Below are 144,179 nucleotides of genomic sequence, written 5' to 3'. Positions count from 1 at the left end.
GAAAAACCCTAGCCACATTTTATTGTTGTTGTTTATGCTGTGTATGTGAATCTCTTGTGAGATATAGAGGTGTTTGCCTTCATACACACTTAGGGTTATCAAGATCAAGATTGATGTCGAGAGTTTGGTGATTGTTTCAGTTGCTGCATAAAGAGCTTAAAGAAAAATACAAGTGGGAGTACTTATGGTTGTTATTGCTTGATAAAGTGAAGAATTTGGAACGTGAATTATCTGTTGCTAGAGAAAAAACAAATAGGTCTGCTAGTTCCAAACTTGAACCCATGTTCAGCATTCAGAAGTCTCCCTTAAACAAAACTGGTCTAGGTTTTGAAGATAGCATCTTTGTGCCTAAGACTCATTCCATAAATTTTGTCTCTTCTTTTGAGCCTTTCGTGAACGAGATTTTCAAACTAGTAGAAGTTACACCTCCTAGGAAGATTATGGTTGATCTTAAAGAGTCTAAGTCTAAGAATTCCATCCTTCCTAAGGATAAGTTGCATGATAGACCTGCTTGGGTTCGTTATTTTTGTGGAAAGTCTGGGCACATTCGTCCAAACTGTTTCAAGTTACAAGCTGCTAAGTGAGCAAATAAGCCAAAAGTACCTGTGCCTCAAGTACAAGGTCCTATTGTACTTATTGGTGAGTTGGTAAAGGTTTTAAACCTTTATTCCAATCCTGGAGTTACTCATCACTCTAATATGAATAATAACTCCAATGCAAAAGTTACATCTAAAAAGTTTTGGATGCAAGAGGCTTGATCTAATTGAGTTTTTCTAACATGGTCTTTGTACTTCATCTCTCTATTCTTTGTGACCATTCTTCTTTGCTGTTTTTGTTCTCTTTGTTTGTAGGATTTGCATTTTTTGCATAACATTCATGCATTTTATGCTAGGTTGTTTTTGTTATTTTTTTTCAAAAATAAAAAAAATAAAAAAAAGGAAAAGGAAAGAAAAATGTATTTTGCATTATTTTTCTTGGATTTGAAATCAAGGTTGGCCATATTGTCTTTACATAACATGTTTATGTACCTTGTTTAGCTTGGATGAGCTTCTTTTATTGCACTTTACTAGTTTGAACTTTGTAGTGCACGTTGTGTGGGAGTTGTTTATAGTTTTTGATCACATGATCTTGATCTTGAAGTCACATGCCTTTGATTGTTGGACTTGAACTTAATGAGAAAGGCATAAATAACCATCTTACCACAGTTTACTAGCCAATCATGAACACCTTAGTGCATATCATAAGATTTTGTGCTTGAGAAAGTGTAGCACATGCACAAAAAGAACACAAGGTGTAGCCTCAGATTAAATGCTAAAATTGGTGTGTACATTATTGGGCTATAATTACTTCACAATCAAATAAAATTGGTGTGTACATTATCTTGACTATTTTAATAAGTTTCAAATTAAATAAAATTGGTGTGTACATTATGAGGCAACTCAAGAAATTTACATGATTGCAAGCTTTTATTCTAGGAGATGTTAGAGTTATATGATATACCTCTTTAGGTGATTGTCTCTTTCAAACTTATGTGATGAATTTTGTAGAAATTGTGATGATCACTATTTACCTATCACCTCACATGTATCTTAAGTTTTTGCTAGTTGCACACACTACACAAGTTACTCTTTGCTAAACTTGGTACATTATAGTGTGTGTGATCTTGTTGTGACCATCCAAGATTAAAAGTTCCTTGATTTTTGTTGAAGTTAAATAATATTAGCAACGTGATGTGTTATACCATGTTGTGTATGCTAGAATGGATGTGGAAGGAGAAGCATATAATAGGAACATCGAGAACACGAGGGTTACGTGGCTCAGCCTTGACGGCCTACATCCACGGAGGAATCCTTTAAGGGTTACATCTTTATTGTAAGAGTGTAGTACAAATAACCTCTTGTGTTACAATGAACCCTAACATGAGTATATATAGGCGACTAAATCCTATACTACTAGTAAAAGCAGGATTGGGCTTGGGCCTATTACATTGGGCTAATATATGTTTAATATATATCTCTAACACCCTCCCTCAAACTCAAGGCAGAAGCTCGATGAAAGCTTGAGGTTGGATAAGCATGAGAAGATCACTTGGAGATGCCGTAAATAATGCCTTTGAAGAAACCATAATGAAGAATGTGCCAATTGACCGATTTTGGAGTCTTAAATGCAGAAACAGAGCCCAAAATCGGAATCTATGCGAAAAACTAAGCAAGATAGGCCCTTTCGGAAATTTTGACTTTTGGTCAAAGGTCAACGCAAAAAGTCAAAGTCAACGGATCCTGGTCAAGCCAACAGTCAGTGCTCACAGGTCAGATTCGGGTGGTCCGAGTTGGGTCAGCCGGGTCAATTGGTCAGCTAGGTGACATGGTGCTGACGAGGCGACACTACTGACGTGGCTGATGACGTGGACTTGGGTGTGCGTGGCATGTTGATGTGGATAGGTGACGTCATCCGGTGACGTCAGATGACATCAGCAGCAGCTCTTCGGCGCGTGTGACTATTCCACCGGTGCGTGTCTGGAACTTCCGAAGGCGCGTGCAAGCACGTGCAAGGGAGATTGATGCTCGGACTTCGGTGGGTAGCAACTCTTCGGCGCGTGTGACTATTCCACCGGCGCGTGTCTAGAACTTCTGAAGGCGCGTGCAAGTGCGTGCGAGGGAGATTGATGCTCGGACTTCGGTGGTTTGGCAAATCGACGAGCTACGAGGCTGTCATGGTGGCGCGTGTAACCATAGGAGGATCTGACCCTGTGAAATCTGCGGCGGAGCGTGAAGAAGTCAGTAGAAACTGCGCTAGCACGTGGTGGTGCATGCAATGTTCAGTGGAGACCGGACTTCTTGGTTTTTCTTGTGGGAGGCTGTGGGGAACGTCTGTGTGGTTGGTTTCATCAGGCGAAGCTTGGATTTGCACAGATCTGAGATTGATGTCACGGGTTTGCTTGAGTTTGTTGGATTTTGACACAGCACAGAGCCATGGTGGCTGCGAGATGCCGTGGAGTCTAGATCCAGCAGAGAAATATGTGTGACTTCAGATGGTGGTATGCACGTGTGAATCTTCTTTGTTGTGCAGAGATGTTTGTTTGATGCCAAGAACGAAGTTTGGCTCTGATACCATGTTAAAGTTAAATAATATTAGCAACGTGATGTGTTATACCATGTTGTGTATGTTAGAATGGATGCGGAAGAAGAAACATAGAATAGGAACATCGAGAACACGAGGGTTACGTGGTTCAGCCTTGACGGCCTACATCCACGGAGGAATCCTTTAAGGGTTACATCTTTATTGTAAGAGTGTAGTACAATAACCTCCTGTGTTACAATGAACCCTAACATGAGTATATATAGACGACTAAATCCTAGACTACTAGTACAAGCAGGATTGGGCTTGGGCCTATTGCATTGGACTAATATATGTTTAATATATATCTCTAACAATTTTAATGCAAAATGCGTTTAAAGTTTGAGATTTGAGGACAAATTGATTGAAAATCTTGTTTTTGGAAGATCTGGGTTAAATTCAAGGGTTTTTGAAAATCTTTTCATCTCATACTCATGCATTTTATTCATAAAACATTGTTCTTTGAGGAGTTTCTACATTAAAATGCTCTGTTTTTCAAAAATTTGATTTTTCCAGATTTTCAATTGATCGAACTCGTAGCTCAACCGATTGAAATTGCGATTAGAAATTTGGTTTGAATCTGCCTGGCTTGATCGCTCCTCGATTGATGCTGGATTGATCGAATGTGATTTTTGATTGATTGAACCTATTTTTTGACCGATCGAAAATCGTTCAGAGAGTTTTTTAAAAACATAAGCTTTTCAGGTGTTCTTCACTATTTCAAAACTTTTCAAAAAGCTTTTTGGCTCTCTTTCTTCGACTGATCCAACTCAAGCAAATTTTTGTCGTTTTCCCTCAATTTTTTTCTCAAGGTTTTTGTCGTCTAGCACTGGTAAGACCTTTTTACGCTTTCCTTTTTAGTTTAATCTCATTTTTCATCCATTTAAGGGAAAATTTCGAACCTATAGGAATTTGGGGTTTTTGATTTTCGAGATGTTTTTTGTCCAAATTGATCAATGGGTTTTTGTTCTAAGATGATGTAAACAGGTTCTTCATGGTTTAATTTGATCAATTTGATAAATTGGAAAGATTTTGAAATCCTAGGGTTTGAAACAACCCGAATTGGGGATTTTGTTCAATTAAGCTTAATTTGGTGAAATTGGCTTGTGTTATTGATTCATTTTGTCATTATATACTGTTATCTAACTTGTGTAATGATAAATTGATCAATTTGTTGGTTTTTTTGAAAGTGGGTTTTCAAAATTTGAGGTTTTTGTTATAAACTCTATGTTCAAGCCAATTCTGTGTTTTTAAAGTCTAATTGAGCTATTCTCAATGCATTAGAGCATGCATCATGTGGTTATTTTGTTCATGTATCATATAGATTGTTCTTTTATATTTGTTTTATGCTCTAACCAAGTTTGATGCAGTCTGCCCTTGGCTTTTTTTTTTTTTTTTTGTTTTGTTGTTGTCCATCCTTTCCAATCCTTAGCATCATGGTTAGGAAGACTAGAGCCAATAGGACATCCACCTCCTCTTCCACTCTAGCTTTTAATAGTGAGAGGTTTCTTAGTGAGAAAAACCAAGAGACATAAGAAGTTGAACATTCTTAGATCTGTGTGCGCTGAGAGAAAAGTTGTTTTAGATAAGCTTGACTTGAAAATTAGGAGAAATTTTGAGCGTAGGGGTTGGTTGCCTTTGATGGATATAAACCATCTTCCTCCGGCTACCTTGATTAGAGAGTTCTACTCGAATTTCTCTATCCACTCCAATGATTCCAACACTTAGTTTATGAAGAGTTGGGTACGGGGTGATGAGTATGTCATTACTCCTTTGGTAGTGGCCTTTGCTCTTGGGGTGCCTAAGGTATAGCGGCCTGTGTACCCTTATGATAAGTCACCTCCACTTGATGACATTATGTCATATCTGATTGGTACTTCCATTCAGTGGGGTACTGATCTTCGGATCACTTCTCATGAGTTGACCGAGATTCATTACTTGTTTTTCCAGATTTCTTGCCATTCTATCTGACCCATTTCTCACTTGCACATCATTCCTATTGAGAGATGTGCATTTTTGTATGCCCTTGTGACAGACTCTCGTATGAGTTTTCCTCATCTTTTCATTTGATTCTTGGTTGAGGTTCATAGGAGTAGTTCTTCTGCTTATGCTCTTTTCTTCGCAGTTTCTATTCATCGAATTTTATTGCATTTAGGTTTAGAGGAGTTTCCTACTTCTGAGCCTGTACACATTATAGCTCCTATAGGTGCCACATTCCTTAGGTAGAGAGCTGCTCAGATGTGAGCTAGATCTAAACACCCTAGAGTTGAGTCTTCTTCGGATGTTGCACCTCCTCCTCCTCCTCCTTCTTCAGGTGATCCAATTGCTGATGAGTATGTTGATCTGACTATTGTTGCTGCTCCTCCACCTTCTACTTCGGATGATTCTATCATTTGTCATATGTTGGACACTATCATGACCGTTCAGGCGGCTCATGGTCAGCTTTTGGTGGACGTGCTCATGGAGCTTCAGGCTTTGCGTGTAGATTTGACGAGCTTTAGATGATCAATTCTGCCACCTCCTTTTGATGATGAGCCTTGATTGCCCTTTGGCAATTTGTCACAAAAAGGAGGAGTACATATTGAAGGAGATAAGGGGGGATTTTTTTTTTGAAGCTTTGGAACTTTAGATTGTATCTAGGTGCTTCACATTGTACATTTTTTTTTTTTTTTTTGGCTCATGATGTATTTATTTTGATATCTTTATTTTTATGAGTTGTATATGATAGGGGGAGACATTATGTTCTTATTTCTGTTTCTTGTTTCACATTGTGCTACATTGATTATTGATTTATATTTATGAGGTTATTCATGATATATATCTTGTATTTTATGTTATGTGAAATCAAGAATTTATTTTGTTTTACTTGTATTTTTCACACATGCGTTTATGTGTTTGTTGAGTGTTTCAAAAATATACAGGTTGATTCAATTGTGCTGCTGTCTGCACTTGCGACTGATAGATAGTAGTTAGGTTGAATTGTTTTTGGTTGGGCTGTTTTTTGTAACTTTGAGCATTTTGTTTTGGTATGTGTTTTGGAACTAATGTATTAGAACTTCAATGTGTAATGTTGGCAAACCATGATCAAAACATTTAGTCTAGATTTAGGCTGCTCAAAGTGTGTTTTTGTGTAAAGTTGGAATTGAGTGTACAACAGGATTTATTCTTTAAATCTGCAAGGCTCGATCGATCCAAAATTAAACTCGATCGATTGAGGCTTGTGTAGATTGTTTTTCTGCAGAATTTTCCAACTCAAGCCCAAGCCCAAGGCCATATGACGTGTAGGGTTTTATGTTTTGCCTTAAGTATAAAAGGAAAAACCTTAGCCACATTTTATTGTTGTTGTTTATGCTGTGTGTGTGAATCTCTTGTGAGATCTAGAGGTGTTTGCCTTCATACACACTTAGGGTTATCAAGATCAAGATTGATGTCGAGAGCTTGGTGATCGTTTCAGTTGCTGCATAAACAGCTTAAAGAAAAACACAAGTAGGAGTACTTATAGTTGCAAAAGATCAAGAAAGAAGTAGTCTGTGGACTCGGAGCTGTCACGTGGTCGTGGTAGTAAGTTTTCTACTCGAGATAGCAATTGGATGTTAGTGGTCTAAGTCGCTATTGTAAAATTTCAATTCTTTCATAGTGGATTTGTTTTATCGTGATGATAGATAGCTTAAATCTTCCCTAGGTTTTTTACCGGTTTGGTTTTCTTGAGTCATCATATCATTATGTTCTTTATTTTCCCCATTGTTTTAATGATATGATTTATCTGTATTAACCTAGATTTGTATAATTTACCTAAGTTAATCACTTGACTAAATAACTAGGTTAATCTGTTTGCGTTTAAGGGGTCTAAAATGTACAGAGAGCATAGTAGGTTGGATAAGGGAAGTTCTCCCTGGGAGGTAGCAGTAATTGTGGGGGTGATAAATGCAGTTTATGGAGGGAGTAGGAGCTGAGGGAAGAATCTTTTGGAAGAGCTTTGGTGGGATCAGATTCTAGTGTACATAAATTCACAAAGGAAACAATAGAAGGTAACAGGAGTGGAATTGTCCCATCCAAGCCTGAGGCGTAGCTCTGTGGAGTGCGGACAAAACTTGCTGGTCTGATGATGGAGATGGTTGGAAGTTTTGCTGAGTGGTGATTCTCCGTCCTCTTATAATGCCATGGCCAAAGATGAGTGATGACCCTAGAAGGATATAGGTGGATTGCTTTGTGAAGGAAAGTTGCAAATTCCTTAGTTGATAGATTCCACAATGAATGGAGGGTCACTTGATGATGACTTGGGAAAATGTCCGAAAGTCATACCTCTGAATAGAAAAAGAAAGTCAGAAGAAATGGATTCTGATGCTTCTGTAATAATTGCAAGTAAAGAAACCTGCACCCCAATTGCTGTTGCCGTCTCTTCATTGCCATCTGCATGTGAATGAAACAATCTTGTTGAGACATGTGGCATATGTTTTAAAAGCAAAGGTGCTTATCTGTTATCCATCTTTTGTTTGCGTGGTAGTTTCCTAAATATTTATGGTAACTGATGTCAATCGCTGTGTTTATTGGTATATGCTTGCTATTACTACATACAAAAGGATAGGATTCTGAATTTCATCTGTCATGTGAGATATTCTTTTTGATAGAACTTTGAAACTTTTTATTTTTATTTTTTGAGAAGTAGAACTTTGAAACTTGTGGAAGTTGTCTGATGCTCACTGCCTTCTACCATATACCAAAAGTCTTTAGTTTCTTTGTTAGTGTATAATTGAGCCAATAGATTGGTGAAAATATTCACTGGTGAAAATTTGAGAAGAGGGTTTTCTGGGGTGTATAGTTAGTTTTTTGGGGGTGTGAAGGTTCCTCTGCGGGTTTCCTTTTTTGTTTGGATGTCGGCTAGGGGGAAGATACTCACTAGTAAAAATTTGAGGAGAAGAGGGTTTTTTTCTTCTTCTTGTGGATTGGTGTTGTAAGTGCCGATGTAGTGGGGAAACGATGGATCACCTCTGTAGGGGGCTCATCAATTGTGGAACTTTGCTTTTAGATCATTCAGGGTTTCTTGGGTCTTACTAGAAAGAGTGCTAGATTTATTGACTGCGTGGAGGACCTAGTTGGTGAAGTATTCGTCTAGTATTTGGAATATGGCATAGTTGTGTTTGATGTGGTGCATTTGGAGGGAGCGTAGCATCTTTAAGGATGTGGAGAACTTAGGGGATCAGCTCCTTGACTCGTTTGTAGACACTTTGATCGGTCTCGGGTTTGGGGTCTCACGTCTAGTGAATCCCTCCCCATATTTACATATTCTCTCTCTCTTTATTTTATTTATTTATTTATTTTTTTATACATAATCTTTTTTGTATCTTTGCAACTTCTTCGTGATTCTTTGCATGAAGTAGTCTTTTTTTCAATAAAAATTTTCTTATAAAAATAAATAAATAATTGAACCAATGAACTTTAGCTTGAATGGCACCTTGTCCCTTTCCTCCCTTGTTAGAGAGCAAATGTGGAAGGTAAGTTCATGGACTTAAAAGAGTTCACTGGTTGTGTGTAACTTACCCATGAAAATTTGTAAGTGCATACTATAAAATTGGCATTTTAAGTAGTTCTTTGTTGAAGTTTATACATTGTGATATAATTGTGCACTTGGTCCAGAATATATTGCTACAGCTTTGCTCTAGTCATTTGGCAAGCATGTAGTTCAATATTACCCAGGCTGTTTTATGCCATTGCATAAAATATATATGTCGTTGTATGATTTTGCTTTTCTTATATCTTGTATATTGTGTAGAGTAGACCATGATTCAACAAAGCATGAGTTCTGCTCTTGCAACACGAAGTTAAGCCTGGGGTTGTGTGACATCTTCATTAATAAACTCAGTTTATTTTCATTTACAGAATAAAATAAGATGGACAATGTCTATTTAATTTTCATTTTCATTTAGAATTGTAGAAGAAAGGGTTAAGGCACAGAGTTGGGCCAGTTGGCTATGGTATGAGGTTATATATAAATTATTTTTAATGGTTATTTGTTAGAGAAAATATGCGGGGTTCCAGAGTTTTGACTGGTAAGAGGAAGAATTTGATGTAAGATTATAAGTAGGAAGTAAAAGAGAAACTCTAGCTTCGACTCTACATATTTAGGGCTCCAAGTTTGACTAATAAACTAAGGAAAAATGATGAAGTGTAAATTCGTCAGTCGAAGTAGGCAGATGGAACTTCCCGTCAACACCAATGTATCCTCAAAAAGGGGTCACCGGTGTGGTGCCTGCCACAACGCCTCCGATGCCAAAGTTAGAACAATAAAGCAATTTGCCAAACTCGAAAGTAATAGATATTTTCTTAGAGTATCAGTATGTATATACCTTATGCTGCCAATGTAAGGACTTTATATATGTGATCTTGACTGCTATTGTTGGGGTGTTAATGCCTCTCTTTAGTAATGCCTCCAGCCCAATTATGGGGCATTTATTAGGCTCCAACGGTCTGTTTTGCTGGTTTCGTAATTGCCCAGGTTACTTATTGGCATCATTGAATGACTTTCCTTTCCTCGTCAGTGATGGCTGTTCGTCGCCAGGGATGACCTCGTCACTAGATTGACTTCGTCAAGGTAATGTGTTCTCGTCACTCCCATCAGTTGCCCCCCAGGTTCTGTGGTCGTCAGTGACGTGTCATGAGGGCCACATAAGGTGAAAGATTTCTTTTCCTGAGTTGTTTGTGACGCTTGGGGTTTCGTTTCGAATTTAATGTATGATGGCGGCACGGTATGAAACGTGGCCACGTGGCACGTGCTGATTGAAGGCATTGATGGCATGACCCTTGGGTTTCCCGCTACTTTTCAGTTTCCTTGGATTTTTGGTTTCAAAAACTTTTCTTTTTCCTTCGCTCTGATTTTTATTTCTTTTCCTGCTCCGAGTGTTTGTCTCTCTTGCTTGTTTCTGCGATTATTCCGATTCTACTCCGGTGACTTCGACCTTGCTCCGGCGACGAATTTCTCCGGCCTCGACTGTTCCGCTTTTCAAGGTACGCTACTCCTTCGATTTTTCTTAGATCCTTTTTCTTCATGGCCCCTTTATAAATTCCTGATTTTTCCTTTGTCTTTTGCTTTTGTTGTTTTTGTGTTTGATATGTGGGCATTTAGGATTGGGTACCCCTTTTCATGGTTAGTTCTTCTGAGGTTTGGGTAGCTTGCCCCTCAGTTTCTTTCTTTTTTGCTCGCTCAGGGGCGGCTTTGGGTGTCTCCGGGGACTTTTTTCCTTTGATTGGGGACTATCTTTTTGAAGGTTGTGGGTTGAGTGTAGTTCTAGGGGAGCTGTCTCCAATTTTAGGTCAGTCGTTGGCTTGGTTTGAGGGAGAGACGAGGAGGATGTCGGAGGTGAGATCCAGTGAACTAGACACGAGGTTGTCGTCTAGCGGCGGCTCGGTTGAGGGTGATACGGCCGTTTCCACCCTTCGTCAGGTTAGGGCTTTTTATGCTCTTAATGAGGAGTGTGGGCTGGATGCTGACACCATGGCTAGGTTCAAGGATAGGTTCCAGTTTCCTACGAGAGTCCGCGTTCGTCGACCTGGTCTTGAGGATTGGGCCTGCCACTTCTTTCCTGGTGAAGTATGCTTCTACGAGGCTGCTTTCACTTCTGGGCTTAGGCTACCAGTCCATCCTCTGGTGATAGAGCTTTTGGGTCATTTTGGCATTGCCCCCGGGCAACTCATGCCTAACTCCTGGAGGATAGTTATCAACTGTATGGAGATTTGGCTGGCTGCCAATGGAGACATAATCAAAGTGAGTGAGCTTGTCCACCTTTACCGCTTAAAGGAATCGAAAGAGTATGGGTATTATGAGCTAGTCCCCTGGACGAGGAGGACTAGAATCATTAAGGGTTTAGCTTCGTCATTCAGGTACTGGAAATCACGTTTCTTTTTCGTGTCCGGGGATGACTTTGAGACCCCTTCTAGCGAGGCTTGGGGTGATATCCCAAGGTTACTTCGTCGGTGGGGAACCCCAAACTTAGGTGCACCCATGTTTCTCATTGTCTGTTTATTTTCGTTTTGCATATTTGGTCGTCACTAACCACTTGTTCAATTTCTTTTGCAGTTAAAAGACGCCCCAAACTGAAGAGCAAGTATCAGAGTCGTGTTAAGAAGGCAATAGAATACGCAGAGTCGATTGAGAGTTGGGACGATCTTCTTGATCCACGAACGCTTGCTTTCTACTGCTTAGGGCCGGACCCATCTCCTTACGTTTTGCGCAGCATCAACATCGAGGAGAAGAAGAGTAAGCGTTTACCTCATTAGTACTGATCTTCACTTGTGTACTTTGGGTTTCTTAATTTTTTTTTCTTTTTTTAGAGATGACGACCAGATTCAACAAAGATATGTATGCCAAGATGAGGTCCAAGAAGGACGAACCCTTGGCAAACATTGGCAAGAAGGGAGTTTGCGTCACGGGAAAGGGTTCGTCCGCCCTTCCTTCCGCAAATGCCACTCCCATCGTCTCGGGAGTAGAGAGTCTACGGGTGGCTTCACCGGCCACTTTAGTTGAGGAGATCCCTACCCCGTCATCAAAGAGGTCGAGACTGTCAGCTAAAGATAAAGAGAAGGAGAAAGTGGGCTCGTCCGTCTGGGACGACGAAGGTGTGGCCGTGGAGCGGGCACATAACGTTGTGAAGGCTGAAGACCTTAAGGTCTTTTTTGGAGTGCCTCTTAATGTGGTTGCAAGTCAGCACATTCATAAGATTGTGCAGGTAAGGCTGTTTATGCGTTTTCCTTGGTTTCTTTTCACATCAATTTCCCCATCCTTTTTTACTGACGCACTTAATTTGCTTTGTCAGGTGTTGGGGGAGAACCTTCACCTTGCTTCTGAGTGTCTCACTTAAGAGGCTAAGGTGGCTTCTTTGGCGTCCAGGATGGAGGCTCTGGAGAAGGAGAACTCGATGCTGAAAAAGGACCTCATAGAGTCGATGGACGAGGCTGCCACATTGAAGGAGAAAGTCAAGGCTTTGAATTCCGACCTTAGGGTCGAGCGTCAGCTGAATCTGGAGAAGGACGACCAGCTACAGGCGACAAAGGAGAAGTTGAAGACGATCGCTGCTAGGTCTGTTGAGGCCTTCCAACAAACTGAGGAGTATTCCACAGTACTCTTCAGCTGGTACTTCAAGGGCTTCGAGCTCCTTCATAGGTACCTCGTCAAGCACCCTACAGGGGTTGATCTGCCGAATTTGGATCTAGAAGTGGTAGATCAAGAGATGGCTGCTGACGAGGCTGCCCAGTCTTCTGCACTTGAAGGTGATGCCCCTGTTGCTGATGATGCCCCTGTTGCTGATGATGCTCTCGCTGCTGCTGACGATCCTGTTACTGACACTCCAGAAACCCGAACCTGATACTTAGGAAAATTTATTTGTCATATATGCCCGTTGTGTTTTGGGCCTTTTTGGTGATGTATATATATGTTTTTTTTTATTATCTATTTTCAGAACAATGTCTCTTGGCCCTCTGTTTCATGGGTTTGTAGGAAGAACAAAGATAATTGCCCTCTATTTTTGGGCTTTTTATGATTTTGTACTTACCCGTTTTTATGGCTATGCTTTTGTTTATGACCATGCACGTGTTTGTGATTTAGCATAAATTTCTTAGCATACCTTGTACTTAGCTTGTACTTAGCGTAAATTTCTTAGCCGTGATTTGCTCGTCATTCTTTATCTTTAATGAGGGTTCTTGTCCTTCTTCTTTTCCTCCTTATCCTTTCTCTTGCGTATTCGTCAGTATCCTAAGTTTGTCAAGCGGGACTTTTCCAATTGCGTAGGCCTTAAGGATTGTGTCTTCGTCACCAGCACGTTCTGGGGACATTTACTTTCTTTTATGTCTTCGCTAGTGACTTACATTCGTCAAAGCGGAATCTTATCACTTGGCCACTTTTCGGTGACTTACATCCGGTTAAGGAATCTCGTCACTTCAGGATTCGTCAGTGATTTACATCCGTCTTGGCGGAATTTTATCACTTGGCCATTTTTTGGTGACTTACATCCACCCAAGGAATCTCGTCACTTCAGGTTTCGTCAATGATTTACATCCGTCTTGACGGAATCTTATCACTTAGGTTTCACATATTTTGTACCCGTTATGAGGGTCGTTAGTAACTTACATTCGTCAAGGCGGAATCTTGTTACTTTAGTTTGCCTTATACCCGTTGGCGTTGTCGTCAGTAACTTACATCCGTCAAGGCGGAATCTTGTTACTTTAATTTGACTTATAATTGGCTAGACCTGTTTGCACAAAGACATCAGAGAATAAAGTTTTTTTTTTTATTAAATTCAAGAATGACTGCATTTGTCTATTACATCTACTGGTGGTACTTTTTTAAATGCTCAATGTTCCATGGTCGAGGGAGCCTTTGTCCGTCCATGGTTTCCAGGTGGTAACTTCCTTGTCTCGAGTAATGAATGACTCGGTAAGGTCCTTCCCACGTAGGACCCAGCTTTCCCTGGGTAGGGTCTTTAGTTGCTGTGGTGGTCCTGTGTAGGATGAGGTCTCCTATGTCCAGTCGTCTGAGTTTAACCCTCTTATCGTAGTATTCGGCCATCTTTTTCTGATACTTCGTCATCTTGCTGGGCGCGTTGTCTCTTACTTCGTCCAGACAATCCAGGTTGAGTCGTAGTTCGTCGTCATTGATCCCTTCGTTGAAAGTTCCTCGTCTGATGCTCGTTACCCCCACTTCGACTGGGATTACTGCTTCTGTGCCATAGGTAAGCCTGAAGGGGGTTTCTCCTGTCAGGGTTCTGGCGGTGGTTTTGTAAGCCCACAGGACATTTGGTAATTCTTTTGGCCAGGCACCCTTCGCATCGTCCAGCCTGGTCTTGATAATCTTGAGCAGCGTCCGGTTCGTCACTTCCATCTACCCGTTTGCCTGAGGATGCCCTGGGGACGAGAACTGATTCTTGATCCCAAGGTTTGAACAGAATTCCCTGAAGCCTTGGCTGTCGAACTGCCTCCCATTATCTGATATGATCGTCAAGGGAATCCCGAACCTGCAGATTATATTCTTCCACACAAAGCTCCGGATCCGAGCCTCAGTGATCGTTGCTAGAGCCTCTGCTTCAACCCATTTCGTGAAATAATCAATAGCAACAAGTAGAAACTTTACCTGACCTTTACCTTGGGGTAGTAGACCGACGATGTCAGTTCCCCACTGTGCAAATGGCCATGGGGAAGCAATAGTCGTCAGTCTCTCTGCTGGAAGCCGTTGCACATTCCAGTATCGCTGGCATTTGTCGCACCTCTTGACGATCTCAGTAGCGTCTACCTGCATGGTTGGCTAAAAATATCCTGCTCGTACTACCTTGTTCACCAGGGATCTGGAGCCAGCGTGATCGCCGCAAATTCCTCCGTGGATTTCTTCCAGGATGTATCTAGCCTCTTCCTCGTCGACACACTTCAAGTAAGGCATAGAGAAGCCTCTCTTGTACAAGGCGTCATTCAGGATCGTGAACCTGGCCGCCCTCTTTTTGATCTTTTTAGCTTCTTCTGTGTTCTGAGGGAGGCGCCCGTCTTGGAGGTGGGATATTATGGGCGTCATCCAGGTGTCTGTGTTCTGGATGGTGAATGTTGCAATTTCTTCGATACTAGGGTGTTTCTGGACCTCCACCGCCAGGTCTGTGCTAATCCCCCCTTCTTCTGATGACGCTAGCTTCGATACTTCGTCAGCCCCCATATTCTGACTTCTTGGGATCTACATGAATTCCACTATATCGAACTACTGAGTTAGATGTTTCGTCAGCTTGAGGTATTTATGCATCCTTTCTTCCTTTGCTTCGTATTCTCCCCTGATCTATCCGATCACTAGTTTTGAATCACTTTGGATCAACAAGTTTTTAGCTCCAAGAGCTTTCCTAAGTCTCAGTCCCGTCAGTATCCCTTCGTATTCAGCTTCGTTGTTGGTGGCTGGGAATTTTAGTTGGACCCTATATTTGAGCACTTCTCCGTTAGGGGTGGTTATGACGACCCCTATTCCCCCCTTCCTCTGGGCTGACGAACCATCAGTTTGTTTTGTCCATCTATCTACCCCGTCGGTAATCCTATCTTCGTCTGGAAGAGTGAATTCTGCGATGAAGTCCACCAGAGCTTGTGCCTTGATCACTGTTCTGGGATGGTACTCGATGTCAAATTGACTAAGTTCAATTGCCCACTGGACCATTCTTCCTGCTGCTTCAGGCTTGTTCATTGATTTCTTGATTGGTTGGTCCGTCATTACAAGAATGGGATTTGCCTGGAAATATTGCCTTAGCTTGCGTGAGGCTACTATTAGCGCAAACGCAATCTTTTTGATCCTTGGGTATCTGGACTCAGCTCCTTGGAAGGCTTGGCTGACATAGTAAACTGGAAGCTGCTTCTTGTCCTCTTCTTTGATCAGGGCTGCACTTACTGCCGAGGCTGACACTGCCAGGTATAAGTATAGGTTTTCCCCTTCGTTGGACGGGCTTAGGAGAGGTGGACTGCTCAGGTAACGCTTTAGTTCTTGGAACGCTGCTTCGCACTCGTCGGTCCAGGCAAAAGCCTGCTTCAAAGTCTTGAAAAAGGGCAGGCATTTGTCTGTAACCCTAGAGACGAACCTGTTTAAAGCCGCTATCCTTCCTGTGAGTTTTTGAACATCCTTGACGGTTTTGGGTGAGGCCATGTCGATGATGGCTTGTACTTTCTCTGGGTTTGTTTCTATTCCTCTCTGGGACACCATGAATCCCAGGAACTTTCCCGAGGCAACCCCAAAAACACACTTACCTGGATTCAACCTCATCTGGTGTTTTTTGAGGGTTGCAAACGTTTCCTTCAATTCATCCAGATGTGTGAGCTCTTCCTTACTCTTGACGAGCATATCGTCCACGTACACCTCCATGTTCCTGCCAATCTGTTGACTGAACATTTTGTTCACCAACCTCTGATACATAGCTTCAGCATTTTTCAGCCCAAAAGGCATTACCTTGTAATAGTAGAGTCCTTGACTTGTGATGAAGGCGGTCTTCTTCTGGTCTTCCTCAGCCATCTTTATCTGGTTGTACCCTGAGAAGGCATCCATGAATGTCAGTAACTTGTGCCCGACTGTGGAGTCCACGAGCTGGTCTATTCTTGGTAGAGGGAAGCTGTCCTTTGGGCATGCCTTGTTCAGGTCGGTGAAGGCTACGCACATCCTCCATTTCTCGTTTGCTTTCTTTACCAGGACGACGTTTGCGAGCCATTCAGGATAATATACCTCCCGGATGAATCCAGCCGTCAGGAATTTGGTAACTTCCTCTGTAACTACCTGATCTCGTTCTGGGGTGAAGGTTCTTCGTCATTGCTGAATGGGTTTCCGTTCTGGGTCCACATTCAGCCTATGTTGGATGACTTCTGGAGATATGTCCGGCATGTCCTCGTGGCTCCATTCAAAGACATCTAGATTCTCTTTAAGGAACCTTATGAGTCTTATTCTCATCTCGGGGCTCAACGTCGTTTCTATCTTGGTCGTCTTGTTCGCTTCTCCTTCTACCAACTCCACTGTTTCCAGGGCCTCTATCCTGTCTTCTTCTTTTTCTTCAATCATCCATGTGTGGTTCTCCTTCCCAACCAAGATGGCTTGATAGCATTCTCTTGTCAGGACTTGATCTCCTTTCACTTCACCGACGCCATTATTTGTTGGGAATTTCACCTTCAAACAGTAGGTTGACGTCGCCGCCTTCCACTTGTTGAGGGTGAGCCTCCCAATGATGATATTGTAGGATGAGGGACAATCTACCACCAGGAAGTCTACTTGTCTGGTTAACTGTACTGGGTAGGCCCCTGCCGTCACCGTCAACGTCACTATGCCTCTGTGGTAGACCCTGTCTCCACTAAAGCTGACGAGTGGAGAGTCAAAAGGGCGCAGTATTTTAGGGTCTAGTCTCAGCTGCTAGAAGGCTGGGAAGTAGATGATGTTCGCGGAGCTTCCGTTATCGACGAGGATCCTTTTGGTATTGAACCCTTCTATATTCAGCATTATGACCAGGGGATCGTTGTGGGGCTGCTTCACTCCCATGGCGTCTCTTTCACTGAAGGACATGTCCTGGTATGTTCGTCGGTGCTTGGACGGAGGTATGGTGTGGACGCTGTTCACCTGTCTCTGGTATGCCTTTTTGAGTGATTTAAACGATCCTCCTGAAAACGGTCCTCTTGTAATCGTGTTTATCTCCCTGATCACCTTGTGTGGAGGCTGGGACGGACGGTCGTCATCCCGAGAGAAGGATTCATGTTGGATTTTATTGTTGTCCCTGAACTTGCTATATTCTCATTTCTTCACATATTTCTGTAACTTCCCTTTCCGTATTAACTCCTCTATTTGCTCCTTTAGGTCTCTGCAATCCTTTGTGTGGTGGCCGTGATCTTTGTGGAACCGGCAATACTTGTTCTTGTCACGGACATTGGGGGATGAGTGCAATGGCCTGGGCCATTTGAAATAATGCTCATCCTTGATTTGCGTGAAAATTTTGTCAACAGGCATAACCAAAGGAGTAAATCTTACTGTTCGAGGATTTTTATCATCCTTCCTCCTGTTCCCATCATTGTTCTGACGGTCTGGTCGATCTCTCTTTTGCCCCCTACGGTTGTCTTCCCTCTTGGCCTTGTCTCCTGGCTTCTCGGCATCCTTTATGGCAGCTAAAGCATCTTCAACATTCATGTACTTCTGTGCCTTCAGGAGCATTTCCGCCATCGTCTTTGGGGGGTTCTTTGCGAGGGAGGCCACGAGGTCTCTAGACCTCAACCCCGCCTTGAAGGTCATCAACTGCACCTTGTCATCAGTTTCGTCCACCTCTAGAGTCTCCCGGGTGAATCGGTTGACATACGATTTCAGAGTTTCCTTCTCTCCCTGTCTTATGGTGAGTAAGTAGTTTACCGGCCTCTTTAGGCGTTGCCCCCCTATGAAATGGCGCAAGAAGGCACTACTTAATTGATCGAAGTGTCTATGGACGAGTTTGGCAACTTCGTAAACCATTCTCTTGCAGCTCCTTTGAGAGTTGTTGGGAAGGAACGACACAGTATCTCGTCAGGTGGTTGTTGAAGACCTAGAGTCGTTTTAAAGGTATTAAGATGATCTTGTGGGTCTTTTAGTCCGTCGAATGGCTCAAGTTGAGGTAAGCAAAACTTTGACGGTACAGGGCATTCGAGTACCGCGGCGGTGAAGGGTGAATTCGTAGCCCTTACCATTTTGTCTACACTTTGGTCCGTCTTCTCCTTAATGGAGCTCCTCAGTTCGTCAATTTCCTTCCTCATTTCTCGAAGGAGATCCGAGTTCTGCTCGTCTGGAGTAGTTGGCCTCTGAGGGGTTCCTCTCCGGTGACTATCCCTTTCTCCCTCCAGGTTACCCTTGGACCGGTTCTCTTCATGTTGAGCCTGTTGAACCTGCTGGAGCCGTAACTTCATTTCCTGGTTCTGTTTGGTGAGTTCTTCAATGGTGGCTGCAAGGGCTTGGACTTGCTGGGCCAAGGCTGTTGAATCTGGGTTGGATTCCATCTGAATGTAAAGGGTTGATGGAAACTACGTTTTCAAATATGAATTTGAGAATGTCGCTTCCCACAGACGGCGCCAAACTGATGAAGTGTAAATTCGTCAGTCGAAGTAGGCAGATGGAACTTCCCGTCAGCACCAATGTATCCTCAAAAAGGGGTCACCGGTGTGGTGCTTGCCACAACGCCTCCGATGCCAAAGTTTGAACAATAAAGCAATTCGCCAAACTCGAAAGTAATAGATATTTTCTTAGAGTATCAATATGTATATACCTTATGCTGCCAATGTAAGGACTTTATATATGTGATCTTGATTGCTAGCCGTTGGGGTGTTAATGCCTCTCTTTAGTAACGCCTCCAACCCAATTATGGGGCATTTATTAGGCTCCAACGGTCTGTTTTGCTGGTTTCGTAACTGCTCAGGTTACTTGCTGGCATCATTGAATGACTTTCCTTTCCTCGTCAGTGATGGCTGTTCGTCGCCAGGGATGACCTCGTCACTAGATTGACTTCGTTAAGGTAATGTGTTCTCGTCACTCCCATCAAAAAAGTTAACGAATGCTTTAAGGGCATTGGTTTAGGAAAAAAATAGAAACTTTTTATGAGAAAAGAAAAAAATAACTGATTTTTTTTTACAACTTTTTTGTATCTTCTATAACAAGGGGTATGAAAACTTTCCTAAAATGATCAATTTGCAAATGCTTATGAGTACTCGTTAATCTAAAAAACTAATGAGATAATAACCTATAAAAGACTAATTTGGACTTAAAGTAAAGAAAGCCCAAGATACTTAGGATCTCTTAGAAAATTCTAGATGCAAATATACTACAAAAATACCTTTAATTTGCAGTGTTACTGAAATTACACCGTGAAGACAAAATTGATCATAACTTTTTAACCCTTAAGACATATAATTATACCTTTAAAACCACATGAATTTAAATTAATATTAAATCTTGTTGCACATTCCTTATTGCACACTTTTCTTGCACATTATTTTTTAAATCGTGTTTTCAAAACACAATTTCAATTACAAATGTGAAAAATGGTGAAAACATGATTTCACAATTTTAATTGAAATGAAAACATGATTCTAGTTGACATGGTATTGTGTGTCTGATAGTTTTTAGACCCCTTAAAAACACAATTGGATTAACCTAAGTAATTAGCCAAGTTGTTACTTAGTCCAAATTAATAAATCTAGGTTATCACAATCAAAACAATTATATTATGCAAAACAGCGGAAAGATAAATAACACAATGATATGATCACCCAGGAAACCAAATTGGTAAAAACCTGGGGAGAATTTAACCTAGCTATCCTCAAGGTAAACCTAAATCCACTATGAAAGAATCGAAGTTGTTCAACAGGACTTAGACCACTAACATCCTATTGCTGACCACTAACATCCTATTGCTACCCACCAGTAGAAACTTACTGACATGACCACGTGCAAGCTCCGAAACCACAGACTCCTTCTTTCTTGGATTCTCCAGCAAGTACAAGCACACCCGCTTATGTTTCTTTAAGTTCTTATGGCAGCAATTGAATGATCATCAAGCTCTTGAAGAAATCTCATTCTTGATAATCCTAAGCTTGTGTAAAGGAAGGCTTCTCACAGATCTCACAAGAGATTTACACAAACAGCAATATGAGCAACACTAAAATATGGCTAGGGTTTGCCTTATATACCTAGGGTAAATTAGAAAACGCTAAAAGTTTTAAAATAAAACTAAGGCTGAGTTGGAATTCTGCAGAAAACGCATCTGACTCGATTTTCGATTGATCGAGCCTAAGTTTCGATCAATCGAACTAGGCCGAGAAGCATAAATGATTTCTGCATCAGCTTGTTCCAACTTTACATAAATGAATCAACTTTGAGCAAGTCTAAACACGACTAAACATCTTGTTTTGATCATGGTTTGCCAACAATACACATTAGAGTTCTAAATACATAAAATCATAAGTCTTTAGAACCTAACAAACTCCTCTTTTGGCAATCCGTGACAAAACACAACTAAAAACTCAAAGTTTACAAAGAAAAGCCCTTTACAAAAATAATGCTCATAAAAACAAATCCAATCCTAACTACTATCTATCAGTTGCAAGTGTAGACAGCAGCTCAATTGAATCAACCTGTATATTTCCTGAAACACTAAACAAAATGCATAATCACATGTGTGGAAAATACAAGTAAACAAAATAAATTCTTGATTTCAAAAAACACACAATAAAGACATATATCAATGAATAACTCATAAATATAAAACAATAAGCAGTCGAAACAAGAAACATATAAAGCAATAAAAGTATCTCCCCCTAACATGAATAGCCCAACAAAAATATGGCAAGGGCTAAAAAGGTAAAAATACAACGTGAAGCACCTAGATACAATCTAAACTCCACAAGCTCCAACCAATAAGAAATACTCTCCCCCTGAAAACAAAAACTCTACAAGCATGTACTCCCCCTTTTTGTGACGGAATGCCAAAGGGCAATCAAAATCCATCATCAAAAGGAGGTGGTGGTAAGATCGTCGAATGTCAATCAAAATACACGGATCTCATCGAGCACGTCCACCAAAATCTATCCATGAGCTGCCTGAACGGTCAAGACATGATCCAACGTACGTCGAATGTCTGAATCATCTGAGGTAGTCGGTGGAGGAACATCAGCATCAACAGCAACAGCACCAGATGCCTCAGCCGTATTAGCACCTATAGAAGAGGGAGGAGGGGGAACAACACCAGATGACGTACCTCTAGAATGTGTAGAACCAACTCTCAAGTGAGCAGCCCTCTGCCTAAGGAAGGTGGCACCTATGGGAGCTATGACATGAATGGGCTCACTAGAAGGGAAATCAGCTAGACCAAGATACAACAAAATCTTATGAATGAAAATAGATGTGGAAATAGATGTGGAAAGCTGATAGACGCACTAGAAACAAAAGCATACAAAAACACACATCGCTCAAGAGGGATGGTGTGGAGATGAGAAATAGGCCACAAAGAATGACATGCTATCCTAAAGAAAAGATAGGCAGTCTCAATAAGCTCAGCAGACGTGATTCGAGGATGAGAACCCTATTGGATAGAAGACCCAGTGATGTATGACATAATGTCATCTAAGGGTGGAGACTCCTCACATGGATAGACAGGCTCCCTAACGACCGGAACCCTAAGAGCATCAGCCACTACCCGAGGAGTAATGGTGAACGCAACACCTCATATCCAACTTTGAACAAGGGTGTTGGAATCATAGACGTGGCAAGAGAGATTTGAGAAGAACTCTCTAATCAGGGCGGTCGGGGGTGGATGATCTATCTTTAACAGGGATAACCAATCTCTAGTCTCAAGGTTTGCCCTAATGGCAGGATCAACCTCATCTAATACAACAGAATGCTCAGCCCAAATCTTACGCTTACAGTTCAGTTTCTCATAAACCTCTCTGCTTTTGTCATTCCTAAACACCTCACTCCTTGAGGGAGACTTATAGGAAGTGGAGGGGGTTCTATGGGCTCTAGTCTTCCTAGGCATGGTGCTAGGATAAGGACAAAGACACAAAGCAAAAAAAAAAAAAAAAAAAAAAAAAACCAAGGGTAGATTGCAAGTTAGCACAAAAAAAATATAGAACAAAAATCTATATGATGCATAAACAATTTAAATGTCATGATGCATGCTTTAATGCAGTGAAATTAAGTTCAAATTAAGTTCAAGTTCATAAAATTGGCTTGAGCATAGAGTTTCTAACAAAAACCCCAAAAATTCGTAAACCCACTTGTTCAATTTGTAGAAAATTGACCAATTGATCATCACACAAGATAGATTATATAAAATAATGATCAATTAGATCAATTCAACAAGCCAATTTCATCAATTGAAACCAATTTGAACAAAATCCCCAATTCGGGTTCAATACAAGCCCTAGAATTTTTAATTTTTCACAAATCCCCAAATTGATCAAATTAACCATTATAGATCATGAATAAATCAATATAGCAACAAAACCCATTGATCAAATTCACAAAATAAGGCTTGATTAAACAAAAATCCCAATTTATGCATAGTCTGAAAATTTACCTAAAAAACCATGAAATAATGCATGAAAACATGAAAAACAATGCAAAAGAAAGGGTCATATGGACATACTAGCTTATGGAGAGAGAAACTTTGCAAGAAATTAGGAGGAAAACGACAAAAAATTTGTTGTGGAGCCTTGCCGAGCCGGAGAGAGAGAAAAAGTTTTGAAAAGTTCTTGAAAAAGTGGTTTGAACAAGTCAAATTTGATTTTTAAAAACCTGATTCACGAGTTTCGATTGATCGAAAAACAGTTTCGATTGATCAAAACAGACAGAGGCTTCTTAAAAATTTTAAAACAATTTCAAAACAATTTTGATTGATCTAAAAATAGATTGGATCAATCGAAACAGACAGAGGCTTCCTTAAAAAATTTTAAAACAATTTCGATTGATCGAAAAACAGATTGGATCAATCGAAACAGACAGAGGCTCAACAAAATTTTGAGGAAAAAACACAGTTTTGAAAAAATTTTAGAAACATCTCAAAGCATTGAAATTGATGAACAAAATGCATGAGTATGTGGTGATATGTCTTTCAAAAACAAAGAGTTAAGCCCAATTTTCCCAAAGTTAAAATTTCTTACATTCTCCATAAATTCTTAATCATTAAATCTATTTTGCACAAAAACTCAAAGTATTTGCAAACTTAGTTGGTTAGACCAAAGACACACACAGTAACATGTACAATGTTTAGCAAAGAGTAACTCGTGAAGTGTGTGCAGCTAGCAAAAGCTTGAAATACATGTGAGGTGATATGTGTATAGCAATTAAACACCAAGTCTACAAAATTCATCACAAGGATTTGAAAGAGACTATCACCAAAAGAGTTACATTATATAACTCCCACATCTCCTAGATCATAAGCTTGCAATCATGTACGTTTCTTGATTTTTGCCTCATATTGTACACACAAATTTTAATTATTCAGAAACTTATTAAAATAGCCGAAATAATGTACACACCAATTTTATTTGATTGATTTAACATTAAGTCCAATAATGTACACACCAATTTTAGCATTTAAACCGAGAATACACCTTATGTTCTTTTTGTACATGTGCTACACTTTCTGGAGCACAAAATCTTACGATATGCATTAAGGTGTTCATGATTGGTTAGTGAATAGTGGTGAGATGGTTATTTATGCATTTCTCTAAAAGTTCAAGTCTGACAGTCAAAGACATGTGACTTCAAGATCAAGACAAAGTGATCAAAACCATAAGCATCTTTCCCACACAACATGCACTACAAAGCTTCAATTAGTAAAGTGCAATAAGTAAGCTCATCAAAGCTAAACAAGGTACAAAAGACATGTTATGTGAAAATAAATTGACCAACCTTGTTTTCAAAAACCAAGAAAATAGTGCAAAACATAATTTGGTTCCTTTTTCCTTTTTTTTTTAAAGAAAAAAAAAAAAACAAAAACAACCTAGAATAAAATGCATGAATGTTATGCAATGCAAATCCTAGAAACAGAGAAAACAAAAAAAACCAAAGAACAATGGTTACAAAGAATAGCAATGAAGCACAAGGACCAAGAAAGTCAAGACAGATTAGGGACACAGAATCACACCAATTACTTGACGAAGTGTCTCAAACTTACTTCTATTAAGAGGTTTGGTGAAGATGTCGGCATTTTGTCGTTTAGTAGGGATATACTCAAGACACACAATCTTTCTTTCAACAAGATCCCTAATGAAGTGATACCTAATCTCTATGTACTTAGTCTTAGAATGTTGAACTGGGTTCTTAGATATATCAATAACACTAGAGTTATCATAGTAAACAACCATGGTATCTTGGGATATCCCATAATCAGTTAAAACCTTTTTCATCCAAAGAAGCTGTGAGCAACAGCTTCCAGCAGCAATATATTCTACCTCTGCTGTAGACAAAGACACAGAATTTTGCTTTTTACTAATCCAAGCAACAAGATTCGCTCCTACATAAAAACACCCACCAATGGTGCTTTTTCTATCATCAGCATTACCAGCCCAATCAGAATCAGAAAAACCAGCAAGAGACAGCTTAGACTCTTTACTATAAAATAATCCATAATCACAAGTTCCACCAACATATTTAATGATTCTTTTGACAGCATTCAAGTGTGAAACTTTAGGATTAGATTGAAATTTAGAACAAATACCAACACTAAAGGCAATATCAGGCTGACTAGCAGTTAAATACAAAAGACATTCAATCATACTTCTGTATAATGTAACATCAACAGACTCACTTGATGGATCATTTGTTAATTTTGCATTGGCAGCCATTGGTGTTCTAGCATGTGCAGCATTGTCCAGTCTAAATCTCTTAACTAAATTCCTTGCATATTTTGCTTGCTTGATATAGATTCCTGAGTCCGTTTGCTTCACCTGTAATCCCAAGAAATAAGTTAGTTCACCAACCATACTCATTTCGAACATAGCCTTCATTTCATCTGCAAAAGAATGAGTAAAAGAGTCATTAGTAGCACCAAAAATAATATCATCAATATAAATTTGAGCTACAACAAAACTATTCTTATCATTTCTTATGAAAAGAGTAGTATCTGCAGATCCCTTTTTGAATCTATGCTTAGTGAGATATGCAGTCAATCTATCATACCAAACTTGTGGAGCTTGTTTCAAACCATACAGGGCTATCTTCAATTTATACACATCATTTGGTCTGTGAGGATCAACAAAACCTTTCGGTTGTTCAATATATACCTCTTCTTGTAACATTCCATTCAAGAAAGAACATTTGACATCCATTTGATATAGTTTGAAATTCAGATGACTAGCTATAGCCAACAGTATCCTAATGGATTCCAATCTAGCTACCGGTGAAAAGGTCTCATCGAAGTCAATCCCTTCCACTTGTGTGTAACCTTGAGCAACAAGTCCTGATTTATTCTGATAACAGTGCCCTGTTCATCTGACTTGTTCTTAAAGATCCATTTAGTTCCAATTACATTTACACCCTTTGGTCTAGGAACTAATTCCCACACATCATTCCGAACAAATTGATGAAGTTCTTCATGCATAGAGTTTACCCAATCAGCATTTTGAAGTGCTTCATCTATCTTTTTTGGTTAAAATTGGGATAGATAGCATGAGTGTGTAATTACACTTAAGGCTTTTGATCTTAATCTCATGTTATCATTCAAACTTCCCAATATGTTTATGGAGGGATGATTAAGCCTTATTCTAGAAGAAGGACCTTTGACTAGAGATGTGGAGGTACCTTTCTGTTCTGATGAAGGACTAAACTCATGTTGAGCCTGTTGAGTTTTATGAACCGGTGTGGATGGTTTTGGGCTTGATGGCACAGAAACTGCATCATTCAGCACCATCAATTCTTAATCACTATACTTCCCAACATAATCAACAAGAAGTGAGTCATCAACCTCCATAGGCTTATCTTGAACCGGAGTAGTATTTTCTGAATGTGCTTCTCGACATACTTCATCATTGATCACAACATTTGAAGATTCCATGATTGTTTTGGTTCTCAGATTATACACTCTATATGCTCTACTAGTAGAGGAGTACCCTAGAAAATATCCTTTGTCACTCTTTGCATCAAATTTTTCTAGGTTCTCTCTATCACGTAGAATGTAACAATCACTACCAAATATCCTGAAATACTTAACAATCGGCTTCTTTCCTCTCCAGAGTTCGTAAGGAGTCTTCTTGGAATCAGGTCTGAAATACACCCGGTTGAGTGTATGACAAACAGTGTTAACTGCTTCTCCCCAGAAGGATTTGGGCAACTTTTTATTGTGTAGCACGACATGTGCCATCTCCTGAACAACCCTATTTTTCCGTTCCACTATTCCATTCTGTTGAGGTGTCTTAGGTGAAGAGAACTCTCGATGTGTGCCTTGATCATTGCAGAAAGTAACCAGCTTTGTATTCTCAAATTCTTTTCCATGGTCACTTCTGATTCTGGCTATTACAGTATCTTTCTCAACCTGCAATTTCTTGCACAGATATATTATCTTCTCAGGAGCCTTAACTTTATCTTTCAAAAGCACAACTCAAGTATATCTAGTAAAGTCATCTACAATCACTAGAATATATTTCTTTCCATCTAAACTCTGAACTCTGGCAGGACCCATAAGATCATTGTGCAGTAACTCTAGAGGTCTTGAAGTTTGAACACTCGCTACAGACGGATGTTTAGATTTTATCTGTTTACCTATCTGACATGGTCCACATATGCACTTATCGATCTTCTCAAACTTAGGTAAACCAACAACTGCATCACATTTGGAAATCTTTTCTAACTTCTTTTGACTTGCATGCCCCAATCGTCGATGCCATAAATCAACTTGATTAATCTTTGCACTAAAGCACTTGTTGCTTATACTAGGTGTTAAACCATAACAGTTGTCAGCTGTCCTTACACCAACACACATACAGTCACCTCCTCCATCAAGTATCTCACATTCATACTTAGTGAAGAGAACATTTAGTCCATTGTCGCAAATTTGACTGATGGTGAGTAAATTTGCTTTTAGTCCATCAACATACCAAACATCTTCAAAGACCAGCAACCCTGGAATGTCCACAGTTCCAATGCCTCTGATCACAGATTTGCTTCCATCTCCAAAAGTGACTGTCCCAATCTTTCCTTCAAAGAGAGTCTTGAATAATCCTTTGTTTACTGTCATATGCCTGGAACAACCACTATCCAAATACCAAAGACAAGAATCACATGCCTTTAAGGCGGTTAAGGCAGTATAACACAAGTAATTATTATCACATGTGATAAGACCAAGAAGTTCAAGGAAAGATTTAACAAAAGTAACAAGAGACAAATACAACAAGTAAGCAAGTTGATGAATAAGCAAAAAGATTTAACAAGAATCCATAACAATAAGGGTCAAGGATCAGTTCAGTGATCAAAAGATCGACAACAAGAGAGAAACTCGCTCTGATACCACTTGATAGTTTTTAGACCCCTTAAAAACACAATTGGATTAACCTAGGTAATTAGCCAAGTTGTTACTTAGTCCAAATTAATAAATCTAAGTTATCACAATCAAAACAATCATATCATGCAAAACAACGGAAAGATAAATAACACAATGATATGATCACCCAGGAAACCAAACCGGTAAAAACTTGGGGAAGATTTAACCTAGCTATCCTCAAGGTAAACCTGAATCCACTATGAAAGAATCGAAGTTGTTCAACAGGACTTAGACCACTAACATCTTATTGCTACCCACCAATAGAAACTTACTGACACGACCACATGCAAGCTCTGAAACCACGGACTCCTTCTTTCTTGGATTCTCCAGCAAGTATAAGCACACCCGCTTGTGTTTCTTTAAGTTCTTATGGCAGCAACTGAATGATCATCAAGCTCTTGAAGAAATCTCATTCTTGATAATCCTAAGCTTGTGTAAAGGAAGGCTCCTCACAGATCTCACAAGAGATTTACATAAACAACAATATGAGCAACACTAAAACGTGGCTAGGGTTTGCCTTATATACCTAGGGCAAATTAGAAAACCCTAAACGTTTTAAAACAAAACTAGAGTTGAGTTGGAATTCTGCAGAAAACGCATCTAACCCGATTTTCGATTGATCGAGCCTAAGCTTCGATCGATCGAACTAGGCCAAGAAGCATAAATGATTTCTACATCAGCTTGTCCAACTTTACATAAATGAATCAACTTTGAGCAAGTCTAAACACGACTAAACATCTTGTTTTGATCATGGTTTGCCAACAATACACATTAGAGTTCTAAATACATAAAATCCTAAGTCTTTAGAACCTAACAGTGTCCATACACGGTGTACAATTACCATCACTCTTAACTTAAATTGGATTTCACATGTTGGCCCCATAAAATGTCTCGTGTAGACAAATTTGTGAAGTATTAATAATAAACTAATCTTTCCTGGCTGCATCACTTGTCTAGTGATAGGTTACTCTTGGTGCCTTATTTTGTGTTTAATATCTAACGGGCAATACATTGAAAAAAATGCAACTCAAGCCAGATCGAGAATCATAAGAAATCACCAATAATGATTTTTTTTTTTTTTGGGACTGAACCAATAATGATGTTATATGTTAAACAATCATTGTTAGAAAATAAATTCGCTACATTAATTATTGAAGGCAATAACTAAGAAGTACCAAATTACCAAAACATGAACAAATGACAAATTTCAAACTTTAAAAAGTTTTAACTTGTTTGCACACGTATCAAATATGGGAAATAGAGAAAGAGTAAGTTTAAAAATTATTCAAGAGAAAAGGAAAAAAATATCAATGAAAAAGGATAGGCAGTAAATTGATAAACCGAAAGAGGTTTGACAATTTCACATTATGTATGCTTTGTTCTCTTAAGTTAAATTGCATCAAGTCTTCATTTGTATTTGTGGCAAAGTTAGACCCGAAAGAACAAAATAGCTAGAGGAAAACAATTAAAATGAGCAAAATTTGCTGAATAGTATTTTTTAAAGAATGTTTTAGGATAATAGCATGTGACTGAAGTTATTTAGTTATTTAGACTCTTTTTGGAACATGAGTTTGACAAACTAGAGTTCTAACCCAAAATCATGTTTAGCAAACTCGAGTTCCAATTTGTTATACAATATCAGGCTGCCACGCCACCTAAACTAATTGAAACTCGAGTTTGATAAACTCGATTTTGGGTTCGAACTCGAGTTCCAGAAAGAGTTTACATAACTAAATAACTTCGCTCTCTCGCTATTTACCTAAAATTTCCTTAAAAAGTATTATTCAGCAAGTTTTGCCAATAACGCATCTACTTGAATGAGATTTTCTTTATTTTCTAATATATAATCTACACACTTGTTTACAATATATGTTTCAAACATTGCTCCTTACACAATTAAAATGAAAAGGTACAAAGCATCAGCACATCTGATTTTGATTTATATCTTCATCATTAATAAACGTTTTAAAAGGTAAAACATATTTACATGATTGCATGGTAGTGGCAGTGGACAACAAGAGTTCCCAATATGACATGCGTCTTAAATGGGGAATTTTAGGGTTCTAACTAACGGCTTTAGCAGTAATAGCAATTGCAAATTGAAGGAAACGAGGTTTTATTTTAAAGCTATATATGTTCAATTTTTTGTTCATTTTATAGATTCTGGGCTAACTAAAAGTTTTTTTTTTGGACCAGACAACAAACTCCTTGATCAAAATTATATCATTCATTCTTAATGCATCCGGTCTGTGAGTAAATTATTTTACATAATTTTTATTTGTTTTATTGTTCTTGTTCATAATATCTATTTGTGTTCTTTATGATTAGATATGTTTGTGCTCATATTTACATAATCACAAAAATAAGTTTATTTTCTATGATATATCCAACATAGATAGAGAAAGATTTGAGAATGAAAACTATGAAACAAACAATGGTGATTTTTTTCCCTTCACTAAAAGTTAAGAGCATCTCCAACAAAATCTTCAAATTTCTGTACCATTTGGAGAGTGAACAGTTACATTTACCTTTTACTTATTTACCTTTTCAAATACACTTTTCAATAGGGGTGAGGTTTAGATCCAGTGCATGTAGTGTATTGAACTTGTTAAAATGATATGTGTTCAAAAATGGACACTTGTTATAATTTTGATTGATCTAGTGCAATTGGACACTGGACCCAAACTTCACCCTTTCAACAGACTCTATCATTTCTCTATCCCATTTAAATATTATTATTTTTTTCATTTTTTCTTTATTCTTATTTTAATCTTTCTTTATTCCTCCTCTATTCATTTCCAACAACTATATTTTTCAAATTCTTAACTATATTTTGACTTATCAATTACACTTTAAATTCTAGTATTTGAAGAAAAACCCATTTAATCTTAATTTGAGGGATTTTTATTCTTATTATTCATTAACTTATAATTAATTTCCTTAAAAAAAAAACACATACTATACTTATCAATTATCATTAAAAAAGTCAACCACACGTTTTAGACCATTCCTTTTTTCCTTTTTTTTGTTTTGTTTCTTGTTTCTTTGTTTTTGTTTTTGTTTGTTTGTTTGTTTCTCCTTTTCAGCTGCTGCTGCTGCAGCTCGGAGACGCCAAACCATTCCTTTTTTTCCTTATTATTAACTTATAGTTAATTTTCTTTAAACAATACCATACTTATCAAAAACAAAAGTCATAACACGTTTAGGCAAATCCTTTTTTTCTCCAACCCCCTCTCTTTTTCCTTTTGGTTTCTTTATCTTCAAACACACATAGACACATATACAGAGAAAGGAAAAATTGCCCCTGCTCCACCGCACTGCCACCACTACATCTTCACCGTCGCTCCTCCTCCTCGCTGCTGAGTGCATGCAGCTAGGGGTTACATTGGCTTTTTTTTTTTTTTTGATAAGTGACTCTTTCTCCGTGATTTCAAGGCAGATAAAGCTCAACAAGCCCACCAAATTTTTTTTTTTCCAGTTCTTGATCTGTTGTTGTTGTTCCGATTTTAGATTTGTTGTTTAAATTAAATTGGTTTTATGAGAACAAGAATTGTTCTGTGAGTAGAAACAAAGAGAGAGTGTGAGACCCAAAAACAAATCAAAGAAGAAAGAGAAAGAAGTGATAAAATATTAGGTGTTGGAATTTTTTAATGAAAAAAAATCGGTTGCTAATCTACAGTAGCCTATCAGACTTCATAAGTTACAAGAAATTTTTTTTTGAGTTTTAGAAAGACCGTTAGAGCCCTTTTTTATGGTTTTACTATTTATTGTAGAGAGCATTTTGGTTTTACCTACGTTATTTGAAGATGCTCTACAAGTTCTATCCATAATTTTAAAAATCGGACTGGATCGGCCGGTTCGATCGGTTCAACCGAGAACCGGCCTTCAATCTGGTCTGATTATGGCATAAAACCGAAAATAGCCTAAAGATCGGTAAATAGTGAAAACCGGCCCGTTCAACCATAAAACCGGAAACCGGTATGGTTGAACCAGTTTTGCAAAATACAGAGAAAATGACTTTGTTTCTTTTGATTTCTTCCCTATTCGGCCTCTCTCATTAGTGTAGCAGTTACTTTGTTGCTGTAAATGATGAGAATGAACGATTTTTCTTCCTCATTTTGAGAATCTTAGATCTATTATAAATAAGAGTTGGTGAATGAAACTTTCAAATTTGTGGGAAAAATAAAATTTGGGGAGGAGGTAAGAGTCTAAGAGAGGCAACATGAGAAGGGTGGAGGAAGGTATTTTGGTTTGAAGTTTGAACTATTGCTAATTGATATGTTGCAGAGAGATGGAGTGATGGACGGGCTTGGCAGAAAAGGTGAGAGGGAGAGATAGATTAGAGAGAGAGACGAAGGAGAGGTTATGGCTTTATGGGAAATTGTCAATTTGGATTCAGATGGATTTCTATTAGAAAAGTGGAAAGGTTGAGAGTCTTGGGACTTGGGGGAAGTAAATGCATGTCATAGAAGTCAAAAAGTGGGTGGGTGTTAATTGTTAGTAATGGCTGGGGTGGGTTATTTATTTATTTATTCATTATCTCTTTTCCATTTTCGATGAAGCTTAGAAAGTCTTGTGGCTGTATCTGTATTAGCCTATATGTGCCACTTTTAAAGTTTTAACCATATTTGTGAACAACTATAGTAAGTTACCTTTAATATTTAAATGATATTTATTATATAAGTTGTGAAAAATTATTAACATTATAAAAATAGAATATATTCATCATCACTTATTTATATAATTTAAAAAATTATTAATTAAATTATTTAAGACGTTACGGGTGGACATAGACAAAAAGTCTTTACGTGCTCTTAAAAAGTCATAAGTGTCAGGCTCACATAGACGAGAAGTCTATAAAAGGGATGGAAGGGAATACTTTAGTTAAAATTCAGACCATTTTTCTACAATAATATAATAAAAATCCATTGCTGCACTAGTACACTCCACTTGCACTTTGTTAGTCAAAGACTCGAGGTTTCGCTTTTTGACCAGGACAAAGGCTGAGCTCATGGCATGCGACACTGCATGACTTTCAACTTTCAAAGTTATCAAATCAAAGCGCAGGTGTGAAATTTCACAAGCAGCCACTCTACAACTACAAGTGTTGTATTTTGACGACCTTTGTAGATTATAAAAGTGTTTGGTTGCGGCCTTATTTGCACCCCTGACTCGACCCACCTGGCTACTCAGGTACACTCAGCCTACTCATTTCTCAACTTTCCCAACTCACTTACCTCGACTTCTCTGATAACTCTTTCTTTGGCCCTATACCTTCTTCCATTTCGTCTCTTTCAAACCTCCAAACCCTCTCTCTCCGATCCAACTCGTTCTCTGGCTCAGTCCCTGTATCCACTACCAACCTTAAATCTCTTGACTCGTTGGACCTTTCTCATAATTCTTTAACTGGGTTTCTTCCAAACTCAATCAACTCGCTTCAGAATCTGAGACGACTCGATTTGAGTTACAACAAACTCATTGGGTCACTCCCACCAAACTTGCTTGAACTCGCTTTAAAGCACAATTCTTTATTTGGATATCTCTCAAACTCGTCTTTTGACGGGTTGACTATCAGTTGGAAGGGGTGGAACTCAGCAAATTCTCATTCACGTGGACACTACAAGCTTGGTTTTTTCTGTTGCTGTCACTTCAACAAGTTGACTTAGCCAATAACAGCTTGACACGTGTCGAGGTTTGGAAGCCCACCGGTGGCAACGGCAACCTCGTAGCCATTGATTTGGGATTCAACGGCATTTATCGGTAATTGCCTGTGAATTTCGTTAGCTATCCTCTGTTAGCGTCTCTGAATAATGAGTTCTGTCAAAGCTAAATCAGCCACGCAGTGCCACGTGGTGGCCATGCCTAATCCCGGTCGTGGCCACATCAACCCCATGATGAACCTCTGCAAAACACTTGCTTCGAAAAACAGCAATATCCTCGTCACCTTCGTCGTTACCGAAGAATGGCTTGGTTTCATCGGCTCCGATCCTAAGCCCGACAACATTCGCTTCGGCACCATTCCTAATGTTATCCCATCAGAGTTAGTCCGCGCCGCTGACATTTACGCCTTCGCCGAAGCTGTCAGGACAAAGTTGGAAGCTCCATTTGTGCGGCTCCTTGATCGGCTTGAGCCTCCGGTTACAGTTATCATGGCTGATACTTTTCTTTCCTGGGCAGTTGGAGTTGGGAACCGAAGGAAAATTCCAGTGGCATCGTTTTGGCCCATGGCGTCGTCCATGTTCACCATCATCCAACATGTGGATCTTTTAGTAAAAAATGGTCATTTCCCAGCTGACTCAGGTGAGTATGTATTAAATTATTAATACAAATTCTTTTTGCTTATATCTCCTTCTACTTCTTTGTTTTCTTAGTAAATAATAAATAAAATATTTCAATTTTTTTGTTTGTTTAATATGTGAGTAGAAAAGAAAAAAAAAAGGCACTATTGGAAAACAAAAATCCCAATAATAAAATAACCCACCTTACCATTTTATGGTATAGAACACAGTCCAAGCAAAGATTTAGTTTTTAATAGTCATTCATTATGATTTATTTATATATCAAACTATAAATTCTATAACTTGAAGAAATATGATGGGCTAAGAATTTAATAGTGGGTTTAAATATGAAATAAAATTTAAATTTAATTATATATATATATATATATATATATTAAAATAATGATGTTTAAAATGGTAAGTTTTCAAAAATTTATGTAATACAATATTATATGTTCAACCAAAAGTCAAATTGCTTTGGTTTTATATATATTAAAAATTATTGATTATAAGTAGTTAGTAATCTTAGCAATGCATACAAAAGTAACAAAAATATTATCTTCTCTATGTTTTTTTATAATAAAAAAAATTAAATATGGAGTTATGGACTAAGATAATTATTAAAAGACATTCATAATATATGATTGTGTTTGTTAATGGAATTGAATCTATTATATTATTTAAAGAAAATATAATATGACAATTCTAATGTAGGCGATAAATATAAAAGCTTTTATAGTGAATTCTTATAGAATTTAAACTCCATGAAAAATACATATTAGAATAATGATGTGAAAAAAAAAAGTGCTTTAAAAGTTTACGTGACAATAATAAAAAAAGTTAACATAAAGTCATTTTTATTTTATTTTATATTGCATATAGATTTAGATTATAGATATATAAAATAATTTATCATTTGAATCCAAAATTATAGCATGGCTTCCTAATAAGTAATAAAATTTAACTTAAAGGGACCCATAAAATATAATAGATAGATGATCCATACTTGTGGCTCCCTCCCAAAAAAAACCCAAAAAAAAGAGCCTTTTACCTTTAACCGATCCTTAAAAGTTAGCTCATAACCACCGCCCTTAAAGTTTGTTCATCCTTTGAGGACAACCATCAATGTACACCAATAATCACTGATCTTGATGTCCTCAAGTGGTTCTACAAAGGAGAGCAACCACCGCAAAGATTAATGTGTTTGAGTTTATTATATTTTATTTTTAATGTGGCAATACTATTTTAATTAATTTTCTTTTAGAAGAATACTGGACATATAATAATGTAATAAATATGACTTCTATTTAATTTGTATATTATGAGAAATCTAACTATAATATTTGACTTTTTCAAAAGAAAAAAAATGCAAATAATTAAGAAACCAATATTGATAATGTAGTATAGTTAATAAGTATGCATATTGTACTGTGTATAACAATTAAAATTACTCATGTCTTACGTATTGTGTGCAAACATATAAAATTAGACATGTTATTATGAGGCTAGACGTACATTAGTACATCACATGTTAGTTACAGACAAGTCGGCAAGTTATACGGATTGTTAAAAGATATTCATAATATATAATTGTGTTTGTTAATGGAATTGAATCTATTATTTTATTTAAAGAAAATATAATATGAAAAAATTCTAATGTAGACGATAAATATAAGAGCTTTTATAGTGAATTCTTATAGAATTTAAACTTAACAAAAAAATACATATTAGAATAATGAAGTGAAAAAAAAGTGTTTTAAAAGTTCATGTGGCAAGAATAGAAAAAATTAATAGAAAGTCATTTTTATTTTATTTTATATTGCATAGAGATATAGATTATAGATATATAAAATAATTTAAAGTTTGAATCCAAAGTTATAGTGTGGCTTCCTAATAAGTAATAAAATTTAACTTAAAGGGACCCATAATATATAATAGATAGATGATCCATACTTGTGGCTCCCTCCCAAAAAACATTAAAAAAAAAAGTCTTTTCCTTTAACAAATCCTTAAAAGTTAGCTCATAACCTACACCCTTAAGTTAGTTCATCCTTTGGGGACAACCACCAGTGTCCACCAACAATCACTGATCTTGATGTCCTTAAGTGGTTCTACCAAGGAGAGCAACCACTGCAATCCGCAAAGATTAATGTGTCGCGCCCCAAACCCCAAAGGGTCCAAAGCATGAGAAAGACATCTCAAAGTACCTGTAGATTTTTCCTTTTTGACAATCCAATCTGCAAAAGTAATATCAAGTACCAACATCAAGAATTATCTTAATAATTCCTGTTTGAGTTTATTTTATTTTATTTTTAATGTGGCAATACAATTTTAATTAATTTTCCTTTTAGAAGAATATTGGACATATAATAATGTAATAAATAACCACTGCACACCCTTGGTGCGATGGTTACTTCACAAATATAAGTGCTTGTGGAGTGTGGGGAGGTAAGGGCCGGAGTTCAAGTTTCTAGGAGGAAGCTTCATACCACATATATACTTAGAGATTAGTTTAGAGTAAAATTCTATCTTGTATTAAAAAAAAAAAAGAGTAATAAATGTGACTTCTATTTAATTTATATATTATGAGAAATCTAACTATAATATTTGATTTTTTCAAAAGAAAAAAAATGCAAATAATTAAGAAGCCAATATTAATAACGTAGTATAGTTTTTTTTTGACAAAATAACGTAGTATAGTTAGTAAGTACACGTATTGTACCTGTACAATACGCGTACATGCGTAACAATTAAAATTACTCGTGTCTTACGTATTGTGTGCAACTGCAAACATACAAAATCAAACACGTTACTATGAGGCTAAACGTACATCAGTACATCACGCATTAGTTATGGAAAAGTCGGTGAGTTATACGGATTGTTATAAAAGAGATTAAAAAGCAACTTTTATTGAAACTTGACAGTGGTTAACGTAAGAGCATTCACATCAGCTCTTGGATAATTGTATATAAATGTGTAAAATACACATTTTGACCATTTTTACACATTTTGAAGCAAAAAACACACTACATCAGTCCATCTAAAATCATGTATAATCATCTAAAATTTTCAACGAGCTACAGTACCCGTGTAAATTTACACGGGCACTGTAGCATGTGTATTTAGTTTTTTATTAATTTCCGTTCGCACCAATTTTTCTCTCTCTTCTCCGTGCACAACGACCTCAACTCCTCATCTTCTTTTGCTTAGATGCACACAAACACATTCTCACAGAAAAATCAACACAGAAATATACTTGCTAAAAAAAAAAATCTTTTCCTCAGATGCACACAAACACATCCTCACAGAAAAATCAACACAGAAATATACTTGCTAAAAAAAAAAATCTTTTCCTCATATGCACACAAACACATCCTCACAGAAAAACCAACACAGAGATATACTTGCTAAAAAAAAAAAAAAAAAAACCCAAACGGAAAAACAAACAAACCCAAACGGAAAAACAAAAAAGAGACATCGGTGCTTAAAAACCAACACAGAGATATACTTGCTAAAAAAAAAAAAAAAAAAAACCCAAACGGAAAAACAAAAAAGAGACAGATTGGTGCTTATTGGAATGATCGGAGCTCGTGGGTCTCGCTTGGTCGGAGCTCGTGGGTATGGGTCTTGATCGGAGCTCGGAGCTATGGATCGGTGCAGCTGTGGATCGGTGCTGCTGTGGATCGATGCTTGTGATCGGAGCTGTGGATCGGTGATCGGAGCTGCGGATCGGTGATCGGAGCTGTGATGATGTGGATTGGTTTGTGACCGAGAGGGAGAGAGGAGAGACAGAGAGATAGACCGAGAGGGAGAGACCGGGTATGGAGAGATAGAAGAGAGAGAGAGAGAAATCAGAAAATATGATAGAGAGAGAGAGCGCGTATAAAAAAGGGTGAGGTGAGAGAAATAATAAAATAATTAAGAAAATTGATTATTTAAATAAGAGGGGTGTTAGAATAGATGAACTGATGTGGGTGTTTTGTAAAAGTGATAGTGTAAAATAGAAAAAGTAGGTTTTTGGTGTAAAATAGACGGAATCTTTTAGACGAGCTGATATGAATGCTTTTAAGACAAGAGATATAAAATATTTTTAAAAATCTCAATAAAAACGTGCACATGTCAAACACTAAACCCAAGAGAATGAGCAGGTCATGTTTAATATATTTCAAGTATATAACCCAAAAATTAAAATCAAAGCTGACAACAAAACACAAATCCCAAATCTATGCCTCATGCTTCCAATGCCCAAATAATCATGCTTAGTTTCTTTAATAAAAAAGAAAAGAAAAGAAAAGAAACTAATACTACTGCAACTTAAATTAGTAATGTTGCATCTACAATATTTTCACAACAATTTTAAAATAAAGTCTAGGTAGTAAGTTGGTATTGATTATAATCTCAATTCATTACTAATATCACTTTTTTATTCACCATCACTAGTAACAATTTGCCACTGAGAATTTGTTGTGAAATTGTTGTGACCGTAGTATTACTTCTAATATGGGTGTACAAAAAATCCGCCATCCCACCAAAACTGACCCGACCCAACCCAACTCAACCCATGGGGTTGTATCGGTTTTTAAGGGTTGGTGGGTTGGGTTAGGTTATGATTTTTTTTTACAGTGGGTCAGGTTGGGTTTGGGTCATGAGATTTACAAATCCACCTAACCCAACCTGACCCACCTATATTTAATATATTTTAAAATTTTAAAATTATCATATAATTTTGTTATTTACTTTTTTGCCCCCCTTCCTAAATAAAACCCAAACCCTAAATTCTTCTCATATAGTTTGTATTTGTTTGGTGTTATGCTCATGATTATTTGGTTATAAATTTGCTCTTATTTGTGGTGGTTTTGTTCTAATGCTCAATTTAATAGTAATAATAGTAATTAATGAAAAAAATTGTCCAACCCAACCCGATCCATATGGATTGGTTTAGACCCCTGTGATGGGTTGGGTTTTTATAACCCACCGTGGTGGGTTGGGTTGAAAAAACTCCTCAACTTGACCCATGCACACCCCTAACTCCTAATACAAAAACTTAATAATCGATGAGCCAATGAATGTGATTGGTGTGCATAATAATGAGTATTTGAATTACTTTTTATAATTAGTGATGCATCAATTTATATGACATATATAGTTAAAGTTGTAATATCTCTAACATCATTCTTAGAAAAATTTAAATTTTGTATGATTGATTTTGCTTTGGCTCAAGATGTATTGCTTTTATCTTATTCTTAATGAAAGTTGCTATCCTCTTATCAATTTTTTTTTTTTGAACTTTAAATTTTGTTGGGATCTTCAAAGGATTAATTCACACTTAGTAGGAGTTAAAAACGTTATGATACAATGATTATTTGCTTTTATCTATAAAAAATATATATGGTAAATCTTTTACATATTTTTGTTAAAATTTTTAATAAAAAATAAACATAACATACCCGTACGATAAATGTACTATTTTTGATTTGTTTCCATATTTTTATGCCGAATTTTTGAAATGTACTTTTTTTTAAAGATGCCAAAATATACTCATCTGTATATTTACCGTATTATACTTATAGCATATTTTACTAGCCATAAATCGCCAACCTCTAAAATTGATATTTGATCAAATTTTAAAAATCTTGATACAAAATCTACCCAAATTGAAATTAATGAAATTGATTTTAGTTCGTTGAAGCGTGATCTTGAATTGTATCTACAAATATAAGATTGTCATGTTTATTTACATAAGAAAATTTATTAAGAAACAATTGTTATTTATTTCTATTTATGTTTTGTTAACGTTGAATAGATCTCGATTTTATTTTTCATGCATTAATTTAATTTTGATTATTATTATATTTCTCAATCTTTGATGTTGATTTTTTTTTTTAAAATTTTTTTTATGGCTTTCAAAGATGAAATCCTAATTATGTTATGATTCCTTGGTCACGTTCTTGGTTTCTCACAGAAATCATTTTTTTCCCCCCTAGGCGTGGGGGGTGCTTTTTCTTTCTTTGCTTTGTAAGATTACCAAAGAGATTGATTTGATAGTGCACAATGAAGCTATAGTTGCTGAACAAAAGCAATGGAATTATGAAAGTGGAGAGGACACCGTGACAAATTAGAGGATGGATTACTTTTTGGATAAAATTTGGCTACAACCAACAATAAGAAAATGTCATGTGTTTACTTACTAAATCACACTTAAGTGATTGTATTCAATCATTTTCAGGTGCATTGCATATGACAAGGACACATAATCTTCCTATTGTTGGTAGTAGCCTTATGTTATAACCAAGTTTGCAACCAAATTTTGTTCTTACTTTTTTGTTTTAGTTTATTAATTTTTTGCCTATGAGAGTTAACCCTTACAACTACTTTAGAAAAAAGATCCAATTCAACATTTAGTCAACTTTGTTTTCATAGTAACTTGAACAAAACTTCAAAACAGTTAGAAAAATAAGTGAACTAATGACCAATTAACATAGTGTCTTCATTGTCATACTTTTACCAGGATTATGTTTACCTAATTGTGGATTTCTATTGATACCATTGGTTTTTTTTATTTATTTTTTATGTCAGCAAAATCCGAGAAGCATGTAGATTACATCCCTGGAATTTCCTCCATACAACTAGGGGATATTCCTTTTGATTGGAGAAACCAACAAATGATGCAAATGATTCTCGAAGTTTTTTCATGGGTAAACAAAGCACAATATCTCTTATTAACTTCCATTTATGAGCTCGAATCCAAAGTATTCGATGTTCTAAAAGCAAAATTCTCATTCCCGGTATATGCTATGGGTCAAATCGTACCTAATTTTGATTTTGGTGAAAACACAAACCACAATGACAACAACTATCTACATTGGCTAGATTGCCAACCTCGAAGTTCCGTTCTATATATTTCAATGGGAAGTTTTCATTCAGTTTCTACTGCCCAAATGGATGAAATTGCATTTGGTTTGCGTGATAGTGGTGTTAGATTCTTTTGGGTGGCACGTGACGAGACTAACAGATTGAAAGAGCTTTGTAGTCATATAGGATTAGTAGTACCTTGGTGCAATCAATTGAGAGTCTTATCTCATTCTTCTGTTGGGGGCTTTTTGTCACATTGTGGGTGGAGTTCCACTCGAGAAGGAATGTTATGTGGTCTTCCTTTTCTTACATTTCCCATAGTCTTTGATCAAATCTTGAATAGTAAACTAATTGTGGAAGATTGGAAAATTGGGTCGAGAGTGAAGCAAGATATGGGAATGGACAATTTGGTAACAAGAGTGGAAATATCAAGGCTAGTGCAGAAATTTATGAATTTGGAAAATGATGAAGTGAAAGAAATTAGGACAAGAGCAAGCGAATTTCAACAGATTTTTGTCAACGTGCAATTGCAAAAGGAGGATCATCTGAAACCAGCATCAATGCCTTCATCCAGGACCTTTCACATTGCATGGTTATTGAGTAGAACTTAACTTTTTTGTTCTGCATGATCATAAAATGTCATGCCTTCTTCACAATTATTTACGGAGTTTTCAAGACTTTAAGCTTGATAATAGTAAAAAAATTAAAATAATAATGAGCCAAATAGGTTGGACTTACAACTATTTCGTTATTATATAATGTACTTCAACAAGGTAGTTAAGGTTCGAAAATGATTCTCACTTAGTAAAGTACCAGCAGCCTATTGAAGGTCTTTGTAATAATAATCTTTGTTTTTTAATTGCAAACTTACTCTTCTTTCTTTTTTCAAGTGTGTTAATGTGTTGTCCATTTGAAGAATCTCTAGCAAATGACTACATCTAGTATCTTCATGATGTCATCAGTAGAGTGAATTATTGTGTTATTGGACTGAGTAAGGGTTATTGTTTATTAAATTTTAGTGGCATGTCACATGAATGTTGTATGATGTAGATTAGTTTCCTTCTTTTCTTGAAAAATTTCCAACACTATTTGTGTCTTTTGAAACTAAGTGCTTGTTTGGATTGAGGGGAAGGGAGAGAGAGTAGAGTAGAGTAGAGTAGAGTAGACCAAAAATTGATTTCTACTCTTAATTTTTAGCCAACTTTACCCTACTTCCCATCCCTCTCCCTCAATCCAAACAAGCCCTAAATGTTTATGCATTGCTTTTCAACACAAATCGGGCTTCTCAAAAAAGCATCTTCATGAACAATAATTGATGATAACAATGTTCTTTAATTATGGTAAATTAATAAGAAGATTTTATTATGATAAATTAGTTTTTTACAACGTTTTTTCGGATGAAAATATTGATAGATTTTAGATCACCACCACATTTTCTTAGCTACCAAATTAATTTAAAAAAGAAAAAAAAATTGCCATTCATCATTGATTCGATGAGACCACCATCTTTGGTATTGTCATGAGAGTAAGAGAGAGTGATTAGCCACTGTAGATCTAATGAGATAGCAAAGGAGAGAGGGTACAAGAGAGGAGAGAGTACCAAAAAGTTAATAAAAAAAAAGGAATATCAATTTTTTACCAGAGCTATAATTATATTGTATATTTATAAGAGGACTGTAACTTTTGCAAATTTTTGTATAGTGAAGATATTTAAAATTTTTACAAGAGCTAAAGATTCTCGTGTATATTTAGAAGAGAACTTCAAATTTTGCAAATTTTTGTATAGTTATGCTAAGGGGGTGTTTTTGTGTAATTAGTGTTAGGACATATGTGATTCACTTGTTAGGAACATATGTCACTATTTTATGTAATTGGCTAATCTTTTGACAAAATGCACTTTACTTGTAATTGGGTAGATCTAGGATATGTTTAATATTTCAAGAAATTATTTTTCAATATCAAGTGTTAAAGCCATGCAAGTCTGTCCAAGAAACAAGCTGAAGAAGTATTGTTCATTAAAACTTGACAGCTAGCTATCTATCAAGACTTGTAGAACTGTTGAAGCCCGTGGCTCGACAGATAGGGTATCTATCGAGGTTTATGAAAAACAAAATTTCAGTTCTGTTTTGACTCCAATTCGTGATTATGTGTTTAGACTTTCTTTTCTCACAACCCTAGACATATGAAATGATTATTTTAAGGACTGTCAAAGAGTTCACAAGTTGCACAAGTGTTGAGTAAAGTTTGTTCAAGCAAATTGTGACTGGAGACAGAATTTTCCCTAGTTCATCATTCTTGTAAAGAAGTTGCTGTGTTTGTGCACTGTGGGGTTTTGTGACCAAGCATCTTTTTGATCTTCATCGTAGATGAACTGAAGAACTTTGTAACCAACAATCTTCTCTAGTTGGTGATTGAAGTCGCGTACTTGGATTTGCGTAATTGGTTAGTCACGTATTGGGAGCTGTGCATCAAAAGGAGAAATTGTTATTATAGAACAAGTCCAATTGGGTATTAGGATAAGGGTTCAACTGTAGGTTGGTATAAGGTACTGGGATTCCTTTACTTGTAACCGATTGTTGTGATAATGGTGGAATTTCGAGAGTGATGACCTTAAAATCACCCGGTGAGGTTTTTGTCGTGTTGGTTTTCTCCATTCATAAACAAATCACCGTGTCAATTTATTTTCCGCTACATATTTAGTTTATTAGTGATTTGTTTGTGCTATCACGTGTTTGCATGTTAATTAACTTAATTAATTCACTTGACTAAATTAATTGGGTTTTTGATTAAATGAGTTTAAAACCTCATGCATTGCATCACACATGCATTATAACTATATTTTAATCCATTTAGATGTGTGTTATATATGTAAAACTGATTGTGTGCTGGTAGGTTTGGATTGGGCTAAGCCCAAGATTCTTTTTGCTTTGCACATCACATGCTCATGCATTTTCATGCATACGTACCTTACATTCAGTATATTTCTATATATTTGAATTGTTTGGAGCTTTTCTGATTGTCTCTTTCTTCCCCCTCTCTCTCTCTTGTTTACGTTAGTGTGTCAATGGCACCAAAACATAAGTCTGCACCATCCCAAAACCCTTTGCGTTCTAAGGCCTCCTCTTCATCTTTTGATCCTACCTCTTCTTCTATTCGGTTCCATGATGAGGATGCCCGAAAGGACTTCTCGGAGAAATTTTCTCGAGGAGGTGTTCATTTGGACCGCCGAGTTATTTTGGCGGACTTCGCAGACATTGACCTATCCGATGTCATTCATAGTTGGGGTTGGGAGTCACTGTGTGAAATTTCGGTCACATGTCCATCCGTGCTGATTTAGGAGTTTTGCTCCAACATGCATAGATTCGATTATTCAGTACCTCTCTTTTCTACTCGCGTTCGAGGTATGTGCATTGTTGTCACATTGCAGCTTGTTGCAGATGTGCTTCGTGTTCCGAGGGTAGAGCATCCTGACTACCCCAGATGTGAGCGTCCGAGTACTGTGTCCAAAGACGAGATGATTTATGGTTTCTATGAACGCCTTTCTAATTGGGGTGATCATCAATTTACATCATGTAAGGCCTTTGCTAAAGGTCCTAGATTCATGAACATGGTGATAACTTTTGTTTTGCACCCACTCTCTTACTACAACTCTATCACAGAGCCTCGTGCTCGATTTTTGTTGTCTCTTCTTAAGCATCTTACTATTGATTTTCCTTCACATTTTATTCTTTCTCTTATAGATGTGTATAGGGATATGACTACCCGTGATAAGCTTATTTTCCTTTCGGCTATCACGCGGATTTTATGCAATTTTTTATTTATTTCTTTTCCCTCTTCTGACCATTTTTCTATTATGTGTGCCATGCTGCCGTTAAACGTAGCGAGGCGTAGTTTAGGTCACAGCAGTCCGATTCAGTAGCTCCTCCTTCCTGTTCGACTTTATCTCGTTCTACTCCATCCACATTCGCTCCCTCCTCTTTTACGAGTGATGTGTCACTCGGAGACATCATAGAGCAACTGCAGCGCATGGATGCTCGCCTTGATACACTCTTTACAAAGTTGTATCAGGTGAACGTTCGTGTCGGTTGTATTACACGGTGACAGGCGATCATGGGTGGCTTTGCTCTTGAGGCTTCTCCTCCCCTTCCTCCGGTGGCTTCTGATTCTAAGGATGAGGATGATGATGATGGTGATGACGATGATGCTTCTGATGATGATGATGATGGAGATGCTATCTCTACCGATGAGATGTTTACTTGACATTCTTACCCTTTGTCACTCGTGACAAAAAGGGGGAGTAGTTTTGGATATGAAAGTAGTCATTCTTAGGGGGAGAGTTAGTATAGGACATTTTTGTTAGAGAGAGTGTTGATATTTTTGAGGGATGTAGTGAGGATTACATGTATCTTTTTCTTTTCTCTGTTTTAGATACATTTGTTCTTGTACATGGGTCTTGTGACCATTATTGACATACATTGTACTTATCTTTTTTATATATGTTGATGTATGTTTCTTTCACCTACCCTTGCATGTGTTGTTTCATTTCTTTCTTTATACACATGGTTCTTATTACTTGTATGCAATCTATTATTTCTGTTTCACACAAAGATGCCTTGATGAGTTTTGTTTAAAGTGTTTCAAAAATACAGGTTGTCAAAGTCTACTTGCCACAAACTCTCTTCTTGCAAATTTTTTCAAGAGTTTGTGTTAGGATAGATTTTATTGTATTCAACAAGTGAGTATGAGTTAAGTGATTTATGAATTCTCTCATATGTTCATTTGTTTGTTGTGGTTTTGTCACGGATTGCCAAAGAGGGAGATTGTTAGGACATATGTGATTCACTTGTTAGGAACATATGTCACTATTTTATGTAATTGATTAATCCTTTGACAAAACGCACTTTACTTGTAATTGAGTAGATCTAGGATATGTTTAATACTTCAAGAAATTGTGTTTCAATATCAAGTGTTAAAGTCATGCAAGTTTGTCCAAGAAACAAGCTGAAGAAGTGCTGTTCATTAAAGCTCGACAGTTAGCTATTTATCGAGACCTGTAGAACTGTTGAAGCCTGTGGCTTGACAACAGCTCGACAGATAGGGTATCTATTGAGGTTTATGAAAAAAAAAAATTCCAGTTCTGTTTTGACTCCAATTCGTGATTATGTGTTTGGGCTTTCTTTTTTCACAACCCTAGACATATAAAATGATTATTTTAAGGGCCGTTAAAGAGTTCACAAGTTGCACAAGTGTTGAGTAAAGTTTGTTTAAGCAAATTATGACTAGAGACAGAATTTGCCCTAGTTCATCATTCTTGTGAATAAGTTGCTGTGTTTGTGCACTATAGGGTTTTGTGACCAAGCATCTTCTTGATCTTTATCGTGGATGAACTGAATAACTTTGCAGCCAACAATCTTCTTTAGTTGGTGATTGAAGTTACATACTGGGATTTACGCAATTGGTTAGTCACGTACTGAGAGTTGTGCATTAAAAGGAGAAATTGTCACTACAGAACAAGTCCACTTGGGTATTTGGGTAAGGGTTCAACTGTAAGTTGGTATAAGGTACTGAGATTCCTTTACTTATAATCACTTGTTGTGATAATAGTGGAATTTCAGGAGTGGTGACCTTAAAATCACCTGGTGGGTTTTTGCCGTATTGGTTTTCCCTATTCGTAAACAAATCACCGTGTCAATTTATTTTCCGCTGCATACTTAGTTTATTGGTGATTTGTTTGTGCTATCACGCGTTTGCATGTTAATTAACTTAATTAATTTTAAAATGAAGTATCTTGCATTTGGTCAACTCTCTTTAATGTCATTCTTTGCACATGAAGTACCTTGCATTTGATGAACTCTATTTTTTATCGTCCCATTACTTAGTGATTATCATGTGTGTATATTATCAATTGAAATTCATAACTTTTATATTGATGGTACGGTAATTACAGGAAATTATGTATATTTTTCAAATAATAATTTTAATTGTTTTATGTTAAATTTGATCTAGATGCAAAAACAATTATATAAAAAAATTTATTAAAAAAACTTAAAATGTGCAACATTGAAAAAAGAAAAGAAAAATATAAAAGTGCAACTGAAACTAGGATTAGAAATTGTGAAGAGACTTTGGGGGTGTTGGGCTTTTTTTGGTTCTTTTTTAACTTAACTAATGCCTCATACTTGGCAAATAGGCTGTGTTAGTCTTGTTCGGGTTAGATTGGGTTTAGTTGATTAGGTCATTGACTAAACCACTAACAGGTTATAAAATCTATGACCATGGTTGTTATGATCATTGATCATGATCCTATATAGAATCGTTAAGAGAGTCTTGTAGTTCAGATAGAGAATCGTAAGATTTTACTCTTTATTAAAAAAAAAAAAAGTGACAAAACACTAATAATGATAATATAAGTTAAGTAATCGATTAAAAAAAAATTTGACACGTCTATATTTATATATATCTAAAAGCTGAAGTGTAGTATTTATTGTTACTACACTCTTGTTGAGCTACATCATCCACTTATTTTTTACAACTTATTTTCTCTTTTTAAACTTTTATTCTCCCTATTCTAAAAAAAAAAAAAAAAAAAAAAAAAAAAAAAAACTTCTTCTCCCTGTTAGTCCACATTTACTATTACATTTTCTCCAACATTTCCCCTCCCTTTTTGCCTCTTAATCTCCCCACTACTCTCAACTTTTCCGTTACACTTCATCATTTTCTCTTTTTTATATTTTGACTCTTCTTCTCCCTATTTTATTTTGTATAAATTTGATATTATTTCTTCCATTCAATCCATATTTTTTCCCAAAAAAATTGTGAGTACTCTCTCTCTCTCTTGGTGGATTTTTGTTCTTTATTATAACTCTGAGTAAGGTTGATGGGTTCTTTTTTTTTTAAAAAAAAAATACTGAATATGTGTTTTGATATTGTGTTTTCTAAAATTTCTCATTACAAAGTCTTCTCTCTCCCTTTTATTGCTTTTATTGAATTTTGGTTTGGGTTAATACTTAGTTTTTTTTGGAAATAGGAACTTTTTGTTTTTTTGAAACCATTTTGGAAATAGGAACTTGAGTTTATATCAAAATACAATTTACATGGCTATGAATTTGAATATTCTTGTAGGAGGCAAAATTTTAAGCCAATTATAAAATGTCACATTAAAATTTAGTGACAAATTCTAAATTAATATGTCATTAAATTAGATAATTTAAGAGTTGACATGTGTCATTTAAGATAATAATTATCCTAATTAAATAGAGATAAATATATTTTAATTAAATTGGAATGATAATAGTTAATCATTATCTCTATTAAAATAACTAAAAAATAGAGATAATTATCTACAAGGAAGTCAATCCCAAGTGGGACTTATCCTTTGAAACCACTATAAATAGAGGGCATACCTCCTCTCATTTGACACAATTTTTCTAAGACGTCAAAACTCTAGAGAAATTCTACCTCAAGAACATACAAAGAACATTCAAAGAAGTTACTTGAAGTTCTATTGGAATTAAGCTGAAAAGCCTCCATAAACTTCAACAAACCCCAAATCCTTGAAACTCAACGGATCAAGCCTCTAAAGCCCTCAAAAAACTTCAACCTAAAAGCCTTCACATTTGAAGACTTGAAGAACAATAAATCTCTAATAAGCTCAAAGTTAGATATTTGTTGTGAAGACCGTTCAATCCATCTTCCAACCAAAATCAAGAAGATTTCTTGTTCGAGTCAAGTTCAAAGAAGATAGAATCAGAGGGTGTTCTTTTGTAAAAGAATTAAAATGGAAATTGTACTCATTATTCATCAATACAAATTTATATTTGCAAAGCATTATTTTCTTCAATTGTTTGATTTTCTGCAATTGAGAAATTTTTTGTTTACAATACTACCAGTTGTTTTAGTAATAAATTATTATAGAGTTTATCTTCTATTTCTTTGGTTTCATTTTAATTTTGGTTAAGATAACATTGTAATTTTTTGATGAGTTTTTATTATTATGATAATCTCCTTATTTCTTAAGAGATGAGAAATTTGAATAATAAATTTGAAACTTATAAAGTTTAGTTGTATATTAGGTAAATATAACACACCATAACAGAAGTAAGAAGAATATGGTTCACCTTAAAAAAAGTATTAATCAAACATACAAAAGAAGAATGTGGTTCACCTTAAAAAAAGTATTAATCAAACATACAAAAAATTATTATATGATGTATTTGTAAAGGTAAAAAAAATAAAAAATATTTACAGAAATCTAAAAAAAAAAAATACTTGAAGTAGTTGTTACTTTTAATATATTATACCTTACTACATAATATTTATATAACCTCACGCATCGCATGAGTTTGTGGCTAGTTAATTATAAAAGGAAATAACTAAAAAGTACCAAAATACCAACACATGAACAAATGACAAACTTAAAATTTTAAAATACTTATTACCGACCACAACTTTAAATTTTAGAGCTCTAAAAGCATTTGCATCCGAGTTATTAAAAAAAAAATTGTCATTTTACACTCTAAAAAGTTACTTTATCTATTTTACAATACAATTTCACAACTCACTCAACACCCAAGTTTTTATTTTAACATACAACTCATTAAAATAATATAAATCTACAAATAATCTCTCTTTTCGCTTAATCTGCCACAGTGGCAGAGCCATTAATTTATCCTTCGGGGCCATATATAAAATTGTTTTTGTGTGTATGATATCTAAAATAGTAATGTACAATACAATTTAACGATCAATGTACAAGTTAAGTATTTCATAGCTCAATATGTGCTATAAAATGACTGAGATTTAAAAAAAAAAAATATTAATAGTCCAAAGATTGCTAAATAAAAGACAAACAATCATTCAATTCAAATGTCAATGCATAAAAAAAAATATAATAAACAACAGCTAAATACATGTTAATATAGTAGTATATATCGTATATTTTAATCAACTAATCAGGTACATTTATAATGTCGTACGGTATATAATATATTGATTATTATAATAACAAATAATATATTATAAGGAAAATAAAAAAGAAAGCAAATGAAAAGTAAAGTAAAGTACTTGGGAATTAGGAAAGTGTTAAATAAAAGGGGTCAACCGATCAACCAAAGGCATAGGAACACTGCACAGGGGTGAGGGGCCTACACGGAAGTTTCAAACTTGTCTTTCACTTTTTCTTGTCTAGTCTAGTCTAGTCACATGGAATGTAAACATAAAATTGCAGTAGTGCATCCTAAAGGAAAGAACTAAAAAGAAAAAGAAGAAGAAGGCAAACAAAGATAGAGAGAGCAAGAGAGAGAGTCACCCGTGTGAGCACTATGAGCAAAATGTTCTGCAACTGTGTGGTGGACTTGGTGGTGCTACGAATCAATAAAGCCTTTGACCTTTCAATTTTTCTACTGTTGTGGTACAAGTAAGCCCTAAATGTGTTGAGATGATAATTATAATTTTTTTTCCCTTTTATTTTTTAGACTTTCTTAAATATATATGTATATTATCAGGTGTGAGGGGCCAAAATGATAAGGCTCTTTAAAAATTTTCAAATTATTTAAGATATTTCCAAAAAAAATCGGATTTGGATTTGGATTGAAATGTGTGTGGTAGAATCATGTAGGATTCTGAATCCAACTTGCAATACCACTCCTATTCTATTTTACAAGTGATCTTGGTATGATGTTAATTGACCTTGTGGTGCAAGATTGTAAATAATTCTGATTACTCAATCTTTGACATGTCGTGTCAAACTTGGTATGATACGTATTTTTTTAACATAAAAAAACATGTTCTTTTTATCTTCCTTTTAATTCAAAAAGAGAACAAAGAATTGAAAACATGAAAAAAAAAAGTAGTTAAATATTACATAAATTTCACCATGGTGTACATAAAATTTGAAATGAAGTTCACATAATAATAACCAATGTTTTAAATTTTACCTAGAGAGACATAATCATGGTAGGCTAATGCATGAATTATATACTACAAAAAACTTGGGCTATAGCAGCATTTTTAAATTGCGACTATAGCCCCAAAATCCACCGGTATAGGTCCAAACGGGCTCTCTTAGCAGTTTTTTTCCTAGTGCTTCCTAGCGCTGCCCAACAAGTCTGACAATAGGGTCGACTGACCTACACCAGCAGTTTTAAACCGCCGGTATAGGTCCTAGCAATTTTGAAATCCTATCCCGGTGCTTTTTAAAAACTGTCGGAATAACCTATACTGGTGGTTTTGTAACCCTATACTTGCGCTTTTTAGATATTGAAAACTGCCATAGTAGGTTGAAACTATACCAGCAGTTTTAAATGGCTGCTATAGGCATTTTTATATTTTTCTAATATATCCTTTATCGACGGTTTTTTAAAACTATACTAGCGTTTTTTGAAACTTAAAATCGTCGTAGTAGGCCTAACCTATACCTGCAGTTTAAAAATTTTTGCTATAGGAATTTTTATACTTTTCTCATATAGCCTATAGTAGCAGTTTCGAAACCGCTGCTATAGGCTTTTTTTTTTTTTTTTTTTTTTTCCAAGCACATAAATTTTTCTTGCATTTTGCTTTTCAAATTTTGTTTATAGCTAAACAAAATACCATACTAAATACAAGAAAGGATCTAGTTTAAACCACCAAAATTTTAAGTACACGATATAAGTAAATATACATTACCAACTTAAGCTTATGATAAATGCCAAAAGAATACACTCCAAATGTCTAGAATGTTTTGGCCCAAAAAATTACATTCCAAATGTCTAAAATGTTATGCCCAAAATATGACATTCCAAATGACTAGTACAAAATCACCCACAAACTAAGTATCCTCCTAATGTGGATCCCCAGATGATAAGTTTACAACAACTGAAGAATGGTCATCCACATAATCATCATCACCATCCTCAAATATAATAAACCCATATAGAATTAGTTCATTTAACAACAAGGTTACTAACCGAATAACACAATAACACTAATCCATTAGCAGTAATACATTAAATAACAAAATGAAACACTAACAAAACACAACCATCTCATAGCCAATGACCAAGCCCTCTCTTGCAAAGGTCTTATAGACTTGCCAACATCCAAGAAAGTATGAAAAAAATCCACAAGTTCTTATAGACTTGGTTGGGAATTTATGTTTTCTTGGTATTAAACTAACCGTTAATAATATCACAACTATAGGTCAAAAGAAAAATAATTTAAGCATTATGTATGGAATATAATAAATAGAGTTCTTACAAGGTGTGGACATAAGGGGGGAGTCGCCATCTAGTTTTTGTAATGGTCTAGGAACCATATATATAGTGTCCTTTTCGAGGAAGGACCTTTTGATCTTACTACTAGAGATATGGGTTCGGAGTTTAGGTACGCTCTTGGGAAGGTGTTAGGCACCCAAGATCGCCCAATCCTAAGGTTGGTCTCCCATCATTGTGTCTTATATCTTAACCTTATTAAAAACAATTTCAATACTTGTATTCTAAACTCACACACACACTAGCATGCATCTAAACATACAATCATGACATCATTATCCATAAACACATATCATATCAATCCACAAAGCAGAAGAGAGCCAAACCCACACACATATACAAACCCTAGCATACATCTAACATGTGAAACCCTATCATATCATACATCATCCAAGGCAGCAACATAAACATGGTAGAAAACGTAGATATGGCATATCATAAGGCGAATAAAACATCTATGCGTGGAACCACACATCACAAAAACATGTTCATCACAAAGATGCATGTTTATACCAATGCATGACTTACCTTCACTCACCTTGTAGCAACTCAGCACTTATGGCATTAATGTATGGACATGTGAATGAATGACATGGTATTAAAACTAAAAAACCCTAATCTAAACATGTGATAGTAAACAAGCACGTGAGCGAAGCAAACAGAAACTTTATAAAATATAAGACATGTGAAAAGAAACCCTAAAACATGTTATATGAAGCAAATAAAGAAACAAAAGAATTAGGGTTTCTGGGGAATGGCTTGTGTACATAGACAGATACATGCGTACGCAGGCCAAATCCCATGTATGCAGGATTTGATCTGTGTATGCATGCTCATGGCACACGCACGCAAGGTTGTTCAAAACCCTAACCCATAAACGAACTAATAGAAAAACAAAGAGGAAATGAAAACCCTAATTCTAGCAACTAAACATGCTTAGAATATACAAGAAAACATAAACTTACTCTAAACAAACAAGTTATAACACAAACAAAGCAAGAAAATAGATTAAACAATAAAAGAAAACTAAAAAGAGAAAATAAAGGTTGAAGTTTGATGCCTCAAAAAGGAGTTCCCAAGTTTTGATTTTGACCATTCCCCTCAGTCAAATCTATCACAAGTCATTAAACAAGTGATTAGCAATATTAAACTAAAAGGATTGGGGTCAGAAAAGGCCCCAATCAAATAAAATTGACTTGAGGGTGTTTTGTGAAAAACTCCTTTTTGATTCACTATTTTCTAGTGAATCTTAGGTTTTTCCCTTGGGATTTCTATGTGTTTTGAAAATATACCATGTAAGGCTTTATATAGTGGAAAAAAATGGGGTTTAGAATGGCTCCCAAACGATGTGGGATTCATTCCAAACCTCAGCCATTATTGTAGAAAATTTTCATTTTTCATGCTTCTGAAACCCTAGCTGCGTACGCAGGAATGTGCTTGCATATGCATACTTTGGCCCATGTATACAAGCCGTTGCCCACGTTCGTGGGCTGAGGGCCACTTTGGTATTTTACTTCCAAAAATAAATTTTTGCTCATTTAAAAAGTTACATTTTTCATTTTAACACTTCTTAAGTTAATTTGATATCTGGTTGGGCTTTAAACTGGCCTTGGGCCTTAGAGTTTGAGCATCATTAGGGAACAAGGGCTCGAGTCGAAGGGGTACAAAATGCGGTATCTACACAAGGATATCAGTAATCTGAGCATAGCTTCTTGATCCACATGTGTGTATTTCTTCATGTTTCTCACGGTGTGCTTTGTTCACTTTACACAATTCCTACGAATATGTTCAAGAAAATTACAGACTATTACATGAACAATCAAATATATTCTTCAAGTCCAATAAATACAATACTCTTTAACATTAAGCATATCAAAGAAAAACATATCAAAGAAAACAAATATTTATACCTTGTCATCCCTTGAAAACCAAAACTCAACTAATGTGTGAAATTGCTCAATATCAACCTCTGTTGGTCGCAACCCTAGTACATCTTCCTTCTCAAGCCCCTTCTTGTAGTACTTCTTCTTCAAATAAGCTTTGTGGCTCCTCCACAACTTCCTAATCTGATAGGCCAAGAATGTATTGACCCCTTTGGTAACTTATTCAATTAATTTAGCCGAGTGAAATAAATTAGATTCAATTACATGCAATGAGCGTGGTAACACAAACAAATCACCAACTAAGTTAAATGCAGCGGAAAATAAATTTGACACAAGTGATTTGTTTACGAATGGGGAAAACCACCGAGGCAAAACCCCATCGGGTGATTTTAAGGTCACCATTTATGAGAATTCACTATTATCATAACAAACGGTTACAAGTAAAGGAATCCCAGTACCTTATACCAACCTACAATTGAACCCTTACCCCAATACCCAATTGGACTTGTTCTGTAGTGACAATCTCTCCTTTCAATGCATGGCTCCTAGTACGTGACTAACCAATTCGATGCGTAAATCCCAGTATGTGACTTACACACCAACTTAAGAAGGATGTTGGCTGCAAAGTTTTCCAGTTCATCACATGATGAAGATCACGAAACTCCTTGGTTACAAAACCATACGGTGTTCAAACATAGCATCTTCTTGAATAGTAAGATGAATTAGAGCATATGTTTCCAGTTCACAATATGCTTGTGAAAAACTTTTGCATTGAGGTGCATCAGCTATGAAGGCCTTTAAAACAATCCTTATATATGTTTAGGGTGTTGAGAAAAGAAAGCCCAAACATTTATACACGGATTGGATGAAAATCATAACTGAAAATATGATTTTCTTAAATCTCGATAAATACCCTATCTATCGAGCAGCTATCGAGCATCAGACTTAAACAGCCTTTTAAACCTTGATAAATACTAGCTGTCAAGCTTTAAAATCCAGTACTTCTTCACTTGATTCTTGGACATACTTGCATGGCTTTAACACTTGAACTTGAAATCTTGTTACTTGAAGTATTAAACACATCCTAGATCTACCCAATTACAAGTAAAGTATGTTTTGTCAAAGGATTAGCCAATTCTATATTGACATATGTTCCTAACATGATTCACATATGTCCTAACACAATCTGTGACAAAGCCCACTTCTTTTGTTTGCTAAGTTTGATGTGATTTGCAGGAATTATCCATCGTTCCTAAAATTAAAAATTTAGTTAACACATGAAACATTTTCAACATAATAAAAAACTTGCCTAAAACTTAGTACAAGTAAGCATAAAACAAATGAAGCATTGTTTTCTCGTGTAATACCTAAATGGCTGCCCAACATTGGTTCTTATATTGTTGTGGCACTAAAGGCCATCAAATATAACCAATTGGGCACATACATGGCATTCGTGTCATGGTTCCTAACCACCTTGACCAAATTCCAGCTATCTTTCCAATCGGCTAGCCCACTTTATTTACTTTCAAAACAAATCTTTTTCCCATGATAATTATAAACTACAAATATATTCACCATAAGCTAATGCTGCTTATCTTGCAAAAGCTAAGTCTAATTTACAAAGAATTTATCAAGCCAACTCAATAATAATCATCAATGAAACTCAATAATCAAGCAAAACTCCTTGCCTCATAAGAATTGACAATGAATTGAACAATAATATCACAATATTCACAAAATAATCATCACTCCCAGTATACAAAATATAGCACCTTATATTACCATACAAGTCATCCGCTTGATTCAAATCAACAACCTACCACAGTAGTAATTTTGACATATAATTATAGACTAGTATGGTATTATGAAGCCGATTTTACTCACCCTTTAGCAATTCACTATCCACCTCACTGAAAAAGAAACCTAAACTTACAATAAACTGCTTATCTTGCAAAAGCTAAGTCTAAATTACAAGGAATTTATCAAGCCAACTAAATAGTAATCATCAATGAATAAAAATCTAGAATAATAATCCAAACATATACAATACATAGTACACTGCCAAGGAAAAACTCAATAAAACGAATAATAAATAAAACCCACAAATGCAAAAGCTAACCCACAATTTAACATATTCATTTATAATGTCCATAAATCACATCCAAGCAGGGCACAATAACTGAGCAAAACCCACAAAGTATATGAAAGTTCAAATAGTGTATAAAACACCCTTGAACGTTTAGACTCCAATAACAAAAATATTAATTCAAGCTTAATGTCAAACAATAAATGTGCAGAACATGAACATAAACTAATAATTGAATCGATAAGCAATCTAAACCATAAATAATCACAATCACAATAGTAATTAGATGGTAAAGATAAAGGGAAGAGAGATACAAACACAAGGACAACACTCGATGTGTTATCGAAGAGGAAACCGAAACCCTCGGCGTAAAACCTCTCCGTCACCCTCCAAGCGGTAAGTAATCCACTAGAAAATGTAGTTGGGATACATGAATAGTAATAGACCCTCCAAGCCTAATCTACCCAGTGTACCTAAGCCCTCCAAGCTTCTTGATCCAACGAGGTTGCGTCGAACCTATTTCTTTTCTAGCTTCCCGGATTCCGCTACTTGACCATAGCATCAACCAATGTGAAATTGGTTCCTTCCTAACTGCTTCCCAAAACACCAAACAGCCCTCTCACAGAAATAGATATGGTGAGAAAAGGTTTTGGTAAAAGGCCTCTCAAGGATTTAACAATGGAGAGGAAGAGAGTAGAGGAAGAGAGTAGAGGAATTTGAAGAGTCTCTTATGTGAAGATTGTGGATGAATCAATCTTGTTTTACTTTAGGGTTTCTCTCTCAAAATTCTCTCTAGAAGCTCTCTTTCTTTCGTGGGTATAAGGGCTATTTATACTGGGGTGAGAATGGAATGTGAAGAGTCAGGTTTTTCAAAACAGGGCTAGCTCGCGGCTTGGCCTCGCGGCTTAACTAAGTCGTGAGATCCAGTCGTGAGATAATTGAACGGCCAGTTGTCCTATTTTGTCCTGTAGTGCTCCAACTAGCATGATGCTTCAACTTCTGGCATGCCTGGCACGTGTGCAGCTTCTGGCGGCTTGCAGCCGCGAGATCCAGTCGTGAGTCTCTGTTTTTCTTGCACACTCTTGAGCATTTCATCACACTATCTCACTCACTACCCTTACAAAAATCCCACCTAAATACATGGTTACTAATTGTTGAAATACAAGCAAAATTTGGTACGGAATAATGCCAACAAGATGGTTGATTAAATTCAACCTTACAGTATAAACTGCATGAGCTAAAACCAAGTGGAAGAAGAAAACAAAAGTCAAAGAATTGGTACTTGTGATAACCCATGTGTAAGACTGTAAAGCTAAGATCAGAAAAAACTATTTCTGTGATCAGAATAAGAATATGAGACATGAAAAATAAGAATTCACTAGTTAATTAGTTATCAAATTCAAAGGGGCTGTGAATGAAAATTGAAAATATTAACTCATCGAATTGCGTTATATAACAGTAATGCTTTCTACTTAATTTGTTTGTTTATTAGAGTTGATTAGTCATGCCTAAATGACTAGAGGAGACAGTGTTTCTTATTAGATGCAAATAGTATGAGATTATGTACATGTTAAGATTAATGAGAACTTAAATGTTCACCATAAAATAAATATTTTTCTTTTCACAGTAAATATAGTGGTCCTAATATGACAAATAAAGGCAAGAAATTAAAGTCAGAGGGTGTAACACCCCAAGCCTTTTTCTTAAGCAAATTTTACATGTGAATAATACCTCAAGTGAATTTTATTTTTCTGTAAGGTGGTTAATTATTTTGCCGAGGTCTTTTGAATATCTGAAGCATATAATGGCAATTTAAGTGATTTGTGGTAATGAGCTTGGTGAAAATTAAGGAAGTGAAGAAACTTAAGGGTAAAGTGGTAGATGCCCTCTCAAGATATTTGTAGTTAATGGTCCAGAATCAGCACAGCCCCTCCTTGGATCCATACGGTTCTCTCCCTCTTCTTATGTTCTTCTCTAGCTTCATCTTCTCTTCTTTTTTTCTCCACCTCATGGCCGACCCATTGCAAGCTTCCACTACTCCCAACCACCCATTATTACCACTTAAAGCAACCTAAACCACACCAACACCACTTTGTTTTAATGGAGGCAGCAAGTGTTTTCTCCTTGAGTTGCTGAAACGGTGGTGTAAAGGTGAAATTTTCTTGGATCCACTTCCTTATTGTTTTGGTTATGGTCTAAAGCTTATGTAGAGTCAATCTCTTGGGTGGAGATACTATTTTGATATGGGCATTTCTTCTTGAGGATGTTTAAAAAGTGGGGAATGCAAGCTTCAGATTATGGGCTGTGTGAGATGTTTCTTTTAGTTTTGTATGATTTATGGTTTTGTAAGAGTTTTGCTAAACTTTGTTTTGTGGTCACTTGTTGTGTTAATTTCTTGAAATTTTGGTGTTCAAAAAGACCATTTGACCATACTTAATACTCAATTTGTTTTCTATAGAAACTTTGCACACGTTGTAGTTAAAAGTTCATAATAACTACCGGAAGCCTAAGATGGCTATAATGAAAGTTAATACATATATCTTTTACCTGATTCGAGTTTCAAGGCATTTGGGCTAGTATAATAACTATAATGAATTTTCTTTTGGGACCCTAATCTTGCCAGGGATAGATTTAAGTCAACCACTCTTAGTGAATTCTATTAAATTATAGAAAAATGATTTTGGACTGATTTTTCGGTGGTACGTTGTATACATATAAGGGCTTACCCTTATTTAATTTCAAGTTAATCAGATAACTTTTGATGGACCAAACAATTTTTACAAAAGGGTTGACTTGCTATGTAGTGAATCTGAAAATATGACAAGTATTTTGCGACATTGTGGAATTTACTTCAAACCTTTGTTGAGTGGATTGGCTTGTAAATTCATGCGTTTTCTTCAACATGTGCCTTACTTGATTAATTTCAATAATGCTTTGGTTGTGTTATGGTCCTTTGGATTACTTGTATGCTTGTTTGATATCATTTGGGAATAGGTGTCTTGGGATAGTCAAGTTAGGCTTTAGACCCTCGATTTGATTTTAGGGGACCATTTTCGATCTATGGAGAAAATTTTGATGGTACTTTGCAATAGGCCTTGTTATTGATAGGCTTGATCATTGGGTTTCTAGGTTTCAAGAATCTTGGTGATGGACCTAATGATTGGATTGCTTGATTAGGTGGGGCTCGGTTGAGGTAAAATTGGCTGGCTTTCCAAAGTAAGTGGCTTCTTAATGAGATTTTTAAAATGGAATCATTATTGCACTAAAGTATTTTATGGTTATACCCATTTTGGAACATCATTCATGGTTTTCCTAAAATGTACTGTGTACTATTATTGTCAATTATTTATGGAAAATGCATGAGGCATTTAAAGTGTATCATATTTCTTATTGCATATGGGGAAATGCATGATTTGTTAGCATGGAAAAGATTAGCATCTTTGATTAAATTCTTAAGAATAGATTTTATGGATTTATTGTATTATTTGAAAGATTTATTGTATTATGGATGTATTATTTGATACAAAATCTTCTTGACAAGAAATGAGGTTGAAGGCTTTGAGAACCTTGTGAATATATTGGGTATTTTAAAGTTTTGTAAACTACTTGAAATTGAACTGTTTTTTGTTTAAATGTAAACTGTGAGCTTTTCATGTTTTACCCTTGGGCTGTGACATGAGATTACCTGGTGATTACCCAGCTAGATACTATAGTCTGTGTGACATTGGTATCTTAGCACCCATCTTTGTGATGGCTATGAGTTTTGGCTTTATGTTGACAATGAGTTTCGGCTTTGTGTCGGCAAATGAGTTTCGGCTTTGTGTTGACAATGAGTTTTGGCTTTGTGTCGATAGATGAGTTCTAGCTTTGTGTCGATGATTGTCATGTGGCCTTGGGTTAGATTTTCTAGTTTGGAACAGTGTTGTTATTGCTCACAATGTATAGTATGTAGTCTCATGTTGAGATATTTCAAAGAAGCTTTGTACTATGTTGTTTCAAGCATTCCTGTCATGCTATTATTGAAATAGGTTTTTTAGAAATCAAAATGAAATTATCAAAGTATGACATATTTTGTAAAATGCTCTTTATCATGAGAGTTGCATTTCCCCCACCCCCATTAATTATGCTACTTATTGAGCTTTAGCTCATCCCAAGCCTCTTGCTGAAAAAAAAAATTACCAAAAAAATAAAAGGACAAACTACACATTTGATCCTCCGATAATTTCAATATCATTCATATTGATGGGTTGAGTTGCTAATGTATTTGCTTAAGATTCGTAACTTCCACATACAAAATTAAACTTTTTTGTTGACAAAAAGAAGAAGAAGAAGAATATAACGTATTTAGTAGAACAAGTAGATCGGAAAATTAGTTCATAAAACATTAAAATAATAACGGATTCTTTTGTATACACACACACATGTATACATAGGATAAACTATACCGTTGGGTATGTGTTAAGCAACTGAGGGAGGGGAGGAGTCTAGGGTTGGCCGCGGTGGGGTGTTTGTTTTTCCTAAGTAATTCAAAGAAGTTTAAAATTAGTTTAAAAAAATAAATAATATCTTAGAAAAAATAATTCACACTAAAAAAGTATTATTCAAATTTTATTAAAAAAGCTTTGTGAATTAAATTTTTTTTTTTCTACACCAAAAGCAAGACAAGTAACTTAAGTGGAGCTAATTCAGATTAACCCCATTTTCACATGCCCAAAAATATGTACTCACTATTTTTTGAAGGAAAAAGTTAACGGATGCTATAAGCACATTGGTTTAAGAATTATTTTTAAAAACTTTTTATAGAAAAAGAAAAAAGTAATTAATTTATTTGACTGCTTTTTATATTTTTCATTAAAGTGGTGTCAAATTTTTTCTAAAATGGTTTATTAATGACTAACAAAATCAATTAGAGATGAATCCAATAGGACAGACGAGGCCACCCTTAAGACGAGCCCAAAAAGTATCCACATCACTGACGAGAATAGTGGAACCATTCAATGCCACCAATAAATATCTCGGACGGTTACAAAAGCATCTGTACAGACCGTTGAGAGCACAATAAAAGCTCCATTACAAGGCAGGAGGCGTTACCTAAGGAAGAAATTAACATTACAAATGCCAGTCACAACGGCTAGAATCCAAGGCAACATATATAAAGCCTCCCACATTGCCAACACAAGGTACAAAAACACAGACACTAAAAAAGGATAAGTGATTGCCATTTTAGTATTCTTTTTCATCTTACATTATACTCTTTCGTTCTGACTTTGGCATCGGAGACGCTGTGGCAGGCAATACACCGGTGACCACTCCTGCAGAAGTAGTCTTGTCATCTACACAGGTATCCAGACGAGAATTGGGATTCATCTGAGCATGTTCATCTCGACTGACGAGGTCACGCTTCATCAATTAACAATTACTCTAAAAGCATTCGTTAATAAAACTATTCTTTAAAGAAGTTTATTTATTATCCTTCAAGTTATACAATTTGAATTTCTGATCTCATTTTATGCATTGAGATTCAGTGCAATACCACTTATTATGTGAGAGAGAAATGTTAAAAAAAATAAAAATATGAAAAGTAAAAGTTATAAGGTTAAAAAATAAATTTTTTTTTTGTTTTTTTAATCCAAATGCTGAAATTAAAAGTACTATGATAATATGAAGGCAAAATTTGCTGAATAGTAGCTTTTTAGAAAAGATTTTGGTGCATAACATGCGTTTGAAACAATTTTGTAAGTTACTGTTTTTGGAACTCGAGTTTGCCAAACTTGAGTTCCAAAAACAGTCAAACTTACAAAATAGTTTCATCGGTGTGTTGCTTTCCTAAAATTTTTCTAAAATCATGCTATTTGGCAAAATTGGCCAAATATGAATGATTGAGATTAAAAGAAAAAATAGTATGTAATTTTGGACGGTTCTATCTTTGAAGAGGGAAGCCTGGGACTAGGGGTGAGGTTGGCCAGTCTCTGTAGTTTGTGTTTCTGTTGTTAAATTTTCTAGCCATCAAAAAAAGAGTATGTAATTTCGAACATGAATTCCATCAAAGCTAAACCAACCACGCAATGCCATGTGGTGGCCATGCCTTATCCCGGTCATGGCCACATCAACCCCATGACGAACCTCTACAAGATACTAGCTTTGAATAGCAACAATATCCTCGTCACCTTCGTTGTCACCGAAGAATGGCTTGGTTTCATTGGCTCCGGTCCTAAGCCAGACAACATTCGCTTTGCCTCCATTCCTAACGTTATCCAATCATCGCTAGTTTGAGTGGCTGACATTAACTCCTTCATCGAAGCTACCATGACGAAGTTGGAAGTTCTGTTTGTACGGCTCCTTGATCAGCTTGAGTTCCCTCTGGTTACAGTTATCATAGCTGATACTCTTCTTTTCTGGGCAGTCGGCGTTGGAAACAAGAGGAATATTCTAGTCACATCGTTTTGGCCTATGTCGATGTCCATATTCACCATCATCCAACATGTGGATCTTTTAGTCCAAAATGGCCATTTCTCCGTTGACCCAGTTGAGTTGATATTAAATCAAATTCTTTTTGCTCATTCCTTTCCCTTTCCTTTTCTAAAATAGAGAAGAAGCAGATGTAGATCTAAAAGTTAGAAAGAGAAATTGAAGGAGAAAAAAAAAAAAATTTTTTAAAACTTGAAAGAAGTAAGAAGGAATCTACTGATCGGCGAAAATAACAAGATAAGGAAGTGGGGGTAGTGTGGGTAATTTAATGGGTTTGTCACTTTGTGTAATTAGTGTGCATCTGGGTGTGGATGAAAAATTAAAATTATTTAACTATTTAGCTTATTTTTGCTACTATTTATGGGCTTCATTACACTTTTTGGCACTATTCATGGGCCCTATTGTACTATTTCAACTAACTTTTACATTTATTTAAATACTTTTAGCAATAATTTTTCAGTTTCAGCAAAATAAGCAAATAAGTGAAAAACGCGGATGGAATTTTTTTTTATACAGGTACTCTAGCTCAGTTGAAAGTATAAAAGGGCTGGTTTCACTTCTTTTATTTATTTATTTATTTTGTTATTTTTTTCACTCCTCACCCACCCTAGCTAACGCCTATGCCTTCAGAGAGTTCCACCCCAACCAGAGAAATCCATGAGGAAGATCTACATTGGTTCAATGCCGGCGAAGAGCTCAGATGAGAAATCCACGAGGAAAACAACCCCAGTTTGACCAATTTCACCCTCTTCCCCAATTTCACTTCTTTCCCACCCATGACACCTTTCTTCCCATAAATGTTACCGAGATTGTGATCAACAACGAAGCTCATGACTTTCGCTCGATACTCTCTTCTTCTGAGAGAGACTTTCTTGTCCGCAACAACGACGATCAGGTACTTTTTGAGTTTGTCAATTTTCTTTTTCATTGAATGATTATTGATGGGTGTCTTTTTTTTTTTTTTTAACACCTCTCTGATTTTCTAAGCAAATTGGTTGATGGTGGCATGTGATGTGGGCATCTTGGGTTTATTCATCCAACAAAGAAAACTGGTTGATGGGACTTTTCTTGTGATTTTCTTGGGAAAATATGGTCTGTGAGAGTGGAAGAGAGAAGAGTTTATGTTGGCTTTAGTTGCTGGTTTTATTTCCTATGTAATAAGTAATTTAGCTTATAATCAGTTCATGATTTTGATGTGATTCCTTAGTACTTGTCATTTATAATTTAGCGAGCATTGATTTCATACTCTCTTTTTTTCACTTCAAAAAAAAAAAAAAAAAAAATTATTGGAATAGTATTGGTGAAATTTGGATTTCTTAAATTTACTTGGTTCTTTTATATGCTCTATAGTGTTTTTAATTAAAAATAAAGTTTATGAGCAAGAACATAGCCATGGCTGATTCATGAAAGTCTTTTGTGAAGATCTTGGGCTGTATAGTAGACCGCTGTATTTGTATCTGTATTTGTTTTGTCAGTAATATATATATATATATATACTGGTTACTGACTCTGGAAGAACAAGGCCTTTTTCTAATAAGCCAATTCATTGTACAGCTTGAAACCAGTATTATGACTCTATTTGTTAAATTTCTTTTATACAACTTACTATTGATAAAGAATGGCAACCTGTTTGGTTTCAACTTTTAGTGTTTATGGAAGTTTACATAATTCTTAAATGGTGTTTAAATGCTATGAAATGAGTGTGAGGCATTAAAGCAAGAATACCTTGTTTCTTTTTACAATCCACATGTTTTGAAGCTGTATCACTTGTACAACTTCGTTTCAATGTATGCAGGATGGAACTGATTTAGAAACATTGAAGCCAAAAGTTTCTGATAGGCCAAAAACGAATTGACCCCTTGTGATAAATTAATCAATTAATTTAGCCAAGTGAATTAATTAAGTTAATTAACATGCAAACGCGTGATAGCACAAACAAATCACCAAATAAATAAATATGCAGTGGAAAATAAATTTGACACGGTGATTTGTTTAAGAATGGGGAAAACTTAACGGCAAAAACCCCATCGGGTGATTTTCGAGTCACCAGTCCCGAAATTCCACTATTATCACAACAAGTGGTTCAAAGTAAAGGAATCCCAGTACCTTATACCAACCTACAGTTGAACCCTTACCCCAATACCCAAGTGGACTTGTTCTGTAGTGACAATTTCCCTTTTCGATGCACGGCTCCCAAGTACGTGACTAGCCAATGCGCGGATCCCAGTACGTGACTTCAATCACCAACTAAAGAAGGTTGTTGGCTGCAAAGTTCTTCAGTTCATCCTAATGATAAAGATCAAGAAGATGCTTGGTCACAAAACCCTACGGTGCACATACACAACAACTTCTTCACAAGAATGATGAACTAGGGCAAAATTTTGTCTCCGGTTACAAATTGCTTGAACAAACTTTACTCAACACTTATGCAACTTGCATACCCTTTGACGTCCTTTAAAATAATCATTTTATATGTCTAGGGTTAGAAGAAAAGAAGGCCCAAACACATAATCATGGAATGGAGCCAAAACAGAACTGAAATTCTGTTTTTCATAAAGCTCGACAGATAGCTGTTTGTTGAGGTGCTGTCAAGCAGCTGTCGAGCCTCGGGGCTGGAACAGCTTCTTAAGCTCGATGGATAGCTAGCTGTCGAGCTAGCGGTCAAGCTTTAATGAACAACACTTCTTCAGCTTGAATCTTGGATAGACTTGCATGTCTTTAACACTTGATCTTGAAACACAGTTTCTTGAAGTATTAAACACATCCTAGATCTACCCAAATACAAGTAAAGTGCATTTTGTCAAAGGATAAGCCAATTACATAAAATAGTAACATATGTTCCTAACAAGTGAATCACATATGTCCTAACAATTTCCTTTTTGCAGGACAAGGAACTCTGCCCCTTACACGCTTGCCATCTCTTAGAACAGAACTTCTGCAGTTTCTGTTAGAACATTCTGATGCCCTTAACTCAAAAGCTGTTTCAAGCTTATCATCTGGGGGAGCATACCTGAACCTGTATCATCTCTTACAGTTAGATATTGAAGCTACTTTAGATGTTTTGAGATGTGCTTTTGTAGAAGATGAAATCCCAAAACCCGAACTTTCATTGCATGATTCAACAGATAAAAATACGGTGCTAAAAATAGAGAATGACAATGGATGTCAAAATATATTGGTCCAAGATACAATGACTCTTATTTGTATTCTTAATAGGGACATTTCCCAAATAAAGAGGTCAGATAGTGAAGATGTCACTAGATTGGTTGAAGAATGGCCTTCTAAGAAAGACATATAGGCCATATGTTTGAGTTTATAGCATACTATGTTGCATGTGAAAGAGCTAATGTCTCGAGAAGTGTCCTGAGTCAGATTTTAGAATACTTGACATCACAAAATAATTTTCCAACTAGTGTTTCCTCACATCACATAACTTCAACAAGATACTGAGGAGCAGGTGCTTGCCCTTCTAGAAGTAGTGCCTGAGATTGACTGGAATGCTTCTTCTGTATTAAGCTTATATGTCAGAAAGCACAATTTTACCAAGTATATTTAAATATATTTCTTATGATGTTTACCTGGGAAGCATATTGCTGCAATCTAGCAATCCTCTGTTTTTCTTACTTGTAATATAAGCTTTGTTGTAATTTTATAGGCATGTGGCTTCATTCATACTATCAGACATGAGTATCTTGCTACTTTGGATAGCTACATGAAGGATGTAGATGAACCAATTCAAACGATTGGAGCATGTGGTGGAAGTTGCCAATGAAGAGTCGAAGCAAGCACACGCCTTAACGGAGGTAGCATTGGAAAGGGAGCAGTTGCAAAACGAAAGGCTGAAAGAGCCAAGGCTGCACGCATGATTTCTGACGAAAAAGCAAAGAAGTTGACAATAGCTCTAGTAGTATCCTAATTCATGTTTCTAGAATTGCTTATCTTGTCTACTAGGTTTGGAAAAGTCAAAATCAGACATATGTGTTTGCCATAATGGGATGTGTATGTATGTGATAATACAAACTTGTATTATTACATTTGTTTTGTATGGTAATCATATCATTGCAAGTAACAATTTATGATATGTATGTAGTTGTATGTTAGGATATATGTGATTCATTTTTTAGGAACACATGTTACTATTTTATGTAATTGGCTTATCTTTTGACAAAACACACTTTACTTGTATTTGGATAGATCTAGGATGTGTTTAATACTTCAAGAAATTGTGTTTCAAGATCAAGTGTTGAAGACATGCAAGTCTGTCCAAGATTCAAGCTGAAGAAGTGCTGTTCATTAAAGCTCGACAGCTAGCTCGACAACTAGCTATCCATCGAGCATAAGAAGCTGTTCCAGCCCTGAGGCTCGACAACACCCCGACAGACAGCTATCTGTTGAGCTTTATGAAAAACAGAATTTCAGTTCTGTTTTGACTCCAATCCGTGATTATGTGTTTGGACTTTCTTTTTTTCAAACCCTAGACATATAAAATGATTATTTTAAGGGCCGTCAAAGGGTATGCAAGTTGCACAAGTGTTGAGCAAAGTTTGTTCAACCAATTTGTAATCGGAGACAAAGTTTTGCCCTAGTTCATCATTCTTATGAAGAAGTTGTTGTGTATTTGTACCGTAGGGTTTTGTAACCAAGCATCTTCTTGATCTTCATCGTTGGGATGAATTGAAGAACTTTGCAGCTAACAACCTTCTCTAGTTGGTGATTGAAGTCGTGTACTGGGATTCGCGCATTGGTTAGTCACATACTTGGGAACCGTATTATCACTACAGAACATGTCCAATTGGGTATTAGGGTAAGGATTCAACTGTAGGTTGGTATAAGATACTGGGATTCCTTTACTTGTAACTGCTTGTTGTGATAATAGTGGAATTTCAAGAGTAGTGACCTAAAAATCACTAGGTGGGGTTTTTGCCGTTAGGTTTTTCCCATTCGTAAACAAATCACCGTGTTAAATTTATTTTCCGCTGCATATTTAGTAATTTGGTGATTTTTTTGTGCTACCACACGTTTGCATGTTAATTAACTTAATTAATTCACTTGGCTAAATTAATTGGTTAATTTATCACAAGGGGTAAATTCGTTTTTAGCCTATCAAGTGGTATCAGAGCAGGCGCACTCTGATTAGGGTTTAATCTTTGTTGTGTTGATCCATTGACCCCAGTTTGTCATGGATAGAGAACAGTTGTTAATCATACCTCCTTTATTTGATGGCACTAACTATGCATACTGGAAAGTACGCATGAGAGCTTTCTTGTAGTCTTTAGATGAGAAAGTGTGGCAAGCTGTTAAGATAGGGTGGACCATGCCGAAGGAAGTGTCGGCTGACTGGGATGATGCCAAGATCAAGGCGGCAAACTTCAACAGCAGAGCGTTGAATGCCTTATTCAGTGCGGTCACCAATGAGGAGTTCAAGAAGATATCCTCCACTGAAACTGCTAAGGAAGCATGGACCATCCTACAGACAACCTATGAGGGAACAACGACTGTTAAGGATTCAAAGCTTTAGAGGCTCACTACAAGCTTTGAAGAGATTAAGATGGAGGAGAATGAGTCGTTCGATGAGTTCTATGCCAAACTCAAGGACATAGTGAACTCAGTTTTCAATATTGGGGAAACCATTCCTGAACCCAAGATTGTGAGAAAGGTGCTAAGATCTTTACCTAAGAGATTCCATCTAAGATTACGGCAATCAAGGAGTCAAAGGACATTAATAAGATTCCTTTAACAGAGTTGGTTGGAAATCTGCAGACCTACGAGCTAGGGTTGACTAGGATTTGCAAGATCGGTAAAGGTAAAAGCATGGCACTAAAGGCCAAGAGCATTAAGACAAATGAGTCTTCAGATGATGAAGATTCTAAGATGAAGTCCTATATCACTAGGCAGTTCAAGAAGTTTATGAAGAATGCCAATGGAAAGGGCTTCAACAAGGACCGTAGGTAATCTAGTTGTTCTCAGTTCAAGATCCAAGACAAAGGGAAGAAGGATGCAAGGGATGGCGGTCAGTACACTATTCCCGTAGGACCTAAGTGCTTTGGGTGTCAAGACTTCGGTCACATGAAGCAAGACTGTCTTACATATCTCAAGAGCATTGGGAAGAGCAAGGCACTTGCTGCTACCTTGAGCGACACTGAGCTTGAGGATGATTTCGACAATGAGGATGATGGAATTTTGAATGCCTTCACTGCCACTGTTAATCCTACTGATGGGATTGTTGAAGATGTGGTTGAAGAAGAGGAATTGGTGGAATCCAAGTTTGAGAAGATGGATGATCAAGATGATATCCATACAGCCTATGAGAAATTATACAAGCTTTCTTAGAAACATGAGAAACTTTACAGGCTGACCACCAAGAAGCTTAGTGATGTGGAACTTGATTGTGAAAAGCTGTCCACAAAGTTTGATGAGGCTAATCAGACTATTGGAGCGCTGAGGTACGAGAACAATTTCTTGGCTGAGAAGACCAAGAAGCTTGAAGCGAAGCTGTTTCAAGTCAGAGCTCAACTGGAGAGGACTTCAAGTGCAAAGCTTGATGAGATGCTCAATCTTTAGAAATCTGCTTCTGATCGAACAAGTTTAGGGTATGGTTTCTCTTCCTCCAATACTGTTTCTACTAGTATTACTGTTTTTGTTCCTCCTAGCAATAATGTTGAAATTGAGAACAATAATGTTAAAATTGTTTTAGCTAGTGAGAACTTAGACAAGGGAAAATCTATCTTAGGAGCACCCCCTAAGCAAGATAAGAAGGAAGTTAAGAATCCCAGGGTTAAGAAGGCTAACTCTCAAAAACCTAAACAAAAGAAGCAGCATCTCTGTCATCATTGTGGAGTTGTCGGTCATACTCGACCAAATTGCTATAAGTGGCTTGTCACTCAACAGAGTAACAACATGATAGCATCTGGAAGCCAGAATCAGCTTCAATCCTCTCTTGCTCCCCTTGGAGATCTTCTCAAAGCCCTCATGTTCCTTTCAAACTTGAACGGTTTTAATTCTTCCCCCTCATAACCGGTTCAAGGGTTTAATCAGAGGAAAGGTTCTTCCAGGATGTGGAAGGAAAAGGGCTCCAAGTGATTCTATCACTTTTCTCTCTATCTTTTCTTGTTTTTGTGTGTGCATTACTTGTGTGTTTTGCTTTCTAATTTTGAGTCAGTCTAGTTTTTATACTTTGCATTGTTTAACTTGTTTTTGTTTGTTTTCAGTTTTGATTATTTTGTTTTTAATACAAAAATTAAAAAAAAAATGAAAAAACAGAAAATACAAAAACAGTGTGTGTTATGTGGACATTGGTACTTGTGTACCTTGGATGGCAATTGAAACAAAGTTTTCTAAACTTTGTATCTCTTGTAGCTTAGATGAGCATCTCTATGCACAACTAAGCAAGTAAGCTTTGTGGCTCTTGTTTGTGATGAGTAAGATTAAGTTATCTCTTGTACTTAACACTCGTATCACTCTTTTTGACGGGAAGGACTAGAAATCCTAAGAGAAAGGTATAAATAACCATCTCACCACTGTTGCCCGCCAATCATAATATGACACCTATATGCTCCGGCATAGCAAAAGTGTAGTGTCAATGACATTTGTGTGCTTCGGCATAGCAAAATTGGAATGTCAAATGCTTACCATCGTTGGGTATTTCTTTTCTCTCTCTTAAATGCCCATGCATGATTTGCTTAAATAAAATATGCAAAGAAAATGAAAAGCAAAAAGATCAAAATGTTTTAAATATGATTGCAAGTGTGTATTCTAGGAGATGTGGGAGTTATAGGATGTACCTCGAAGGTGATAGTCCCCATCAAATAGTTATGATTGTGTGTGAGTTAAAGTGATTTTCTCATATCTCAAATCGTCATAACATGTATACACTTATGTAATCTTGCAATGTTTTTCATACATAACACGCAACATTCTTTGCTACTTTTGATACATGTGCAGGTACAATGTGATTTGACCATCACAAGGTTTTACATATATTAATGTATGCTCACTAAACTGTCTTGACTTGTTTTTGAAATATAAAACTAGTTAGACTTGTTTAGTGTGTGTGTGTGTGTTTGGGATCATTGTGCTTAAAATTTTTGTTGAGAGATGCTTTTGAGAGCTTAAAATGTTGATTGGATCCTTGGTTGAGTTGCATGCTTGATTGCATTCATATCTATATTTTTCCCTTCTTGAAAAACGATTTTTAAGCAATCTTGACACCTCCTCGATACCTCCTCGACACCTGGCTATCTGTCGAGCTCTTAAGGTCTTTTTTTATCGCAATCTCGACAGATCCTCGACAGCTGGTGGATCGAACAAGAAAGTTCCTGGATCCTCGATAGCTTCTTGACACCTGGTGGATCGATCGAGCCTCATCTCTTGTGTCTGATGTTTTTGTACCTCGACACTTGCTCGACACCTATATCTATCTACGGCAAAATCCTCAACACCTATCTCAATACTGTAAGGTTGAATTAAATCAACCATGTGTTGGCTTTATTCCGTGACAAATTTACTTGTAATACAGCACTTAGAAACCCTGTATTTAGGTGGGAATCATGTAAGGGTAGTGTGTGAGAGAGTGTGAAGAAATGCTCAAGACAGTGCAGTGAAGCAGAGACTCGTGGCTAGGACTCGCGGGAGGCTCGCGGCTTGCAAGCCGCCAAAAGTTACACACGCGCAGAGCATGCAAGGGAGCTGAATAGTCATGCCAGCTGGAGCACTACAGGACAAAAATCCAGACTGGCCATTCAGCTAGCTCGCGGTTTGAACTCGCAACTCAGTCACGTCGCGAGGTCAAGTCACCAGCCAGCCCTGTTTTGGAAAAATTGACTCTTTGCATTCCATTCTCACACTTGTATAAATACCCCTCTTTCCCACAAAATATGTGTGGCCATTCAAAAAGAAAAACCCTAAGAAAGGTTTCTTCAAAACACCCACCCAATTAGAGAGAGCTACTTATTCTTAGAGAGAAATCTTTGTAGTCTCTTCTCATTCCCTCTCTCGTTGTCTACCTATTGAGAGGAGATTTCTATCCAAACACTACCCACACCCATTTAAAGTGTTGAGTGTTTTTGGAGTTTTGGGAAGCATTGGAAGATGCCAAGGATGGTAGATGCTATGGATTATAGCGGAATCCGGTAAGCTAGAAAAGAAAAAGGTTCGGCGCAACCTTGTTGGAGCAAGAAGTTTGGAGGGCTTAGGTACATCGGGTAGATTAGGCTTGGAGGGTCTATTGCTGTTTATGTATCCCAACTACATTTTCTAGTGGATTATTGACCGCTTGGAGGGTGGCAGAGAGGTTTTACGCCGAGGGCTTCGGTTTCCTCTTCGATAACACATCGTGTGTTGTCCTTGTGTTTGCATCTCTCTTCCCTTTATCTTTGCCTTTTATTTTCTGCTGTGGATGTGATTTATAATTGGCTTAGATTGATTTCCAATTCTGTTTATAGCTTATGTTCATTTTCCGCACACTAGTTGTTTGTCATAAAGCTTGAATTGGTTATTTTGTAATTGGGGGTCTAAACGTTCAAGGGTGTTTATACACATATTTGAACTTTCAAATACCGCTCAACACCTCATCTGTCGAGCTTTACTGAGGTTTTATTTATACTTCCTCGTGCGATTCGAACCTCATTTCTCTCGATCTCTCTCTCGATACTTCTATCTTTTCACCTCCCAAACCTTTCTCACTCACTTTTAACCTCTTTCCCAAGGGATTCTCGAGCCTAATCAAGTTTTTCCTCACTTGGTATGTCTCTAATCCCTCATTTTCATGCATTTCATTCTCTAAAACCTAAGTTTTTGGGGACTTTGAAAACTTTTGGGGTTTTTCAAATTTGATGAGTGTTTGTTGAAATTTTGGGCTGGGTTTTGCTTAAACGAGTTTAAAATCTTATGCATTGCATTACATTAGCATAATTACAGTATTATCATGCATTTTAGATGCGTGCAATTGATTGTGTGCTGATAGGATTGGATTGGGTTGAGCCCATGATGCAATTTCTTTTGCATATCACATGTTCATGCATTCCCCATGCATATGTATTTTCTTTTCAATATACTTGTTATATTTGAACTGCTTTGGAGCTTTTCTGATTGTCATTCTTTCTCTCCCCCCCTCCTTCTGTTTATGTGAGTCGTGTCTATGGCACCTAGGCGAAAGTCAGCTTCGTCCCAAAACCCTTTGCGTTCTAGGACATCGTCTTCTTCTGATCCTACTCCTTCACATGTTCAGTTCTGTGATGAGGATGCCCGAAAGGACTTCTCAGAGAACTTTTCTCGACGAGGTGTTCATTCGGAACATCGAGTCATTTTGGCAAACTTCGCCGACACTGACCTTCCCACTGTCATTCACAGTCGGGGATGGGAGTCACTGTGTGATGTCTCGATCACTTGTCCAATTGTGCTGATTCAGGAGTTTTACTCCAACATGCAAGGTTTCGATTTTTCAGTATCTCTCTTTTCTACTCGCGTTTGAGGTACGCGCATTTTAGTCACACCACAGCTTGTTGCGGATGTGCTTCATGTTCCGAGGGTAGAGCATCCTGACTATCCCGGTTGTGAGCGTTTGCGGACTGTGTCAAAAAAGAGATGATTTTCGCTTTTTGTGAGTGTCCCGCAGATTGGGGTGATCAGTTCACACCATGTTGGCCTTTTACTAAAGGTCCTAGATTCATGAACATGGTGATGACTTTTGTTTTGCACCCACTATCTCACTATAACTCTATCACAGAGCCTCGTGCTCGATTTTTGCTTTCTTTATTAAAGCACCTCACTATAGATTTTCCTTCACATTTCATTCTTTCTATCTTAGATGTGTATAGGGATACGGCTATCCATGATAAGCTTAATTTCCCTTCGACTATCACGCGGATTCTATGCCACTTTTCTATTCCTTTTCCTTCTTCTGACCATTTTCTTGTCATGTGTGCCGTAGACTACGCTACCGTTAAACGTAGCGAGGCGCAATTTCGGTCTCGGCAGTCAGATTCAGCAACTCCTCCCTCCCGTTCTGCTCCGTCTTGTTCTGCTCCATCCACATCTGCTCCCTCTTCTTCTTTGGACGATGTGACTCTAGGAGACATCATGGCGCAGCTACAGCACATGGATGCTCGCCTTGATACACTTTCTACGGAGTTGTATCAGGTGAACGTTTGTGTCGGTCGTATTGCACGGCGGCAGGCGACCATGGGTGGTTATGATCTTAAGGCTTCTCCTCCACCACCTTCTCCAGTGGCTTTTGAGTCGAGGATGATGCTGATGATGATGGAGATGCTAGCTCTACCGATGAGATGTCTACTTGACACTCTTACCCTTTGTCACTTGTGACAAAAAGGGAGAGTAGTTTTGGATATGAGAGTAGTCATTCTTAGGGGGAGAGTTAGTATAAGACATTTTGTTAGGGGGAGTGTTGATATTTGAGGGAAGTAGTGAGGATTACATGTATCTTTTTCTTTTCTCTATTTTAGATACATTTGTTCTTGTACATGGGTCTTGTGGCCATTTTGACATACATTGTACTTATCTTCTTTTTATATGTTAATGTATGTTTCTTTCACCTACCCTTACATGTGTTGTTTCTTTTTTCTCTTTATGCACATGCTTCTTATTAGGTGTATGCAATCTATTACTTCTATTTCACACAAAGATACCTTGATGAGTTTCGTTTAAAAGTGTTTCAGAAATACAGGTTGTCAAAGTCTTCTTGCCATAAACTCTCTTCTTGCAAAGTTTTTCAAGAGTTTGGGTTAGGATAGATTTTATTGTATTCAACAAGTGAATATGAGTTAAGTGATTTATGACTTCTCTCATATGTTCATTTGTTTGTTGTGATTTTGTCATGGATTGCCAAAGGGGGAGATTGTTAGGACATATGTGATTCACTTGTTAGGAATATATGTCACTATTTTATGTAATTGGCTTATCCTTTGACAAAAGACACTTTACTTGTACTTGGGTAGATCTAGGATGTGTTTAATACTTCAAGAAACTGTGTTTCAAGATCAAGTGTTGAAGACATGCAAGTTTGTCCAAAATTCAAGCTGAAGAAGTGCTGTTCATTAAAGCTCGACAGCTAGCTATTCATCGAGCTTAAGAAGCTGTTCCAGCCCCAAGGCTCGACAGTTGCTCGACAGCACCTCGACAAACAGCTATCTATTGAGCTTTATGAAAAATAGAATTTCAGTTTTGTTTTGACTAAAATCCGTGATTATGTGTTTGGGCCTTCTTTTCTTCTAACCCTAAACATATAAAATGATTATTTTAAGGGCCGTCAAAGGGTATGCAAGTTACACAAGTGTTGAGCAAAGTTTTTTCAAGCAATTTGTAACCGGAAACAAAGTTTTGCCCTAATTCATCATTCTTGTGAAGAAGTTGCCGTGTATGTGCACCGTAGGGTTTTGTGACCAAGCATCTTCTTGATCTTCATCGTTGGGATGAACTGAAGAATTTTGCAGCCAACAACCTTCTCTAGTTGGTGATTGAAGATGCGTACTGGGATCCACGCATTGGTTAGTGATAGGCCACAAACTAAATGACCCCTTGTGATAGAAATTAATTAATTAATTAGTCAAGTTATTAATTAATCAATTTATCATGCAAAAACGTGGTAGCACAAACAAATTACCAATAAACTAATTATGTAGTGGAAAATAAATAACACGGTGATTTGTTTACGAATGGGGAAAACCTAACAGCAAAAACCCCACCGGGTGATTTTCAAGTCACCACTCTCGAAACTCCACTATTATCACAACAAGCGGTTACAAGTAAAGGAATCCCAAATACCTTACCAACCTACAGTTGAGCCCTTACCTCAATACCCAATTGGACTTGTTCTGTAGTGACAATTTCCCTTTTTGATGCATGGCTCCCAAGTATGGTTTATTATATTAGAGAGAGGCTAGCAGGGCTGTGTGAACAGTACCCGTGACTACTAACCAACACTTTCATTATGGGACTTACAGTACAAACTCAGAACTTCTCTTACTATATATATACACTCAATTAGAGTCTTAACACACTGCTGTTAGATGACATTGGCACATCTAATCTTGGGTAATAACCTTGTTAAAGGCAAGAGGCAATGATAATTATTGTGTTATAACATCTTAATCAGTCCAAAGAATTTTTTGATCAAAATAAACTGTATAAGTATATGAAATTGTGAAATTATGATAAACATGTGCCATTTCAAATAGAATATTCATATATTAGTAAATTGGATTTTATTAACTTTCTAAAACAGGTGCAATCCACTTAATAATGCAAGTTTTCTTACTAGTTCAAACTAAAATAACTAAAGAGTTGTAACCTCATGTGCAAGTTGCAAAACTAGATACAACAACAGTTACAAACAACTCAAAATGAAAGACAAACAATTACATTAACCGCTAAAATAAAACTCATTAGGCCTAAACCAAGATTGCTGCTCCTAAACACAAGCAAATGATGAGCTGCCTACCTAAACTCAAAGAGCCTAAACCAAATGTTTTTTGGCTTTCATAACAATCTGTCCAGGAAATTTCAACTATGATTTTAATATGTAGATGATCATAACAACAATATTAATAGGAAGACTATCACAATATGCAAACATATAATTCTGTGTATGTGTGTGTGTGTTTCATTCTAAAATAAAAATGTTGTTCACTTGGCCATGCTCAGCACCAATAAAACGTGTCTCCCACCTAAGCTTCACCTGCCTATGGCTACAAGTATGCGTTGGGATTTTTTTTTTTGAGAAGTGCATTGGGGTCACTTAGATACATATATATGCTATCACATAACGCTCACTTTTAGTATACTTTTTATACAGCTGACCACAATAACAACAACAAACAATACATGTAAAACTCCATCCAAAAATAAACGTCCATGTAACATTTGCAATATTGCAGAACACTTTGATTCAACTTATGAAATAAGCCATCTGATACTCCAATACTTAGGCAATCAGCATTTCCAATACATGGAAAGGCTAACACAAGACAAAGTTTGTGTGTTATCTCATATATGTTGGGAACAAAGGAAGTACTCATGCTTGTTTCACGCTTAACAATTAACAGAAAAATTCTCCTCAGATTTCTAAAAAAAAATACTTCCATATGTGCAAAACAGAAAATTTCTGTCTTACCCAAATAAGCAAACAGTTAAATAAATAACTTTCCTAGCTTTTTGAGTGACATGTAACTAGGCTACCAAGTAATTTCATGTCAGTCTTGATCTTAAGATACTGCACTTGCAAGGTAAGTGGGTCTTCCCTACCATGTGATAATGTCAATCAATTGGAGGTGGAGGAGGCTATTTCCCTATTATTAAACCTATGCATGGCACATCAGAACTTGGCAACATGGAAATTTACTTCCTAAAATCAGTCGATATACTTCAATGAACTAACTTGAAATGGTAAAGTTCGCTAGATTAATAAGAGTAACCAAATCAGATGAAATTCAATTGCAGCAAAAGACATTAATTGCGTGGTTCCCTTTCTAAACAGTAATTCTTCAGGCTTTAATGATGTTTAAACTTGGCAACAAGCCAACAACTAACAGTGATAACTGATGTGTGATTTATCCATTTAATAGACTTCTGCACACCAAGATAAAATTTTGTAGCTCTTTGCTACAACTAATAAAAAACAATGGAAATAAAAAACAATTGAAAAAAAGAAATGAATTCTCACCTCCAAATTCTAGCTTTGATGTGAGCTTCGAAAGTTCATTAAAAATAATCTTGTCAACATAAACACTAGATTTTCAATAACTGATGAGAACAACAAAAAAGTGCTCAATGATGTGCCATTATAAATTTACAGAATTCAGTTATTAGCCATACATATAATCTGGAATGATAAAATTAATGCACAAATAACAATTAGCACAAGTAAGGGGAAGCATCTGTGCGTGTAAATTGTATAATTTTAACTGCAAATTAAGCAAATCAGATCACAGCACAATCAACCAATCGACTGATTAAGCTAACTCCTCCACAAGGAAAAAAGAAAGAATGTTCACTAAAAAACATAATGACAATTATAAGCACTAGCAGAAGAAAAGGGAACAAGTAAGCATACACTACATGACAATTATTTAGTAGCCATTGTCTTACATACACACCCATGGTAAACATAGTTTCTGCAAAAAAAAAAAAAGAAAAAAAGAAAAAAGAGAGAGTGCAATAGGTACATAAAAAGAAAATCCGATTACAAAAACACTAAGCCTAAGAAACCCTATCGAGACAATCCCCTTTCCTTCAGGAAAAATGAAATTCAGGGTTCCTTTGGTACTGCATCTCTAGCCACTTCAACTGGACATCCTTCTTGTTAAGGACATATTTTGTGTAATTGGCTAATCTTTTGACAAATCACACTTTACTTGTATTTGGGTAGATCTAGGATGTGTTTAATACTTCAAGAAACATGTTGTTCAAGTCTAGTATTAATGCCATGAAGATTGGACCAAGAAACAGGTGAAGAAAAGCTATTCATTAAAGCTGGACAGATAGCTTGACACCTGCGGACAGATAGCTTGACACCTGCTCGACAGATAGCTATCGAGGTATCTATCGAGATTTAATGAATGAAGCTCAACAGATTCTTGATCGATCGAGGTATCTGTCAAGGTTACGGGAATTTAGATTTACAGATCTGATTTTTGACCTAAGCTTATGTATTTGTGTAGGGTTTCTTTTCTCACAACCCTAGACCTATATAAAGCTTACTTTAGAGGCCGTCACATAAGAGAATACAAGTAGAACATATGAAAAAAGTGACCGATACCTTATTTTCTTTGAAAGAAGCTACTGCATCTTTGCGCCTTAGGGTTTTGTAACCAAGTGCTTCTTAATCTTCATTGTTGATGAAGTGAAGAACTTTGCAGCCAACATTCTTCTTCCTTAAGTTGGTGAGTGAGTCACGTATTGGGATTCGTGCAAAGGAGTTAGTCACGTACTGAGATCCGTGCAACAAAAAAGGTGGCATTCATATATTGAAGAGTTTAGAGGTTCTGAAGCGGTAGAAGGTTTCTGCTGTGAGTTCATCTACGGGGATTGTAGAGTCTAGGGACAAAGCTTTTGTACTATATCTGAAACTTCTCTTAACTATAGTGAATTACTTTTCGGGAAGGTTTCCCCCCAGGTTTTTACTATGAAACTAGTTTGTTTCATTAGTTTTCCTGGGTCATCATATCTTGTCTTATTTATTTTTCCATTAGATTTTGACATCATATTGATGTTTGTTTGTTTTAACAAGTTTTATTCATAATAAATATAATTAACAACTTGAGTTTAAAACTTGTTAATTCTATCAACCAGGGTCTAAATTTCCCTACACGTCTCATTGCTTAATGCTACAAACATGTTCCTACCTTCAACTTTTTCCATAAAGAAGAGGGTGCTGAACAGATGAAGGCGATCACCCGGTTGCACCCCAGGAAGACTCAACACCATGTCCAGAATTGATTTAAGCTTAGCAGTTGCTTTGGAAGCACATGGTGTACAAGTACTTACACTTCTACTTTCAACAATAACATCTGAGATGCTCTTCAAAGAGTCGGACATCTCTTGCACAACTAAACGCATTTTTCTTGGTTTCTTGCAAATTGGCTTGAAAAGGTGGACACCACTTGCCAAGCCTTTCCCCTTATTCACTGCCGATCTTGCCCTTGACGATGATGGGCCTTCAACGTCCATTGGGTCAACATTCACAGAGGGTTGGCATTGGGGGTCAACAAATTCCTTGCTATTAGCGGAGTCCCTAGACCCTTTGGTGCTTTCCTTTGGTATTTGACCACTCGTGCAGAATGTACTTTTCCCCATTGCAAACGTGCCTCCAAACATGATGTCCATGGAGTCTTTATTCGGCATGCCTCTTTTTTTAAAGTTTCTTGCCTTAGGACATGCCTACATGTGAATAACCAGTAATTAGAACACAATAATACATAGTTGTAGACAACGGAGTTTTTCACAATTATGTAAAGTGAACTAACCGCAATCTTTCAAGTCCACCACTCATCACTGGCATCAAGTTGCTCAGTTCCAGGATCAAGACCCAATCCAGTCTCATGCTCAAAACACTCTTTTTTCAAAAATCCTCAACTCCTCTTGCCCTCTAGGACTTGAACAGCACATAAATCACAAAATGCTTTTAGTTCCGTTGGTTCTTTCCAATCAGTTCTCGCATCATTACCACTGTCCTTCGATTTCCCCTTAACCATTATTGCTACAACTTCCTTCTATACTCATTGAGGCATTTCAATAGACAGTTCGTGCATATCATAATCAGTTACGCATGTCCACATGAAAAATGCAAAGTAAACTCACATAGTCCAAATACAAAAAAGGTTGGAAGAGATACACACAAAATTACACGAATAGAAGAGAAACCCACATACTAGTGTCATGGAAAACACAAAAACCAAACACAAACATTGGACACAGAAAACACACACAAACGTTGAACACAAAAAACCATAGATTGAACCCTCATGGAAAAAAAATATAACCACACACCAACAGATCAAAGAGTATAAGAAGTTAGACACAACTTACCCATGAATGCAGAGACCCATAGTGGCGGCAACGACGTCCCAAGCGGAGAGAAGGTGAGCTCGAGTGAAGGAAGAACAGAGGGAATGGGGTGGGTTTTTTCTGCGTAATGGGTTTGCAATGTAGGTGTTTTATCTATTTTGATGGGTTTTTGGCTGGTGGGTAGGTGTAGTTCATTGATTCAGAAGAGGACAGAGCATTGATGAAGAACATTGAAGACATCTGCCATGGTAGTTGAGAGAAGAAACTCCTGGAGAATTATAGCCCTTGGCCGGAACACTGCGTTTTGTGTTTGTGACTCTACCCTTCTTTCATGGGTTGTTTGTGTGTGAATAGTACTGAGCGTTTGTGTCCATGAACAGTACAGCACACGCCCTCTTTTAATGAAATGGTGCGATTTATTTTTTCATCCTGCATTTTCAACTGGGCTTATGCGCGTTTGTGAGCGTACTGTAGCGTGGGTCCCTTGCATTTATAAACGCAAACACAGAAATGTACTGCAGAAAATGTTAAATCCAAACGCTACCTTAATGTGCGTTAGGATTAAAAATTAAAATTATTTCACTATTCAGCTTATTTTTGCTACTATTCATGGGTCCCACTGCACTTTTAGCACTATTCATGGACCTCATTGTATCATTTCAACTAACTTTTACTTTTATCTACAGTACTTTCAGCAATAATTTTTCAGTTTCAGCAAAATAAGCGGTATCTAAATACACCCCTAGTAGAGATTTTTTTATTCATTTTAGAGTCCTCGATAATAGATACTACTACAGAGCCAATGTTTAGAAGCCATGCACAAAAAATGATAATCTATACTAAGTTTAGCCACACACAAAAAATGATAATCTATACTACTACAGAGCCAATGTTCCATGACATACTATTATACTAATTATAAAAATAAATGTTAGTAATACTAATATATAATAATAATAAATTCAAGAAAAATATGGAATATTAAAAAAAATCTAAAATCTAACCCTTTTTTTTTTGGAAAAAAAAAATCAATAATAAATAGGGTAAAAATTAGTACACACATCATGTTATACACTTTCACACACACACACTCGAACTGTAAGTCTATGTACAATTTTTTTTTTTTTTTTGATAGGAACTTTGAAAACTTCATTAATCAAATTAGTTCAACAACGATACATCATGGTGAAGAGATTGCTCAATAAAGCAAGGGTTCTCTTCCACCCAAGCAATAAAATCAACAATACCAATCGCATGTTTTGCTAACAGATGTGCTAGTCTATTACATTGTCTACGGACATGTGAAAATTCCACATGGTTTAAGTAGCCACTCAAGACCTTAATACTTGATACAACTACTGCCACTGAAGAGGGAGGTGAGGTGTTACCACAAAGGGCATTAAAAAATGTCAAGGAATCCCCTTCCATGATAAAGTCCTGGATACCAATTTCTCTTGCGAACTGAACTCCTGCTTCAACAGCCTTTGCCTCAGATTCCAAAGGCCCCAAAGGTGCATTGATCTTTTTACTCAACGTTGCTATTACCTAACCATGGCAGTCCCAAATTAAGACACCTACTCCTGCTGCTTTCTGGGCCTTGAAGACCGCTAATCCACATTAATTTTATATTTGTCCGGCAGTGGAGGTGACTACATCGTTACTTGAACCGCTGGAACTGTGGCTGGTCGCTCAAGTGCTGCATAATACTCCTTGAGGTAGTGAGAAGTCCACTGCACCAATTCATTGCCCGACTTCTTTTTACTCCCATTACGCACCTCATTCCTATTACCCCATATTGCCCATGCAATTGTTGCAACCAAAGCCACCTTTGACTCATCATAGGTTCTCCCTATAATCATGTGCCACATTAAATCAAAGCAAGAGTGAATATTATCTGTGTCAATTCTAAAATGGATCTTAGTGCAACTCCATACCTCCCTTGCTCTAGGGCAACTCCAAAATAGATGGCCTGATGTCTCAGGTTTTTCATGACACTCACTACAGCAGTCATCTTACAGCACCTGTCTTCGTACTAAATTCTTCCTTGTTGGTAAATTGTCACGGCATGCCCTCCATATGAAATGCCGAACCTTATGTGGTGCTGGTATCTGTCATAGTAACTTCCAGAATTTTTTAGTTTGGCTATCATCTGAGCTTGAGCCATGATTGGTAGGCTGAGAGAGGTTCATTGCTAACTTGTATGCGCTATGGACACTAAATAATCCATTTGCACTTTCTGCCCACATAAGTCTATCCTTAGGTGGTTGTATACTCAGTGGTATGCTTTTAATACACTTTGCCTCGTGTGGAAGGAAAAGTGCATCAATCACCTGTGCTTTCCATTGGCTAGAATCCTGTGCAATCAATTCACACACCTTTGTTTCTGCACTCAAGAATAGTCTAGGAGATACTACTTGGTATGTTGATGCAGAAGGCAGCCACTTGTCTCCCCATACCCGAATGGATGTCCCTTTACCTACATTCCACCAACTCCCCTGCTTCACCAAATATTGAGCCGCCATGATACTACTCCACATGTAAGATGGATTTGTACCAATTGAAGCATGTATAAAATCTATACGAGGGAAATACTGCATTTTAAACAGCCTATATAATAGGGAATTCTACATTGTTTGAAGCCTCCATCCTTGTTTGGCAAGTAGTGCAAGATTGAATTGTTTTAGTTGATGAAAACCCATTCCACCGGCTGCCTTGGGTTCACATAGTTTGTCCCAACTAATCCAAGCCATCTTCCTCTCATTTTGTTTCTAACCCCACCAAAATTGCAAATCAGACTAGTCAATTCATCACATAGAGAGTCGGTTATTTTAAAGCAATTCATAGTGTACGTAGGTATAGCTTGAGCTACAGCCTTAATCAACACTTCTTTTCCTACTTTTGACAAGAGTTTCTCCTTCCAACCTGCCAATTTCTTACCAAGCCTTTCTTTAATTTCCTTGAAAGAATGCCGTTTATTTCTTCCCGCAAGAGACAGTAATCCCAAGAACTTCTTATGTTGCTGAATGACTTGTGCCCTAAATCTATTTTTGATTTCTTCCTTCACTTCTTCCGAAGTATTACTACTAAAAAACAATGATGTTTTGGTTCTATTCAACTGCTGCTCGGATGCCTTCTCATAGACTGCAAGGATTTTTTGTAAAGCGTTGCACTCTTCAAGTGTGGCCTTGTAAAAAATAATGTTGACGTCTGCAAAGAAAAGGTGTGAGATTTTGGGTCCATTTCTGCAAATACTTAAACCCTCCATCTCTCCATTATCCACTGCTATCCAAAATGTGCCCTTACAATTGGCGCCATCTATGGGAACACTTGAGCTTTGGTGAGATCAACGTTTAGCCATGATAGGATAAGGTCCCAACGTCAAGAAGAATCTGTTAGTTCCCAACGTCAAGATCATTTTTTCAACCTTGAGTGAATGAGGGATTGTGAGGTTAGTGTACATACCACGCATACTAATAGGAGCCAGTCTTGAAGTGGGAGTCACATGTCTCATGGAGAGAATACTAGGAACATGTAGTTGGAGATTGACCATCTACGTAGGAAGTTACGTCGTAGGCAACAGAGAGGGACTCCTTCAAGTTTGGAGCCTTCTTCTGATGATGATAAGGACAACAGCTACAAGCCTAGATCAAGGACTCCTCCTAAGACTCATGCAATGAGGATTGCCATTATAAGCGGAGAAGTGGTAATGACGCCATGAGTAGGGCTCTAAACTAGATTTATAAGTCACCTTTTACACAAAGGATTGAAGGAGAAAAACTTCCTTGATGATTTACTTAGCCAACGTTTACCATGTATAATGGTAGAACAAACCTTGTGGAGCATGTCAGGCACTTTAACTAAAGAATGGTTGTTCACTCAAAGAATGAAGCCTTGATGTGTAAGGTGTTCCCATCCAGCTTGGGGCCTGTGGCGATGAGATGGTTTGATGGGTGGAAGGAAGGTTCGATTAACTCCTTTAAAAAGCTCACTAGAGCGTTTGGGGCTTGCTTTGTTACTTTCAGTAGGGTTCCTTGGCCCTTGGATTCTTTGCTGTCCATGATCATGCGAGAGGGAGAAACCCTGAAGACCTACTCTGACAGGTACTGGGAAATTTTTAATGATATAGATGAGAATTTTGATGATGTAGCTATAAGGACTTTCAAGGTCGACTTGCCTGCTGAGCACAATTTGAGGAAGTCTTTGACGAAGAAGCCCATTAGGAGTGTACGCTAGCTCATGGATCATATTGATGAGTACAAATGGGTAAAGGAGGACCAACAACAAGAAAAGGGGAAAGACAAGGTAGTTTCTCAAGACCAAAGGGATTTCAAGTCGGAGAGATACAATAATAGTCGACCCAAGAAAGATTTTTTTGGGCACTCTGGGTTTGCTATTGTCCAAATAGTTAACACAATGTTCAGGGAGCCTGTATACCAAATTTTGGAGAAAGTAAAGAATGAGCCATATTTTTGGTGGCCCAATAAGATGGGTGGAGACCCTACAAAGTGTAATTAAAGTCTTCATTATCAGTACCACCAAGATCGAGGACACATTACAGAAGAGTGTAGGACTTTATGGAATCATCTAGAGCAGCTAGTTAAGATTGGGAAGTTAAAACAACTCTTGTATTAGCCCAGTGGACAAGGTAGTCAGGCAGGGTCGGGAGCTCAGAAGTATGCTTCTTTAAGACCGCCTTTGGGGACAATCAGCGTTATCTTTGCTGCCCTAGGTAGGACTGGCTTTCATCCATCTAGGGTGATGTCTATAGATCGGCCATTTGCAGAGGTCCTGATCCCTGATCCTAAAAGGAGTAGAATGGGTGTTCGACCAGCCTTGAGCTTTTCCGATGAGGATAAGGTGGGAACCCTGCAGCCGTATGATGATGCCCTGATGGTTACCCTTAGAATTGGAGGGTATGCTATAAAGAGGGTTTTGGTAGATTGGGGAAGCAGTGTAGAGATCATGTACCCTGATCTATTTAAGGGGTTGAAGTTGAAGCTTGAGGACTTGGTCTGTTATAACTCTCCTCTAATAGGGTTTGATGGGAGGATTGTCTTTCCGAAAGGCTAAATCAGACTACCTGTTCAAGTAGGGTCAGAAGTTATGGAAGTGAACTTCGTTGTAGTAGATGCCTACTCCCTCTACACTACTATTGTGGCAAGACCTTGGCTTCATGCCATGGGGGCTGTGTCTTTCACCTTGCACTTGAAGGTGAAGTATCTATCAGGGGATCAGGTTGAAAAGCTGATTGGAAGTCAATCTATGGCCAGACAGTGTTTAGTGGCTGCAATTAGGCATCAGACTGGAGGTGAATCCTCGGCCCCTACAAAGAGGGATTTATAGCAATCAAGGGGAATAGTCTTGTTCGCAGACATGGTAGTAGAAAGGGCAAAGTGTGAAGAATTGGAAAAAATCGTTATTGATGACGACGAGAAGTTTTTCCAAGTAGGAGTGCAACTACCTCCTCGGGAGAAGGAAGAATTGATTGTTTTCCTTAAGAAAAATGTTGATGTGTTTGCATGGAGTGCTTATGAGGCTCTTAGGGTGGATCCAAATTTTATTTGCCACCACTTAAACATTAGTCCATCTGTTGCTCCTAAAAAGCAACCACCTCAGCGCTCTTCTAAAGAACACTCTGATGCTGTCAAGGAGGAGGTGATCAAGGTTAAGCCGGCATAGGTAATAAAAAAGGTGTTTTTATCCTAAATGGTTGGCTAATATAGTGGTGGTAAAGAAGAAGAGTGGGAAATGGCGAGTATGTATAGACTTCACTGATTTAAACAAAGCTTGCCCAAAAGACCCCTTCTCAATGCTTCAAATAGACCAATTGGTGGATGCAACTGTGGGTCATCCTCAGATGAGCTTTTTGGACTCCTTTCAAGGGTATCATCAAATACCGTTAGCTTTGGATGATCAGGAGAAGACTGCTTTTGTTATGCCTATTGGGAATTACCATTACAAAGTGATGCCCTTCAGACTGAAGAATGTAGGATCTACATATCAGAGGATGATGACTAGGATGTTCAAGCCTCAACTCGACAAAAACATTGAAGTCTACATAGATGATATGGTGGTGAAGAGCAAGGTAGAGTCCGAGCATGTGAATGACCTCTGAAATATTTTTGAAATACTAAGAAAGCATAATTTACGCCTTAATGCTTCCAAGTGCTCTTTTGGTGTTAGTTCGGGCAAGTTTCTTGGTTATATGGTCACTTATCATGGAATTGAAGTCAACCTTCATTAGATCAAGGCAATTAACAATTTGCAGCTTCCTCGGAATCCCAAGGAAATCCAGAAATTAACAAGAATGATTGCTGCTCTGAACTGATTCATCTCTCAGTTAGCGGACAAGTTTAGACCTTTCTTCCAATTGTTACATAAGTGGAAGGGATTTAAGTGGACCGAGAAATGTGTCGTAGCCTTCTAGTAGTTGAAAAAGTATCTTTCTCAGCCACCCATCATGTCCAGGCCCGAAGAGGAGGAGGTTCTGTTTGCTTACATTGCTGTAGCCTCTCACGCGGTGAGCCTAGTACTGATAAAAGTTAATAATGGAGTGCAAAAGCCAGTTTATTGTGTGAGCAAGTCGTTGCATGAAGCAGAAGTTCATTATTTACCATTAGAGTAGGCCATCTTGGCAGTGATGCATACTACACGAAAGCTCCCTCATTATTTCCAAGCTTATACAGTTGTGGTTTTAACCCAACTTCCCCTTAAATCACTACTTCAAAAAGCTGATTACACAGGAAGAATTGCCAAGTGGGGGACAATCTTAGGGGCTTTTGATATCAAGTACATGCCTCGCACCTCTATTAAGGGCTAGGTCCTTGCAAATTTGGTGGCTAAATTTATTGAGCCTCCACTAGAAGAGGAAGGCGAAAAGCAAAGAATGGAAGGAAAATCAGTTGAGACAATCTCTTTACAAGGACCTCTATCTTGGAAATTATACGTTGATGGTACAGCTAATCAAAGAAGATCTGGAGTGGGGCTAATTGTGGTATCTCCCAAAAAGATTACTATTGAGAAATCCTTAAGGTTGGGCTTCTCAGCCACAAATAACGAGGCTGAGTATAAGACTTTATTGGTAGGGATGGCTATGGTTCAAAAAATGGGAGGAAAAGCAGTGGAGGTGTTTTCGGATTCAAGATTGGTTGTAGGTCAAGTAAAGGGAGAGTTGGAAGCTAGAGATTTGATAATGCAAGAGTACCTAAGCCAAGTTAGGCACTTGCAATCAAGTTTTGAGTATTTCATCTTGCAGCAAATCCCAAGAAGCAGAAATATGCATGCTGACTCTCTTTCCATCCTAGCTGCCTATTTGGCGCAAAGTTTACCACAAGTTATCCTCGTTGAAGATTTATATTAGCCCATTAAGATAAAGAGAGAGAAGGCCCAGGTTCATCAAATTAGGGTAGGGCCTAGTTGGATGGATTCTTTAGTTCTATTCCTTAAGGATGATATCTTGCCCGAGGAGAAGGGGGAGGCAGATAAAGTGAGAAGAAAAGCTCCTCGTTTTTGCTTGTCCAAGGATCAAAAGTTATACAAACACTCTTTTTCTTGGCAATGTTTGCTATGCATCCATCCTGAGGCAGTAGAGTCACTCTTGGAAAAGTTACATGAAAGGATTTGTGGAAGTCATACAAGGGGTAGATCACTATCTCACAAGGCCCTCACTCAAGGGTATTGGTAGCCAAGTATGTAGAAGAAAGTACAAGAATATGTGAAGAAGTGTGACCAATATTAGAGATTTACTCCTAACATTCATCAGTCGGGGGGTGTCCTTAATCCTCTGTCTAGTCCCAAGCCTTTTGCTCAATGGGACTTAGATATTATGGAGTCATTCCCTAAGGTAGCAAGAAATAGGAGATGGCTTTTGATTGGCACTGATTACTTCACCAAGTGGGTTGATGTTGATCCATTAGCTAACATTAGGGATGTGGATGCAAAGAGGTTTTTGTGGAAAAATATTGTCACTCGATTTGGGATTCCTCATACCCTCATCTCGGACAATAAACTTCAATTTGATAGTAAGGCTTTCAGGAGGTACTACTGCGAATTAGGTATTAAGAATAGGTATTCAACTCCGGCTTATCTACAGGGGAATGGACAAGCCAAGGCTGTCAATAAGGTCATAGTGAATGGGTTTAAAAAGAGGTTGGATGATGCAAAGGGTAAGTGGGTGAAAGAACTGCCACATGTTCTTTGGGAATATCAGACTACCCCTCGTCGGTCAATAGGGGAAACACCCTTTTCAATGACTTATGTGTCTGAGGTTGTGATTCCTTTGGAGACTGGGTTCCCCATGCTGAGGACGAGCTTGTTCACTCCAAACAACAATGACAAACTAATGGAAAGGAGCCTAGATTTGATTGAAGAACAAAGAGAAAATGCCATGGTTCAGTTGGCATATTATTAACAAAAGCTCAAACAAAGAGAAAATGCCATGGTCATGCCTGGTTCCTCAGACCACATACCTTAGGTAAATTAATATTCTTGATTACTTGTTTGAATATTAAACAGAACCTTGGTCATGCCTGGTTCCTCGGACCACATACCTTGGGTAAATTAATATTCTTGATTACTTGTTTGAATATTAAACAGAACCTTGGTCATGCCTGGTCTCTCGGACCACAGACCTTGGGTAAATTAATATTTATTAAATAGAACATTGGTAATGCCTGGTTCCTCAGACCACATTCCATGGGTAAATTAATTTTCTTAATTACTTGTTTGAATATTAAATAGAACATTGGTCATGTTTGGTTCCTCGGATCACATACCTTGAGTAAATTAATATTCCTTATTGTTTGTTTAAGTATTAAATAGAAGCATGGTCATGCCTGGCTCCTCGGACTACATATCGTGGGTGAATAAATACTCCTTAAGCAAATATTCATGTGTTAAATAGAACCTTGGTCATATTTGGCTCCTTGGACCATATACCTTGGGTAAATTAACATTACTCAGTATCTCCCTAGGTGTTAAACAAAACCTTAGTCATATTTGGTTCCTCGAACCATATACTATGGATAAATTAACACCTACCACTGCTTTGATATGCTGTTAAGTGGATGAGTATGTGAAACTGTAAGTAAGTGCATGGCTTATCATTATTTGAGATTGAGAAGGAAAGCCTAAAGCACATATAGTCATATGAGTTGCTTGTTTCAAACATGTAAGGTATGTTTTTGAAGTTAAGATTATACTTTATTAAAGATTGTAGACTTGGAAGGTTTAGCCTGTTCTATTGTTGATTGTGTAAAGTGTAGCAACTATACTATCACTTGTATAGATAATTGTTGAAGTCAAGAATGTAGGTATATCTTAAATTGAATGAAATTATATCTCATTTTTATATCAATTAAGTGAAAGGTAAAGCAGAAGTTATGTTTGAATTTGCACAAATGTAATAGAGCATAAAAGAAGGTTAGCACTTGTCATTAAATAAAGCCTTGGAAAAGGCAAAATAAGTACAACTTTGCAAATATAAACAACAATTACATGAAAACAAGAAAGTCTACTAAATCTAGCCAAGGCCCTACTTAATATTAAGAGGAGGGTTGTCTTTTGCCAGGGCCTTGGTAGATTTAGCAGTAGCAGCCGTGATGGAGGTTGGACCTTTACCCTTGGGATCCTCCTTGGAAGGCATGGGAAGGGTTGCTAGGATAATTTCTAGGCTTCGAGAGGTTCCTTTATCCTTAGAAGGGTCTTTGGGGTGCAACTGGAGGCTTGGTAGCTTTAGGGACCACTCCTTTAGTTGTGTCATTTTCCTTTTCAACTGCCCTAACTTGCTCTGTGTCTTTAGGAGGATCATTGGAAGAGGGGAGAGCCTTAGTAGATACGCCTTTGTTGGGATCTAGATCCTTAGGGATAGTGTCAGCTTTGGAGCTTGAAGGGCCTGATGCTCGGATGGCTGAGAGATAATAGACGCTTTTTGCTTTCCTTAAGGCAGAAGAGGCCTCAACCACAGCCTGGTTGAGGGCCTCATTCCACACCTGAAGGTAGTAGGTTCTACAAATCCCAGAGACCTCAACCCTAAAGGTCTTCTTAGTCTCTGCCACCCCAACATCATAGCCATCTTGCTCGGCTTTCTCTACAGCTTTCTCCGTCTCTTCCAACTTCTTCTTCAAAGCCTTTATCTGTTCCTTAGCTGCAGATAGCTGGTCTTCAGTCTAGTGAAGCTGTTTACGTTGGCTTTCTGCCTGTTTCTTGAGTCCATGCAAACCAGCCTCGGCACTTTTCCTTTCCCGATCAACCTTGGTCAAATGGTTGTTCAGCTCCTGGATCCTTTTTTCGGCCAAGGAAAAGGCCTCCACGACAACGATCCGCCTCCCTTCTTCCTCTTTCATTTGCCGGTGGGATTTGGTCACCAGCTCCTCGACTAAATGCGTTGACTAGATAGCTTTCAAAGGAAATAGTACAGTAATGAAAGAAAGCAATTAGAGCCTTAAGTGTAAATATATAATAATAATAATAATAACTAAAAAATAAATGCAAATAAGAAAAAAGGTATACAGTACTTACCAATGCAAGGTCCCTCTTGAGACTTAGAAACACCTCGTGTTTCTTCATGGTCCTTAAGTCGGCCATGTCTCCTAGTAGTAATAGAGCCTACTCCACAGCATCTGTCATGTATCCAACTCTCCCTTGCTGGAAGTCCCTTATTGAGACATTTGAAGGGAGAGGAGATCCATTTAGCACAAATGGAGGATTCCAAGGTTGGATTTTGGAGGAGCGGTCATGCCCCCTGTCCACTATGGATCCTTCACTGGAGGACCTCGTCTGGCCAATCCTGGCCACTTTGGCCCCTTTCTGAGGTTTAGCTTTTCTAGTGGGAAAACCCCTCCCTTCCTCCACGACTTCCTTGCCCTTGGGGTCCCGTTTTGTCTTCTTATCAGCAAGGTCAACTTGAGAGGCTTGGAAAGGAGGAGGAGTGGGGGGTTTGGTTTGAATGGCCACCTGAAGCACATTACCCCCCGCATTGGACTTCAGAAGCTCCAAGAGACTTGTCTTAGCCTTGCGTTGTAGCACCATTGCGTCAGGAACGCTTACAGCTTCTTGGATGCTACTTACTTAGGCTAGAGGAAGGTGGCTAAGGTCACCAGCTAGAGGCTCTGAGGATTCAAGTTGGTTGAAAACCTCAAACTCGTCCTCAAAGTCTAAAACTTCAACTACTTGTTCATCCTCCTTAATTGTTGGCTAGGAAGGAGTTGCTTGCTTCTCGGCAGCGTGTTGAAATGGCAGTTCTACTTGTTGTACACCTTCTAGAATAGAGCCAGTAACGAGGAAACCCGGTACGACGATATTGATCTGGTGCAAGCGTGGGTCTCTCGCTCTGATCACGTACTTTGGTGCTTGGAAGCTGGATGATAAGGGTTCATAGCTGAGAATGAGGTGGGATGCTCTTAATTGTCCGTCTTTGTGGACAAAGATCTTGGACTTAAGTATTCTTGTCAGATCTGGCTCATTGACAAGGCTGAAATTAGGGATGGCAGAGTACTTATCTGCAAATTCACCAAAAACAAAAACATTGTTAGAAATACAGCATTGGTAAAAGAGGAATTAAATTACAAGTATAGATAGAAAGGGTAAATGCAGAAAATGTTAGTAAGAAAAGGGATATTGTTAAAATAGTAAACCTATACCTAAACACCCCACCTGGTGTCCTTTCTCGTGTTGGGCAGTGAAGCTCATCATGCCACTCCCTTGAGATGATTAGATAATTTTTATCCATACCCTTGTTGTACTCAGGGAGACATGATATGAGTTTGACCGTGGGAACTCTAATTTTTAGGTAGTACCCTTGCCCTGTTAGTTTGTGGTGGTTGTAAACCCAATTCGCGTCATGGTGGGTAAGGTTTACATTCATCCTCTCATTAAGAGCATCTACACTACCTAGAATCCTAAACATGTTAGTAGCACATTAGGTAGGGGAGAGTCTATGAGTGATGAGGTAGCCCTAGTTACCCTACCCATAGGGATTCTCGTCCCTCCTTCTATGAAGGCAATCATAGGGATTACCACTTCTCCCTCCTGCCTTAGGGCATGCCATTCCCCTCGGTGACAGTATCTGATGGAAACCCTAGGAGGAATATGGTAACGAGCTTTAAAGCTCTTTATACCCTCAGGGGTGTCTACTACGTAAGCAAATCTACCCATTTGAAAAATAGTCTAAGGTATGAGGGGGACGAGGTGAAATTCGAGGGGCCAAGGAAGAAAATGCTCTAAATGAAAATAAAAAATAAATAAAAAAAGAAGAAAATACGAAAGACAACTTACGGAAGGGAAGATGGGCTCCTTAGACTAATTCTTGAGATTTGAGAGTGTAAAAAGTGAAATAGTCGAGGTCTTCAGGCAATATATATATGAGAGGGAAAAGCAAGTGGGAAAACTCACGCCCAAGTCCCCATAAAATCTTCAACTGTTGGATCTTCATCGTACCATAGAATGTGGGGAACATGGAGCCGCAAAAAATAAATGCAAGTGCGTCCCAGATGCCGAAACGTCAAGAGCGTGCTTTTGGGCAGTTAAAAAGAAACCTGCACAAACAAAGATGACGTAAGGACAGAGCAGAATAATTGTTGTAATATCAAAATCCACCTTTTTCCCCGAAGAGCAAAAGACGGGAATTTCGAAGGGCTATTGTAAGGATGCAAGGCCCAGAATGCATATTGGGCCGTGAGCTTTGTCTGAGGACATTAGCAGCTCGAGGACAATTAGACATTAGCGAAGACGTACAAATCAGTAGGTTATGGAGGGATTTTGGCCTTGAAGGTTTGGGAAGGTAGTCTGAAGAGAAATGCCTCCTTGGCTAAGCAGAGTAGAGGTCAAAAGGTTTGACCTGCCATCAAGAGCAACACTTCGGACAATTCTACTGGTAAGGATAAACATCATGAGGAAATAGGACAAAGGGAAGCTGAGAAATATCTAGGAGAAAGCTGCTACCATCGCATTAAATGCTCTGCAGCTAACTCTCAAGCCGCATTAATGTAGAGGTGATACCACAACAGTAATATTCAGCCTTATAGCTATCCCCAAAGACTTTAGGAAGGTGCTAATGGGACAAGGATTAAAGCCAGCAACTTGATCTACACGTAGAGGGCTGAGATGAAGCAAAACAGAGTAATATAAAGAAGAAAGACCCCATTACAAGAGGATCATCTGAGGATCTGTAGGAAAAACACTGTAGCAATAAGAACTATAACTGTAATTAAGTTCAAGAGAAATATATACAAAGACTGTTCTTCTTGGACTTTGTTGAGGAAGAGTTTCTTTGCACAAAACTTGTTTGTCTTTATTTTCTTGTCATCTTTAATCTATTGTGATTGTTGTCAACCTTATTGACTAGTTTCCAACCCACTCTCTATAAATTCGTTGTGTTGGGCTCTTTAGGCCTTAATCCTTTTACTTTTTATGCTTAGGAACCATAATGTGCCCTTACAATAGGTATAATTACATATTTGAACTATGTCAATCAAGCCTTGATTTTATCAATTATTTTTTAATTATAGATCTTTATAATATTAACAAACACATCAATGAAATATACTATATAAGAAAATAATAAAATATATGACTAATTTTACTATAAAGATTTACAAATTGACTTGGTAGCTATGTGATTGGTGCCACAAAAGCATCATGATAAATAAATTCATTTTTTTGTTTAAAAGTTCTAAAAACTGAATTAAAAAAAAAAAATTAAATGATGATTTGGAAAATTTTGTATTTTCAAAAAATTATGTGGCAACATTAAAGAAAATTTAACAAAAATTCAAAGCCTTTTCATTTAAGTTACGGTTAACAGATACCCTTAGGGCAATTGTGCATGGATCATTTTAGAAATTTTTTGATACCACCTTTATGGGAAATATAAAAGGTTGACAAAAATTTAGTTACTTTTTCATTTTCCCATGAAAATTTCTAATTTTTTTTTTTCTAAATTAATGCTCATAGGATATCTATTGATTTATCCCTTCATTTTATATAAATATTTGTTGGACATGTACAATGTAGGAGGAAGTAAAATCAACCAATTTTTTTTTATAAAATAATGACATGAAAAAATATGTGTTTTCAAAATTTTACATGGCAAAAGTAGATGAAGTTAACAAAAAGTTTGATTCCAAAATTATAGGGTTGCATCTTAATAGCATCCACATTGATGGTGGTATTTTGGCAAAATAGTTATTTTACCACTCAAAAAGCCAAAAATCTTGTATTATCAGTGATGTTAAAGCTAAATTTTTTTTTAACAACTAGCTATAGTAACTGTTATCTATAGCAATTATTGTACCAACAAGTTAAAATTAAAAACTATTTTTTTTATTCTCTCTCTCTCTCTCTCTCTCTCTCTCTCTCTCTCTCTCTCTCTCTCTCTCCTCTCTCTCTCTCTCTCTCTCTCTCTCTCTCTCTCTCTCTCACACACACACACACACACACACACACAACTGGATTTAGCTAAGATCCATGAACAAAGCTAATGAGAGGCCACCATTGATAGTGGTGACATGCAGCAAACTACCACCAACGGTGGTTGCCGCTCTTCCCTCTCTTCTATCTTTTTTATAAAGAATTTCTTTTGCTAGGGCCAAATCTCTCTCTCTCTCTCTCTCCCCTATTGTGTGTTTGGTTATTGATTGATTTGGGTTTGTGGTGGTTGTTGGTTTGATTTTGTCTTGTGGGCATGATGGAGGTGGTGGTTGGTTTGTGGTCACAGTGGTGGTTAGGTTGTTTTTTGGTGGGTTGATTTTGGGCAGGGGTTTGCAGTGATGGCAGGTGGGTGGGTTTCAGTTTGTGGTGGGTATCCATATGATGGATTTTTCTGGGTTATGCAATGGTTGGTGGCTGTGATTTGTTAGGATTGTGGGTGGTGGTGGTTTTGGGTTTGTTGACATTGGCGGTGGCTATGGGTTTGCTAGGTTGAGAAGAAAGAGGTGTGGGTTTGTTTTCTTGTTGATTGTTCTTGCTTCAGAGAGGAGAGAGTGATGGAGAGGAAGAAAGAGAAAGAGACATAGATAAAGAATAAAAAAAATAATAAAAGAATATTTAATTTTAGTAAAAAAAAAAATAGAACTTTTGATGTTGAGTTTATTCTAAAGTGACGTGTTAAAATAAATAAAGTATTTTTTTTAGTTGTTGAAAGCCGACTTTTTTTTTTGCATCACCATTGTGAATGCTCTAAATAATAACATTTGACTTAAAGGGACCCATAAAATAAAATAAAAATAGATAATGGATCCATAATTGTGGCTCCCTCCCAAAAAAAAAAAAAAAATCCATAAAAGTTTGCTCACCAAAAAAATAAAATTTCTAAAGCTTGATAATGCAAAGAACAACCACCTATAATCCGTAAGTGTTGTAGCCATCGCTTGCTGCCATTCACTAGCTCATCCTATGCTTTGAAAGATTAACAAAGAGATTGATGTGGTAATGCTGAATGAAGCTGTAGTTGCTGAACAAAGGCAATGTAGAAATTGGAGAGATTACCCTGACAAATAAGAGGATGGATTACTTTTTGGATAAGGTTTTGCTACAACCAACAATATAAAATAGCATGTGTTCTTACTTTTTTTTCTTGTTTTATTTTTACTAATTAATTTTTTTCCTATGAAATTTAATTAACCCTTAGCTACTTCAGACGAAAGAGCTATTTCATCAAAAAGTCAACTTTACTTTCATAGTAACTCGAACAAAACTTCAAAGCAACTATTAATTTTTGGTAAGGAAGAATAAGTGAACTAATTACCAATACATGTAGTTTCTTCATTGACATGCCTTTACTAGGACTATGTTACCCAATTGTGGATTTCTAATGATACAATTGGTTTTGTTTATGTCAGCAAAATCCGAGGAGCATGTAAATTACATCCCTGGAATTTCCTCCACACCACTAGTGAATATTCCTTTTCGTGGGAGAAACCAACAAATGACGCAAAGGTTTCTTGAAGCTTTTTCATGGGTAACCAAAGCACAATATCTCTTATTCATAGCTATCTATGAGTTCGAATCCAAAGTATTCGATGTTCTGAAAGTAGAATTCTCATTCCCTGTATATGCTATGGGCCCAATCGTACTTAACTTTGATTTTGGAGAAAACACAAACCACAAGGACAACAACTATCTACATTGGCTAGATTGCCAACCTAGAAGTTCCGTTCTATATATTTCAATGGAAAGTTTTCTTTCAATTTCTAGTGCCCAAATGGATGAAATTGCAGCTGGTTTGCGTGATAGAAGTGTCAGATTCTTTTGGGTAGCACATGATGAGACTAGCAAATTGAAAGAGGTTTGTGGTCATAGAGGATTGGTAGTGCCTTGGTGCAATCAATTGAGGGTCTTATCTCATTCTTCTGTAGGGGGCTTTTGGTCACATTGTGGATGAAGTTCCACTCGAGAAGGAATGCTATGTGGTATTCCATTTCTTACCTTTCCCATTATCTTTGATCAAATCTTGAATAGTAAGTTAATTGTGGAAGATTGGAAAATTGGGTGGAGGGTGAAGCAAGATGTGGAAATGGACAATTTGGTGACAAGAATGGAAATCGCAGGGCTAGTGTAGAAATTTATGGATTTGGAAAATGATGAAGTGAAAGAAATTTGGACAAGAGCAAGTGAAGTTCAACATGTGTGTCAACGTGCAATTGCAAAAGGAGGATCATCTGAAACCAGCATCAATGCATTCATCGAGGACCTTTCACATTGCATGGTTATTGAGTACAAAGTAACTTTTTTGTTCTGCATGATCATAAAATGCCTTGCCTTCTTCATTTTTTTTTTTTTTTTTTTTTGGGGGGGGGGGGGGGGGGGGGGTGAAATTTCACGTTGATCTTAAATTTAATTGTAAGATTCGTTCATAATCAACACGAATTAAGCAGAATCCATGCTTTCTTTTTTCATTTTTATTTAGGATTGACAGTAAATTGATAAACCAATAGAGGATTGACAATCCCAGCTTGTGTGTGCTTCCAAGTTTTCATTTTACTCAAGGTGAAGTTAGAGTGTCAGACCCATAACAACAAAATGGCCTGGAAAACAACTAAAAAGCATTTACTTGAATGAGTTTTATTTCTTCTTTTTTTTAGGTAATCTTTATACCAATTAACAATAGATTTTTAAAATGGAAAATTAAAATGAAATGGTAATTCAGAGCTAGAGATTTCAAATGGTTTTAAATTTGTTTTCACCGTTAATAAAAATAGTAAAAGCTCAAAAATATTTACATGATAGCATGTTAGTGAAATTGTGACAGCAACAGTTCTTAACATGACATGCATATCAAATGAGGAATTTTAAAGTTCTAGCTAACCACTTTAGGCTTTACCAACATTAGCAATTAGAAATTGAAGGAAATGGGGGTTTATTTTATATTTTTATATTTCTTACTAATTTTTTGGTCATTTTATGGACTTTAGTCCAATTGGAGGTTTCTTTTGGACTAGACAACAAATTCCTTTCATTTTGATCTCTAAATAAAGGACCAATACCAAAAAGAGAAAAGCCCAATTGAAGTGTGTGAAAGAATTCTGTAGGCTGGTGATTCTATACAATTCTACAATCCAATTTCTACTTTACAAGCGATCCTTGTAAGATTCAGATTGATTTTGTAGTGCAAATCGTAGAATCTGACTATCCTACGATCTTAGATCGCGATATTAACAATCATACCTGATGATGCCGAAAATAATACCACCAGTGAGTCACACGTTCCTCGCACGTCGCAAATGGCACCTGCACAACGAAAAGGAAGAACCTAGCAGAGAGTACCGGTGTGGTACCGGCCAAACACCCTCCGAAGGTTAAGTCAGAACTATTCTCACTGCTCTAGAGTGCTAGAGAGGGTAAATTATGCGTACCTTGGTTTGTGAAGGTGCTTGGGTTTTTATAGTAGCGAGGGTTGCCCCTCTTTTCCTTGGAGTAGAAGTCTTTTCCTTATAAGAGTTTTCTTGGGCGTATTTTACGGGATTCTTTCCATATAGGAGTCCTTAGATTTCATGAAGTGTGGGGAGCAAGTCATTTACTTGTTCACGCAAACGTGGTGATCACGTATTCATAGACTGACGCCGTCAGTCTATGTTGTTCCGTCAAACTAAGAGCCGTCACCTTCAAGATGTCCAGCTTTATGGTACTCTACATGGGGAGTTCCGTCACTCCAGATCCTCGTCAGCCCTTGAGAAATGCTGACGGCAAAACACATCTCGTCACCCTTGTCCAAAGCATGTACTGTCACCCTTGTCCACTTAATTTATCCTCATCAATACCTATATGACCTTACCTAGTCTTAGACAAGTTCGGTGAACTGTTATGACACTTAAAAAAAAAAGAAAGAAAAATCATATTCTTTTTTATCATCCTTTTAGTACAAAAATATAGAACCAAAAAATAAAATAAAAACACTAATTTTTTTTTTTGGCTAAAATACAAAACCCACCCTTTATGTTTCACCAAAATTCATTTAAATCCTCTAACTTTTGCTTTTGTTCATTTCTGTTTTCTAACATTCAAGTTTATTCAATTAAGGTTTTTCCATTAATTTTTGTTATATGTTGTTGTAGGGGTAAGGGCCCAAGATCGCATATTGGGCCTTGGGCTTTATCCGAGGGGATAAACCGATCCGAGGAGAAGCTATTAATTATGAAACATTCTCAGACCAAGTCCTATAAGTGGAGAGCAAACGAATGGTTGTCCGAGGGGTACATATTCCTCGAACTTAGTAAATATGGTTTGAAATATATGACCCAACAACTAAAGTGACCCACCGAGAGGGTTTAGTGATAGAGATGTGCTTCATGGGCATGAGAGAAGGAAAAGAACTTAAAAATATCTAAGAGAAGGCTGACACCACCACATTAAATGCCTAACAGCTACTTTATTGGCCGCATTTATGTGGAGAAGACCTCTGAACAGTGCTACCTTGGCTCCCGCATTTCACAGAGAATTAAGGAAGGTGGCTGATGGGACAAATACTCAAGTGAGGCTTCAGATGATCAACAAGTGGAGGGTAAAGATGGCACAAAGGAAGATATATAAGGTAGAAAACTCTTCATGGAAAGGGGATCGAAAAATAAAAAGAGAACACTGTAGCAATCTAAACTTTCTTAGTATCCTACTGCGATCAATATATAATAATTGTGTCCTCCTCGGACTGAAAATCCATCAATATCAATGTCTATTACTTGTGCTTAACTGTCATTCTAGTCCAATACTAGTCGTTGCTCAATTCATTAGGATCTAGTTCTTTGATCCATTCTCTACAAATTCATTGTATTGGGCTCTTTGGACCAAGACTCATACACTTTTGGGCTTGGGCCTCAAATCGTGACCCTACAGTTGTGGTTAATTTTCCAATTTTTAAAAATTTTCTTCAAATTTTTTTAATTAAAAAAAAATCAATTAATGATTGAAAAATGTTCCATTTTTTTTTTTCAAAAATCTTTAACAAAAGTTAACGAAAATGCTTTAATTGAATAAATTTGAAACTTAAATTACTGAAATGAACGAAAATAAAATTAGAGGGTTGAAATGAATTTTGAAATATCTTAGAAGGTGGGTTTTGCATTTTAACCTTTATATATATATATATATATATATATACAAAATAGAAAATATATTATAGCCTAATCTAAACAATAAAGTTAATAATACATAAATTCTACCATATTGAAGTTTATAAAATTTGAAATAAAAGCTACCAGAATAGTAACCAACCTCTGACCTAAAAAGATGTAATCATGGTAGGACAACGCATAAGTTGTGTAGGACAATTTGCTTAGCCTAAGCAAGCGTATATTATAGAAAAATAATTCACACTAAAAAAATTATACAAATTTTCTTTATAAAAAAAGTTGACAATTAATTTTTTTTATTATATATAGATAATTTTTATGTAGTATAGAAAAATAATAAATTGTGATATAAAAATAAAAAACAAATAAAGTCAATGTGTTTTGGAGCTTCTTTATAGTTTCTCTACATAAAAGTTCCTTATTTTTGTTCGAAATGTAAGAATATATATAAAAGAAATCAATAAAGTTGAGTAGAAACAAACTCATAAATTAATGATGTTCTGAATAAAAAAAAAAATTATTATCATGATGGCTGTATGTAACGACATGTGATGGTTGGTGTAGGGCGGCGGTCTATGTCAAAGGGAGATTAGAGATTGATAAATCAACGTTTGCCAAGCTAGAGCATAAGACCAAAGAGATAAGGGGAGATCAACCATTACCCGATTCAAAGAAAAAGAAAAAGAAACCGATTAATTTGTGAGGATAAATAGAGAAAAAATTGAAAATAAAAAACAATGAAACAGACAAAACCAAAACTTTTCTTTGATAGACACGTGAATTGAGAGGACACTTTAGGGTGTGTTTGTTTTGGGTGAAAATGGTTTCAGGAAATCATTTTCCGTAAAATAGACTGTTTGGTTGGTTTTGAAAATAGAATTTTCCGGAAATCATTTTTAGTTGACCGTAAAAAAGCAGCGTTGATCACGGAAATTCATTTCCGTTCCTATTTTCACTTCAAATGATTTCCGGAACTGAGACGCACAAAGAGAGCTCACAGACGCGCAAAGGGAGAACGAGAGAGATCGCGTCGTCGATCTCGCGAACGCGCAAAGGGAGAAAGATCGTGCTGTCGATCGCGATCTCGCCTTCGCGCCGATCGCGATCTCGCGAAGCACCGTGCCGATCACGATCGACGCTTCGCGAGATCAGCGTCGATCGCGATCTCGTGAAGCACTGCGCAGATCGCGATCTAGCGAAGCGTCGATCGCGATCTCGCGAAGCACCACGCCGATCTCGCTTTCGCCTCCGTCGTGCGATCTCGCCCCTCGTCGAACCCAGTCACCTCTCTCTCTTCCTTCTTCCCTTAATTTGACCGGATTTGATGAATTTTTTTTCTGGGTTTTGTCTGTGTTTTTCTGAGTTTTGTCTCTTCCTTCTTCTTTTCCAAACACCAGAAAATATTTTTTGAAATTTTTTTTGAAATGCAACCAAACACATGAAAACATTTTTCTTTCCGGAAAATAGCATTTCCGGAAAATAGAATATTTTTCGGAAATGCTTTTACACGAACCAAACACAGCCTTAGTCAAAATCGAGACTATTATTTCATGGTAATGACTGTACTGCTCTCTGACTCTGATAGACACTTCGGTCAAAATTGAGATTCTATTTTCACAATATCAAAATCGATATTGTCTTTCGCAAACACGTATTCCAACCACTAAGCATCCACGTATTACTAAAGTTAAAAATTTAGTTATTTGATACCATAAAAGTTATTTTATATATTATACTTATTCACTTTACAAAACATCTAATAGCAGTAAATCTATTTTAATTTTTAATCCAATAAAATAATATAAATATCATAATAAAATAATATATCTACTACAATAAAATAATATATCCACTACAATAAAACAATAATTACAATCACTGCAACCGTTACCGCTGCTACTACTGCCGCCACCGACTCTTCCACCACCACTGCCCCCACCGCCCCCACTGTCGCTGCCACATAATAGTAAATAATCATCTAGTATTAACAAGTAATTTTTTTAACCCCAAATTAGACTTATACCTTTTTTTTTTTTTTTTTTTTTTTTTTTTGCTAATGTGTGCCCTAAACACAATAATTAACCATTTTTGGAAAAAATTTTCTCAAAAATTGAAAAAGTCTTGACAGCTTTTTCAATTTCCGATAAAATGTTTCCAAAAATAGATGGCTTAATGTGTGTCCTAACCGAACTCTTTTTTTTTACTAAAACAATTTCTCAATCATCATAATAGCAAATAATCATCTAGTGTAACAATAATATTTTGTTTTAACCCCAATTATATATATACAAATTTATATTTTGACTAAAAAAAAATTTCTCAATTGTAATAATAGCCTATTATCTAGTATAATAACAACATTATTTTTTTAAAAACCAAATTATATATATAGAAATTTATATTTGACTAAAACAATCATCTCAATTGTCTAGAAGCAATCTTGGAATAATGTGAACTATAAAATGGAGGAACTTTATAAGAAAACATATAAAATAGAACACATTATAACTGAAACAATGTAGTCCATAGATTACTCACATACATAACTCAAACCAAATTATATGAGGACGTTATTTCTTCATTCATTTTCTCTTGATTTGAACACGTATTTTCTTGATCAAGAAATTGGACCAACTTTCAGAATTCATTTTTTAAAGTTTTGGCCTTTCAACCAGATGGAGTTTCCTTATCCTTACCGTTTGTACATATTTGACTGGTAACAAAATGCATCAAAGATATAAAAAAGAGTTTAATAGTCTGTAAAATCAGTCAACAAAATTGAACTATTTGTGTTAATTTACAATAGACCCCAAAGCACAACATGGGGGGATGGATCCTAAAGATTGAAAATGTAGTCTTTCTTCTCTCTAATGAATCAATATTTCTATCAAGCCTGTGAGTTTCAAATGCTTAAAATTAATTATGAAAATGAGTAAAAGATAGGGGAATTTTCCCACAAATTTCCTATAATTTAAAGCTCCATATATCATCAAATTGCTGGTTAGAGTTTTAGACCACTTCCAAGCCATCATATTTTGTTCTTGTTTTGTCATGTGAGTGGCATTCTTCTATGCCCTTTCTCTTGTTGATGCTGGGGCTCTGATTCCTTGTCTCTTCCCTTCAACAAATGGGGTTTGAGCTTATTCACATCAGATAATTGAACTGGTTTCAAAAAGAACTCTTCTGCTCCTTCTTCCAAGCATCTGATCAAACCAATTAGACCATGTTAGATTAAAAACTGAATCGAACAATTCTCATTTTTTTAAATTTAAAACTAAATGCATTTTTCAACTAAATTAAAACAAAAATGTATGTTATTCCCTTTACCTGTTGATCCTTGATGAGATGTTCTCTGAGGACATGATCACTACTGGTGTATCTTTAAGAGACTTAGATTCCTGCAAATCAAATAATATCGCAAAAAGATTTTAGTTTGCTTCCAAGAAATTTGATTAAACTATGCCAAAAGTGATGACTAAGACATCAAATTTGAATTGATCAACCATAATGTATAGGCCATATTTGATGCACTAAATCCTCAGAAAAGGAAGAAATAAAATAAAATTCTTTAAATTCCATATCTGTAGGTGGAGAATAAGTCAGATATGGAAATTTTTTTAAATACAATATGAAAATCAATTAGAGGTCTGCTAAGTCATTGGGGGATGCATATTTGGCTTGGAAATTTTCGAATCGAATCTCAAATCCAATACAACACACCAAAGTGTGTGTACTACACAATAGAATATGATTATGATTCTTCTGGTTGGCAGGAAATCACTTTCAATGTATCACGTGCACAGAAATATGAAATCTGAAATCTGAAATCTGAAATCAGCCACCATCAAATCAACAGATAAATGAAAATTTTAATACAACTCAAAACTCATGATAGTTGTAAAGCCCTTACACTCTCAATTTTCCTATTTATATGCAAGAACTATGGAATTTCATGATATTGAATTAGAGAAAGTTTAAAAGAATAGAAAAAAAAAATCATTGGAGAATAAAAAAGTATTTTTTTTTTAGCTTTCAGCTATAGTGTACAGTCATATATAGTTGTCGGGGACGTTTTTGTGACAAGGGCGGTTGAATAAGCCTTTAGCTCCCAGCAATGCCAATGTATGAGTTATTGGGTTATTTGCATAACCACTTAATCATTGTGAAATACTAAGTGTTGATGCCATTGAGAGTAAGCCATGTGTTGCAAAGCTTGATTATTAACATGAATTGGTGGAGCCGAAGTTGGTGATTCCATGTTGCAGCCACTATTCCTTCTATGTAATTGTCGACAGCCTCGACACTTTGCATAGACAACAGCTCCGTCTATTTGAGAATGAAGCCACAATTTTTCTGGCAAGTTAAAATTTGTTGTGGCAAGAAAAATTCGCTATCAACCCCTTTTCATGCCAATAGGGATTGTTGAGCATGTTGTAGCATAATTTCTTGTAAGATGGCTTTGGCATAGCCAATCATGATGCCTTTGTTGGCACTTTCATTCCCGAGGCCAATCCCATTGCCAATGTATCATTTTCTAAGGTGGAAGCCACTGCAGACAGCAATGTAGAGCTACAATAGATAGTACCATGGCAGCCATTAGTAAGTTTGAACCATTTTGGTCCGTCTCTCACTTGAGGCTTCGAAGTAAAAAAGAGAGTGACTACAGTCCTAAAGATGGTGACGTTGGATGGTGACCACGACTTTGCTTCAACTTTTTCCTTTGCCTACTTTCTTGCTTTCCCTTTTTTTTTTTTTTTTTTTTTTTTTTTTTTTTTTTTTTTTTTTGTCTTGTATTGAGCCCCAAATTTGAAATTTCGAACTAATTGAAGTGTGTAATATGGACTACTGCCTTGAAAACATTTTCTTTTGTATTTCACCCTAGTGGACAGCCCACTTATGTATAGGGCAACTCCTGTCTAGTTATATTGGTGCCACTTTGAGTTTGTACTGTCATGGTTAGTAGACACAATTTGTATTTTGTACAAAAAAACAATATCTCAACATGTAATTTGAATTTTGGAATAAAAAGAATGATTTGTACCTCAAGGATGTGAATAGTTTGTATTTTGTACTTTGAGAATGAGTTTATACCTTTCTTCAATAGGTTATGAGCATGTTTTTGTTGCGAAAACAACTCTTGTATGGCTGTGACCATTTGAATATGTTAAGAAAAGCTTGCTTTGAAGGGTCGAGTGCACCTTGCGATGAAGTAGCATAATTTTGATAGATTATATGCACTTAGTCTCTTGAGAATGACTTGTGGTTGATTTGATAATTTGTGAATATGGCTTTGCCTTTACAATGGCAAGTCAAGAGACATGTTGCTTGCTTGCCATGTCTTTGCGAACAAGCTTTGGCTAAGTGCACGTCTCGCTGTCTGTGCACCATTTTTCAGTACTCTATTGATGGGCTGATTTGGTTTCACATACGGCAGCTCATATATATTGAAGCTTGGCTCATTGCTTGGTAGTCGACTTATTCTCGACATGTATTAGGTTGCTATTTCGTTAGTTTCAAAAAGCCCCCACATATGGGCTGCATTTTTGTGCATTGCGACTCATGGTGTATTTGTTCGTCACCATTTCATTGGGCGATCACGTTCTCACATACATAGGCTTGCTAATTTCTTGAGGAAGGATTTTATCCTCGTGTATAGCAAATTACCATGTGGCAATGAGATAGTGATTTGTTGTGTCGATTTTCCCATAATGTTTTAGGGATGATTATGTCCACCATGTAATTGATCGCTATGCTTGAATTATAAGATGTTGTGTTGGCTTCAATACCGCTTCGTAAGGCCTGCCTTTGTGAAAATGTTGGCTTTCCCTTCTTTGTTGAGGGCATTGCATCTTCGCAAGTAGGGATCTTGTCACATATGAATGATATGACATCTTGCTGGCTTCCTAATTATTTGGTAGGGATTTTCTTTGAGGACGCATTGGCTTCCCTTCCTTGTTGAGGACTAGTCGTGCCCTCACAAGTAGGGGTATCGCCATAATAAAACATCTCATTGGCTTCCTAGCCATTTGATAGAGCTTATCATTGAGAAAGTATGTGTTTGGCTTTCCCTACCTTATTGAGAGTATTTTTTTTACCCTCGCAAGTAAAGGCTTTGCCGTAAGAGTAATTTGTTGGTTTTCTTGCCATTTTGCAAGGTTTCTCATTAGAAGAAAGCGTTGGCTTTCCCCACCTTATTGAAGGCATTACACCTTCGCATGTAAGGATCTCACCATGCTTGGATAACATGATAGTTCGACGGCTTCCTAGTATTTCATAGGGCTTGCCTTCAAATATTGGTATAAGCGAGACGTATTGTTGTCGCTTATGAACAAGATATTAAAGCAACAAATGATATGCTTCTTGATGAGTTTGGCTACAACCATTCCCATCGCTTTTCTTGAGTCAAATTGCTTTCGCCCACTTAGTGAACTATTTAGTGGCGACAAAGACCTGAATGTACTCATTTAAAGGTGAATGGATAGGTCTGATGAGTTCAAGCCCCCAAGTATAAAAGGCTATGGAGCGCTCACGTTTTGAAGGCTTATATGGTGTGTGCGTAAAAGCTTGGAGTGCACTTGGAAGTGTGGTGACTTTAGCGAATTTTGTTATGCTAAACCAATGGTATCCCATTGCAAAGAGTTGTTGGTAGGATTTATTTCTCCCTTAGTACTCACCATATTTCTTCAAGATGAATTCCAAAAATGGGGTTCCTCATTTGCTATATAGAGGGCAGAATATAATTCCTCTTTGTCGAAGATTTGTTGTGCCGCAGACAGCATCTCCATACTCAGCTAACTTGTCTTTTAATTTTGGGACAATGATAGGCTAAGCGTCGGAGATGTCGGTATAGGGTTGTTTCATTCCCAGCACCATAGTTTTTCTTCCACACTTTGGTTAGCCTCTCTGTCAAAGATACATGGTATCGCAAACAGCGGCTCCATACTTTGCTTTGCTTAGCTTCTAACTTTCGGACAATGATGGGCTAGGTATTAGAGATGTTGGTATAGGGTTGTTGCATCCCTAGCACAACAATTTTTCTCATTGGCCTCTATGTCGCTTATGCCGAGCTTTCACATCAATACTAAGATTCCACTCGAAAATCTTTGGAATAGATTTCCAGCAACTAGCTTGTGATTTTTGAGTTGTTTGACATCAATGTTTAGAGCGAGCTCTAGTGAAGCATTCTTCAAAGTTGCGCGCAAACTTTCCTTATTAGTTGGCTTGGCCGCGGATTTCAATTGCAAGAATTGAGTGACAAGAACAATTTTCTTGATGATGGCAACGTTTGAACTTCCCTCTTCAAGTATAATCTCAAATTCAATAAGGATTAAGGCGTTGTCATGGCTTAGAATGCATGCACTTGTCATGACTTGAGATATATGAACATGCCATGGCTTGGCGTGCCCGGATCAACCAAGATTTTGGATGCGTGAGCTCGTCATAGCTTAGCGTTCATGAGCGTGTCATAGCTTCGGTGAAAGGGAATTAAGTTTGGATTTTCTTTGTTGTTGGGTGCTTCGAGAAGGTTTCCGTTTCACCCTATGTGCAAATGTGATTTATATTAGTAAGTGATAGTCATGGCCAAGCGAAGTAGCATAAACGACTTATAAAAAATATTTTGATTAAAAATTTGAAAAATTAAATGGTTTAAAAGATATGTATAAAAAAATGAATTAGTGAAGATAGTGCTCGAGAGTCTTAGCTTAAGCGTGCTTTAACAATAGTATGTCGCTCGTATGACTTCAAACTTGGCTTATGAAATGTCGCTTCTTAAAGACTTTATGTATGGTGTCTCGCAACCTTAAGGCTTGGTGCATGGAACGTCTAGCGCCTTATGGTGGGCCATTTAGCTATGGCCTTTACCTCTTTGGTGAAGAGGTCATTTAGTAGTGACGCCAAAAATGTTTAGCTGTGAAGGGTTGCACATAGCAGCAATTATTGTTGTGCCAAATTGAGTTAATCACCTATGGCAGCCCCCATATGCTCGGCACTGGCTCAGCAACAATACAACTTGATGTATGGTATGTCGCTACCTCAAGGCTTGGTGTTTGGAATATCTAGCGCCTTGCGGTGGGCCATTTAGCTATGGCCTTTAGCTATTTGGTGAAGACTTTGTTCAGCAGTGATGCCAAAAATATTTAGCAGCGAAGGGTCGCACACAGCAACGATTGTTGTTGTGCCAAAATAATTTAATCACCCGCGATAGCCCCCATCTGCTTGGCGCTAACTCAGCAACAATACAACTTGATGTATGGTATGTCGCTACCTCAAGGCTTGGTGTATGGCATATCTAGTGCCTTGCGGTAAACCATTTAGCTATGGCCTTTAGCTATTTGGTGAAGACTTCATTTAGCGGTGACGCCAAAAATATTCAGCTACGAAGGGTCGCATATAGTGGCAATTATTGTTGTGCCAAAATGAGTTAATCACCCACGGCTCCCATACGCTCAATGCGTGAGGGGTTCTTGGTTTTGAAATTGATGTTTAGAGTTTTGCGTTGTTGATTATTGGTTGGAACCGTCATTCGCTTCGCGGTTGGATTTGTGGCTCGCCATTTTTGCATTTTCAAGCTACAACAAAAATTTTCACAAATATCATGTAAAGCAAGAGATATATGATGATTCATCCATAAGAATGATAGCTAAAAAATAATAATATAGAAGAGTGGAAGATTTTTTTTTTTTTTTTCTTGAATAAGAAAGTTGATTTTCCCTCCATCCTTCACTTCTTGGGTGGTTTCCGGAGGTTGGAGCGATTTCGTCACACGATTTGAAGCATCTCCAGCAGATCAATGAGCTAAGGATAGAAGTTATTTCAGCTCAAAGTATCATACGATTTCTCTTAGAAAGACAAGTTGGTGTGAGAAACATCATCTTTTTACTAGTTTCACATCTTCGGATACATGACTTCTCTTGTTTCAGCTGCTTGACTCCCCAGCGGAGTCGCCAACATGTCGTGGACGTTTTTGTGACAAGGGTCGAAAATGCGAGAATGGCTCAAATCTCCCCTTGGGTTCTTTAGAAGTGTTTATTTGTGGAGAATCAAGCCAAAAATTCCAAATGTATAATGAACAAAAGGCTAATGGTGCTTTGACAAGAGAAAATCAAAATGCTAATAATGAAAGTGCAGAAAAAGCATAAAAACATAACAGGTCTGGAACTTCGACCCACAGTCACATAGAAGAAGAAATTGAGGAAGGTCGTGAGGAAGAGAGGGAAGGTTCTCCTGTACTCATATTTCCACCCCTAAGGTTCAGAATTGTGAGAATGTCTCTTGGCTCAGTGGATTTTTGCTCTCAAGTTTCAGCTCTCTAGGGAAAACGTGGTTTAACAGGTCTGAAACTTTGACCCACAGTCACACAGAAGAGGAATTTGAGGGAGGTCGTGAGGAAGAGAGGGAAAGTTCCCCTGTACCCATATTTCCATCCCCAAGCTTCGGAATTGTAAGATTGTTAATTGGCTACATGGGCTTTTGCTCTGAAGTTTCAGGTCTTTAGGTAGGACGTGGCTGCCTTATTTTGAATCTGATTGGGGCCTTTTGTATTGAACTTGGAGTGCTCTAAGTGACTGGTTTTTGAGTAGTAGAAGAGGCTTTTATCCCCTATGATACTATTTTGGTGTTTTGGCTTGAGTTGCTTTTGTTTAAGGAAGAGTTTGGTATGCTTTTAGCATGATTTTGGAAATAAAGTGGGTTTTTTTTAATTTGTTGCCTTTGGTCAGAAATTTCAGACCATTGGGAGGGTCACCTAAGTGAGGGCTAGCAGATGGAGTTGGCCAATGGGAGAAAACTATGTTTAAAGAAAAAAATGGTTTGGGCAGAAACTTTGGGCTACAGTCACACAGAGCATAAAAGCTGTTTTGGGGTTGAAATTTTGGATACAAGACCTCCTCCATGAGCCTGAGGTGTTACCAGTATCCCGTGCCCACTTGGTAGCATGCATGGGCTGGGCTCATGCAAAAGGTCCGAAAGGAACCGACCCATATCCTCCAAACCACACTTTCTCAATTTCCCCAATACGTCGCGTGGGCTTGGGCCATGCTTAAAAGAGTAAAATATAATATAATACATGAATTGAGCTCACAAGGAAGTCGGGCTTATTTGAATCGGGCTTGTATAAAAATGTGTCGCGAAAATGAGTATCAACAATAGTTATGCACTATTGTAAGATAGGAAAAAATTATAACTATAGCTTCACTGCAACACTCTTTTTAGTATACTGTGATGCTAAAAATAACTTTTTAGTTTTTTAGTACCACTATTGCTAGTGCTCGTAATTAGTAAATAGTCAACAGTCTTTTTGCCTAAAAAAATGATATGTTCACAATATTTTTACAACAAATTATAAATGGCAAGTTATCACTTATTTTTATTGTTGGGGAAAAAAGTAATCATAATGTTAGATTCAAATTTGAATCAATAACAACTAACCACCTATAATTTGTTATAAAAATATTGTGAACGAACCTCTCTTTTAACTAGTGACAACTTTTCACTTATAAGCTGAATATATATCCAACTCATGATGCCGGCTTCTTCATCACTAAATCAAATAAATAAAAAACAAACCAACAAACTCCTACTATTTGAACCCCACCCCCCCCAAAAAAAAAAAAAAAAAAAAACACACACACACATAATATTGGGTAAAAATAAAGATATAGATAAACGTATTAAATTCATACCAGTATACCTACTGGCTGTGGTTGGTCCAAAATACACAAATATCTAGTCAAAGACTTTTTATTTTATTTTAAAAGAAGTAGAAAGGAGATGCAAAAAAGCTTTTGCTTTTTGACACTTTCAGTCATCAAATCAAAGTACACTACAATGACTACGCGTGAAAAAATTGCCTAATGCCAGGAGGATTTATTCTTGAGAAGTGTCCTCTCACCACAAACACTGTAACTCCCAATTTCGGACATGAATTCCGTCAAAGTTAAACCAACTACGCAGTGCCATGTGGTGGCTATGCCTTATCCAGGTCGCGGCCACATCAACCCCATGATGAACCTCTGCAAGATACTAGCTTCCAAAAAGAAGGATATTCTCATCACCTTCGTTGTCACTGAAGAATGGCTCAGTTTCATCGGCTCCGATCCTAAGCCCGACAACATTCGCTTCAGCACCATACCTAACGTTATCCCATCGGAGCTAGTCCGCGCCGCTGACATTTACTCCTTCTTCGAAGCTACCATGACAAAGTTGGAAGCTCCGTTTGTGCAGCTCCTTGATCAGCTTGAGCTACCCGTTACAGTTATCATGGCTGATACTGTGCTTTCCTGGGTAGTTGGCGTCGGCAACCGGAGGAATATTCCGGTCGCATCGCTTTGGACTATGTCACCGTCTATGCTCTCGACGACCATTCAACGTTTTCAAGCTGATTACATCTCAGGTGAGTACATCTTTACAGTATGTCACAAATTTCTTTTTGTTAAGTTTCTGTAAGTGGGAAGTATAAAATTAATTTCAGAATTATTCATTTAATTTTATTTCAAAATATGTGAATTACTACTAGTTATCCAACTCCTAATTTCTATTGATACAACTAAATTTGGGTGTTTTAGAAGAAGCTGAGGAGCGGGTAGTGGATACTGCTCATGATCAGAGAGTTCAACAAATGTCACAAAGGTTTTTCGAAGCTTGTTCATGTGTAACCAAAGCACAATATCTCTTATTGGCTTCCATTTATGAGTTGGAATCCGAGACAATTGAGGTTCTAAACTCACAATTCTCATTTCCTGTATATGCTGTGGGCCCAACCATACCTCTCTTAGATCTTGAAGAAAATATGAATCCCGGTAACCAAAACTATCTAAACTGGCTAGATTGCCAACCTAGAAGTTCAGTTCTATATATTTCAATGGGAAGCTTTCTTTCAATTTCTAGTGCCCAAATGGATGAAATTGCAATTGGTTTGCACGATAGTGGTGTCAGATTCTTATGGGTTGCGCGTGATGAGACCTGCAGGTTGAATGAAGTTTGTGGTGATATGGGGTTAGTAGTGCCTTGGTGTGACCAGTTGAAAGTCTTATCTCATTCTTCTATAGGAGGCTTTTGGTCACACTGTGGGTGGAATTCCACTAAAGAAGGTATGTTCTATGGTATTCCTTTTCTTACATATCCTATAGGATTTGATCAGATTCATAATAGTAAGCTAATTGTGGAGGATTGGAAAATTGGGTGGAGGGTGAAGAAAGATGTGGGAGCAGACAATTTGGTGACAGGAGCGGAAATTGCAAAGTTAGTGACGAAATTTATGGATTTGGAAAGTGATGAAATGAAAGAAATTAGATCAAAAGCAAGTGAAGTTCAACACATATGTCAACGTGCGATTGTCAAAGGAGGATCATGTGAAAGCAGCATCAATGCTTTCATCAAGGACCTCTCAAATTGCGATGGTTATTGAGTTAACAATAATTTTTTTGTTCTTGGTTTCACAACCATAGAATGCTAGTGTCCCTTTGTTTTATGAAAAAATCCATGTTGATCTGTTGTTGTTGTTGTTGTTGTTTTTTTTTTTTTTTTTTTTTTGGATAATTGGATAGTTAAGGAGGGGACTTTGATATCTAGATATCTCTTTTAGAAATACTGGGAAGTGTAGTTGAACTACAAAGCCCTTGACATGTTAATATTAAATTTGGTTGTAAGGTTCACCAATTACCAACATCAATAAAGTTGAATCCATGCTTCTTTCTTTTTTTTCTTTTTTTTTTTTTTTTATATATATGTGTGTATTTATTTATTTTAGGGTCTAGCAAATAGAAATTAAGTACGTATCTTATGATATTAACATCATCATCATCATTGGCAGTGGTGGGGGTGGTGGTTTGAAGAAAAATTTATTAAAATTCTCGTAATCTAGTAGCTTTGAATATTTATTGTAAAACTAGAGTCTGAATGCCTTTAAAGGTGTCGAAAATCTTGTACCTCAATAACATTGCTTATTATTCTTTATAGGGAGAATAAAGATTTGAATCTCCATCTCTATGGAATTATAATATTGATGATATGAATTCATAGTATTTCATCTCAAACTTGGTCTTTTTTTAAAGAGTAAACTATATTTTGACCTTAACTCTTGGGGTTGTTTTTATTTTGGACTTTGTTGGGAAATTTAGACCCCGGTTAATAGAATTAACAAGTTTTAAATTCAAATTGTTAATTAGATTTATTATGAATAAATCTTGTTAAAACAAATAAATATCAATATCATGTACAGAGAAATAGTAAATAAGACAAGATATGATGACTTAGGAAAACCAATGAAACAAACTAGTTTCACAGTAAAAATTTGGGGGGAAACCTTCCCCAAAAGCAATTCACTATAGTAAAGAGAAGTTTCAGATCTAGTACAAAATTTTTGTTCCTAGACTCTACAATCCCCGTAGATGAATTTACAGCAAAAACCTTCTACCTCTTCAGAACCTCTGAACTCTTCAATATATGAATGTCACCAATGATGCACGGATCCTAGTGCGTGACTAACTCCAGCAACTTAAAGAAGATGTTGTTGGCTGCAAAGTTCTTCACTTCATCAATAATAAAGATCAAAAAGCACTTAGTTACAAAACCCTAAGGCGCAAAAATGCAGTAACTTCTTGCAGATTGAATAAGGCATTAGGTCACTTTCTGCATGTGTTCTCTATGTATAACAGCCTTTAAAATAAGCCTTATGATAGGCCAAAAATGAATTGACCCCTTGTGATGAATTAATTAATTAATTAGCCAAGTTTATTAATTAATCAAATTAACATGCAAATGCGTGGTAGCACAAACAAATCACCAATAAATTAAAGTATGCAGTAGAAAATAAATTAATACGGTGATTTGTTTACGAATGGGGAAAACCTACAAGGTAAAAACCCCACCGGGTGATTTTAATCACCACTCCCAAGAATCCACTATTATCACAACAAGCGGTTACAAGTAAAGAAATCTTAGTACCTTATACCAACCTACAATTGAACCCTTACCTCAATACCCAATTGGACTTGTTTTGTAGTGACAATCTCTCCTTGTAATGCACGGCTCCCAGTACGTGACTAACCAATTGCGCAGATCCTAGTACGCGACTTTAATCACCAACTAGAGAAGGTTGTTGGCTGCAAAGTTCTTCAGTTCATCACACGATGAAGATCAAGAAGCTCCTTAGTTACAAAACCCTACGGTGCATAAACACAGCAGCTTCTTCACAAGAAAGATGAACTAGGGCAAATTCTGTCTCCGGTCACAATTTGCTTGAACAAATTTTGCTCAATACTTGTGCAACTTGTGTCACCTTTGATGGCCCTTAAAATAATCATTTTATATATCTAGGGTTGTGAGAAAAGAAAACACAAACATACAATCATGGATTGGAATCAAAACATAACTAAAACTTTGTTTTTCATAAACCTCGACAGATGTCTATCTGTCAAGCCACGGGTTAGAACAGCTCTTCAAGGCTCAATAGATGGCTAGCTGTTGAGCTGGATATCGAGTTTTAATGACAGACACTTTTTAGACTTGAATCTTGGACAGACTTGCATGGATTTAACACTTGAACTTGAAACAAGGTTTCTTGAAATATTAAACACATCCTAGATCTACCCAATTACAAGTAAAATACGTTTTGTCAAAGGATTAGCTAATTACATAAAATAGTGACATATGTTTCTAACAAGTGAATCACATATGTCCTAACACCTTATATATATCTAGGGTTGTGAGAAAAGAAACCCTACATATATATGTCATCATAAGCTAAAAATCAGATTTGAAAATTCTGATTTTGTAGATCTCGACAGATTCAGCTTCTATCGAGTTTCTATCGAACTTTCTTCATTAAGTCTCGATAAATACTGTTTTTGTTGAGTTATCTGTTGAGCTTTAATGAATAGTTTTTCTTTACTTATTTCTTGGTCCAATCTTCATGGCTTTAATACTTGATTTGAACACTTGGCTTGAATAACATATTTCTTGAAGTACTAAACCTATCCTAGATCTACCCGATTACAAGTAAAGTGCATTTTGTTAAAGGATTAGCCAATTACATAAATTATGTCCTTAACAAGCTTTAACATTTGATTCCATTTTCACAAGAGATCTATCATCCATCTCTGTTAGTAGTCTCATGATTAAGTGCCTGATGGGTGCTTAGTCATTAAACCATATATGATATCACCCATTTAATGCTAGCTATCACCATAAGTCATGTCACCCATATGCTTGAACAGGACCAAAAAAAATATTAAAAAAAAAAAAAAAAAAAAACCCAACTAAGAATGACACCATACCACCATTGTAGTCAAGAAGCTCAAACCCCATGTTGCTCTCTCAAAGACCGCCCATTCATAAGTATTCCATCGAACAAGTTTTGGGTAGGAGTGCCAATCCCAATTGGCGAAAAGGGTGTGAACAAAAAAAAAGGGCAACAAAGAATAGCACCAACACCTAATCACACACAGCCTCACATTGATAACCTTATCCCACTTGATATCCCAATAAGAAAGCTTATTACACACACACACACACACACACACACACAAAATCCCCTAAGGGTATGTTTGGCTAGAGTGAAAAGTGGTTGGATGGAAAATAAAAAAGAGAAAAATGAGGAAAAAATGGTTGGAGTAGCTGTTTGGTTGAGAGGAGAGACGGGAGAGAAAACTGGTTGAGTCTAGGTGTTTTCTCCTCAAATTCACCAAAACTCAATCTCCCCAAATTTGGGAGATTATAGTAGAGAAAACAAAGAGCAAATCTTCTTGTTACTTTTAAAAAAATATACCCTAACAGAAACATTTTGGAAGTTTTAGGCCTTTTGGCTGCTTTTATTTTTGTGTCTTTTTCTGGATGTTTCCTCCTCCTCCTCCTCCTTCTTCTTCTTCTTCTATTATTGTTATTATTATTATTATTATTATTATTTTCCTTCTTTTTTCTGTGGGTGCTCATATGTTTCTTACTTTTTTTTCTCATCAGTTTTGGTTGGTTTTTGTTTTTGTTTTTGTTTTTTTGAAAACATTTTTAGATTAATTTCTTTATTTTATATTTTCATTTTAATGAAGTGCCCATCTATACACAATTTTTAAAGTATATAATGTGTTACCTTTTGTTTTATTTTTAATAGGGACATGAGAGTAAATTATAAAAACTCTATTTTCAGTCCTCTTATTTTTCATCTCAACCAAACAAAAAAGTTTTCTATCCTCCACATTTCTACCCTCTCAACTAAATATAAATGAGGGAAACTAAAATCTTTTCTATCATCCCACTTTTCCATTCTCTCCATATTTTTATCTTCCCACTTCTCTATTCTCTCAACCAAATGGGCCCTTAATATGTGGCATCGACGATCGCATTAAGTGCCTTGATGCACACATCCCAAAAGATTTTCTTATAATCAACCACAACCTAAAGCCAAATTGATGGAAACCTATATCAACATTTGGCCATTGGGGAGGCTATGGACCTTGATATGACTCCAATCTAGGGGTGTTCGCAGAGCGGTGTGGTGCGGGTTTGAGCCATTTTTAGCACCCCACTTTGCGATGTGGTTTACCCAAAACTATAACCGCATCACACGTTATTTTTGCGGTCACATATGCGATGCAGTGTGGTTTAGAGTTTAGCCGAAAATCATAACTGCATTGCACTTTATTTTTGCGATCACATGTGAAGTACGGTATATAAGATGCGATTTGTACGGTTAGAAGCTGGTATATTTTTCAAATTTTGGGTTTTTCTGCCCAGCCTAACATTGATTTTTCCCTTTGTATTGGGCCAAGTCTTAACTATTGAGTTCGTTTTTCTTTATTTTGGGCTGGCTTTCCTAATCAACACTTGCTAGGATTATTAATTTTTTTTAAAAAAACTAGGGTAATTAAACTATTAGTAATATATTTAATATTAAAAAAAAATATATATATATATATATATATATATTAATATATAGAGAGGGTGCGGTGCACTATTACTTGCGGTGCCGTATGGTTATGCCATTTTACGAGCGGTTTTGATGCGGTTTGGTGAACACCCCTACTCCCATCAATAACTCCACGCATGTTAGGTAGCGAGGTGAGCTCATTGCAACTTGTGTGGTTGCAATCAAGTGTTGACAACTAGCAGGGATCTTGGTGAACTTGGATAAAGCTTAGTGGCCAAGAGGCGAGTGACCATGTTTTAGCAGAGATGTTAAGAGAGAGACAAGAGAGGACCATTGCAACTAGGTACAGAGGATGGATTTCAATTGTTAGGAGGGCCGAGATATGAACAAATAAATTCATGAAAATTCAAATTAAAACCTAAGTAGTGTTAACAAACTATCAAGAAGACACAAAATAATTGTTTCTCAATACATTGTAATGCAATTATCTATCAAAAAGAAACTTGACATTCTTTTAAATGCCAGAAATTATTTATGATTGATCTATACTAAATTTTGCTACAATACTTGTAGGGTTAAGGGCCCAAATCATATATTGGGCCTTGGACCTTGGCCGAGAGCATGAATAGTCCGAGGAGGAACGAATGATAATGAATGGTTCAAACCCAAGACTTAATGAGAAAGATACAAGTGGGAAGGTGGTCTGAGGACAAATATCTCCTCAAACATGGTAAATACAGCTCAACTATGTATTCCAACAATCAGGGTGACCTTCCAAGAAGTTCCAGTGATAGTGACGTGCATCATGAACATAAGAGAAGGAGGGGAATCCAAAAATATCTAAGGGAAAGCTGCTACCACCACATTAAATGCACTGCAGCTACTTTTCTGACCGCATTTATATGGAAAAGACTCCTGAATAGTGCTGTCTTGGCTACCACAACTCACAGAAAGCCAAAGAGGGTGTCTAATGGAACAGGTACTCAAGTAATGACTCAAATGACCAATAAGTGTAGGATCAAGATGGTCCAAAGAGATATATATATATATATATATATATAATGTAAGAGATCCTCCATGAGAAGGAAATCGGAAAAAGGAAGAGAGAACATTGTAGCCATCGAAATTATACTTGCAATAGGTTTAATTGATTTATATCAAGATTTACCTCCTCAGACGGGGAATTCATTCAAATCAGTGCTTCTTACTTTTGCTTGATCATCCTTTAAATCCATACTAGCCATTGTTCAATTCATTAGGACCTAATTTTTCGACCCACTCTCTACAAATTTATTGTACTGGGCCAATATCCCATACATTTTAGGTTTGAGCTGCAAAACGTGTCCCTACAATACTAATTATTATTACTAAGTAAAAATACATGAAAAAAATCTAAATTAAAAAAAAAAAAATGAGCTCCAAAAATGTTAAACTAAAATATTAATTATTTATTGTCTTTTTCATGTAATTATAAAAATGTCAAACTAAAAGACAAAACAAACACAACAATCTCATTAAATTACCATGTTGAAATGTGAAATTAAAAAAAAAATGGTTACATAAAAAAAGTAGCCAAGTAGGATTTACCAAAGAATATAAATTTTGGACAAGTTTGTAGGAACAAAAAAATAAATGCCCTCCAAAATTAACAAAATTAATTATAAAAACAAATAGTGCAAACAAAAATATAAGGATGATATAAAAAGAAATATAAATATATATATATATATATATATTAAACAAACCCCGGCCCATACTCACGTCACGTGCAAAAGAGGTGGGGTTGCTAACTAAACTTATGGCATGGCAGGCTTGGCAGCCAAGCCCAATGTCATTACCCATTTTAATAATAATAATAATAATAATAATAAATAAATAAATAAATGGGAGAAGATGTAGGTGGGAGTGGGACATGTTGTTAAGTGAAATAACTTCCTGCCGCATCACTCCGACAATTCTAAAGGTAAATTACAACGTCATCTATATGGTTTGATCAAAATTTAAGTTGTTAAAAATTTGATACTTTATCCATTTGAAATATGACCGAAATTTAAGTTGACTAATTGTAATTTGAAATTCCATGATGTAAGTGTTCTGCTGGATTATTTTTTATTTTATTCAATCTTGTATTTTTATGTTTTTTGAGGAGAGAGACATAAAAGTGAAGCGAAATTACATATTTAGTCATGTTTTTAACCGAGGTGGTTTACAGAACTCTAACTGAGCTAATCTCATGTAAATAAAGTGTTAAATTTCAAACCATAAGTAGGCAACTTAAATTTTGGTCAAATCATAGATGAGTAAATTGTAATTTGCCCTGCGAGAAGGGCTACGTCCACAACATTTTTACAATATTTTTACAACAAATTAAAGGTGATAAGTTGTTATAGGTTTAAATTTGAACCTAACACTAAGATTACTTTTTTTCTCCAATAATAACAACTAGTAACAACCTGCTACTTAGAATTTGTCGTGAAAATATTGTGAACATATAATTTTTCTTTGCCCTAATTCCAAAAGAAAAATGTAGCTGAAAATCAGCTACAATCCACACCAACTGCCCGTGAAAGAAGCAAGTGCAGTACTACATCAGTTGAGAAAAAGAAGGAGCTAATCGGTTTCTTCAATTTCTCTGTAAATTAGAGAAGGCTTCAGCAAGTGAAAAAAGGGAAGAAAAAACACAGAGCAAGAACAAAGAAAATACACACACGGACAGAATACAGAGAGCGCAACAAGTGAAAAGAAGAAAGAGAGGACGCAGAAGCTTAAAGTAGTTTCAGCAATAGGTTTTTATGTGGGACTTCACCTGTCCCTTTATTCTTTAAATCTCTCTCTCCCTCTTTCTCAAAACTGAATTTTTATTTAGTAAAACAAATTGGGTTGGGTTTCATGAGGAGTTCCTAATTCCACATATAAAACTTGGAGTATGAGTCCTTGACTCACAGATCCTACCTGAGAATTACCAAATAAAAATTCTCTAAAGCTTTTGTCCAATGCCTTCTCAAAATTCAATGGAATCCTTGACTCTACCATTTCAATTAATTCAATAGAATTCTTGACTCTACCAATTTAAATATTAGAGTCATTGACTCTATACCAAATCAAATACATCAATAGAGTCCATGACTCTACAAAATCGAATGCTTCAATGGAGTCCTTGACTTTATCATAATGAATTAATTTAATAGAGTTCTTGACTCTACCAAATCTAATATATCAATGGAGTCATTGACTCTACTATTATGAATTGATTCAATGGAATCTTTGACTCCATCAATTTAAATATTAGAGTCCTTGACTCTACTAAATCAAATACATCAATGGAGTACCTTATGAATTGATTCAATTGAGTCCTTGACTCCACCAATTAAAATATTAGAATCCTTGACTCTACAAATGAAACAAATCGATGGAGTCCTTGACTCCACCAATTAAAAATTTGGAGTTCTTGACATCACCAATTTAAAATAATAAGCTTCAATGGAGTCCTTGACTCCCAAAATTATTTTAAATAGAGTGAAGTTTCTAATTCTTTCAAATTAATTCAATGGAGTATTTAATTCCTAAAATAAAATGATCATAAAATTAATTTGAGAAAAATTTTCAATTCCTAATTTCTAAAAACATTCATAAAAATAAAATTGCTTCAAAGGAATTTTCAATACCTCAATTAATTTTGGGGACTTCAATCAAAATAATATTACTTGTTAAAATTCCTAAACAAAGAAGCAAATGAAAGAAAGGGAAATTTGTTTGGACATTCAATTTCTCAAAAAGAGAATCCTTGGTTCAATTTCCATAAAAACACAGGTCCTTGACTTATTCTTGAGATTAAAATAAATTCTCACCCAAAAACAAAATTAAGTCAATGCTTAATTAAATACCTAGTATTTGACTTAAATGTTCATCATTTAAAGTGGACAAAATCATATTTGAGGGTTTTATATCTAAAACCTCAATTTAAGAACTACGAATTGGCTTGATCCCCGCCAAGGATATGTAAGCAATCTAAATACTTTATTAGGTGCAACAACAAATAAATAAAAACACATATCCCCCAAACACAAAAAATAAACTCATGTACAAAGGCCAGTGGCAGAGCCACGTTAGTAGTTGAAAGGGCCATGGCCCTTTAATTTTTTTTTTTTTTTTAGTTGATAAGTATAGACTCTTGTATGGGTTATCCTATTTTTTTTCTCAAAAAAAAAATTCAAGTGTATATCCTTCCCCCCCCCCCCCCCCCAACCTCCTACTCCCGTTCAATTTTATTTTATTTATTTTATGTATATATTTCAGAAATCAAATCCTAAAGGTAAAAATTGCATGGGAGGAGGAGGGGGACCGGAAGGATATACACTTTAATTTTTTTGAGAAAAAAAAGTAGAATAACACTTATCAACTTTTTTAAAAAAAAAATTGGGGGGCCATCTCCCCTCCAACTCCTAATGTGGCTCTATTGTTATATATAGAAGTGTTACGTCTATAACATTTTCACAACAAATCATAGGTGGTTAGTTGTTATTGGTTCAAATTTGAATCTACTACTTAAATTACTTTTTTACCCCAACAATAACAATCAGTAACAAATTGTCACATAGAATTTGTTGTAAAAATGTTATGGATATAACATTTTTCTTGTATATATAAAATGATTTGTTATATTGATTATATTTTTACCGCATTCAATGATTGTTTATCTAATTTTAAGTGGTCTTTAATAATTTTTTATCTTAATTATTATAATTTTTTTAGAGAATTATTAAAATAATAGGTTGCAATTTAATTTGAAAATCTAGGTTTATGAGCAAGTTAAAAACTATGAGTTATAAAGTACTCGGCTTGTATTGTTAGTTTTGTTTATAATACTAGTTTAGACTAGTATAAATAATATGGATATAATATTGTAGGGACTGGGTTCGAGCACTTCTTCTATTGAATGAGTAGACTCAAGCCCAATTAGCCCAAGACAATAAATTTATAGAGAATGGGTTTAAGAACTAGGCTTTAGTAAGGATTACAACAACTAGACACGATTATGAATAGATTGAACAGCAAAAATATGGACTGAAGTATTAAATTCTATCCTCGGGCATTTTGTCCGAGGGACTTAATGTTCTTATTATTTCTTCAGTGTTAGGTTACAAAGGTTCTTAAGATCATGCAAATTGCTTCCGTCCTCCCGTTTCCTGGAGGATTTCTCACATTATATATCCTCTTCCAGTCGATTTTGGCCCTCCATCTGTTGATCATACAGGTCACTACTAGAGTGTCTGTCCCATCAGCCACCTTCCCAAACCTTTAGTGAGTCGCAACAACTAAGACCGCACTGTTCATGGGTCATTTCTTCATTAATGCGGCCAGAACGTTGGTTATGGGCATTTAATGCAGAGGTGACAGTTTCTCCTTGAACTATTCCTACACCATGCTCTTGTGGCTGTCCCACAGTACTTGTCCTTTTTCTTGGGACGCTCTGGGAGGCAGCCATTGATGGTGGGCTGTTCTTCCCCACTAGAATCTGGGTTGGCCGAGGACAGAATTTTCCTCGGCGATGTTTCTAGGCCACTTGGACTTTCTTTATTCGTTCTTGGTCTTTCCTTCCCCCTCGGCATGGGCCTTGGGCTTAGTATGAGGTGGGTCGGGGTTGTTAAATTCTTTGACTCCACAATAGCCCCTCAAAATCCTACTGTCCGGCTCCTCAAATGGAGAGGGGGATTTTGGTGTCCTCGGGCCTTTATCATGGCTTGTCAAGTCTTGTCCTCCATCAGTGCCAGAGCCTCTTCGCTTGTCCAAGGCTTGTCCCTGGTGCTTCGGTATACGGAGCGTGCCCTCATTAAATTCTGGCGGCTCTGTGCTCCCCATGTTCAACGGTGTGATGGTAATCTAGCAGTGGGGATTTCTTTAACTTTATAGGCGGGAAAACCCGCATGGTTATTTTTAATTGGAGGTATAAATACCCATTTAAACTGATTCGTCTCTTTACTTTTGCATTCAAGAGTTCTTGCACACATATCCTGAGTTCAGTCAAATCTCCAACCAAACTCAAGTCTCTTTCCAGCATAAAAAGCCTGTCCGAGGAGCTTTTCCTCATTTTTGTAAGTTTTCTTCTCTCTCTAAGTTTCTTTTCCTCTTGCTCCTCTCCTTCTTTCTTCCTTCCCCGAGTCTTTTAGCTGTTTCTAGGGATGGGTAAATTAAAAAAGTTGGTTGAGTCCAAAGAGGCGATGGAAAAATTCATCGCCGATTATAGGATACCCCCTAATGTAGGTTTGAGGTACTATGAGGAAGGGGAGTGGCATTTTAGGAGGCAAGAGGGCGAAGTAGTGATTCCCCTAATCGCCTTTATAGAAGGTGGCGTAAGAATCCCTATGGGGCCAGTGATGAGGGATTACCTTAGGCATTTCCGATTAGCTCCCACCCAGTGCGCTGCCAACGTGTTTAGGATCCTGGGTTGTGTGGACGCTTTAAACAAGAAAATGGGATTGAGGTTAACCCATCATGATGTAAACTGGTGCTACAACCTCCAACATCTAAGGGGTAAATCCTACTACATGAAGACGAGGGACGATAAGGTTCGGCTTATTCAGTGCCTCCCCAAGACCAACAAAGGGTTAAACAAGGACTTTCTCATTGTGTCTGGGAAGTGGCACGACGGCCCTCATTGCCCAATAGAGGAGGGGGAACCAGGTAGGGTATCGAGAGTAGGAGAGGGCTAATCTTTTGTGCCATCATAACTTGCGCTATTCGATCACTAATATGAACATGTTTTCATTTTGCAGATCTACACGCCTTTAAACGACACTTTCACCTGGTCAACTAGGGAGATTTAGAAACTATTCTCAAAGCGGCGATTTTTGTAAATGAAGCTGACAACCAAGTCAGGGCCGCTCATAAGATCCTTGGGTACGATCCAATCCAGAAATCGTTCCTCGCTCCGAAGCACGTGATTAGAGCTAATGATCCTTGGCTTCAACAAATCACTGTAGCAGAGCACGGGTTTTTGCTTCCTGAAGGATCTCCTACCCCGGAAGGCATCCCGTTGGCAGGCCCTTCTTCATCCCACCAAGCAGCGGAGGTCAAGGGTGATTTGGGTCCGTCCGAGGAAGAATTTAGTGTATTTGACCAAGTTAGTCTATCCAAGGATACCTCTGGTGACTACCCGATTTGACTGAAGCGGATCTCCTATTAGTTGGGACATCTTCTCAGGCTGAAATGGGCTTTAAGAGAAAACCCTCGACCAACCTGTTCGACCTAATTGAGGGCCAACCAAGGAAGGATGCACTGGGGAAGTCACAATCCAAGCTTCCTCCTCCTCTATCCCAGCCTCAGCCTGCCCAGACCAGGTCGTCTTCAGCCCAACTACAGCCATCATCTCCACAATCCAGACTTTCTCCTCCCCCCCAATCGACTCTGCCTCCTCGACGCAAGCCCATCGATCCAAAAAGGAAGAGGGCTACCAAAGGCAAGGAGCCCAAGGATGGGGGGAAATCTCGTTCCTCTCGGGAGGAAGATGAAGCCCCACGAGCTTCAAAGCAATTAAAGGTTGGGCACCACGGCCAGGAAAAAGAGGTCGACGCTCAATCCGTGCCTCAGGCTTGGCTTCCTGCCCCAATGCTCCACAGGGAGCCATTGATGGACAATGCCTCCCTTAGGGACTTCCGAGGGGGTGAAGGCACTTATGTGGCTGACGTTTTAGAGAGGTCCCTGCTGCTCCCCACCGACATGGCTGAGTTGGGGAATCTGAGGAGGCAAGAGGTCTTTCTCAGCATTAAGAGATACTTGGGCATGGTAAGACTTCCAACACTTGTGATTTTGGTGATTTTTGTCCCTTGGTTTTTAACTTACAACGTGTTTGTTTCAATTGGCAGGCTGTCCAGGCCACTTATAGGCTGGAAGAGGACGCTAAGGAGCAAAGTAGGTCCCTGGAGCTCGAGCGTGACAAGCGCTTGGATGCTACGCAGACCCTCAAAAACTCTGAGGCTGATCTCTCAAAGGCAAGGGAGGAGCTGAAGGAGATGACCAAGGCTAGGGACAGCGCCAAATCAAGCCTAGCCAGCGCTCAGAAACAGGCAGAAAGCCAGACAAAGCGCCTACTTAAGATTGAAGATCAGCTGAAAATTGCTAAGGAGCAAATCGTTGATCTAAAGAAGAAGTTGGCTGAGGCGGAGGGGGCCAAGAATGTTGCAGAGTGGGCCAAGGACGAAGTTTTGAGGGCTAAGACAGAGGCGAAATTCGCCAGGATGGAGGCCAAGAGCTCCAAGGAGAAATCTGAGGAGAAGGCTTATAACTTGGGAGTGGCTAAGACCTAGGCCACTCTCAAGGCTCAAGTCCCTGGAGTATGCAGGCTTTACTGCTCCCAAGTTTGGAATGAAACCCTCAAACAAGCTGGGGTTGAGGCTTCATCCGATCTGTGGAAGGTGGAGAATGTATACTACCCTCCGGCCATCCGGGAGACCGCCCCTATCAGCTCCGAGGCTGAGAGTGCTCCAGAGGAGGCTGAGACTGCTTAGCCTGAGGCTGCTCTAGCCATAACCACTCCTAATGAGCCAGCTGAGGAGGGTGAGCTTCTTGGGGCAACAAAAACACATGGAAGTTTGAATCCTGAAGTGCCCCAAGAGGCTGCCGAGTCTACAGCCGGTGCTCAGGCCCCTCATGCTGAGGAGCCATCTCTCTTGGTTCAGCCCCTTCAAACCGTTCCCCCGGGTGATATCTCCAAAGGTCCTGAGGTCACTTCTGCTCAGCTCCCCAAGGAAGGGGTCAAGATAAAGTTGAAGAAGTAGGCGACCCGGCTAACTTTTGTAATAGTTCTAATTTAGTTTTTTAGTTTTTTTTTTTTTTTTTTTTTTTTTTTTTTTTTTTTTTTTTTAAGGACATTGGAATCATTGGAATTAAATTTTTAGACTAAATGTATGAAATTCCTTTCTTCTTCTTCTCTTCTTCTCTTTTTTTTTTTTTTTTAATATTTTTTTTACATTATGTGCCTATTGTTATTATTGTTATTGTTATTACTGTGAACCTTGTGTCTCATGAATTGGTTATCTTGATGGGTAAGAATGGCTATGTACATATCATATTTGAAATTAAACCTTTAAATTCTAACTCACCGGCATTAAGGGGACGTTTAGTTTGCGCATAACCATATTTTTAGGGGGTAGGGGCTGAGTATATAATCCAAGGTACCGAGCGTGTACTTAGGCCATATTCGCAACTTTTACGAATCTTGAACTAGCTAGTTTCCCCATAGGTCTGAGTCCAAGGATCATGCAAGACCTTGGTTCCATCTAGTACTTAGATTTTTCTTGAAGTAGCTAGTTTCCCCATAGGTTTGAGTCCGAGGACCATGCAAGACCTTGGTTCTGTCTAGTACTTAGATTTTTCTTGAAGTAGCTAGTTTCCCCATAGGTTTGAGTCCGAGGACCACGCAAAACCTTGGTTCTGTCTAGTACTTAGATTTTTCTTGAAGTAGCTAGTTTTCTCATAGGTTTGAGTCCGAGGACCATGCAAGACCTTAGTTTTATCTAGTACTTAGATTTTTCTTAAAATAGCTAGTTTCCCCATAGGTTTGAGTCCGAGGACCATGTAAGACCTTGGTTCTGTCTAGTACTAAGATGGTTGCCAAAATGCAAGACATATAATCATGATAGACTTAAAATTTGAACTAGAGAAATGCTTCTATTAATAATAATACCTTCTCAGGTTATTTTCATTTCATGGACGAGGTACAGTTTTTTCATCTAAGTCTTCTAAGTAGTATGCTCCTATTCCTACTACTGAAATAATTCGGTATGGTCCTTCCCAATTGGGTCCAAGCTTTTCCCAGGATGGGTTCTTGGCAGCACCCACAACTTTCCTCAACACTAAGTCCCCTGGTGCTAGCGGTCTAAGCTTCACATTGGCATCATATCCCTGTCGAGCTTCTGGTGGTAATAGGCCAACTAGATCATTGCTTTTTCTCTTCGTTCGTCGATTAGATCTAGGTTCTTCCCCAGTAGTTCATCATTACTATCTGGGGTGAAGGAGTTTATCCTCAGCGTTGGGAAGTTTGCCTCTAGAGGGATAACAGCCTCGGCCCCATAGGTCATGGTGAAAGGTGTCTCCCTTGTTAATCGCCGTGGTGTAGTCCGATAAGTCCATAAGATGTGCGGCAGCTCTTCTACCCATCTTTCCTTGGCGTCATCCAGTCTCTTTTTAAGCCCATTGACTATGACCTTGTTGACAGCCTTGGCCTGCCCATTTCCTTGAGGATAAGCTGGGGTTGAGTACCTGTTAGTGATCCCCAGCTCGCAGCAGTATCTTCTGAAGGCCTTACTGTCAAATTGGAGTCCATTATCTGAAATGAGTTTACGAGGGACCCCGAATCATGTAACAATGTTTCTCCTGATGAATTTCTTAGCATCCACATCTTTGATGTTTGCCAATGGCTCAGCTTTAATCCATTTGGTGAAGTAATCTGTGTCGACCAGTAGATATCTCTTATTTCCTGCTATCTTTGGGAAAGGGCCTACAATATCCAGGCCCCACTGGGCGAACGGCCATGGACTGGACAAAGGGTTGAGGACCCCTCCTGGTTGATGAATATTTGGGGCGAACCTTTGGCACTGGTCACACTTCTTAATGTATTCCAGGGCTTCCTTCTGCATCCCCAGCCACCAATATCCCTGGGTAATGGCTCAGTGCGACAAAGATCTTCCTCTTGTGTAACTCCCACAAATCCCTTCATGCAGCTCTTCAAGCAGCAACTCCGATGCTTCTGGGTGAATACACAGTAAATATGGCCCAAAATAGGAGTGCTTATACAATTTGTGATCCTTAGACAACCAAAACCAAGAGGCGTTTCTTCGTATTTTTTTAGCTTCTGATTTCTCCTCGGGTAGGACATCATCTTTGAGGAACCTCACTATAGGGTCCATCCAGCTAGGACCCACTCTAACCTCATGGATATGGACCGTGCCCTTTGCTTCTTCGTTTGCTCTATCTAGATGCTCGACAAGAACAATTTGAGGTAGACCCCCTACCAAAGAGGTAGCAAGCGTGGCCAATGAATCTGCATGAGTGTTTCCACTTCTGGAGACGTGTGACAAGCTGAAAAGATCGAAGTCTGACTGCAAGCATCTGACCTAGCTTAAGTACTCTTGCATCCTTGCGTCTCTGGCTTCTAACTCTCCCTTTACTTGGCCCACTACTAGTCTCGAGTCCAAGAACATCTCCACTGCTTTTCCTCCCATTTTCTACACCATGGTCATTCCCTACAACAAGGCCTCATACTCAGCTTCGTTATTCGTGGCCGAGAACCCAAGTCTTAGGGATTTCTCTATGATAGTCTTCTTAGGGGATATTAGGACTCGCCCCACTCCGGACCCCCTTTGATTTGCTGTACCATCGACGTACACCTTCCAACATGGGGGTCTTAGCGTAGAAATTACCCCAACCGATTTCCCATCCCTATTGCGCTCCTCTGCTACTATTTCTACTGGTGGTTCAGCAAATTCGGCCACGAAGTCAACTAGGATCTGGCCCTTTATGGCGGTCCGAGGCATGTACTTGATGTCAAAAGCTCCCAAGATTGTGCTCCATATGGCAATCTTTCTAGTGTAATCAGCGGTCCGAAGTACGGACTTTAAGGGTAGTTGGGTTAGAACAACCATCGTGTGGGCTTGGAAATAATGGGGAAGCTTTCACGTAGCATGGACCACAGCCAGTATGGCCTTCTCCAGGGGTAAGTATCTAACCTCAGCTTCATGCAATGACTTTCTCACGTAATAGATTGGCTTTTGAAGGCCATTGTCATCCCGTATTAGCACCAAGCTCACAGCATAGGGGGCCACAGCAATATATGCGTATAGGACTTCATCGACCTCAGGACTGGACATGATAGGTGGCCGGGATAGGTATTTCTTGAGTTGCTGGAAGGCCACAACACAGTCCTCGGTCCACTGAAACCCTTTCCACTTGTTGATCAAGAGATAGAATGATCTACATCTATCCGCCAACCTGGAAATGAATCGATTCAGGGCTGTGATCATCCTAGTAAGCTTTTGAACCTCTTTGGCGTTTTGTGGTCGTTTTAGATCATTTATAGCCTTGATCTGGTCGGGCTAACCTCAATTCCCATATGAGTAACCATGTAGCCCAGAAACTTACCTGATCCCACGATAAATGAGCATTTGGAAGCATTTAGGCATAGCTTATACTTCCTTAAGACACCAAAGGTGCTGCCGAGGTCTCCTAAATGCTCGGACACCACTTTACTCTTCACCACCATATCATCGACATAGATTTTGATGCTCTTGCCTAACTACGGCTCGAACATTCTCGTCATCATCCTTTGATAAGTGGACCCTGCGTTCTTCAGACCGAACATCATTACCTTGTAGTGATAGTTCCCAGTTGGTGTCATGAAGGCTGTCTTCTCCTAATCCTCCAAGGCTAGTGGTATTTGATGATAGCCTTGAAAGACATCTAAGAAGCTCATCCGAGGATGGCCTGCTGTTGCATCCACCAGCTTGTCTATCCGAGGCATAGGGAATGGGTCTTTTGGGCATGCTTTATTTAGGTCCATGAAGTCCACATAAACCTGCCATTTTCCACTTTTCTTCTTGACCACCATGGTATTGGCCAACCGTTCGGGGTAAAAAACCTCTTTGATAGCCCTTGCACGCTTAAACTTCGCCACTTCGTCCCTAATCGCATTGGCGTGCTCTCTTGATGGGCAACAGGGCGGCTGCTTCTTGGGAGTGATGGACAGGTTGACATTAAGATGGTGACAGATGAAGGCTGGATCAATCCCGGGAGCATCGCAAGCATCCCATGCAAATACGTCAATATTCCTTTTGAGAAACTCAATTAATTCCTAAAGAGGCAGTTGAGCCCCTACCCAAAAGAACTTCTCCGGGTCACCACCAATAACCACCTCTTTTAGATCTTCGCATTTCGCCTCCTTGGCAGCTGTATCAGGAGGTGAAACCGGGGCCTTTAACTGCTATAAATTCTTTTCAGCAGAGGCCGAGGACTCTGCATCGAGCCGATGTGAGATGGCGGCCACCACACACTACCTTGCCGTGAATTGGCAACCACGAATTTCTAGAATTTGGTCCCCTGACAGGAATTTCACCTTCTGATGCAATGAGGAAGCAACAGCCCATAAGGTATCGAGCCATGGCCTACCAACAATGGCTGTGTAGGGAGAGTAGGTGTCCACCACGATAAAGTTCATCTCCACTATCTCTGGGCCGGTCTAGATGGGTAGCCTAATCATGCCCTTTAGAATGACAAGCTTCTCGTCGAAGCTCATCAGAGGAGAGTTGTAGGGCATCAAATCTTCCGGTTTTAACCCTAGCCCCTTGTAGAGGTCGGGGTACATAACCTCGGCCCCATTGCCACCATCCACCATCACTCTTTTCACATCGTAGTCCTCGATTCTGAGAGTGATCAACAGTGCATTGTCGTGGGGCTGGATGGTTCCAATCTTGTCTTCTTCTGAAAAACTCAATATTGGATGAAAGTTCATTCTGGCCCTCTTCGGCTCTGGCTGGGTTTCCTCGACAGGCCGCCGAGCCACAAATAACACTCATGAGGGGTGTGTGCCTATTCTTCCTGGCGCGGCCAGGATTACATTGATCATCCCTACGGGTGGCCTTAGGGTAGTATCACTCTGGGGTTCCTGATGGGTCTCGCCTTGGTGACTACTGGGATGATGTAGAAGGTGTTTCAACTTTTCTTCTCGGACCATCTAGTCCAGATAGTTCCAGAGGTTCCTGTAGTTCTTCATGGTATGCCCGTAGTCCTGGTGGTATTGGCAATAAAAGTTTTGATTGCACCTCATGGACTCTCCCACCATCTTATTCGGCCACTTAAAGCATGGCTCGTTGTTGATTTTTTCCAACACCCGATGTACTAGTTCTCGGAATACAGCATTGACAGTCTGTGTGTTGGTTACTCCAGATTGCCCTATGAAATCCCTCCTCGGACGGTTGCTGTTATATCGGTCCGACCTGAAATCCCTCCTCTCTTGAGGGATAACCTTCTCTTTTCCTCTACCTTGCAGCTGGTCTTCCTCCACTTGTTTATATTTATCGATCCGATCCATCAGTTGGCGCATGCTGGTGGCAGGCTTGCCAGTCAGAGACTTCCTCAAGCCGTGCTCGGCTGGGAGACTATTTATGAAGGTGCTGATGGCGACATCGTCGAAATTGTCGTCTATTTCGTTATACGTCTCCCAATATCTATCTGAGTAGGCCTTTAGAGCTTCTCCATCATGCATGGATAACGACAACAAAGCACTCAAAGGCCAAGGAGCTCTGCTATTTGTAACGAAATGGAAGCCAAAGGCTTAGGTTAGCTGCCTATACGAATCTATGGAATTCGTCATTAAGCCATTGAACCACCTCATCGCCACTAGTCCCAAGCTAGACGGGAAAACCTTGCACATCAGCGCCTCATTTTTAGAGTGGACAACCATCCTTTGGTTGAACTGACTCACATGCTCCACGGGGTCTGTTTTGCCATTGTAAATGGTGAAGGTTGGCTGCTGGAATCTCTGAGGAAGTATAGCCCCTTCTATGTGATGCGTGAAATGTGACTTAGAGAGTTGATCCAATGCCGTACTTATGGTATCGTTTCTCAAGCCCCTAGGAGACGGGCTTTTACGATTATGCCTCCGGTAGTGCTCTTCTTCGTGAGAAAAGGTCTCACTTGGGGGAGTCCTTGATCTTTGCCTATAGTCATCGTCACTTTCATCATCGGAGGGTATGTCAGGCCTAGAATGAGATCGTCTTCGTTGTGCATGGCGCAGCTTTCTCTTCAAATCGTCTATCTCTCACTGCATGGCCTGCTTATCGTTCTGTTTCTGGGATACATGACTCCTAACTTCTTCTGGTTGTATGGCCCGGTTGTTATTTTGTCTCTGGAGCACGTGACTGCCCACACGAGAATAGCTTTTGCTGATTTGAGTGGTGTGTACACTTTCCTCTCGAAACCTTCCATTTTCTTCATTTCGATCACGTTCAGGGTTAGGAAAGTTACCCTATTATTGGGATCTAGCTGGTTCGGGCTAATGGGAGCCTGCTTGATGAGGGACTGATCCTACCATGCTTAATTGTTGCCTTTACTAACATACAAGTTCTTCCCACAGACGGCGCCAATTGTAGGGACTAAGTTTAAGTACTTCTTCTATTGAATGAGTAGACTCAAGCCCAATTAGCCCAATACAATAAATTTATAGAGAATGGGTTTAAGAACTAGGTTTTAGTGAGGATGACAATAACTAGACATGATTATGAATGGATTGAACAGCAAGAATATGGACTAAAGTATTAAATTCTGTCCTTGAGCATTTTTTCCGAGGGACTTAGTGTTCTTATTATTTCTTCAGTGCTAGGTTACAAAGGTTTTTAAGATCATGCAGATTGCTTCCGTCCCCCCCCCCCCCTTTCCTGGAGGATTTCTCACATTATATATCCTCCTCCAGTCGATTTTAGCCCTCCATCTGTTGATCATGCAGGTCACTACTCGAGTGTCTGTCCCATCAATCACCTTCCCAAACCTTCAGTGAGTTGCAGCAACCAAGACCGCACTATTCAGGGGTCATTTCTTCATTAATGCGGCCAGAACGTTAGTTGTGGGCATTTAATGCGGAGGTGACAGTTTCTCCTTGAACTGTTCCTACACCATGCTCCCATGGCTGTCCTACAGTACTTGTCCTTTTTCTTAGGACTCTCTGGGAGGCTGCCATTGATGGTGGGCCGTTCTTCCCCACTAGGACCTGGGTTGGCCGAGGACAGAATTGTCCTCGGCGATGTTTCTGGGCCACTTGGACCTTCTTTATTTGTCCTCGGCCATTCCTTCCTCCTCGGCGTGGGCCTTGGGCTTAGTATGAGGTGGGCCGGGGTTGTCAAATTCTTTAACCCCACAAATATATACAAAGAAAAAAGAATGATAGCTCTTTTTTTTACTCGGCCCCTCAAAGATAAATTTCTAACTTCGCCATTGACAGAGGTAATGTTGTTGGAATCAAATGCTCTTCCCTTGAAATAAGGTATTTTAATGAAAAGATACATTATCTTGAATGAGCACTATTCACATTTTTAAAAAAAAAAAAAAAAACCCCCCATATACCCAAACGCTTATAGGTGAAATTATGTTTGATGGATTTCACCGAATAATAATTTTTATCTAGCAAACCACTATAAATATATATATATATATATTAATTATTCTAAAACCCACTCCCATTGATGAACTTGGTGCTATCAACAACTACCAACGAATGTTCTAGTAAACATTTTGGTTTAGTCACTAGAACACAATATATCAATATTGATATATAGTATTGTAGGGATAAAGGCCTAGAATGACATGTTGGGCCTTGGGCCTTTGTCCAGAACGGCTGAATTGTCCGAGGAGAAGAAAGTCGTTATCAGGATTTCCCACTAAGAGACATACAAATGAGGGACGAACGGAATGTGATCCGAGGAAAGGCTCCTTCTCGGATACAATAAAGATAGCTCAAGCACATATTCCAGCAACTTAGGCAACCCTCCAAGAAGCTCCCGCAATAGAAACGTGTCTCATGAACGTGCAAGAAGGAAGGAAACTCAAAAATATCTAAGGGAAAGCTGCTACCACCGCATTAAATGCATTAAAACTACTTTTCTGGCCGCATTTATGTGGAGAAGACCTCTGAACAGTGTTACCTCGACGAACGCAACTCACAGAAAGCCAAAGAGGGTGTCTGATGGGACAGGTACTCAAGTAAGGGCTTAGATGAACGACAAGTGTAGGATCAAGATGGTCTAAGAGGACTATATAACGTGAAAAACCTTCCATGGAAAAGGGGAGGAAAAAGATTGTAAACAAATTTGTAATAGAGCTTTAAGCAAAAAATATTTAAGAATTAGCATCCTCGAACCAATCCGAGAACATTATTCCTTAACAAGCTTCTATTATCTTTCTCTTTTTAGCATTAAAATCTGTTTTTCCGTTACCTGGTCACGTGAGCCCAGTTTCCCAACTCACTCTCTACAAATTTATTGTTTTGGGCTGAAGTCCATACATTCATTGGGCTAGAAACCTAAAGCTAGTCCTTACAAGCATATACACTCACATAGCATTTTGATATTTATATATATATATATATATATATGGGTAAAACTTAGGTGCCGTAAGTTTTCTACTTAAAATTTTGACATCTGTCCAATTTAACAAGCCAAGCAAACAGCGTTAAAACTTTTTTTTTTTTCCTTCTTCCTTCTTTTTCCTGTACTGCAACTACCCATGGCTTCTTTTCCAAACCCAAAACCTTTCTCTTCCAAACCACCCATGACCCTTCTCTTCTAAACCCAAAACCCAAAAAAAGAAAAAAAGAAAAGAAAATCTCATATCTCTCTCTCTTTCTCTCTCAGTGTGTGTGTGTGTGTGTATGTGTATCTGTTTCCTTTCTTCTTTTCTGATCTATGATTCTCTCTCTCTCTCTCTCTCTCTCTCTCTCTCTCTCTCTCTGGGGACAAAATAATGAAAAAGGCTGTGATGATGGTTTTGTTGATGTTAAGAGTGTGGAAGTTTCGGGTATAGCTAAAAAGGGTTCGTTTTTTGGTTTGAAACTGTGAGAGTGCTTTTTTCTTTAGCACACAGGCCCAAGGATCCTGGGCCTAATAGTTGTATTTTTGGTGGACTGGGCTTGGTTCACCGCAGCTAAATGGTGGCTGATTACGAACCAAGTTGTGCGCAAGTCACATAAATCTCCTCAAGGAAAAAATGTGATTCCTCCTGGTACCCCGGGCATACTGTCGTGGGATCCCGGGACGTATTAGGCCTGTAAGAACCCAGAATCTCTAGTTCTCTGCACTATACAATCTTTCTTCATGCTTGTTATGCAATGGAGTTTTGTCCCTTCCTTTTACCTCTATAGGTCCTACACAAGAACAACTATACAATGCACATATCTTCAAATAATTGTTAGTTTCTTAGATTAGGAGATATATATATATATATATTAATACATACATATACATATATGTAAGTGAATTTCATGAGAATGATTCAGCCACGAGGATCCTGGCCCCAATTCTCACAGACTTATGCTTTTGCACAAGACTTGTGGGATTTGGAACTCAAGTCCGAGTGGCTTTGCTTGGGCAGGGACTCAGCTTTACAAGCAAGAATATATATGTATTGAGCAGCAAGAAGCAGTAAAGAAATATGCAAAGTAATTGTTAGAAATTCTCAAATCAATATGAGATATTTCATTATTTTTCTTGATTGTGGATTACAAATGTGCTCACTAAGACGTGATATAGGTTCAAATAAGCTCAAAAATTACAGACTTTGATGGCTATTCAAGCCTCTAAGACTTGTAAAGTTTGAATCCTTTTGAATCCAAGTATGTGCTATAGTGGCTGTTTCTGGGATACCGGGAGACATTCCTCTGTTTTTCTTAAATTTTACAGAGTTCTAATGACTCTGTTATGATATTCTTCCTACTGAATAATCCTCTCCCCTTTCAACATGGGTTTTCTCTTCCTTTTATAGTGTGTTTTCTAGGGCTCCATGGTACTAGTGATTTCTCTCTTTTGCCCCTCAGAGCTCGTGCTGTGACAGTTGCTCAAGGGCTGGTCTCTTCCCCTTTTCCTCATGGTTTTCATCTTTTAATACTGTTTCTCTAAAAGTCACTTGCTGACTTTCCATTCCGGGGCGTCCTAGCCTTCAATCTCTCTTCCTTCAAGATTTCTCACTTTTCAGACTCAGCTGCGTTTGTATTTCCTTGCTGTCATTATTCCCAAATAGTTGGAATCTTTTACTGCTGGGTTGAAAGTTCTCTTCCAGTTGCTTCTACGTATGATTTTCTCATTCTTGGTTCCTTGTGGTACAGCTCCTTTGTTCATGAATGTTTGCTTTATACTTTCTGATTCTTTGCTGCACCAGTGGGTACTTGAGAAGGACATCTCTGTTCTTCATTTCTTGTATTTCGTGGTACCTTTGAGTTGTCTCAATCCTACAACAGCTGTCCTGCATTACCTGAGGATCCCGGGCCTCTGGCAGCCTCTGGGTATCCCAGCCCAGTTCTTTCACTGAATTTTGCTAGACTTTTTGATGACCTTTTTGCTGGAAATCTGAATTTAAATTGGGCCTTAATGTTGATTCTTCTTGCTGCTTGAATTGGGCCTTCTTTACTTTTCATGGAATGGGCTTTTTTTGTGAAATTTTAGCCTTCAACAGAAACCCAGTAGACCTGGCTTTTTTTTTTATTTTTTTTTTTATTTTTTATCTTTCCTGTTTTGTTACTGAGAAAATGAGGGAGAAGGGTCCATTTTTTGGTTTGAAACCCAATAGATCTAGCTTTTATTTTTTAATTTTTTTGATCTTTCCTGTTTGGTTACTGAGAAAATGAGGGAGAAGGGTCCCTTTTTTGGTTTGAAACCCAATAGACCTGGCTTTTATTTTTTAATTTTTGATCTTTCCTGTTTGGTTCTGCATTTTAGCTTCATTTTAGTTTTGCTTCTGCATTTTAGCTTCTGAGTTTTGGATTGGAATTCAGAATTCCCTTTATTATCTTCATTTTAGCTTCATCAATCAGAGACAATTGGAGATTTAAAGTTGTGGGTTCTCTTGCAGTTGCAGTACAGGAAAAAGAATGAAGAAGGAAAAAAAAATAGTTTTAACGCCGTTTGTTTGGATTGTTAAACTGGGCAGATGTCAAAATTTTAAGTAAAGAATCTAAAATATTGTACCCAAGTTTTGCCATATATATATAATCTTTGAATAATAATCTCTCTCTCTCTCTCTCTCTCTATATATATATATATAACCGAAGCTTTTGAAGCTTCCACAATTTTCCATGTTAGTATTATTTAAATTAAAAAAACAAAAATTATAATTTTACTATAAAACCGGGAAAAAAATTCTCTACCACTTAAAATAAAACCGAAGCTTTTTAAGCTCCCACAATTTTCCATGTCAGCATTATTTAAATTAAAAAAACAAAAATTATAATTTTACTATAAAACCGGGGAAAAAAATCTCTGCCACTTAAAAACAAAACCCGATAATACTTCTTCTTCTTTTTCCCCTTCTTCTTCCCCGTTCCACTTCTCTGTCATCCAATACATGCCTCACGATCAAACCTTCGCTGTCATCCAAAACATTCTCTGTCGTCCAAAACAAACCCTACAGCCAAAGCCCTTCTCCGTCATCCAAAACCTAGACCCATATTAGCTCCAACAAAACCCGATCCCATTCCCCTTCTCCGTCGTCCAAAACACCTCTAAAGTGATTCACTCCAATCGCAGATACAGGTCGGCCAAAGCCCTTCTCCGTATCAAACCATTCTCTCTGTATTTCTCAATTAATCTTTTTCTGTCAATTTAGGGATTTTGTCTTTAATTAGGTTTTTCTATCATTTTAGGGATTTCACTTCCTAACCCTCGGGTGTGTTGGGTTTTGGCCGTAACTGCAACTGAAGCCAATCTCCTCTGTAAAGGAAGTCCAAACCCGAGGTAAGAATTTTGATTTGCTCTTCAATTGAAAACCTACCTGCCAAGTTATTCTTCCAATATACTGTTCTTTCTCCACTTCAATTGTTCATGGAATTTTGTTTGTGGTTTTGACTTACTAATGGTTGTATTTATTAAATAGTTGTAAATCCTTTATCTTTTAATTGTGTTACTGATTCTTGGGGGAAATGTTTTGATGATCCATGTTTAGTTTATCAATTTATCCGTAAAAATGTATTTGGTACTCCAAGAACCCAGTTTTGGTCTGTACAAAACACCTGTATCTTGAATGTGTTTGGCTTTTGATTAGGAAGCTTCTATACAAAAAAAAAAATTAGACGGTTCTAATGTGAAATGAGTCTGCCATCATGATATGTTAGATAGTTGATGCAGAATCTGTTTTATAACTTATATTTATGACAATTTTTATGTGTGTTGTTTCAAGTCCACCCTTTGGAAACTATGTAGATATTTATGTGTGCTGTTATCTATATTTGTTAGTGGGAGTGAAACTATGGAGCACTTCGGTTTACTAATCTCTTTAAATTGTGTTATTTTAATTCAAAACTTTTGAATAAGGTTCTAAATGATGTATTATAAATTTTTGGGTGTCAATGTCAGTTAGCTACTATTTTGTTATATTAGATGTTACCCATAAGATAATTTTAGAAAAGCTATGATTTTTCCGTGTTTGAAAAACTGAATCTTTATCCAAATATACAGAGGCTTAAAAAGTAAAATTCCATTTTAAATTTGGGGATTTAAAAGGATTTAGTTTTTGGTATTTTGATCAGTTGGTTTTGAATTACGTGATTGGGTTAGATTTTGTTTTAATTAAGGTTTTGATTTAGACTTATTCTTCTTCATCTACTGTAATTTCAAAAGGTTGTTTATTCATTTGAATGAAATCAATACCTCTTTTTGGTTGTTTAATTGTTCTGATAATGATTGATTTTTTTACTTGTTTGGTGTTTTCAGGTTCCCAAAGCGGTTTATTTAGGCTATTATCGGATCGGCCTCAACCTCCGACTTCTGGTTTGAGTTTTTCACAAAGACGGTGCTCAATAAAGGCATTACACGCTAAGCCAAAACGTAATGATTTGATGGCCCCTGGTGAGTGCAAAAGTTTGAGTTTGAATTTTTTTTACAAAGTCATTATCTTTTTCAATCATTTGTTATTATTTTAATGATTTAATTAAATATAGATTTCTTTAAACAACTTCATTTCAAGTAGTATCATCCTTATTAGTTTATGTACTTTGATGACGTGCTTCCTTATGTTCTGAAGAGTGAAGGAGGTTGTGTATGGGGCTTGCAAAAAATATGAAGGGGATATGCAGAGTGATGTGTTAGCATAAGATTTGTGTCTATATGAGAATAATTTGTGCTTGACATATTGTTCATTGTAGCTTTTGCTACTTTTGTTGTAAATGAATGGACCTAGGGTTGTATTTTAAAATTTTGTTATTTAAGATCCAAAAAAAGGTCTCCATATGTTTTATTTTTAATTTTTTTAAGGTATTGATATCTTGGATTTGTATAAAAATGTTTGCTTTCTTTGTAGGGTTTGGTGTTGTTGACACACAAAAAGCTCATTAGGGAGAAGCTTGCAGAAGAGGCTGAACAGAACGTCAAGCAGGGGAGGCCAAGAGGGAATATTACTTGGTAACAAGTATTTCATATTGGACTGCATTGTTCAAGAGCTACTGCTGCATTAAGGTTGCATCAATTAAGTGCTACTCATATTGAGACAAACAAATTTAATTCTATGCAACACTCAATCAAATTAAATCATTTTGAGTTCAAGCCTAAGGTAGACTTGGCAATGTATGAAAATTGAGGAATAGATGTCTTGATTTGGTTGGATGAAAGTTTTTGAATTAGCGGAGTGAATGTATTTTTATATTGCTGATTTTTTTTCCCATTTAGATTGGAGTCTCATGCATTCCTTTTTTTTTTTTTTTATTTTCTTTTCACATTCAAAAAAAAAAAAAAAAGAGATCTCAAATTTCACATGTCTTTCTTTCAACTCTTTTAAATAATAATATTATTACTCTGCTCTTTTTTCTTTGTTTGGTTGATGGGATGTTATTCAAAATTTAAGTCAATTATTTTTTAAAATTTCACTTAATTTGGTTTGATGGTCCATACTCCTAAATTTCAGATTTCTATTTTTGTCCTCTTTGCTTGATTAGTGTGGAAGTTCAAGAAGGTAAAGGAATTAAGAAATGGGATTTTGGCAATTTTCTTTTGCTCAACAATTGGGATTTGCCAAATAGAAGCTAATGTTGAATTTGGCAAAATTAATTTTATTTTGGATTAGCACAAGACACCATTATTTGATTGGAATATTTTTTGCCTTAAAGTAACATCTTAAACTACAAATGAAAAATGCATTCAACAGAAGAAGAAAAATAAATCAAGATGATTTTGCATATGTTATATACATTTCACATCTATGTAAAAACTTTCCGCGCATAGCGCGAGTTAGCAACTAGTATTAATGATAACAATTCTCTCCCTCGACTGCTAACCATGACGCCACCTCATCGAAATTAACCCAACTTTTTCTTTTTCTTTTTTATATTTATTTTCTCAATACTTTCTTCTTTTCAAAGTTTAGGCTCCGTTTGATAGAATGGTTAAACAACTCATTTTCAGTTTTTAAATAACATTATACACATTTTCACACATATTTTTATTCACACATATTTCAAAAAATTATAAATAATATTATTCAAACTCCTCTACCAAATGAACCCTTAATTTCCACAGCATCTTTACCACTTTTAATTATCTTCCTCGGTCCCAACCTTCCTTGCAAGTACCGAACTACCGACAATTTGGTTATTTATTTTCTCATGAGTCATGACAATTTGTCCATACTTATATTTGTTTGAATGCGCATGCAGAACAGTTGTGTATTCGGAACTTTGAAAAGTGTGCCTTTATTTTTAATTTTTTTGGGCAGAGTTTCAGTTACGTTGCATCACCAACGAGGTTATTTTTCGTTATTTAATTAATACTCATCAAGCTATTACCAAGCTTCACTCCATATAAGCTGGTAAAGTTCTTATCTGCGACAGAGATAAAGTGATACACACAAAAAATTGTGGACATGGATTCCCTGAAAGCTAACCCAACCACACACAGCCACATCCACATAGTAGCCATGCCTTATCCAGGTCGCGGCCACATCTACCCCATGATGAACCTCTGTAAGATACTTGTTTCGAAAAACAACAATATTCTCGTCACCTTCGTTGTCACTGAAGAATGGCTTGGTTTCATCGGCTCCGACCCAAAGCCCGACAACGTTCGCTTCAGCTCCATACCCAACGTTATTCCGTCAGAGCTAGTCCGTGCCGCAAACTTTAACGCCTTCATCGAAGCTACCAGGACAAAGTTGGAAGCTCCATTTGTGCAGCTCCTTGATCGGATTGAGCTGCCGCCGGTGACAGTTATTTTAGCTGATATCACTCTTTTCTGGGCAGTTGGCGTTGGGAACCGAAGAAATATTCCGGTCGCAGCCTTTTGGCCTTCGTCGCCGTCTATGTTTATGATCCTCCAGCATTTCGATCTTTTAGTTCAAAACGGTCATTTCACTGCTGACATCTCGGGTTAGTGTAATTTCTTTTTATGAACATCTCGAGTTAGTTCACTAATACTCTATGCTTCGGTGGTCTTAAATGATAAGTATTGATTATAAAAAAAAGAAATGATTAGTATTAATAATAGGAAAATGTAAACGGATGTCTTAAGAGTATTGATTTAGAAACTATTTTAAAAATATTTTATAGGAAAATGATAAAGTAATTAATTTTGCTGAAACTTTTTATATTACCTATAAAAATGATATCAAAGTTTTCTCAAAATAGTTTTATTAATAATTACCTTAAAGACACCCATTAACATGATAAACCATTTGTTTAGAAGAGTAATAACTATTTTAGTAATATATATATATATATATATATTACAATTAATAAATCATGAATTTAATTTAATATATATTGAAGTAATAAAATTATTTTAAATACAATCAAATATGGATGAGACTTTTACTTTATGAGAAAAAAAAATATATCAATTAAAAATGAATTCATATGGAAAATTAAAAAAAAAAAAAAAAATTATGGGTTTGTAGACCATTGAAATAAAATGTTCTACTAGAAAATTTAGAAGTCGTAACTTTCAAATAAACAACACACACAAAAATCAAGCCATCCTCATATTTTAGCCGGATGTGTGACATAAATAGAGGCCAACAAGTTACACATTCAACTAGAAATTGGGAAGAAATTAGAGCATTCAATTGAAGGAAATGCTTTCTTAACTTGACATAATGTTTTAACCACGATCACTTTGATTTTCATAACTTCTAGCATTCATTTAACTCAAGCAAAACATCAAAGCAACTCAAAGAAATAACGTGTCATCCAATTGAAGATTTTGATTGATGCATTATTTTTTGCTTATCAACAAAAGATGAGGAGCGTGTAGAGTACATTCCTGGAATTTCTTCCACACGGCGAGTGGATATTCCGTTTGATGGTAGAAACCAAGAAATGACGAACTGGTTCTTTGAAATTTTTTCGTGGGTAAGCAAAGCACAGTACCTCTTATTCACTTCTATCTATGAGCTGGAATCCAAAGCAATCGATGTTTTAAAAGAAAAATTTTCATTCCCTGTATATGCTATGGGCCCGACCATACATGACTTGGATCTTGGAGAAAATACAAATCTTAGTGACAACAATTATCTACATTGGCTAGATTGTCAACCTAAAAGTTCTGTTCTATATATTTCAATGGGAAGCTTTCTTTCAGTTTCTTGTGCCCAAATGGATGAAATTGTAGCTGGTTTGCGTGATAGTGGTGTCAGATTCTTATGGGTGGCACGTGATGAGACTTGCAAGTTAAAAGAGGTTTGTGGTCATATGGGGTTAATAGTGCCTTGGTGCGACCAATTGAGAGTCTTATCTCATTCTTCCATTGGAGGATTTTTGTCACACTGTGGTTGGAATTCCACTCGAGAAGGTATGTTCTATGGTCTTCCTTTTCTTACCTTCCCCATAGCATTTGATCAATTCTTTAATAGTAAGCTAATTGTGGAGGATTGGAAAATTGGATGGAGGATGAAGCAAAATGTCAAAGCGGACAATTTGGTGACAAGAGTGGAAATTGCAAAGTTAGTGCAGAAATTTATGGATTTGGAGAGTGATGAGGTGAAAGAAATTAGGACAAAAGCAAGTGAAGTTAAACAAATATGTCAACGTTCAGTTGCAAAAGGTGGATCAGCTGAGACAAGCATTAATGCCTTCGTTAAGAACCTTTTAGATTGCCATGGTTATTGAGTAAATGTAACCATTTTGTTCTTTGGTGGCACCAATACATTAGTTAGTGGCCATTGTCTTTGAGAATTCCAAGTTGATCTTAAATTTGGTTATGAGATTTACTGATAATCAACATGATTTTAGTGAAATCCCTTTTTTTTCTTTTTTTTCTTTTTTAAGGTTTATATGTTTATGTATTAACTTCAGTATTCGTATCTATTATTATTATTATTAAAAGAGTTGTTAAAATTCAGCTAATCTAGGAAATATTTATGCAAAAACCCGAACTTTTTTTTTTTTTTTTTTTTTTTTTTTTTTAAGATGATACAACTCCCAATGTATTACTGTTTATCTATTGATGGATATGATTTCTTTGTCTCTATTGAATTTGTCTCTTGCATGGATTTATTTTTAGAAGATGAAATGCAATGGCTGTTAGGACTTCTCCAAGCTGTTTACCGTTGGACCCTTTTCTATATATAGATTAACTACTGGATAACTTACAGTGCTCCTTCTCGACAAAAAAAGAAAAGAAAAGATAACTTATAGTGCCGAGTCATTATTAAAAATATGATTACTTATAGTGCTCCTTTTTTTATGGATATTTTGGCCATATTTAAATCAAATTGAGGCTCTTGCCGAGAATAATTCTCTCAAAATTTGGGGTGGGAACATGCACATTAATTGGTAGACGTTAGTTTCCTCTTTTGGGCCAACGTTCAGTTTTGGGCTAAAGTCTCAAATATGCTCCAACACCTAAAAAAAAAAAAAAAAAAAGAACTCATTAACAACTCTTAATTGAATTTAAATTCTATTATATATTTAAACCTTCATTAGAATTTTTTTGAGAAACAAACTAAATGCTAAACACACATACACACACTTTAATTAAACTCTCTCACCAAACTCAAACACATACTTTATACCTTCATTAGAATCTTGGTACATCATAATTTCTTTGATACTAGAATATATAGTTCTATATATAAAAACAATTATATTAAATGCCTACTAATAAGACTACCATGACATAATTTTCATAATTAGACAAAAAATATATATCCTTTGCAATAGCAACCTAGGGTCCAGGTTTGGTGCTTTGGTCACATTGAGAAGGGCATTATTGTATTAGAATGAGTAGCTCCTACTTTATGGGATTGTCTTTCGATCAAATCAGTAGGGACGCAAATCATGCTGCCTATGATGAGTAATTCTACGGTACCCCCCCAAAAAAAGGGGGGTACGGTACCCATTAATAGGTAACCTGTTATACCAGGTTACTTTTTTCTCACATTTGACGGTTTTATTCTCACATTGTGCAGTTCCAACATCACATGTGATAGTTTTTTTCTCACATTTGGTGGTTCCCTTACTTTTTTCTCACATTTGATGGTTCCATCCTCACATTGTGCAGTTCCAACATCACATGTAACAGTTCTTTTCTCACATTGTGCAGTTCTCTTACTTTTTTTTCTCACATTTGACGGTTTCATCCTCACATTGTGCGGTTCCAACATCACATATGACAGTTCTTTTGTCACATTGGGTGGTTCCCTCACTTTTTTCTCACATTTGACGGTTACATCCTCACATTGTGCAGTTCCAACATCACATGTAACAATTCTTTTCTCACATTTGGTAGTTCCTTTACTTTTTTCTCACATTGGATGGTTCCATTCTCACATTGTGCAGTTCCAGCATCACTTGTGACAGTTTTTTTTTTCACATTTGGTGGTTCTCTTACTTTTTTTTCTCACATTTAACGGTTTTATTCTCACATTGTGCGGTTTCAACATCATATGTGACAGTTCTTTTGTCACATTGGGTGGTTCCATTACTTTTTTCTCACATTTGTCGGTTTCATCCTCACATTGTGTAGTTCCAACATCACATGTGACAATTCTTTTGTCACATTTGGTGGTTCCCTTATTTTTTCTCGCATTTGACGGTTCCATTCTCACATTGTGTAGTT

At 37.3% G+C, this 144,179-nt stretch overlaps 4 protein-coding genes, 1 long non-coding RNA gene and 3 pseudogenes across 6 annotated transcripts; 6 read left to right on the top strand and 2 right to left on the bottom strand.

The window, feature by feature from the left end:
• The first annotated feature begins 32,812 nt into the window (after nt 1–32,812).
• LOC115951689 lies at nt 32,813–33,450 on the top strand (annotated as a pseudogene).
• On the top strand, nt 33,403–41,632 carry LOC115991451 (annotated as a pseudogene).
• A 16,283-nt stretch (nt 41,633–57,915) lies between these two features.
• Nucleotides 57,916–60,161, top strand: LOC115985133. The gene is made up of 2 exons (XR_004090566.1): nt 57,916–58,137; nt 59,116–60,161. It is a non-coding gene; the product is annotated as an uncharacterized LOC115985133 (long non-coding RNA).
• A 1,583-nt stretch (nt 60,162–61,744) lies between these two features.
• On the top strand, nt 61,745–98,525 carry LOC115951682 (annotated as a pseudogene).
• A 4,054-nt stretch (nt 98,526–102,579) lies between these two features.
• On the bottom strand, nt 102,580–106,897 carry LOC115951672 (two-component response regulator ARR9-like). Its single transcript, XM_031068836.1, has 3 exons — nt 106,613–106,897; nt 102,858–102,928; nt 102,580–102,733 (listed from the first exon to the last, which is right to left on the bottom strand). The coding sequence occupies exons 1-3, from the start codon at nt 106,895–106,897 to the stop codon at nt 102,580–102,582; spliced, it is 510 nt and encodes a 169-aa protein (XP_030924696.1).
• Nucleotides 106,898–110,302: 3,405 nt separating this feature from the next.
• On the top strand, nt 110,303–112,232 carry LOC115985115 (UDP-glycosyltransferase 87A1-like). Of its 2 annotated transcripts, XM_031108094.1 has the most exons (3): nt 110,303–110,922; nt 111,095–111,619; nt 111,724–111,817. In XM_031108094.1, the coding sequence occupies exons 1-3, from the start codon at nt 110,451–110,453 to the stop codon at nt 111,801–111,803; spliced, it is 1,077 nt and encodes a 358-aa protein (XP_030963954.1). In that variant the 5' UTR covers nt 110,303–110,450; the 3' UTR covers nt 111,804–111,817. The 2 variants fall into 2 exon arrangements, with proteins under 2 accessions (XP_030963954.1, XP_030963947.1); XM_031108087.1 differs by having other exon boundaries at nt 110,304–110,922; nt 111,095–112,232.
• Nucleotides 112,233–130,114: 17,882 nt separating this feature from the next.
• Nucleotides 130,115–130,645, bottom strand: LOC115951667. The gene has a single exon (XM_031068829.1). The coding sequence runs from the start codon at nt 130,643–130,645 to the stop codon at nt 130,115–130,117; it is 531 nt and encodes a 176-aa protein (XP_030924689.1).
• Nucleotides 130,646–139,856: 9,211 nt separating this feature from the next.
• Nucleotides 139,857–142,356, top strand: LOC115985105 (UDP-glycosyltransferase 87A1-like). The gene is made up of 2 exons (XM_031108076.1): nt 139,857–140,491; nt 141,360–142,356. Exons 1-2 carry the CDS (start codon nt 139,990–139,992, stop codon nt 142,226–142,228), a joined length of 1,371 nt encoding a protein of 456 aa, XP_030963936.1. The 5' UTR covers nt 139,857–139,989; the 3' UTR covers nt 142,229–142,356.
• The last annotated feature ends 1,823 nt before the right edge of the window (nt 142,357–144,179 follow it).

Source organism: Quercus lobata, chromosome 1, assembly GCF_001633185.2.
Source record: "Quercus lobata isolate SW786 chromosome 1, ValleyOak3.0 Primary Assembly, whole genome shotgun sequence".
NCBI lineage: Eukaryota > Viridiplantae > Streptophyta > Magnoliopsida > Fagales > Fagaceae > Quercus > Quercus lobata.
Note: the sequence above shows the minus strand (reverse complement) of the source record. Positions and strands in the feature narration are given on the sequence as shown.

Coding starts and splice junctions, on each gene's coding strand:
- LOC115951672 (XM_031068836.1), bottom strand. CDS start 106,897: ATGACAAGTGCATGCATTCTAAGCCATGACAACGCCTTAATCCTTATT. Junction 102,929..106,612: donor GATTTTCGAGTGGAATCTTA/GTATTGATGTGA, acceptor TTTGATTTGCAG/GAATCTAAGTCTCTTAAAGA. Junction 102,734..102,857: donor ATCTCATCAAGGATCAACAG/GTAAAGGGAATA, acceptor TGGTTTGATCAG/ATGCTTGGAAGAAGGAGCAG.
- LOC115985115 (XM_031108087.1), top strand. CDS start 110,451: ATGAATTCCGTCAAAGTTAAACCAACTACGCAGTGCCATGTGGTGGCT. Junction 110,923..111,094: donor TCAAGCTGATTACATCTCAG/GTGAGTACATCT, acceptor TGGGTGTTTTAG/AAGAAGCTGAGGAGCGGGTA.
- LOC115985105 (XM_031108076.1), top strand. CDS start 139,990: ATGGATTCCCTGAAAGCTAACCCAACCACACACAGCCACATCCACATA. Junction 140,492..141,359: donor TTTCACTGCTGACATCTCGG/GTTAGTGTAATT, acceptor TATCAACAAAAG/ATGAGGAGCGTGTAGAGTAC.
- LOC115951667 (XM_031068829.1), bottom strand. CDS start 130,645: ATGCATGATGGAGAAGCTCTAAAGGCCTACTCAGATAGATATTGGGAG.